Genomic DNA, 144179 nt, shown 5'->3' with positions numbered 1-144179 from the left:
ATAATTTCCAAAGAGTTCTGCTTTCCTGAAGTGCTGGTGATTGCATTTGCCCAAGTATTGAAAAAAACAAATAGGGAAGGGACAAGGAAAGGTATGCTGGATTTCTCACATAGCATTATTAACAGAGGACCTAAACTGAAGGAAACTAAAGTATGCACAAACACGGGGGGAAAAAGCCATTGTCAGTTCTGTTGCAGCCATCAGAGCTCTTCCTGATCTTCAGAAGATTTGTAGAAGAGCTTTCTCTCACTAGCCCTGACAGACAGACGATGGCATGGGGATGAGCATACTCGGAGCGCTGCTGCTTTTCGGTTTCTCCGCTGTGGCAATTCTGTTGAGTTTGCCAACCTCTGCCTGCCAGCTGGGGATCTTCTTTGTGGTCATGTGGCGGCGGGTGTGCTTTGTCAAGTGATCGCTGCGCATGAAGCGACGCTCACACACGGGACAAGCAAACTTCTTCTCTCCTGTGTGAGTTCTACGGTGGCGGGACAGTTCATCTGAGCGGGCAAACTTCTTGTCACAACCTTCCCAGTTGCAGCTGAAAGGCTTTTCTCCTGCAGGACATAAAAGAAGAACAACTTACTTTTGATAAAGCTGTCACACAGCTTCTCAAAGAACCAACTTAAATCCTGCCTTGCAAAAACTGATGCATTCCACGGAACTGCTCATGTGTGCAGTCAACATTAGCTTAAGCTCAAGTTGTGTTCCAGAGAAAAATCATAGGTATCGCTTCTATTTGTTCCCTCATATCCCTCTAAATGTTCTTTAATCAAGTCTATTTTTTAAACTGTCCAAAACCCCAGTTTAAAGATTCTTCACACAGGTACCTTACCTGCTGACTGAACTGGAAGTAGCCCCTGCCCCTATCCCTGTGTGGCCACAGCTCTACAGCTGCTGCAAGTCATCGGCAGCCACCACAGGCAAACAGGAAGCCTGGAATCGAGCCTCGGAGTCCTGCTGCTCCAGTGATCCAGTCCCACACACAAACAGGCCACCCCAGTGAGCAGCACTGAGGAATGGCCTGTCCTGCCACCCCCACGCAGCTGGAGGGAGTTCTGCACACCCAGGAGTGGCAGCAGTTGGGAAGGCTGTCCTCGTCAGCCTCTGCTCATCCTGGGCGACCGCTAAACACTGGACCTATCCTAATCTACTGCCTGCAACCCCCATAAAGCTCAAGATAAACATCTACCACGTGACCCAAATTTCTGGTAACGCTTTGGAGCGGAACAAAAGTGTCCAGCAGAAAGGAAGCCCCATGGAAATGTTGTTCTTATTTCAGATTTTGAGAGTAAAAAAAAGTTCTACATTTGGTGTATGGGATATCACCTAGCTACTCCCTGTGCAGGGAAAAGGTGGAAAGAGAAAGCCGGACTACTCTGCTCCCCGATCCTGTACAGGGAGGGGTCAGTGTGCTTCACCTCCCATTGGTGTCCTAGTCTTAGTCACGATGCAGGAACAACCACAGCTTCCCTACAGATCAGCAGCAGCACGTGCTCAAAGCCAGACACTTGTTGCTAGTCTGTTTATCCTGTAGTGCCAGGTTAATTCAGCAGCCTGCAGCACTTACTCTCAAGCCAGAAGCAGAAGCATCATTCTGCCTCCGAGCTCTGGTTTACAGGGATTATCAGCTTCATACAGGGCTTAAGCTCTTTCCCCAAAGGAACCATAAAGACAAGCTGACAAACTAATGCAAATCCTGCCACAGAAGCTGACATCAAATAAACCAGTGTCTGTGGGGCAAGGGAGGGTGGGGGAAAAAAAATCAAGGAAAACCAAAATTAGACATACTTTTGAATGACCTATTCTGTACCAATCTCCTGCTATACCTATCCCTCAACATCAAAAATAGTCCCTGAGAACTCAAAGTTCATTTTAACTTAAGAGGATCTTGGTGCCAGAAGAAGGATAAGTAAAACACATGTATACTGTCTCCACAGTGACCAGATTTTATGGAGCAAATCAGCTCATATTAATTACAATTAACTTTCAATTACCTTTAAAATTCCCTTTCTGTAACTGAATAAACTGCTACAGTCCTGTAGCAGCTCTGCCTCCTAACATAGTAGCCCAAAATTCAATGCATTCCCATACAGCCTAAATAAAACTCTGGAAAATTTTGCAGTTTCTGACTTCCTTTTCTTTTACTTCTGTAACAATTAAGACCAGCTACCTGTACTATGGTTTGCTTACACCAGACTTCTCCATGCCCCCCAAAAAGGGACTTGCACAATTCATTGCGATCTAGTCCAGATGGCAGGATTCCACTCAAATCTAAACACATGCACACAGACGGCAAAGCTTCGCTCCAACTAAAGCATGTGAAATTCAACTAACACTATGGGGTCAGCTGAGGTCTCAGAACAAAGTTTGCCTTGTTTTGCTTGCCCACGGAGAATGAACATTCCTCCCTTCTCCAAGATGATCGGAAGTTTCCTGATCATCTGCCTCTTCCCTTTCCCACCCCCTCCCTGCCAAAAGCCATGCATTTCAGCACCCCAACACGAGCCAGTGTCACAGTGACAAAGGACTCGCCCTGTCGTACGCACCGGTATGGGTGCGAAGGTGGGCTTTGAGGTGGGAACTTTTGAAATAGGTTTTCTTGCATCCTGGGAAGTTGCAAACATAATTCCTTCGCCTAGAAAAGTCCACCTGGGGGGCGCAGCTCTGACCAGAAGCGATGAACACAGGAGCAGGGGCAAGGGGCAGTAACTTGGTGTTCCCAACAGTCATTACTGTTTGCGGGCACTGCGGTGTCTGCGTGACAGCAGTCTGTGGAAGAACCAACATGACGGTCCCCTGAGGCACAGAAGGTCCCATGAGCACAGGCTGAGAGAGAGGGGCTGTCTGCGGTAAAATAGGTTTCATGGGAGTTGGGACTGTTGGAGTCGAAGGCTTGACATAGGCATTGATCATACTGCTCTGTCCATTTAAAGGGATCATTTGACAGAGAACTTGAGGGCTTGAAACAGGGGCAGGTGTCACTGGGGTAGCTCTTTTTTGCAAGTCATTCTCACAATTCTTTGGTAAGTGGGTCTGTGGCGAAACGGGCCGGACTGGTAGCTGTCCTTTATTGGTCACAATATCGCTGGAGTCATGTGCATAAGGTTGATGTACTGGAGAGGTTTTGTTAGTTAAATCATCTGCAGCACACGTGTCCTGTGGCGGTCTGGAATGTTGTCGGTCATCCACTCCACACCAGTCTCTGGAAGTGCTGTAGCCTGAAGTTACCTTTGTTTCCTCTTGCACAGCAGGAATGGGGTGGTAAGCAGAACTATCACCTGTATGACGTATGACGCTTGTTGCCATGGCCCTGCAAGGCTGAGGAGCAAAGGATTCAGATATCACTGGCTTCTGACTGCACTGTCGCTCCATGTTGATAACAGATGGCTTGGTTATGGGAGAGGCAGCGGTCGCTGATGTGACTGAGCAGGCAGCTGTATTTGCCATGACAGTCCTCGGTTTGGAGTATGTGACTTGGGAGGAGAGGAGCATAGCAGCTGATATCTCAACAAAGTCAGGGCTGTGCGGAGGGGTCATGCACTGCAAAAAAGAAAACACCGTTACACAGCGGTGCAATTTCATAGCACAATTTTTCACTATCTTTAATGTGAAAAATAAAATTACACACCCTCTCTAGAATCTCAGAACCTGCCTCTTTGGACAAACTGATGAAAGTATACATTGCCTCATCTGATGGCCATTTTGAGTACACTCAAAAGCATATAATAAAAGAAAGGCGATGAGGCAGCTGTAAACCTGCATAAAACATGGTGTGTCTACTCACTGCACTACAAAAAACTCTCTCATTCCTTTCTCCTCAGCAACGGGTGCAGCTGTAAGAGGCTATGAGCGCTCTGCTGTTCACAGAAAACAGACTAGCAACAGACAGCGATACTGTACCCTTTCAGTTTCAAGCTTCCAGTGAGCCCTAGATCTTTTATCAATGGTTACTCCACCAGCTGATGGCCACTTCTTAGATGAAGACAAAATAGAACTGCTCTCTCCCTTCTCACTCATCCATTTCTCTCTACGCTTTCTTGCTGCCACCACCTCTCCTTCCTCCTTTACCACTGAACACCCAGGCTGATCTCCCATGCTGCTCAAGAGACAGTGCCAACACTGAGCGGCAGCAGCACGAGAGAAGTCCAGCAAGCAGCTGCCATGCTACCTCAGCCTCTTCCCTCTGCTATTCCCTTTTCCTGACATAACTGCATACTAGAAGCCTGCTGGCTGAAATGGGCCTTAACCATCTGAAACCCGAACGGCACCAAGCCCTTTTTTAATACCTACTTTTGTTGCAACATAAATCGCAACCAAAAAGAATTTTAAGAAAATTGTGATTCAGCCGACATTAGTCAGCCAGAGAAGACCTACGCTCTGGCGAAATAACAGACTACATGTACAAACACATAGCATAGAAACTAATTAAATTGTCTGTTTTCTCTACTTTCTCTTATAACAACCAGAGCGAAACCAAACGCCATCAAAAGCCTTTTTCATACAGCGCTCGCAGTTAAGTTGGTGCCGAACCACTGAGGCTCACTCTGCCATTCTTACCCAAAGTGCTTCAAGAAACCTACAGCAGCCACCCAGACAGCATCCCCGGCGTCCCTGTCCAGTTAAATAACCCGTCGGCAAGGGCTTTCACAGCTAGATTTAACAAGGGATCAAAACCCTACATTTGCGTTTCCAGAGAGAGCAGAAAACCCCCAAACTCAACATGCCCACCCCACTAGTCTATGTACCACACAGGGCACTGGCTATACTGTCACTATTCTACACAGGGACACGTGAGGCATCCATCTTCCCCAGCCAAGTCAAGACATGGCAGAGGTGTACCATCCAGAGGTCAGGCATACTTATTTTGCACTCGTGGTTTTCTTACCAGCGTAGATAAGTAGTCCTTTGGCAATTCAGACGTAGCCTCAGTGTGCATTGTGAAATCACCAGAATCCGAGAAGGGCGTAAGTGGCCTTATCTTTAATATGTCACCTTTCTGCGATCTTTGACCCCAGGAGCTCATACAAACAAGCGCTTCAACAGCTTCAATGTCGTTCTGCTCCAAGGTGCTGCAGGTAGACCTCTCGCTGTCATGACGCTGCCTTTCGCGGATAGACTCATAGATGTCCACAATGTCAACCTAAACGTAACCGGATTACTGGCTATTAGGACAAGTCAGAATACAAAGCCGACACCACCCACGTACTGTCTGCTCACCATGAAGGTCATCTGAAACAGATCCCAGGCCTGCAGCAAGACTTTTACCAATCAGCTCAACTCTCACCCTCCCCCCACCAGCTCATCTCCCACCCCTGTTAACTCTTGGGAAAAAAAAAAAAAATAGAAAGTAGTGTGATTTGCAGAAAAGGAACACATGTGGGTGTAGCTCACATTTCTAGAGATACCTTCCTGGATTACACTGCTCTGAATAAACACATCCCATGCTCGCATACAAGCAAAAAGAGGAAAAAAAATCCTGACTTCCAAACTCGCTTAGACAAGGCTGTTTCCCAGACCCCAAAGATGACTGCTATTCAGCACTAATCTCATTCTGGTAACATTTAGAAGATAAATTCCAGCTGATGTTAAGATGCTTTGAGGTATGATCACTGACTCAGAGTACTACACCTTGCAAAAGCATTTTAATCTTATTTTTACCAATAGGGAAGCCAGGGTGGGAGGAAGGAAGGAAAATAGTCCTCAAAGTGTATTGGCAGTTGTTTGTATTGTACTTTAGAAAGGTATGGTACTACATAGGTGCTAGGTATCTCAAATTGCACCACGGGTAATGTGAAGACAAACGTAATCATATTGATTTGTTTCCAATCACAAGCATCACCAAAACACACCGTGTGTGTGTGCATGTGCATGTGTGTGTGTGCAGCGCCTGGCAGTGACTCCAAAGGTTACGTTGCACCACTGGTTTATCGCTCACATGCCAGCCCAGTCTCAACTAGGCCTCCAAATCCTTCCAGTCTTTAGGCACACCAACTCATTGCGAGGGCTGCAGTTCAGAAGCATGAACCAAGACTCTTGAGCCTACTGCTGTATACACTGCAGCAAAAGCACCACCACACCGTTAGCATGGCCTGAAGCCCTCGGGGGAGCGATACTTGTTCGGTGACATCACTTACACGATGCTGGCTCAACCGTGTCACAAAGATACAAAGCTGTGTGACACTGTCTCCGCTGCACTGCAAACATGTTAAACCAAATGGATCCAAAAATGCCAGTGCTGCACTCAAGAGAGGACTTCTGCCTAAAACATGAGGTATCAAGCATGGAGATGTCGGGGTGGGGGGCGCCAGGAACAGGTTAAAGCACTCTAAAGCGATTAACTGCTCTGAGAGAGACTTCTAAGAATTTCCACTGAAAACAATGAGAACAGGAACGAGGGCAAAAACCGATGTGCCTGCAAGCCTGGACCTAGACTACCCGTGGAACAGGAGCCGCATCAGGCGAGGCTCTGCACTAAGCAGCCAGAAAGCCCATGAGTGTTCCTCAAATTGCGAGTGCAGGCAACCAAGCCAGAGGTTTTATTTTTTCCAACCCCACTGTTCAGCAGAGCAGTTTTCCCTGAAGAAACGTGAAAAAATATACACAGCTTCAAAAAAAAAAAAAAAAAAAAAAAAAAAGTAAACCACCCTAGAAAAGCCCATTCTCAAGGCGAGCGCCGCAGCCCAGGCTCTCCCGCTGCCAGGGAAATGGCCAGCCGCGCCTGGCCGCCTGTCCTCACGTCACCCCGCCGGCTGCCGGGGCCGTACGTGCGCGGGCAGCGGGCAGGGACGGGGCGGGCGGCGGGCCCCCCACCGCCGGGCAGCGCCGCTTCCCGCCCGCAGGGGCCGCACCACCCCCGTCCGCCCCCTCCCCGCCTCACGGCGGGTGCCCCCGGCCGGGCGGCGCCGCTGAGGGGCGGATGGCGGGAAGGGAAGGAGGACGAGAGAGAGGAGGAGGAGGAGGAGGGCAGCTCCCGCTCTGCCACCGCCCCCACACGGCCGCCCCTCACCGCCCCCTCCCCCCCGCAGGTGACCGCGGCAACACCCGCCCCTGAGGGCTCTGCCCTGGCACGGCCACCCCCCCGCCGGCAACGGCACCGACCGACCACCCCCTGCGGCGGGTAACGGTCCCAACCGACCACCCCCCCCCGGGGTGAGTAACGGTCCCGAGGGGCCGCCGCCTGCGCTGAGGCGGTAACGGCCCCCGCGCCCCTGCCCGCCGCACCGCCGCGCAGCACGTGCCCGGGTCGGGCCGGCGCCGGCTGCCCCACCGCCCCCTCCGCCCGCTCGGTGCTTACCGCGGGCGCATCTCCCATCTCCGGGCAGGGCGAGCCGTGCATGGCGCGGCTCCGGCGGGCGGCGGCGGCGGTCTGACCGGGGAGCAGCCGCAGGAGCAGCGCACACAGCAGCAGCAGCAGCAGCAGCAGCAGCCGGAGCCACCGCCTCCTCCCCCTCCCCTTCCCCCGCCCGCCGGGAGCCGAGCGCCCCGCACGCCGGGGGAAGCGCTCCGGACGCTCCCTGCGCCAGACAGCGCAGGCGGGGGGGGGGGGGGGGGGGCGGTGGAGGGGAGAGGGGGGGAGCCGGCTCGTCGCCAATCACCGCCCGCCTCGGCCCGCGCCCGGCCAATGAGCGGCGGCGGCCGGCGTGATCGCGGCGTGCCGCGGGGCTGCCGGCGGGAAGGGCGGCGCGTGGGCACGTTCGGCGGCGGCTCAGCCGGCGGCGGGCGGGAAGGAAGGGAGGGGGCGGGGCCGAGGCCGAGGCCGAGGGAGGGGAGGGGGAGCGCGCGCTGGAAACTGGGGGAAAGGTCGGGCGGGGGCGGGGCGGCGGCCGGGAATGCCCGTGCGCGCGGGGGTGTGGCGGGGCGCGGCGCGGGGGCGCGGCTCCCCTCCCCCTCCCCCCTTCCCGCGGTGCGTGCGGCGCGACACGCAGGCATCTCTCCCCCCCCGCACCCCTCCCCCCCCCGCACCCCCACCCCCCTCCGGAGTCCCTGAGGCCCCCTCGGTGCTCGGGCGGGATTTGGGGCGAAACGTCCCTTTTCCCGCAGGTTCCCACCGCTCCCCTTCGGTTTTTCCGTCCCGCCGACGGCGGCGGGGAAGGGGCCGCCGCACGGCTCTGCCAGCTGGATCCGGCTGTAAAAGTAGCCCTACCGCCCCCCGAAAAATGCCAAGGGTCCTCAGCCCCGGGGAGGGGGGGGGGGGGGGCGTCACGGGTCAAAAAATGCCAAGGGTCCTCAGCCCCGGGGAGGGGGGGGGGGCCGTCACGGGTCAACCTCGCTCGGCCGTGGGGCCGCGCACGGCCAGGCAAGGCCTCCCCCGCACCAGCCTGCCCGGCATCTGAACAGTCTTCAATCGCAACGGCTTTGTATGAAGAATGTGTGGGTTTTCACCTTCCAGTCCCCAGCTCCTTGTTTTCCTTTTTTAATGGAAGCTGAAACGTATTGGCCGCCCCGTTCCCAGCGGGGTTTGTGGGTTTACCGGGTGACACTGGTGGTACCGCCGGCCCCGTGCCCGCTGTCCCGATGAGGGCCGCTCGGCCCCAGCGGAGCCGGAGGAGGGCAGGCCTGGGTCCCCCTGACTGGAGCCTGGGGAGGGCAGGCCTGGGTCCCCCTGACTGGAGCCCCAGGAGGGCAGGCCTGGGTCCTACCCGAGCCTGAGCCGGCCATGCGAGCGCTTTCCCGGCCGCCAGCCAAAACAAAACACAGAAATAAGCATTTTTTCCTGCTGGATGATCTCTACTTATTCCTTCCCTGGTTTCTCAAGACGTGACATCCTGCTTGTCCATGCGGAGTACATGGGAGGGATCATCTTGAATCTGTCATCTCCTTTTGCTGTTAGCTTCACTTGACCACTGGGGCTCATTTTTTCCGTTACGGCTCTTCTAAATCCTGGTCTTTCCGTGCTGTCCACCTAGTTTCTAAAGTTTCACCATACTGTGCTCATGTCTGGTCTCCATTACTGCACCTTTCACGTACGTCAGCTTCCCCAGCACTACCACTTCCTAGCCCATCAAACACCAAATTAAAATGAACTCCCTGGCCTATCCATCCAGGCATTCCCCTTGCCTCTTTGCATCCCTCCCCAGTGCCTCCCATATTTAACTTAATCCCTGTTTTTCTCCCATTGCCAAGCCTCCCACAGGACTGTGGCACCCTGAAGGTCCCGCGGGGTTTCCTGCACGTTGTTCCCTGCAACCTGCAAGCTCATGCCCCTGCCCGGCGCCTCGTGCTGTGCTTGGATTGTGCGCAGCTTTCTGCTTGCGCTTGCGTGGTACCTACCGTGCTGGGGCCAGAGCCGTGTGGCTGGGCCCCGTGCCTTATGATAGTAAGAAAAATGGTGATAATTCAAACTGCAAATCCAGCTCTGACATTGAAGAGTGGCATTCACAAAAGGAAATCAGTTGTGTGACAGGGAATGAAACAAATTTGACGAAAATGCTCTCATTTGACTAAAAAGCACGATGGGGGGTGGCGCAGTGGGGGCATAGGGTACGTGCCTCTTCTGTAAATCACTAGCCATTCCTTGTAAGACCAGAGCCACTCACACGGTCCTGTTTCGAGGGAAAACTTTAGGGAATTGTAAAATAGGAAAATACTGTGCCGTTCTATTTTGCATTTTCTCGTTCTGCTGTAGTTGAGAAGCAATTGTATTTGTCTCTTTGCTGCTTGTCGAAACACATGCAGTTTCTGCTTAAAGTGCTTACACGCACAGCCTTAGTCATTTACAGCGCAGGTTTTTAATTGAGTAATAGCATCTGAAGGCAGCACAGCAGCCTCGCCAGTGAAGAAGCGGTTGCAGGGCGGCAGAGTGGATCACTTCTCCTCCCGACTCCCAGCGGGATGTTTTCTCATGCCACATACCACAGACTGTGCTTATGTGTTCTGAGTCCCCAGGTGGAAACTGCTGGACCGGGGGTCCTCGCTGCAGCGCGTGGATGCAAGACCATTGAAAGAAGTGATGTTACACGCCTGTGCTCTGACCTGCGCCACAGGGAAAACATGTTTGATTGTGTTCCCTTTGCTGAGCTAAAAATGGAAACTAAGATTTTTAAGATAAATCCTCAGAGCTCCTACCAAAATCGCCTAGTCTGCCTTGTTCTGCTGCTGCCAGCTGAGGCGGTGCTAGATGAGGAAGGTGTATCTTCTTCATCCTCACGTCGGATGTCAGTGGCAGAGCACGGGTCTGAACCTCACGGATCCCAAGCCCCCCAGCCCTAACAGCCTGGACCTTCTCCTCCTCTCCCCGCTCTTACTTCTCCCCCCATCTGTCTTTCCTGCTCTAAGGTGAGTATTAATGCAGTTCATACTGTCCCAACTTCCCTGTGGGTTTCAGCCAGCGGCACAGCTCCCGGGGCAACGTACAAGCGTGCTCATCGGGATGATCCGCACTGGCTGTGGTTTCACTTCTGAAGCTAGTAACCTGGAACAGGGCCCAAATATCCCCAACACTCCTTTCCAAAGAGCTTGGAGGAGCCTACCCATGGGGATGGCTGCAGGATGCCGGTGCCCCTGCCCTGCCTGGCTGCGGCAGCGCGGCCCCCGGCCCAGCAGAGCCATCCCCCGCCAGCCTGCCCTGCACTGCTGCTGCTCCAGTATCCTCCGGATCTGGCTCTCTGAGCACCATTTGGTTTTATAAAGGCCTATTTAACTCAGACGGTTGGCAAACACTTCAGAGAAAAGCTTTCTTTGTCAAAGATAGACAATGTCTTTGTTCCGATGTAGGAACGAGCAGATATGTCGCTTCAGTGGAGGATTGAGAAGGGTCCACTCTGGATATCTTATCCTTTCAACTGGGAAGACAAGAAAAGAATCAAACATTGCTTGTGAGTAGGAGGGAAAATATTTAATACTGTAGACTGAAAATAACAAAAGGGCACACAGGCCCATTCCATTTTTGCAGATAATTATACAATAAACAATTCAAAAGGGACTAGAGGAGGAATATTACCAGCTCAGACGGTTTTCCTAGTGTTTACTAGCAGTTAAAAATAGACCAAAGCAGTTGTCTGGGGTGCAGATTTAGAGTTAGTGCAATTTGGCAGCGGCATCTGGTCTGACTGAGTACAGCAGCAGGCTACAGTAGCAAACACATATAGCCTAGCAAATGGGGCAGGATTAAATAAATATAGATAATTGCAGTCAGAGCTCCTGTACAGGAGACATGAGAAGGTACATCAGAAGAAATAAAAGACTGCGATGCATGTGTAGGATGCATCTCTCCGTCCCCTCTCCATCCTCTGTTGTGCACTTGAAGCACAACAGTGGAGCAGTTGGAGCTGCCACAGCCCCGGATTGCCCCAAAACATGCTTGCTGGGCCGAGTGCGGCAGCCAGAGGAGAAAGTCCCCACGGCAGAGCAAATGAAGCAGCTCTGCTAGGTGATGCCTGTCACCAGCTGATGGAAACGGCTGCAGCAGCCCCTGGCCCAGGGCAGGAACGGGATCAGAGGGATTCACCAACCTCAGTGGGAATAGCAGAGTTATAAAAGGGATTTATAGTCAGAGAGTTATATACAGGATATCTGTGAAGAATAGATGGGGGAAGGGCTATAAGGGATAGCCATGAAGAATAGAGGGCGGGGAAAGGAAGAAAAAGAGAAGAAAAAAACCCAGACAGACCAACAAGGAATATTTCTGGCTAGAATAATTTCTGAATGCAAAAGCAATAATAAATCCAGGGGCTTTCACACAGACTTTGGCCCCAGCTGACAGCAAGGGTCTGTGTGAGCGGTGTTTTGATGGATTACCTCTTTCCTAGCAAGCGAGCGGGTGCAGAGCATCTAGCCTCTGGCTGCTATCACGCCTTTCGCTGTGCCTGGCAGCGTTGTGGAGCCGAAGGGACACGCTCCCGACACGCTGACAAGGCGAGCGCAGTGCTAGACAGAGCCTAAGAGGGAAGGGGAGCACAAACGTGCGGTCCCTCTGCGCTGTCATGCCTCTTGCGGGCCAGCTGACGAAGGGGAGATCTGGTTTATCGCTGCGGGCTATCGAATAGCACAGCAAATCCCCCCCGCCGCCGGGCGAGGAGCCCCAGCCCTCCCCGGCAAACTGCGTACGTGTCTGCTAGCAGGGACAGGCTGTGACACAGCAGCCTTTGCCCAAAGGGAGGACGAAAAACACAGTCCTTGCGTGCCATCCCCAACTGGTGTGAGTCAAAAGTGGACTTCTTCCTCCCCTGCATCTTTTGTATTCACTTTCAGAAACAGATTGAGCTTTCAGTACATGGATAAACATCCAAGGAGTGGATAAGCAGCCAGCACGGCCTAAAGAAACGTAGCCAGGTTACGGCAAAAGGAAAAGGTTTAAGAGAAGAACCACACAAACTGTTTCCCATTTTATTTTGGGCCTGGGGTGCTCATAGAATAAACACACACTGCCAATTTTTTTTTCCACTCCCAAAAACATGTTTCTACCTGAAAAAATACTGACTGCACCTCCTGAGACCTAGCAGTACTGCAGAGGGAAATCACCACTCAACCAGATTTTTTCCAAGTATGTGAAATATAATGTTTACTGAATTAAAAAAATTCAATATTGATTACAGGTAAGGACCGTCCAGAGATCGACTGTACTAGAAATAAAAAAGTAAGTGACAGTAATAAGTATGACACACTAGTGCACCATCTGCTCACTCGGCTGTACCATCTGGTTTGTCTACTGCTGCTATTCCTGCCCTGATCTTGTTTTAGTGGCACCAGAATATGGATTCAAATACCAGCAAAAAAAAACCCAATATGTTATTTATTTATTGTTCTGCATAAGTGGATGTCTTCATCATTTTCACTGTTCTCTTGACCACAATATTACTGTTAGCTAGACTCACACATATTTTCTGACACAGGGTATATTAAAGCATTAGCAATGCTGACAGATGTTCCCCTCTTTTCGTCATCTCATGACTTGCTTGGGCAGGTATCAAGCCTCTGCGCAAACACAGGTTTCATCCTGAATCACCTTTCACATTTTGTTAATCTTGAAGTGTTTTCATGCAGCACTCAGATGCTGGGAAGACGTCCTGTGTGACCAGAGACTGACTTCCGGATGATCGGCCATCATTCACATGCTCACAGCTGGGGGTGACTGGTACCAGAGACTTCCACTGGGCAGGAGTGGCCTCGCACACAGTTAGCGATGGTGTCCTCACAGTCAGAGAGCAGGTCCTCCAGCACCAACACTGCCATCTCCTCTAGGACGCTGTCCATATACCCCTGAGTGCTCGTGCAGCACCGAGCACAGTACAGTGCCAAGCCCACGGGAGGTCTGTGGGTGGGGGATTTGTCTGATCACAGACATCCAGCTGTCTTGTCTGTGTGTTTAGTTATCTCTTCACTGGCTCTTGGCCAATGTCCATGTGTGATCAGAAGAGACGGTTGGTGCGGTCTTCCTGTGTGGCCGCTGTGGGCAGCTCACTAAGGGTCATCTCTTTTAATGCCAAATGGGGTTTGTTTAAGATCCTGGCACTTTTTGCCGTTCCTTGCACTGCTTCTGGATTATTTGGCTGATATCAGAGGGGCTTTCTGCATGGCTCAGATGCACAACTTCTGTCTCCCGTCATGTTTGATAACCTGAGACACTACTGAGCATCTTCCCCCAACATCCAAAGGGTTCCCCCAACACCCCTTTCTGGGAATGGGACATTCTTATGTGCCTGGGAAGGGCCCTGACATCCCAGACCTGGTTTCCTGATGAAAGGTTGCTGCCTCTTGGGTCACATCTCTAAGCAGACCTTAAAATAAGTGTCCATTTTATTTCTGGGCTAGTGTGTTTCCCCCCACCCCCCACCCTGTGGTGACTCCTGGCCCTGCACTTCCCGGGGAATTAATCACTCACATGTCCCTGGTCCACATCGGCCATCCTGCAGCCTCCCCTGCTCCTTCCTGGAGTTTTCTTTTGTCTTCCCTTCCCTTCCCTTCCCTTCCCCTGCAGAAAAAGCCCCTCCCTCTCCCTTCTCAGCCCTCTCCTGGCAAAATGTTAAGAATAAGGAACATCCCCATAAAAACGTAGCTATCTTGGGTTGCAGTTAATGACCGTCACTGAAAACAAGACAGATGATGAGGCTAAGGGCGGGAGGAGACCAGCCAGGGCGTCCTTGGACAGAAGTAAGCACAAGAGCTTGTGTGGAGGAGAAGGGGACAGACGAGACGGCCACCTCCAAGTGACTGACCTTGGCACCGATCACGCCTTCAGTGCTGCCCCGCTGCATGTGGATGTCCTCTCACAGACACACCAAGGCTCAGCCCTGCTTGCCTCTGGATGTTTCCTGGCCAGGGCTGAGGAACCTGGCTGCGGAGCCACCAGCACAGTGGGAGCATGGTCCTCCCCACCTTGATGCTTGCAGTCGCACAGGGTCTGCAAGAGCAGATGAGCAGGAGACAAAAGCTGAGTTACCCCTGCTCTGCATGCTCAGCTTCGCTTGCTGCTTCCTATAAAAACATAAATGCCTGAAATAATGTCTGAGTGCCACCTGGACTTTTGCTGTACAAAATCCTCCCCATGACAGCTAGCTGTCACACTACACTGACATCTGAACCGAGATGTGATCGCTAACCCATTGTATTTATAAATAAACTCCTCACCAACCAGTGTGGTTTCTGGCTGTGGCACCACCTTCTCCCAGTTTCCTTGGACTGCCCTGTGCCCACTCCCATCGCTGCTCCTCATCAGAGGGTCCCTTTGCCTCCCCAAACGCTGCTTGGTGGGCAAAACAGCAGTGCTCTAACAAACATGTTGTTTCCAGCTGAGTCCGGCCATGCTGCCTCGCGGGTGATGAGGTTCCTGTGTCCCTCTCCAATGCCACCTTCCTGCTGGGGGCCCAGGCAGAGCTGCGTGCCGCAGGACTGACAGCAAACCCAGGGACAAGGACACGTCGCTGATTAACAGCAGCCAACGCAAAGGAAGGCAGGAGCTGGGGGTGGGCTTGCTTGCAAGGGTAATATCCCCTCACAACGCTTGCACTTGAACTACGCAACTGGTAATTACATGTCCCAAGTGCCCCCCATATATATAATGCTGATTTAGCACCGTGCTTTACAACTAACTGTATATATTAAATGGTCACAAACAAGTATAGGATTTTACTACTGACAAATACATTTTCCATTAAAAGCTGAATAAATAAAAGCCACCTATATTCTTCTGAGCCTTTGGGGTTTTTTGGGGAAAAGTCAGCAGCGATTGAGTCACTTAACAGTTTAAATCCCTGTCCTAGTGTCTAAGGGGGTGTCTCACCCCAGCGGTGTCCACATCCCGTCCCTGCCTCAGTTAAGGAGCAGGAAAACTGAAATTCCTGCCCTTGTGATACTCCCCTGGCAGCACTCCTGGTCACAAATGACTCAGTCTCCTCCACCCACTTTCTCAGAAGCAGACCATACCCCACTGCTGCTTGGATAACGTATCCCACCAGGCTGGGCTGCTGAATATGACTTGATGCTTTTTCTCATAACTAGTGCTTGCTTGGACTTACTTGCTGTTACTCCACTTGCACAGCAGAGATCTTAATGCTCCCCTTCAAAGGCACTTTCCTACCTAGTTTTACACTGCTTACATAAAAAGGGCAAGGAGTCCCCATTTTTTTCTCACAGCATGGGTAAATCCTTACATCAGCCTTGGGTGTGCACTTCCCCTCCACTACTGCAGTGCTTCAGGATGTTAAGAAGGTGCAGCGAGATTACTAATGTGAAATAAACTCAGGCTCTAATTCTGGGCTGAAGCTCTTCTGGTTCATAGCTGTGCTATTTCCCCTTCCCCAGGACGGGCAACACTGTTTACACTGAGTTTCTTTCCCCTTTGGCGTCCTTCCATGGTGCCAACAGAGCAGAGAAACGAGCCGGTGCCGCACGTTGCAGAGCTTTCCCAGGGTGTGGGTGTTTTCCAGGGATGCCCCCATCTGCATGCCCCACTTTGGGCTGCTTAGGGTGAGCTGCAGCCCTGGAGAGGGGGGTGCAGCAGCCAGGCACGTGCGGCGGGTACTGGGCTACCAACCAGCAGAGCCAGCCCAGATGCTGCCTGCGTCGGGCTGCATCGCTTCACCCGAGTCTTACAGCCAGGATCCACAACTGACCCTCGAGCATTGTTTAGGCTCTTTAGGTCCCTCCAACACACTTGACAGCGGGAGAGGCAGGTGACAGTCTAATGCCAAAATTCCACATTTCATGTGCTAGTTGTCATCCCCAATATCCCCAAGGGTCTGACTTTCCTCCTCCGCTAAGTAGGTGAAACATTTGATGCTTTCCTGTCCTATTGCAGGGCTTTGCTAGTCAATGTTTTCCCAGGGCTTTCTAGCTGAAGAAGCTTCATCCACCTTCTTCCCACTACAGATTTTCTGTCCCTTCAGCTTTTCCATAGTATCTGTCCTTCCCTATAAAATGTGACTGCACTTTCTGTCAGAAATAACCTACTGCTCCTGGGCACAACAAGACCTCCTCACTGCTCAGTGGGCACGCCGTTCTGCTGGGATGCTGCCCAGGAGGAAGAGTACTGGCTTTGCTTGAGTTCCCAGTAATGAAATAAGCTGTTTAACATCTGATGGCTTACTCCACTCAACACAGTTGTTTGGGCTGTTTTGATTCCAGGATTGCTTTTTTCCTCTCCCACCTTTCTTTTAGTTTTAATTCAATTTGTGAGTAAAATGCATTTAGATCGTATTCAACACCAAGCTCTTTCCTCAGCACTCAGTGGTTTAGCCTAGGAAATGGAAAGCTGGAAAGGGGAGAGGAAAGTAGCATAAGAGACTTGTCCAGAGCAAAGCCTTGAGATCCAGGATCTTCTCACCTCTAGGAGAGTTCAATCTTGAATCCCTGTGATATGGATCCCATCTCCAGTTAAAATCCACTGTGGCTGGTGCAGGAAAATGTTTGGTGTACTGGAAGACGGCTGAGCAAGATGGAGCAGGAAAATGTTGTGTGTACTGGAAGACTGGGTGTCAGCAAGGGGTTGCCTGGCACTCAGCTATGGCTCGGTAAAGATGTTTCAATGGGCTGCACAGGACTTGAGCCCCTGATGCTGCCAGGACACGTATGGGATGATGCTGCAGGGCTCACAGCACAGTGTCTGGGCGTGGAACTATAGTATCAATACGTAGCATCACCACGTAGCTGCTGGTCCTCTCCTTACATCCCATGTTCAAGCCTTCCATCTCACCCACAAGGAAGGGTGCATGCCTTCCTTGTCTCACCTCCTGCTTAGGCTCAAGCCACAGTCCTAGCCGCTCTCACCATCCCATTCTTTGATTTTCTGCTGTCGTCTCTGAGACACCCTGGTACCAGTAGGTACCATTTTATTTTCATATTTATAAAAAAATCACCACTTCATCTCTCTGATCTCTTGGTACTATTTCCTCCAGGAGACCTACCACATACCTTCACAAGATAAGAGGCACAGACTGAAATAGAGGAGGAGTTTCTGAACATCAGGAAATACTTTTTCACTGTGAGGGTGACCCAGCACTGGCACAGGTTGCCCAGAGAGGTTATGGTGTCTCCATCCTTGCAGATATTCGGAAGCCATCTGGACACAGTCCTGGGCAGCTGGCTCTGGGTGGCCCTGCTTGAGCAGTGGGTGTTGGACCAGATGACCTCCAGAGGTCCCTTCCAACCTCAACCACACAGAGACCCTGTGAAGAGCAGCGTGAGGAACATTCACAGTTCTGTTGGATAGGAAAGGCCATGGACTGGGGAGAAATGCTGCTTTCACCCCAAAACCTTCCCCACACACCCAGTAATTCCCAGCCTCATGGTTGAACTGAGCCCTGTCCACAGCTCCTTCTGCTCCACAAGCACCACCCCTCCTTTTCTCCCGATCTGAGTGACTGACCGAAATAAGCTGAGCTGTGAATACCCTGCTTGAATACCTTAACCTGCAGGTTTGTGCTTCCATGTCAGTGCCAAAGACAGCCTTGCCTGGCTGAGAGCTTATTTTTTTCCCCAGCTCGATCAGTCTCAGGCCAGGTCCTCCTTCTCCCTTCTCCTAGGCTTTAAACCCCAGCGCCGCTGCAGCCAGGCAGGTCCCTGCCGGCCAGATTTCCACCTGCTATCTCTGCACTTTATGGCATTCACACGGTCTGTCATGCTGTATTACATCTGCCCGAGCGCCGTTGTCAGGGTGCTCAAATATGCTTCGTAAAAGCCTCCAGATGTACCTTTGGAGCAAAATAACAGCAGGGTAATGGATAGATGTAATGCAGCGTGAAGAAAACCTTGAGGATCAGAGAGGGTTTTCAAAGCAGGGCGATGGGGGAAAATTCTGCCAAGAAATTCAATAATGCAAAATTTGATGGCATTCAAGAGCATCATTACCCCCAAGCATTTAGGAACTGAAAGATGGACTCGATTAAAAAAAAAAAAAAGGCAGGACAATGATTTAGGTTCATAATCATCTTCTTCATTTATCTTCCTCTTGAGGCATTGTGCTGGTTTTGGCTGGGATAGAGTCAATTTTCTTCACAGTAGCTACCATGGGGCTATGGTTTGGCTTTGTGCTGGAAACGGTGTTGATAATTCAGGGATGTTTTCATTATTGCTGAGCAGTGCTTACACAGAGTGAAGGCCTTTTCTGCTCCAAACATAATCCCACCAGCAAGGAGGCTGGGGGTGTGCAAGAAGCTGTGAGGGGACACAGCTGGGACAGCTGACCGCAACTGACCAAAGGGATATTCCATGCTGAATGATGGCATGTGCATATAAAGCTGGAGGAAGAAGGAGGAATTGAGGGGATGTTCAGAGTGATGGCGTTCGTCTTCCCAAGTCACCATTATGCATGATGGAGCCCTGCTTACCTGGAGATGGCTGAACACCTGCCTGCCGATGGGAAGCAGTGAATGAATCCCTTGTTTTGTTTTGCTTGTGTGTGCAGATTTTGCACAACCTATTAAACTGTCTTTTATCTCAACCCACAGGTTTTCTCACTTTTACCCTTCCAATTTTCTTCCCTATCCCATGGGGCGGAGTGAGTGAGCGGTTTCATGGCATAGTTGCGTAGGCAAAGTTGCGTGGGCATAGTTGCTGGCTGGGGTTAAACCACCACAGTCCTTTTTGGTGCCCAACGTGGGGCACGAAGGGTCTGAGATAATGACAGATTTGATTGGAATGTGCTAGATTGAATTAATAGCTGTTATTGCTGTTTAGGTATTAGTTGACAGGCTTCTGTTCTTGGGCTTGCTTGCCTCACTGTAAAGTAGAGCCTAGTGCTTGTTAGGGGCTGCTTTTGGCTTTCACTGCTTGCTGTACTGCTGTGCTGCTTATCACTGTACTCTGCTGTGCCTGGAAACGCTTGATAACAGCAATGGTGATGCGCCTGGGCTGGCAGATGGCAGGGCATCGCTGCTGTTTCTGTGCCGCTGTACTGGACAGGCTGGAACTCCAGTGTGAACTCAAGTCGAAGGGACTGTTACCTGTGAATGAGTTCATGCAGGAGCAGGACACGCCAAAGCATCTGTGGCTGTGGATAAGCCCATGCCAGAGCAGGTACATCTCAAAGTGCCTGTGGCCGTGGTCATGTCTGTGCTGCAGCAGGTACACCTCTGAAGGGGTTGTGGCCCCAGGGCGAATCCGCGCTGGAGAAGGCACATCTTGAGGCATCTGTGGCTGTGGATAAGTCCATGCTGCTGCAGGTACACCTTGAAGCATCACTGGCTGTGCATGAGGTCATACTGGAACACCTCAAAGCGTGTGGCCATGAATAAACCCATGCCAAGCAGGTACAACCCTGGAGGGACTGCAGCCATGGGAAGGCCATGTTGGAGCAGGTATGTCTCTGAAGGCATGGTGGCCCATGGAGAAGGCCATGCTGGAACAGGTGCACCTCAAAGTGACTGTGGATAAGTCTGTGCCGCAGCAGGTACACCCCTGGAGAAACTGTGGCTTGTAGATAAGCTCCATTTGCAGCAGGTACCCCCTAAGGGACCACAGCCTGTGGATAAGTCCAAGCCAGAGCAGAGGCAAGGGGAGGAGTTCGTTGCAGTGTTAAACTCTATGGACTGGTCCAAATGAACCACCCAGCCCAATGGAGGACAAGCCTTACAAGAAGCAGTGCAAGTGCAGCAGTGACCTGACCTGAGCTGGCTTTGGTGCCCAATAACTCCATGCAACACACCATCTCTCCTGTCCTGAGTGACCACCGTAACAGATGGAGCCCAAAGTCATGAACTGAATGAACTCGGTGGACATTTTGTGGACATCTGTGGACATTATGGACATTTTACAGTGGTGGTCCATTGACTAAGGGAATGATACCTTTGCATTGTATCGAAGGGTGGGAAGGGGGGTGGTGGTTAATGAGGATGTATTGGATAGTGTGGGACCTGAGCATGACAGAAATGGTATGGAGTAAGGGGTGGAGAATCTGCTGATCTTGGCTGCAGTAGAGTTATTTTTCTTCATAGTAGCTAGCATGGGGCTATGGTTTGTATTTATGCTGGAAACAGTGTTGATGACACACCAATGTTTTAACTGTTGCTGAGCAGTGCTTATGCAGAGTCAAAGCCTTTTCTGCTTCTCACACCACCCCACCAGTGAGTAGGCTGGGGGTGCACAAGAAGCTGGGAGGGAATAGAGCTGAGACAGCTGACCCCAGCTGACCAAAGGGGTACTCCATACTGTATGATGTCATGCTCAACATGTAAGGCCGGTGGGGGAATCATGGAATCACAGACTGGTAGGGGTTGGAAGGGACCTCTGGAGATCATCTAGTCCAACCCCACTGCCAGAGCAGGTTCACCTACAGCAGGTTGCACAGGATCACATCCAGGTGGGTTTTGAGTATCTCCAGGGAAGGAGACTCCACAACCTCCCTGGGCAGCCTGTTCAGTGCTCTGCCACCCTCAGAGTAAAGAAGTTTTCCCTCATGTTCAGGTGGAACTTCCTGTGCTCCAGTTTGTCCCCATTGCCCCTTGTCCTGTCACTGGGTATTACTGAAAAGAACCTGGCCCCATCCTCTTGACACCCACCCTTTAAGTATTTGTAAATGTTGATAAGGTCCCCTCTCAGCCTTCTCTTCTCCAGGCTAAGGAGCCCCAGGTCTTTCAGCCTCTCCTCGTAGAAGAGGTGCTCCAGTCCCCTCATCATCTTCTCAGCCCTCTGCCGGACTCTCTCCAGTAGCTCCCCATCTCTCTTGAACTGGGGAGCCCAGTTCTGGACACAGTACTCCAGGTGTGGCCTCACCAGGGCAGAGTAGAGGGGGAGAAGAACCTCCCTCGACCTGCTGGCCATACTTTTCTTGATACACCCCAGGATACCATTGGCCTTCTTGGCCACAAGGGCACATTGCTGGCTCACGGCCAGTTTGTTGCCCATCAGGACTCCCAGGTTCTTCTCCAAAGAGCTGCTCTCCAGCAGGTCAACCCCCAGCCTGTACTGGTGCACGGGGTTATTCCTCCCCAGGTACAGGACCCTACACTTGCCCTTGTTGAACCTCATTAGGTTCCTCTGGGCCCAGCTCTCTAGCCTGTCCAGATCTCCCTGAATGGCAGCACAGCCTCCTGGCGTGTCAGCCACTCCTCCCACTTTAGTATCGTCAGCAAACTTGCTGAGTGTGCACTCTGTCCCTTCATCCAGGTTGTTGATGAATATGCTGAACAAGACTGGACCCAGTACTGACCCCTGGGGGACACCACTGCCCACAGGCCTCCCGCTGGACTCAGCGCCACTGATCACAACCCTCTGAGCTCTGTCCTTCAGCCAGTTCCCAACCCACCTCACTGTCCACTCATCCAACCCACACTTCCTAAGCTTACCTACAATGATTTGATGGGAGACATGTCCTAGGTTACAGTGTAAAATGTGCCAAAAGGAAAAAAAATTATTCTATTACCATCTTCAGGAGCTGTTGAGACCAGGTGGGGCGGTGCTCCCTGCCTCCCCCCTCTGGACTATCTCCTGTTACTGGGCACAACAACGCCTTATCGCCTGACCCATCGGTAACTCGCTCCTGGACTATCTCCTGTTAATGGCCCATCAAGGAACTGCCTCACCCATCGATAACTCGCTCCTGGACTATCTCCTGTTAATGGCCCATCAAGGAACTGCCTCACGACTCCCCATCCCATTGTGAGATGCTCCGCCCGGGGGGAAGGAGCCAAGCAGTCCATGCCAAATAAAAACTGAGATTTTGAACACCCTAGCAGCCTTCTTCCACTGGATTCCCAGAGGAGCTTTTCCCCCCACTGGAGTTCCAGAGGACAAGAGCTACCTACCTACCACTGGACCTTCGGAGGAAGACCAGACTCTTTTACCTGATCGCTGCTTCCACAGAACTACACCCATCGCTTCAGGAGGACTGCAGCCAGCATCTTATCGGACTGCTGCTGCCACCCTAACAGGGTGTCAGGTTGTATTCCTGACTCTGTCAGTGTAAACCAGTGGGTTGTTTGTTTTTCCCTGCCTTGTGTTTTATATATATATATATATATATATATTAGTAAAGAACTGTTATTCCTATTCCCCATATCTTTGCCTGAAGGCCCGCTAATTTCAAAATTATAATAATTTGGAGGGAAGGGGGTTGCACTTTCCTTTTCAAGGGAGGCTCCTGCCTTCCTCCGCAGACACCTGTCTTTCAAACCAAGACAAGACAGTGCCAAAAGCCTTGCTGGAGTTGAGGTAGACAACACCCACTGAAAGGAAGGGGGGGACGTTTGGAGTGACGGTGTTTGTCTTCCCAAGTAACTGTTACATGTGATGGAGCCCTGCTTTCCTGGCGATGGCTGAACACCTGCCTGCTGATGGGAAGTGGTGATTGAATTCCTTGTCTTGCTTTACTTGCATGCGTGGCTTTTGCTTGACCTGTTAAAACTGTCTTTATCTCAACCCATGAGTTTTCTCACTTTTACTCTTCTGATTCTCTCCCCCATCCCACTGCAGGGGTAGTGAGTGAGCAGCTGCGTGGGACTTAATTGCCAGCGGGTGTTAAACCATGACAATCCTCTTCCACATCTCCTCTGCAGTCCTGAAGGAGGGCTCGAAGTTTTACTTTGAAAAAGCAACAATAGTCAGCATGGGGTCCCAAGGGTGCTGCTGGCCACAGGTGGGGCAGTGCCGTGGTCCCCTGACTCACAGCACATATGGACAAGCAGGGAGGGACAAGCTGTGCTCTGGAGATCGGATCGATTTGGGTCCCTCTTTCACCAAAACCATCACCCCTGCTGAGCTCTGGGAAGCTCACAGGCATACAGCATCCCCACAGGTACAGCTCAGCCCCTGCCAAGGCTGGGCTGGCGCTCTCTCGCAGGCAAAGCTCCGCACAGGGCTGCCATGAGGTGCCAGCTCATTTGAGAATGGCCACATGGCATGGCAAGGGGTGACGTAAGCGCAGCAGATTGTTTTTTTAGCTTGCCATCACTGATTTTATAACTGTCTCTTTTTGCCTCACGCATTATCCTGACTTGGAGCTTTGCATGCAGCAAGTCTCGACCAGCCTCTTGCCTGCAGCCTGGGGCTCTTTTTTAAGCAAGCAGAGCAGAAGCAAGCAGGAGAGCAAGGGCTGGTTTAGGGCCCCGACACCCACAAGATGGGGGACCCAGCACTGCTGCCCTGTGAAAGCCCTTGGCCAGCACTGGCTGATGGGCTCAAAGCAAAGTATTTCAAGCGAGAAGAGTCACGGAGCAGAGACTGTGGAGACATGACCTGCAGAGCTGACCACCGAGCGATCATTTTTACTTTATTTACTTATTAATGTTTACAAAGCTCATGTAATTATTTACTTTAAGAAAAAAAATAATCGCAAGCCTTATCATGACAGAATTAAAAGCGGCATCAAACCAAACGCTGGCAACAACCCTGGTGCCGCTGGCACAGCTGCCAGCAGAGTCGGTGCCAATCCCCATGCTCCTGCGCCCTTGTCCCTGGGCACCCATCACCCCTCCGAGCAGGGCTGAGCATCGCCCCGCAGAGCGGCCCCTATGAGCAGCCGCTCCAGCCAATGCGCCTCTCTGGGCAGGGGCCAGGGCTCTGCCCAGGCACACGCTGACACCTGAGTGGGCAAGTTGGTTCAAGCCAGGCTGCCTGGCAGCAGCGGCAGGACTGCACCCTCTTCGCCCCAAGCCATCGAGCCCAGGAACTGTGGGTGCAGACTTAACAAGTTGGCAGGCTCCATCCAGCTCCACTCGCCCACCAGGCACTGAGGAAACATGGGACTTGATTCCCCTGGTGCTGGGGAACCACAGGATTCAATTTGCCTGCCTTTCCCCACGTCACTTTGCCCCCACTCTAGATTTCACTCCAGTTTACACTGTCTTTTCCATCCTGGTGGCACCAGCTGCCCACACACCATGCTCCATCATCCCTTGCTGCCATCATTCCCTGAGCCAGGGGCTGTCCCCTCCTCCAGGCATCGAGCCCCCAAGAGGTACAAGCACTTTTCCACCACGTTCTTACTCTTTAGGGCTGCTGCCAGGCTCAGCCACACCCTTCCTCTGCCCCGTGTGTGCTTCCCACCCCTCAAACTCCAGCGGAGGTTACCAACGCGCAGGCCAGCACCAGGCTCAGGATGCCAACCGAGAGGACCAACACTGGCAGGAGCATGCCAGTTCAGCGCCATTGACACTGGTCACCAGCTTCTATTTGCACATGCATATGTGGCCTGCAGGATGTCCATGCTGGAGAGATGGCAAAGTAAACAATGCTCAAGCCAGCAGGCATGCTGGCCATCCACAAGCTGCGTGCACCGGCAAACCCATCGATGGGGTAATGGAGCACTGCCCTGCGCAAACAAGAAACTGTGAGATGCACCAAAACCCCCACAAACACCCTGGCCACAGCAGCTACTGAAACTAGCCAAGAAGAAAAGCCAAAACATCCCTCCTGCCGTATGGTGAACTACGCAAAAATCCCAGCACTAGTGGTATCATAGGATAGTCCAAGGACAAACAGCAAAACAAGTTATAAGACCTCATATTTTTCATTATACCAATTCATCTAGTTGTCACCTAAATATTATATAATAGTTAATAATCACAGTAATAAATCAAATAATCTAAAATAATCAACCAAACTTAGGAGCAAGTAAGCTCTATGCTCTTGCAAAGCCTTGAGAAAAAGCTATTGCAATTAATAGACAAAATATCCGTCAAGAAGCTGGAGACTGCTGCAGAATCCAGCTTTCCCATAGGAAAAGAGATGAGATCTCAAAAGCTTAAGTAAATGTTTGTGATATTAGAGCCCCGAGTCATGCCCCAGGGAAGCAGCATGGCTCTCCCTGTAAGGCTGCCTGGCTTGGGAGTTCGAAGCTGCATCTTTGGGAGTTCACCTTTCATCTACTGATGCTCCGTTGCAGATAAGAGCTGCTTAAAACCACACTTTCTTTAAATTCACTTGAAAAGGAAAGGGCCAACAGGGCGGCAGGAGGAGGAGGAGGGAAGACTGGTGCAGGCACACACCGTGTAAAGGCTTGGGACAACAAAGGTATCACACGCCCAGAGGAGAGGGGGTAGCAGCCGTTTCGCAGCTGGCCCTGCAGCAGACCTGGCCTCACACCAAGGTTTGCTGCAGGATGGCCACCACGCTGCGAACGGACTGTACGGGGGCTAAACCCCACTCAGCCTTTCAGCGAGCACTGACTCGGGTAGAGGACACTCAGCATCCCCCAGCACACACCATGACTTGTAGGGCGACGTCCTGCAGCACCTTCCTACATCTGGGACAAAAACTCTGTGAGCGCAGCCCGTACAAGAACAAGTAAATAAAAAGTGTTACCAGCCTTTTTCTAGCCCGGAAACCTGCTCCCCACGCTGCTCCCCACTAAGCCCCAGGCACACTGATGCAAGCCCAGCGATTGGGAAGGTGCCAGCACCCTGCAACCACTGCAGGGGCTGGGGAGCCAGCTAAAGCAAAACCTTGTCAAGACATTTTCTGACAGCAAAAGAGGAGGTGAACACCTCTCCAGCCACTAACGCAACAGCGGTGTTAGGATTGTTCTGGAGAATTAGCATGGACTTTAACCAAGCGTTGTCATTTTGGGAAAGCCGATGCCTGCAGCTTCACCAGTGGTCCCCTGCGCTGTGCGGGAAGCACCAGTTATGACCAGCTCCTCCTGGAAAGATACCCACTGCTCCCCATAGCGATTGCAGGCTGGTGATTGCCTGAAGCGCCTCAGGCCTGGCAGCCAGGGAGAGCCGCTGGCACCACCGTGAGCTCCCCGCCTCCGCCCGTGCGGCCATGGGAGAGCCGATCCGCCGCTGCACAGCGCAATGGCCCTGATGCTTTAGTTCGACCTCCAGCAGGGACCGTAAGGCACCACTGACCCCACTACACGTGACTGTTGTTTGGTTTTGTTTTGCAGCCAAAGGAAAGGGTCCTATGGAAACAAAATGCTACACAGCTTCCCTATGCTCAAAAGTGAATGAGGTCAGTTGAAATCGGGGAGGGAATGAGAACGGGACTAACCCTTTCTTTTGCGGGAATAACAGCAAGGCTGGCGTTGGGATTATTTTCTTCTGCAAGGCAGAGAAACTAAAAAACAATCACTGGGGGGTTGTTTCATAGATCCCCTGTCAAAAGAAAAATAAAGGGGTAGGAGCAGATGTGTTTACCATATACAAGACTCATCATTAGAAATGAACATATAAAATTTAATAGCTTGGTTTAAAATACATTTTCAATTAAAAAACAGCAGGAAAAACAAACCAAAAAATCAGTTTCATAAAACATACAAGACATTGCTGCTACTGTTGTAAGACCCGTGTCCCAGAATATCTTATAGTGGAAAACAATCGTCAGACTTAGTTCACATACTTCATTAAGCAGTAAAAAGAAATAACTTTCATGTCAATCTTACCTCTATGGAGACTCTAAATCTACTTCCCCAACCCTAGACTGAGTTTCTGTAATAAAACTTCCATTTTCAACAAAAATGTGTAAATATATATATGTATTCTATATATCAGGTTTTTAAAAAATTCCCTTGCCATAGTAACATTATTCCCGAGACTGACGAAAGGAAGCCCAAGCGGCGGGTTGGTGTTGGCTGGGTACGAGTCCCATGGCTGCTCTGCAGGTGGTGGATTCCTCCACGGGGTGGCATGGGCTGGCCAAGTCTCTTCAGTGCCATGCTGCATGCCGGCTTCTCTCCTTTGGCTTCAAGCGCACAGGTGCCATCCACGCACCCATGGTCGTGGACGTATCCACACGGAGTTTGCTCGACTCCAGCCACAGAGCAAAGAGGGGTACAGGTGGTGCCCAGAGCGTCGGCAAGCCTTCGTGGGGCCCATCAGTGGAGGAGGAGGAGCAAGGAGGGGGGGGGGAATGAAGCAGTCTATGAACCAGCTCAGGATTGGTCCAAACACAAATCCCAAAATACTATATTTCATATAAATCATTAAAAAAATATGGTGGGGAGGGACTTCAAGTGGTCGCTTAGTCTCAGCACCAAGGGAGAATCAACTATACCCGTGACAAGTCCGGAGATACCTTTTGCCCTGAAGACCTCCGATGCCCAACTCCATCGCCTCCCTGGGCAACCTGCTCTTCTCACTAGAGAAAGCCACCTCAACACCCGACATGAGTTTCTGCCCACTACTTCTTGTTGTGCTTGCGAGGGACCTGGAAAACACTTCCACATGTTGGGAGGCTGCTCCCCTCAACCTCCTCTTCTGAAGGTGACCCCTCAGCAGGCAACTCATCCAGCCCTTCCTCCTCAGAAGCCACGAGATCTGGCTGAAGGACCAGGCGGTCTGGCCTCTCTGGGACATGCGATAGGACTCGGCCCTGCTGGAAGGGCCCAGCTCAGCACAGGGCACAGCACTCCAGCAGAGCCCTTCGCGATGCCAAGTAGAGCAAAAGGCGGGTCTCCTATTTCTCGCAGGTCATGCTCCTGTTTATCAACTCAACGTGGCATTTGCCTCCCTCTTCTAAACAGCAGCATGACACAGGTGAACAACATTCGGTTATGATTTGTTAACCGTTAAGCAGAATCGTTAACCATTAAGTAGAATCATATCCTACTTTTCCAGGCTATTTCTCCAGTCTATCCAGATTGACCTTCACATCCTGGGGGAGGCATGTGCAGCTCTTCCCAGCTTTGTGCTGTTTGAAAACATTTTAACCTCTTTTTCATTATCCAGATCCCTATCAAAAGCATTAAGTGACACCGGGCCTTATACTCACACTCATCTGCTCACCCTGTAATGCAGGTTTTTTTGCTTCAGAGCCAAGTGCTGCTGTTTAAACGTTCCCCTCTCACTTGTCACTAACCAGAGGGTGCCTTTCCTTCATAAGCAACTGCACATGATGAGTAAATACCACACAAACTACTGCAGAACAGTATTTTTTGGAGGTGTTTGGCACTCTCAGCTGGGGCTAGGCTCAGGACGACTGCTGCCAGCTGCCCGTTTGGTCTCTCTACTTCCACAGCAGGTCCATGCCTGGTGACCTACAGACACCAGGAACGCCTAACTTGCTTGCAGTCTTAGTCCCTGCTAACGCTTGTGCTGCTGTGCCAGGATGCCACCTTCCTCTCTCAAAAGCCTTGCCTGTTCACTTCCAGTTGTTGATGTCCTAGGAGCTTGCTAGCTGGTTCCGACCCGCAGGTTCATCCAGCCTGAGCTGCTGTTGCAGGCAGTATCCAGCTGAGCCTTAAGTACACTGCTACAGAAAAAAACCAACACCCTCCAGGAGACCTTCTTCCTGACCCCCAGAAGTGAGATTTCAAGGAAACTGCATCTGCTCAGCTCCTCTTGGGACCCAGCTCTCAGACTTGGCACAAATCACCTCCCAGGGCAGCAGTATGCAGCCGTTTCAGGGCTCAAACTGGCAGTTTGTAAGAGAAGCCAGGACTGCCGTTGCCTGGCTGTGCAGGAGGGTTTAGGAGAGAGCTGGTACCTTTTTCCTTCCACGCAGGAAGATCCATGCTGAATAAGCAGGTCTCTTGTGCCAACTATGAACACACACCTTTGGTGTGTGTTAAGGGTTTGTCCTTTTTTAAATAGCTACGTTAAATACCTGTCTTCTCTGTATACGGCATCCTTTTAGATGGGCTTCATTGCATATATTCACGGTATATACAGAACACCGTTATTTTGTATATATTATATATCACTTGTATGTACACATTTACAAACCTTCAAAAATATATTGCACTTATATACAATATAGCTTCATCTGATGAGAGTTCACACAGTTACTAAGGCGAGTTCTTCATAAGCAAGGCAGTTTTACATTCCCCCCCAATGACACAAGTGATTTCAGCAGTCTGCCCTGTTCAAGAGTAAACATTATAAAGGCTTTTATCCAACCTGCACGCAATTACTACTAGTACCAATTAGTAGTTTTGCAGCTCTACCTAGCAGAAAACAGTCCAATAAAATCGTATTAGCTGATGACGGGCTCAAACATGGATACTGAACAGATAAATAAGATACCACCACTCTAAAAGGCCTCTTTCCAGGAGTTTTCCCCTCACATTATTTACTAGTGTTTTATACATACTCTCTATTTAATTGCCGGTCTTTGCTCGCTCATTTCAAGTGCAAATAAGGTCATGAGCATTACAATGTTCTTTGGAAAGAACAGGAACACAAATGTATTAAGCAAAAACACTGCTCTGCTCCCCAGAACAAGTCAACACCTGGCTTTCTTCTGGAGAAGGCAATTAGTGTTTTGCCCAACATCCTAAATTATGGGAAAATGTTCACTTGAGACCCTTGTTTAAAATCCACAGAGGATCTACTATCTTAGATCTCAGTGAGAGTGAGCTTGTAAGATCCTCCAACTTCTTCAATCTGCAACTGGAAGGTATCTTCATTAGAATAGTGTTTCACAATGTTATCGTCCATGTTGACCAGAATTCTGGAAAAATAAAATAAGTCAGGGAAATATTACAGTTCTAAACGCCAAAGGCAACAAAGGTGCCCTCAAGTCTGAGAGAGCCTGGACTGTCCAGAGATAATGCAAGATCCCTGCTCATCTATCTCTGACCCACTGCTTCCTACAGCAGATCTAGCTGTTCTTACCCAAACCTGCCATCAAGGCTTGTGGCTGTGCTTCTAAGATCTGCACAAAAGGGTTAAGTCTTGGCTCCTGGACTAGGGAGGGAGGGAGATCTCAGAACTGGCAGAAATCCTGCTGAAGCTGCAGACACTTGGACAACCTTGGGGCTCTGAACTGATTTGTTTGACAGATATAAACCATCAGCACAAAGCCCTACAGAGCTTGAAGGGAAGAAATAGCTGATGCCTGGCCACTTCATCTGCTAGAACAGTCAGTACTTGTGTATTTGCATATGCACACACGCATGTGAGTGTGCACGTGTGCGCACACACACACACCAAGCTGTCCTTAGAAGTCACCTAGGTACCATCAATTCAAACCTTTTCCAGTTATTCTGGTGGGTTAATTCTGCTAAGAAAGCACAAGCCTTGAAACTACATTCTAGAGCTGATTAAAGGATGTATTTTTCCAGCCAGAGGAAGGGGCTAAGACACTGAAGTGACTTCAGAGAAAAAAAAAAAAAAAAACAAAACCAAGAAAATTACTGAGGGAATAAAAGAAAAAAAAAATCAAAAGCAGACGTATTCAGGAACTTGGCTATTTATGCTACAAAATAAAAGGACTATGGAACGTGGCCTCTGTGTGGAACAGGTACTTCACAAGTAAAGCTCTCTTCAATTTAGCACACAAAAAGACAACCAGGTTTAGTAATTGCAGCCAAACGTAGACATGAACAAGTACAGTTAACCACTGAACAATTTAACATGGGTTAAAGTAGGTTCTTCGTCACTAGGAGTCTTTAAACAAACTGAACTCTTCTTCCTCTGACATTATCAACTCTGGTTCAAATAGCAATTAAGCCAGAGAGGTGCCATGACTTGTATTTACCCAGGAAGTCAGACTACTTATTTCTATAGGACCTTTCCTGTCTTCTGCTCTAGGCATGACATTGGAACAGGATTAGTATGTTGCATGCACGCGCACACGCATGTCTGCAAATGGTATTTGCATAGGGGCAGTGCATGGAGGAATTATAAAGCAGATTTGCCTACAGGTTTGAAAAAACGAGTTCATATTCTCAGACAGTTGCTGCACAGGTACATACTCACCCTTTTTTACATTTTTTGAAGATCTTTCCTATTTTATCAAAAGGAACGTCATACTTGTCAGATATCTAGAACAAAAGAAAGTAAGCATTGGAGAAGCAGGGAGACTGCTGGCATTGTCTTCCACTTACTATTTTACAGAAAGGAACAAAAAAAGGTCTGCAGACAAAAACTGCTCTGCCCTATAAAGGCAACGCTAATCCTGAATTATAGCATAAGCCTACAGATAAGAAGCCCTCCTCTGCAGTTTGCCAACTTCCGTGCAAAAAATTTAATCACGTTCTAAACCTGGCCACTGACTTCTCACATAGTAAACCCCTGCCCCCACACCAAAAAGCCCACGCATTAAAAAAACCCCACCCCACACCCTGGTTCTCATCCTCTCTTGGCTCTCTGTTCTCTTAGCATATCAAAAACCACTTTTAAATTCAGTGTCAAAGGGATCAGGTGAAAACTACTCACCACAGTGGCTGGTGCAGGAAGAAAACAGCAACAGAGCAAAAACCCCTGCTGCCAAGAACACAAGCTGATCAGAAACATCCCCCTTACCCATCAGGGTGACCTCAGCGTAAAACCACAGCCACTAACAATGGCACTTCACTGTACAAACCTCCAGAAAGTCAGGAGGTCAGTAACCCAAGGCCGGTTTACTTTGGCAAACTGCTCTATCACACCAACAGCAAGTACTAAACCAATACGCCGTTTCAGGATGCCAAAGCACGGGGGGTTTCCTCCAAGCCACAGTTGTGAGCTCTTGGTTCCTTGCTTTAAGGAATCCAAGTGAAAGAACAAAGGCGCAGCTTTACTCCACGTCCATGGGGTAAGCAAGGACTTCATAGCCTTCAAGCCTTCATAGCCCCATTAACCCCCACCTCCAGCCTGCCTGCACTGGGAAAGCTCCACAGCCAGGAGTGAGCTTTGGTTTACAGAACCATCTCTGGGTCCTGAAGCTAACAGCAAGATAACCCTGTCCTGGTTTTGGCTGGGGTAGAACTGATTTTCTTCCTAGTAGCTGGTACAGTGCTGTGTTTTGGATTTAGTGTGAGAATAATGTTGATAACAGACTGATGTTTTAGTTGTTGCTAAGTAGTGCCTATCCTAAGTCAACAAACTTTTCACTTTCCCATGCTCTCCCAGTGAGGAGGTACACAATAAAATTGGAGGGAGCATAGCCAGGACAGCTGACCCAAAATAGCCAAAGGGATATTCCATACCATAGGACGTCATGCTCAGTATATAAACTGGGGGGGAGCTGGCTGGAGGAGGGTGGGGTGGGGGTTCGATTGCTGCTCAGGGACTGGCTGGGCATCAGTGAGCAACTGCACTGTGCATCACTTGTCTTTTATTTCTCTCTCTTTTTGCTATCTTCCTTTTCATTACAATTATTATTATTGTTACAGTTATTACTATATTTTATTTCAATTACTAAACTGTCCTTATCTCAACCCATGAGTATTACTTTTTTTCCCCAATTCTCCTCCCCACAGGGGGGAGGAAGAGTGAGCAAGTAGCTACACGGTGCTCAGTTGCCAGCTGGGGTGAAACCACGACAAGCCCCAAAGCCTTCGTCCTCTGAGGATCAATGAGGCATTAGTCACAGAAAGGGACAGCCAGACACGTCAGTTTTGAGCTCGTGCCAAACATTACACCATTCCTCGGAGTTAAGCTCTGTATTTTCTTTGCAGCACTGCAGCAGCAGGGGTAGTGGAAGGCTATTTTGGAACTCAAGTACCAGAGAGCAATTTCACGCACATGTGCACAGATCTATAAAACTCTTCAAGCACACTCAGAAGCTGGGACTTGGAGCTCTTCATAAGCAGGTTAGGAAGGGGGAGGGAAGGCCCCCAAACAAGGCTTTGAAAGACTGAAATAAACCCAAGCCACTGAACACATGCTGGAAATCACACTGTCTTCTAATTAAAATACCCTCTCTGACATGAGGGACATCCACAGTGGGAATCTGTTGACTATTTTCTGACAAAAGTAGGAAAACACCTACACAGCTGCTTCTGCAGCTTGGCCAAAGCAGAGCCTGCATAAGAAGTGAGCCTAGAAGGCTCTCTCTCCAGCAGCCCCTGCCATTTTGGGACCATCTTGGATATCCAGTCATAAAGCTTGACACACCTGGATTTTCAGGAAGGCTGACAAACACTACACCCAGACCCCACAGATGTGGGGTAAAGTACTTAAAAGGGAAGCTTTCTGAAATCCCTTAATAACAAATTAAAGCATCATTTACATTAATTTCCATGTTAGCAAAAGGAAATCAGCCTTATATTTCTTATCCAGAAGAGCAGGAATATGTGGATGCAAGCTGCGATTGAGAGTCTAGCTCCTGTGTGCAGTGTATAAGGACTGGAAAGCCAGGGACTACACTTGCTTTTTCTCAAACTGGAGGCAAGGACTATAAAACAGCCTTATTACTTACTGCTTCCATTAGACCTTTCAGAGACGGTGTCTTTAACATTAGTGCATCAAAGACTTCCTCTGACTCTTTTCGGACATACAGCAACACTGAAAGATGAATCAGAGAGAGGAATTTAGAATCACAGAATGGTTTGGGTCGGAAGGAATCTCTAAAGATCACATAGTCCAACCACCCTGCTGTAGGCAGGACACCTCGCGCTAGACCAGGTTGCTCCAAGCCCCATCCAACCTGGCCTTGAACACTGCCAGGGAGGGGGCAGCCACAGCTTCTCTGGGCCAGTGCCTCACCACTCACACAGTAAAGAACTTCTTCCTAAGATCTAATCTAAATTTACCCTCTTTCAGTTTGAAACCACCCCCCCTCATCCTATCCCTATAATCGCTGATAATCCCACCCTTTCTGTAGGCCCCCTTTAAGTACTGGAAGGCCGCTATAAGGTCTTCCTGGAGCCTTCTCTCCTCCAGGCTGAACAACCCCAACTCTCTCAGCCTGTCCTCACAGGGGAGGTGCTCCAGCCCCCTCATCATCTTTGTGGCCCTCCTCTGGACCTGCTCGAGCAGCTCCATGTCTTTCTTAGATGATGAGCTCTGAGCAGGTCTGTGTCTTTGCTGTGCTGGAGGCCCCAGAGCTGGACACAGCACTGCAGGTGGGGTCTCACCAGAGCAGAGCAGAGGGGCAGAATCACCTCCCTCGACCTGCTGGCCACACTTCTCTTGATGCAGCCCAGGATGCGACCGGATTTCTGGGCTGCAAGTGCACATTCCTGGCTCGTATTCAGTTTTTCAGCCACAAGTCCTTCTTAGCATGGCTGCTCTCAATTTACTGCATAATTGCTCCTCAAAAATGATCAGTACATGATAGTGGCTAAGTACAGTGTAATATACATTGAGGATCTCACAAGGAGATATACATATGTACATTTCAATATACATTGAAGATTGCACCAAAACCATGCATAGCTAGGTTAGCTCAAAACAATGTTTTTGCACACAGAAATACTGCGTGCTCAAAACGCCTTTATTGTCAAAATACTTTTAGATTTTTCTCTATTTGCTATTTTCTCTATTATTTAAAAAAAAGGGTTACATTTGAAACATAGAAAGGTAGAATGCAAAACACACAGGTTTTGGGACTTTAGGTTATCCATATCTCACAGGTGATCTGCCATAAGATTTTGCACAATAAAATTATTTGACAGACGTGACCACAGCAGGTGAAGACATCCTAGCCACTTTCTCGTTTTTAAATAATTTATTTGTACAGTCCTCTGCGCTTCCTATGCTGTCTCATCTCTCTTCCTACCCCTTGCCATGTTTCAATCATGCTCACACCACCCCAGCTGACACATGATGCAGACTTAGCCACCTGCTAGGAGGGGAACAAAAGAATAAGAAACCTAATTAGGTAAGCATCCCTAGCATTCTCAAGCTAGCAGAGAGTCATTGTATGTAACACCAGCCTCATTAAAAACTGCATTAAGGCTGAGGAATAAGCCATGAGAGCAAGAAAGCTTGGACTTCAACAGCTTTGCTCTCTTTAATCCACCTTCTAATGACTAGGTATTGCAGCCTGGATTGTTTACAAGGGTTCATCAGCCACAGCTTTGACACACCTGCAATACAGAACAATTACTGGCATATCTAATTGACCAAGGTGAACTCAGGACAGCACAGCACCTTGACAGATCTCCTCTGCTAAAGGCGAGTTTGAAAAAAGGACTGTAGATTTAGAAAATGAAGACAGTGTGCAGAGTCTCTGTTACAGCACAGGTCGGATGATATACCAGCTGAAGGAGAGAGAATCCCATGGATCTCATTTAATGGCATACAGCAACAAGAAAACCCAAGAAGTTTAATTTCCTTTTATAAAATCCATCCTTCCTTACTAGTTTATCCAGGCTACAGAACTGCAGCCCCATTAAGGTCAGACTTGCTAGACTTAAGCTTTGCCACATCACAAGTGTAATCCTTGTCTGTTAATCCTTTAAGCTTTGTCTTGGTCCTTCCACACACTACTGTCATCAGGCAGGTAATCCTCTACACCATCTCCAAAGGGACCTCTCATCTCCTTCCACAACACCACAGCAACATCCAATCCCACATCAAATTGCAAAGGTTGACAACAGGTTAAAAATGAGCAGAATATTCTCTCAGTTTGGCTCTCAGCAGTGAACAGCCCATTTTCCAGCATGATGAAAGATACAACAGTTTTATACCCAGAACCAGCTCTTGGCATTCATTGCTTAAAGTCCTAGAGAGGACTTCCAAAGTATTTTGTAGTGGATTACGTGATGAATTCTCTCCCCCAAATCACCAAGGAGATTGGTAAACTGCTCACTTCCTCTGAGTCTCTTTCCTTACAGGTTCAGAGCCAACTAGCGTCCAAGTTGGCAGAAAATCCCAGAAATTCTGACATTGTAAAAGATGCATGAACTCTTTCTATTACTACACAAAGCCAGAAAAATCAGACTAAAGTATAGTCCAAAATAAATTAAAATAACTCTTTACCCTCAGATGCATCTCTCTATCATGATGGACAAACACTCCAATAATTCAGTCTCTGAAAGAAGAAAATAATACCTCTTTTTGGTTCTTCTATTCTGGCCATCTTATTCGGAGTAGCAATAAAGTCCTCTTCACCAATATAGGCTCCTCTCTTCAGGTTGGAGCTGTCATTGACAGGGCAAAAACTTAGCAGTGGTACAACTACAGGGACTCACCTCTCTGTCTAAGGGCAAGACTTCAGTAGGCTGAAGTAGTGCAGCTCTTACCTTTCACCCTCCAGTTCTTCTGAAGCAACAGGAAGGACCTTTTAAAACAAAGGGGAGGTTTTCTTGACATATACAGAAAAACACATGCTGAATTAGCTAGTGAGAACCGTCTGTGGTACTCAGTCCTTGGAAAACACTACAAAGGGCTCTGAACATTACAAAACAAAGCTGCATAAGGACAGACCCATTAGCTGGCGCAACATGGTCTCGTCAGCAATGCTCTCCCCATCCTTCTAAGTGCTATCTGTTAATAGCAACTTAGCAATAGCTTTGTTTGCGTTGAAGAGTCACTGACATGGAACAACCATCCTGCTGCATCTGGAACGAGCAGAGGTCCAACAGCATCAAGTTAAAGGAGGGGTAACCCCTGAGCCAACAGCAGGAGCCACAAGGGACAGGCAGACAGCAACCATCCAACTCACTCAAGCACATGAGTACAGGACACAGGGGAAAATAAATCTGTCAAGTGGGGAGCCAGCCACGGCTTCACTATTAGAAGTAAGATGCTTTGGTCCAAGCAACAAACACTGGCCTTCATTTTAATACACAAATAATACTTGCGCTTCAGGTTGTGAAAATTTTATCCAGAACTAGAATTCATTTCCTCTTACTATCTTTCAACCCTGTATCAAATGACACTTTGTCTCAATCTTCCAAAAGCAAGTAAGCATCTTCTTTAACTCTTTTCATAAATAGAAATTAAAGGATCTCAAATGAGAGAGACAGGAACATACAAGAGCTAACCAGATTTCTATCAGGACTGACACAGCACTAGGGCCTTCACTGGAAAACATGCAGAAAAGTCAGCCTTACAGATACAAGCTCATTCTCCAACCATGTTAGGAGTTTAGGGAATGCTGTGAAAAAGTAAGGTTTAGATTCTGTTAGAGCATGCCAGAACTCCCAGCACAGGAAAGTTCAAGATTTTGAAATTTGGTTGCACTCTAATCTTTTCCCTTCCAGTTTCTTGTCAGCTGCGACTTCCCAGGAACGCTGAGGCAGAGCCCTCTGGCAGTGGATCACAGAGCTGACACACTTGCCAGTTCCACAAAACAGCTATTCACCCTGCAGCAGCAGCAGGCTGGAGGAGCCCAAGGTCTACAGCAGTGCACCAGGTACCCAATGTATTTTACAAGAGAAAAATCAGCCCACAGTTCATTCAATGAACTCTCATCTGGAGACGCTTTGGAACCATCATTTCAGGTTCATGTAAACGGCAGTTCATAGACAAGTAATTTATTCATAAAACATCCCCAGTTAACTCCAGCCAATGTGACTAGGGGCAACTGCTCTTCCTCATGTCAGGCTCAGGCTGTATTTGCACATAGTCTGGCATTTCATATATATAAAAATACACATATACACACAGAGCATATCAGGCTTTTTGCAAATACATCCCTCCTCATGCCCAGACCCACGAGCTTTACTTACGTGAGCACCACGCTGAAGATTCGCAAAGTGAACGTCAGGAATGAAAAGGACCGGCTGAGTGTCTAGATCCATGAAGGGCTTGAAGATGGTGATGTCTGTACGTTTGTGTGAGGGAAGCATTGGCACTTTGACATCAGAAACTGCGGAGACACCAAAGGTTGGAATAGAGGGTAGTGAAAACACCGATGGGGCTGTGGCTTTCCTACATCATTTAAGAGACACATATGCTGTTGAACAGGGGTACTCTGTAGTCAGGGTTAAACCTGTGGTAGAGGAGTTTGAAGCTGGGTTGTCTGCCTCTTAGATGAGGGCCCAGACCCCGAGGAAACAGCTCGAGGAGTAGGAGTTCGCTCCATCTCTCCAGGAGAGCTGCTTGACCTCGTTCAGATATAAAACTGAGCTGCAGAATGGCCTGGCCACTCACCCCAACAGAGGAAACACAGATCTTCCACGTACCAATCAAACCACCCAAACAGAGGGCAAAAGCTAGTCAGAGTCCCCTCTTCTCCCTATCTGTTCCCTCAAAGGCTGATGGATTTCCCATACCAGGAAGGCAGAAAGAAGACAGAGACAACCTGCAACGCACATGGTTCCAGTTGGGACCCTCCCAGAGAGACAGCACCACAGAGGCACTAACACAGTGCAGAGAAGGTACAAATACTGTTTCTTGCGAGATGCTCCATTTACAGTTACGTTTCTATTCCATGCTTCCAAATTCAATTTCATTCGTCTCATTGTTCACCCTGGTCACCTTAAGCTGCCAGACCCCAGTTCATCCTCCACCAGGACCAGCACTGTCTCCCACAGAGCATTTCAGCTCTCGTGACACACCAGCTGACTTGACACAAGGCATCAAGTGGGAAGTCTTCATCCACAAAGACCCATTCGGGAGAGAGTGAGGCAAGAGGTGCCTTAAACTGCACTTCAGACACATTCACATCAAACTGATCCCAGTTGAAGACTTCCACTCATTTTACCAAGTGGAAACATTTCTATTTTGGGTCAAACCAACTGCAAGCAAAACACTTCACTTCTGATGTCCCTAGTGGAAAATCTCCTTTTTTTTTTTCCCTCCTTGCAAAAATGATTTTTTTTTTTTTAAAGATTGCTCAATTGCTGTAGAAAATAACATTGTCCAGAAGTTACAAACTACTTTTGCTGTTGATGAGTCCAGGCGCTCAGGCCATTTGTGATCCTGGAGGTGGGTGTAATAGCTTATGGGTTAAAGCAATCAAAAACTTCCTACACGAACTAAACAGCAATGGCTTGTACTTTCCAGGAAAAAAGGTCACATCAGGCTAAGCCCAAGCCTAGGAAATTCACACTGGAAAGCAGCTTTTGTAAAATCATAAGATCCTGGAAATCTGTATTGAAACTGTTTGTACTTGCCAGCCATTACGCAAAGGGCTGCACGCAATAATCTTTTGGGACCTGTTGGGGCTACTACATTTGTGAAATGCTAACTGTGTGCTAAACCTACCTCTCACTCTGTACATTGGGAAAAAAACCAAAAACCCAGCCCTTTCTGCAACTGCCCTTGAGCAAATGGGTTCCCTTGTAGCATAATCTTCTTCTGAAGCTGCTCCAGCAGCCTGTACTTGCTGCATCAGGAAAATCCTGCCCAGCAAGCTGTGAGGTACATGCTCGTTGAACCAGTTGGACTGCTAACAGCACAGCTCTGACAAGCACATCAAGCAGAGCCAGGGAGAGCACGAACCTGCCCCGTGCAAAGGAAGAACAGGGAGATACATTTTCCTCTAAGCAGCTCTGTTGGGGAATAACTAGTCCTCCAAACACAGGATCTGTTGCAGTCATCTGCAGCAGTTAAAGGAAAGATGTTCAACCAGAAGAAGCTCCGCAGCCTTTACATATCATAAGTGCTGAGGCCTTCACATCCTTCACAACTTATATTGAAATTATTTACTAAAGATCACTTGACTCTAGAATTGTGCAAAGCTGCAGGCTCAGTCCCAAGGATGCCACCACCTTGCTGCACAGTTATAAACACATTTTCAACATAAGTTAAAGCCTAAATTTAGGATCAAGCTGGAAACACTTGGAACAGCTCCAGTATTTGCTGCCACACAGAGCTGCAGGGGCTCCAGCAGTGCCCAAAAAATCACATACCCGCCCTGTCATTTCATCTGCTAGAAGACCATATCCGAATGAAAACATAGAAGGATCCTGTCTTGGACAGGAAGAACCAGGTAGAAGAGAAGTCCTAAGTGACTCAGTATGTTGCAAAACACAATTTATGGCTACACAAGCAACTGCTTAAAACAAACGCTATTCCACAGGGGATAAAAATTGACTTAGGAGAGTACTACCGCACAGGTTATTTGTAACCAAAATGAGATCTACTATTTAAAATAAAGATAGAATAATTTCTACTTACAGGCATTCAACTGAGAGCTGGGGTCAGTGCACTTGCCTTTTCTTTTGCTTTGCTTTCGCTCTTCATCCCTGATCTTCCTCTCTGCTCCCTGCCAAACAAGATTAAGGGGAAGGGGGGTGGGGAGAGAGAGAAGGTAAAGAAGGTCTTTTAGGTTTTTTGGGGTTTTTTTTTCAGCTGCAGAAGCAGGAACACTGACTCTTCCAAAGCTATGTTTGTGGAGGTCAGCTTCATGGTACCAGAGCTGCAGGTTTGCCAGTGTGCCAACTTCGAGATCTACCCAGAGTTTACTTTCAAGTCCTGTCATCTAATGAAATCCAACAACCTTATCCAATATGCAAACAATTGCTTTTCTTCCAAGTAATATGATGACAAAAGATATCCACAATTATAACAACTGTATGAAGTGCGAGACAAAATATATCTGAAGTGTTTAAAACAATAAAAACTTGCAAGTTCCCTCAGTTTAAAAGTTCACTAGATCATCATTAAATCCTGATCTACAAAAACCAAGCCACGCTCAGATCACCAAGCGTAAGATACCCTCCTGCAAGTTGCACATGGAGCCGGCAGCAGTTATACCAGCCTTCACTGACCTCAGGCTGAAGACATGCATAATCGTAAAGCAGGCATTACTTCTCTTTTTATCAGGGCCAGGCTGTGGGGGAATCCACAGATGCCTAACCAGGTTCCTGCCATGGTTCCTGGCCCTCCAAACCAAGCAGCAGTAGGGAGAGAACTATATTTTCTGCAAGGTGCAGGCAGCTATGACAGAGAGAGCAGGAAGGAAGAAGGTTTGTATTGGAATTGTGCTCATTCCTCCAGCTCTGCCCAGACCTCCCACGTGACTGTGGGATAAGGCAGGGACATTGCTGGTTGCATAAGGTGGTTAAGTCCAAAGTAGATTCCCAACACTAAGTCCTGGTGCTACCACTAGATCACTGCCCCAGCTGGTACACACAAGTTATACCTGTGTCCCAACACCCTCCTGCAAAGCAGGGTAAGCAGCAACAGTTATCTGGCTACAGGAAGCCATTATTTCTCATTCCCACCCCTGAAAGGCTGCCAAAACACACCCACATCCTTGCAGTGGTGCTGGAGGAAGACCAGATTAGCTACAGTGAATGAGATGTCAAAAAGCATGTGGTAATGGGGTGGGAAACAGTGCCTAAGGCAATAGCCCTCCTAACCTCCCAGTAAATCAATACTCTATAGCTGACAGGATGCCTGCGCCTGCTAGGGAGCAGAGGACGTGTCTGCACTAGCAATAAAAAGGAAAATTAGCCTAGATATTTGATGTGCATTAACATAATCACCTTTTCTCCCACCTAACATCAAGGACACAAGCAGCTTCAGGCTGCTTCCTTGAGGAGAACGTGTTAATCCATCAGAGCATGCATACCTGGACTTGTGCAAAACATTTGATGCTGTCCCACAAAACATCCTGGTCTCTAAACTGGAGAGACAAGTGGATAAGGAATCGGCTGAATGGTTGCACTCAGAGTTGCTGTCAAAGGCTTGATGTGCAAGTGGAGATCAGGGATGAGTGGCATTTCTCAGGGATTGGTAATGGGACCAGAGCTGTTTAACATCTTTTTCGGTGACATGGACAGTAGGATTGACAGCACTCTCAGCAAGTTTGCCAACACCAAGCTGTGTGGTGAGGTCGACAAGCTGGAAGGAGTGGGTGTTGTCCAAAGGGACCCTGACAGGCTGGAGAGGTGGGCCTGTGCAAACCTCAGGAAGTTCAGCAAGGCCAAGCGCAAGGTCATGCACCTGGGTCGGGGCAATCCCAAGCACAGATACAGGCTGGGCAATGAGTGGATCAAGAGCAGCCCTGCGGAAGAGGACTTGGGGGCACTGGTGGATAAAAAGGTGGACATGAGCCAGCAATGTGCGCTCGCAGTCCAGAAAGCCAATCGCATCCTGGGCTGCATCAAGAGAAGTGTGGCCAGCAGGCTGATGGAGGTGATTCTCCCCCTCTACTCTGCAGTGCTGTGTCCAGCTCAGAGGTCCTCAGCACAAGAAAGACATGGAGGTGCTTGAGCAGTCCAGAGGAGGGCCACGAAGATGATGAGGGGGCTGGAGCACCTCCCCTGTGAGGACAGGCTGAGAGAGTTGGGGTTGGTCAGCCTGGAGAGGAGAAGGCTCCAGGGAGACCTTATAGCGGCCTTCCAATGCTTCAAGGGGGCCTACAGGAAAGGTGGGGAGGGGCTGTTGATCAGGGAGTGTAGGGATAGGACGAGGGGTAACAGTTTCAAACTGAAAGAGGGGAGATTTAGAGTAGGTATTAGGAAGAAGCTCTTCACTGTGAGGGTGGTGAGGCACTGGCACAAGCTGCCCAGAGAAGCTGTGGCTGCCCCCTCCCTGGCAATGTTCAAGGCCAGGTTGGATGGGGCTTGGAGCAACCTGGTCTAGTGGAAGGTATCCCTGCCCAGGGCAGGAGCATGGAACTAGGTGATCTTTAAGGTACCTTCCCACCCAAGCCATTCTATGATTCTGTTACATGCAACAGAAGGAACAGTCTCCATGTTGCTGCCTGTCTGCATCAATGCTGCCTCCAGCTGCCTTGCACCATCTCTCTCCTTCCAACAGCACTTCACTCACCTGTTCCTACCATCCCACAAAAGCCTTCCCACAGCACTGCCCTGTCCACCACTACAAGAGTAATGGCAGCTCCCAGAGGACAACACTAGCTAGCCTGTGAAATTCTGTATCTAATCTTTCCCTTGTGGATGCTTAGCTTAGGCACAATTTACAGCAGAGGTCATCTTCCTCTGGGACAGGTCAGCCCCCATCCTCACACAGCCCAAATATTGCTGGGCCAAGCCTGAATGAAGCTTGTGCTGTAACATGCCACAGGATGACACCATTACGCCCATACTGCTTTTCTCAGGTCTTGAAACCACATAGGATTAGATGGAAACCAAACATCCTGGACACCTGTGGTCCCCCTTTCCACAGAGAGCAAGCGAAGGGGAAAACAGAAACGCACGAAGAAACTTGGTCTCAGAAGCAGCAGCCAAAAAACTAGAAACAAGCACCAATAGCTTTCCCATCTACTGCAAGCGTGGGAATTCTCCTCCTTCACTCCTTTCCTGTGCAAAGGACACCACACAACATTAACTAAAACTGTTTGACCTTCCGCAGGGCATCTATCGATTCGTACACACACAAAAAGAGACAGCAGAGGACTGCCGTGCCAGCGTCTGGGTTCAATGTCAGTTCAGGTGTGTGATGCAAGCACAGCCATAACAGAGAAAGGAATAAAGGGGACCTACACAGAGCTGTCCCTGTTAGGTGGCCACAGCATTCTCACTTTGTGCTGTTTTTTCCAACAGACCTCCACAGTACAGACTTGGCCCTCCACAAAGAAAACATGGGTAACACCACTTCTACAGGTAAGACTGATCACATGAGTACAAACACATTAAGGACCGCAATACGTGTGGATACTATAGTAACGATGGGCCTGTAAACATTCAAGACTAGCCAATTGATTAGCTCATATTCAAAACAGGGCAGAAAATGGGTGCTCCTTCCGAAATGCCAATGCTCTTATAGGAGCCTGGAGAAGGTGGCCAGCATTATGGTCTACAAGTCAGTACCTGCAGCTGTAAGGACACAGGTCTGCTCACAGGAGCACTTGCCCAGTGCCTCAAACAAGCGTTTCAGTACGCAGTTTGATTCAATGTGATGACAGACAGTATTCAGCTTGTTAGCCTCCATCCCAAGCTCTCATTGTCGGACTCAGCCTGGATCTGAAAGGCAGCAAACTTCAATACCATTTCTAAAAATGCAAATTGCAGGATCATCAGGCACCAACCTCACATTGGCTGCATGTTCACAGAATGAACAACAGTCAGATTAAATACAGAAAAGTAATCTTTTCTCCTTCCCTCCCTCCCATTTTAATTCAGGTCCAATTTGCAAAGTAGCTGGAGAAATAAAGCAGGAGGAAGGGTCGAAATCCCAAAGGAAAATAAAAGATAACACTGGCATTACTGTACTAATAGATTTGCTGAAATTTATGGTATAGACTCAGATGGTTTTCTTTAAGCTATCTACTGACTACACTTCTGCCTTTTTATTAACCAATTTGTCGTCTTAGCAGTGGCACAAGCCTGTCAGTAATTTTAGCACAGTATCAGTAACTGACTGGACAACTTACGAGTAAGAGATCCCCCCCCTTCCCTGCAGCAAGTATACACTCAGTGGTATTGCAGAGAACACAGGCTGATAACATACAAAACTCCCAGATAATAAAAGAGCTTTAGATGACACACTTGCCTCAGTCTCACTTTAGAGGAAAAGAAAAGGGGGGAAAAAAAAAAAAAGGCCTGAAGAAAGTACATGAGATCCAAGCCTCTTAGGCTTACCAGCAAGCCTTTGAGATAGGTCTGGAGAGCATTCGTTAACTCCCTGGTAAATTCTTTGCAGAAATCATCACAACAGGAGCCACCTCAGGAGGCACTTGAAGGAAGATGACTAAGTAGCTTTACACTGGCAGGCAGCTGCAGCCACGCAGGAAAGCAGAGGGGCCTATTTAAAAAGCATGTAGATGGACAATAAAACGTGGTGGGATGGGCCAATGAGATGCTCCAGCAGAGGCAGACTGTAAAGGGCTCCATGTATTTTGGGAGGTAAGTGGAGGCGAAGCAATGGCACAGGAGATTAATCTTTATAGCACTGTCCTGGGGGATGACAACAAGGCAAGATCACACAGTATGTAACCACTGCAAAGCTAGCACAGGACTCAAGAGTGGGGGTCACGAGCCTGCCTTAGACCTGCAGCTGCAGAAAGGTGTTTGAGATATCACCCACAGAGTCCACGCCATGAAGATGGGAGTCTGGATGCAAAGAATGAGAGGCCCTAATTAAGCAGGATGGTAGCAAAACAGGAACTTGGTGTGGCTCACAGCAATCAGAAGAAGAACTGGGAAAGTCGAGGCAGCATTTACCCCAGCCTAGGAAGATCTTGGTCACGCTGGAAACAGCAACATTGCACATTACTTGCTCTGGTCCTTCAAAAGACTGCTCAGGCAGGAACAGGTTACAAAGACTGGGAAAGGTCCTTTCTTTGCAAATGCAGTTAAGCTTTTACAACTGCTTTCAGCTCAGCTCCTGTTTCTTTCACAGCTTCTGGTGAGCAGTGGCTTTGGGAAAGGTGTTAATTCGCTGTGTGCTAAATGCATTAGGCAGAGCAGTCAAATTACAGCACCCATCCAGCTTGTAAATGGCTTTTATTATACTGCTGTATCTCACGGCAGTACAATGAAAGCAGCAACATTTTCTGTTCACAATATGTGCAAATTACGAGGTTGTTTTGTTTTTATAACAAATGCAGTAAGAACCCATGAAGAAATTTAAAAGGACCAACACACAGCTGGGGCAAAAAGACAAGCCTCCACTTGCTCCAATCAATTGCAATGATTTCTCCTACTGAAAGCACTCGGCAGGACTTTCCAGTGTCTGGAGACCAACAGTCAGTCTTCTGCCACTGGCTGACCTTTCTCCAAAGCCAATGCTCAGGAACACTTCTCAGCGCTCCAGCATTCTGAGCACAGCAGATTTATCTGAGGTCATCATAACACCTATGAGCCAAGTAGAAGGGGTTGAATTTTTTTCCTTGCAAAGGCTGAACACAGATGGGAGTTTTCAGTGAGCCAAAACAGCAAGTGACAGAATTAGAGTCAAAATAAAAAATTAAAAAAAAAAGAAAAAAAAAAAAAAAAAAAAGCTGGTAAACTGTGGAACAACCTTTTCCAAAAGGTCACTGGCATACTGATCCAACCTTACCTTGTCGCAGAAGACTTTAATCTGGCAGTAGGCTCTGTGGACAGGTTTGTTACTCCTGTTATTGTAGCTGTAGGTGTCGATCTGAAGATTCAGGGGCAGGCCTTTAACTCCCTTCTGAGAGGAGAAATCTGTGCTGAGGCAGTTCACAGAAATGAAAACCTGCAGAAGCAGAAAGCAGCACCCATCAGTAGTGACACACAGACTCCTGGCTGGCCACTGAGCAAGAGACTACTTGGTGAGTGTTGAGATCTAAATGCTGGTCCTTGCCACTGCAAGGACCTTCTTTGTTCTGAGAGATCAGGTAAAATCACGAAGAAGCGGTACAACATTCTTAATTCTTTATATAAGCCATTACAGGAGATAAAGCCTCTTTGTCCAGAATGAGTTGGAACAAACTCTCCAAACTTTATGAAGACTCCACTCATCTTTCTGCGGTATTTCAGCCCAAGAGATCTCAAATGTCATCATCAAACTTCTAGCAACAGGAATCCTCCTACACCCAGTAGTCCTCACTGCCCAGTGTTTTACCATCTTGGTAAGAACACAAACATACTTTGAAAAATTTATGTTACTTTAGGCAAGTTAAAACAGAGCCTTCCAAGAGCGCACATAAGCTGCTGTGAGCACAGCTTATGCTTGAAACCACCTGGGGTTTTTTTGGTTCCTTTTTTTTTTCCTGTAAATTATATTAAAAGCTTTTAAAAAAAAAATCAGGCAACATGTCATCTTAAAGCACAGGAATAATGCTGTTATTTCAGTGAAAGAGTTTCTGGGCTTTACACTTAAAAAGACAAACACTATCTTGAATATTTATAGAATGCTTTGGGTTGGAAGGGACCTCAACAATCACCTAGTTCCAGCCCCCCTGCCATGGGTAGGGACACCTCCCACTAGACCAGGTTGCTCCAAGCCCCATCCAGCCTGGCCTTGAACATTGCCAGGGAGGGGGCAGCCACAGCTTCTCTGGGCAACTTGTGCCAGTACCTCACCACCCTCACAGTGAGGAACTTATTCCTAATATCTACTCTAAGCTACCCTCTTTTAGTTTGAAACTGTTACCCCTCATCCCATCCCTACACTTCCTGTTCAAATTCCCTCCCCACCTTTCCTGTAGGCCCCCTTGAAGCATTGGAAGGCCGCTATAAGGTCTCCCCAGAGCCTTCTCTTCTCCAGGCTGACCAACCCCAACTCTCTCAGCCTGTCCTCACAGGGGAGGTGCTCCAGCCCCCTCATCATCTTCGTGGCCCTCCTCTGGACTGCTCAAGCACCTCCATGTCTTTCTTGTGTTGGGGGCCCCACACAGCTGGACACGGCACTGCAGGTGGGGTCTCATCAGAGCAGAGCAGAGGGGCAGAATCACCTCCCTCGACCTGCTGGCCACAGTTCTCTTGATGCAGCCCAGGATGCGATTGGCTTTCTGGGCTGTGAGCGCACATTGCTGGGTCATGTCCACCTTTTTGTCCACCAGTGCCCCCAAGTCCTCCTCTGCAGGGCTGCTCTTGATCCACTCACTGCCCAGCCTGTATCTGTGCTTGGGATTGCCCCGACCCAGGTGCACGACCTTGCGCTTGGCCTTGCTGAACTTCCTGAGGTTTGCACAGGCCCACCTCTCCAGCCTGTCAGGGTCCCTCTGGACAACACCCACTCCTTCCAGCTTGTCGACCTCACCACACAGCTTGGTATTGGCAAACTTGCTGAGAGTGCTCTCAATCCCACTGCCCATGTTGCCAGCAAAGATATTAAACAGTGCTGGTCCCCAGGCCAGTTCCCTTATTGGGGAATATGGAATATACCCCAGTAAGACTTACAGTACCCTGTTAATGTTCAGATCAAAAGGGAAAGAGTAAATATTTTCATTATTCCAGTGGAAAAAAAAAAATATGGGGAAAATTATTTAAGAGTGATTTTTAACATATCTAATTTCATTTTCATAATTGCATAAAAAAATAAATAAAAACCACCAACCCCCCCCCCAAAAACCCCAAACCCATACAACCAGAGAATAAGTCCAATGCTGCTTAACAGAAGGAATATCCTCGTGTGGATATGAAGAGATAAGAGTACTTTGTATCCAGAACACGGGCTTGCTGTGTGCCACGCTTTTCTCCAGGCGTAATCCCCATTACTGGCATGTCTCAGAAGAAACCGCAACGATTAATTACCAGGAATTTATGAGTTACTGAGACCTGCAATGGCTCCTCTCTGCCTCAAAAAGAAAGTCTTAGAAACCACTGCTTTAAAAAAATAAAACTTTGGGAGCCAGAAGCACCTTGCCAGAGATTTTGCAGGAGTACTAACTATCCCACTACCTGATCACTCACTCCTTGTGCTACTACTACGAAGCAGCCATCTGACAGACTGTGCAGTGAGTTAGTGCCACCTCCCGGAGCCACCCCGGTGTTGAAAAGTCTCAAGGTAGGTTTTGAAAAGCTTATGGGTTTGGGTAGGATTTGTGGTTTTGCACAACGCTTATCACAGCGTCCTTTGCACAGGTTCTGCAAGATCCTTCACTAGCTTTAACAAAAGAGGGGAAATTGAAATGTAATAACTACCAACAGATGAGGAACAGAAGCTTTTTCTTCCCCCCATATATAACACAGTACTATACAAAGCTGGGAGTGGGGAATAGCATAAGATAAGTATTTTCTCTCTCAATAACTTGTCTGAATGTTCAAGATTCACACGCAACTCCTTGCAGCCCATGAGCCCCAGCTGCCCCGGAGCAGGGAGGCAGCTGCTGGCACACATGTCAGCAAACAGTCCCCATCCCTTCCCTCGTGCACACACACGCACACACACACTCACAGAGCTGGCAATGCCCCCACCGAGTCCCACTTGTGCAAAAGGACATGGAAATGCGTAAAAGAACACCCAACTCAGGCCAGTGAAGCATGCCAGCAGAGCCCCATCCCCAGCCACCCCAACCTGCGCTGCTTGTTCTGCGGTGGCCCAAGCCAGGATGATATGCAGGGACAGCAGCGGCAAAGATGAGCCAGCGCTCAATGCCCTCTCGCTTTCCAGCCTGTGTCTCACCATCCCTAACCCATGTTTATCCAAGACAACTTTTTTTTGAAAATGTTAAATAAATCCCAAATCACAGCCAGAAGTTTACTGTAAATTAAGCTCTTCTCGATCTTCCCCAGGCTAACCCAAACGATAGCTTTGGCAGCTTTTATCCAACCCCTCCTTCCCTCTTTACTACCTTCAGCTTTACAAGGGTGTTTTGCTTGCAGCGCTGGCGCACCTCGGGGGAAAGCTTCAAGGAGTTTGAAGAGCTGCTTTCACCCACTTCGGAGGCAGGTAATCAGATGTACGCACAGCCTGAATAATTGTCTTCCCTGAGCAGAGGTTTTGTTTTTTAAAAAAGAGCCTTAGCTCTGGTGTTTGCATATTTTTACATTTTAACTTTAAATTTATTTACCCATACTGAATATTCACACACAGCTCTCACATTTGTATGAAGAAATCACTGCGTTCCTCAAGAACACATGCCCAAGCAGCCATGCCAACGGGTCCACCACAGCCTCAAAATTTCTGTGAAATCCCTTACTTCAGTTTCACACCACTGGACACCAGCAGACTCAAAGTGCAGCATCACCCACCAGTTCCTGAGCAAGCAGTGCCACTTCTTTACCAGCTAATTCAGGTCTATGTTTTCAGTTTTCATGGCTTACCAGCCACGCAAAGCCCACGCAGCACACTGGGATGAAGGCAGAAGGGTTGGTCTCAGGATGACAGAGGCATGCCACGGTAGCAGAGCTGCACAGGTATCCCATGGGAATTTGGGATTGCCTGTCAGATGACAAACATTACCTTCTTACTTTAGAGTCTCCTCATTTGATTAGCTTTGGCTTTAAGCAGCTGACTTAATTTTCATGCCATTTAAGTCTTCAAGACTCTGGGCAGGAGATGACAACTAAAACCCAACCACCTCTCGAAGGCAACCGAGAGCCAGCCTCTCTTCTCCTGTTCATACAAAGTAATTTCAGCTCAAAAGGGTCATCTACTTCACCCTACCCATCCTCTAACTCCTATTTTTGAGCAACATCAGGTTGCCTCAAGTTCCAGAAATATGAAGTTTTAGAAAAAGCTTCTCCAGTTTGGGCTAAAAGAGTTTCAAGCTTTTTGTTCAGAAAAATCTGACTTGCATTCAAAAAGAAACGTAAGGCCAAGCAACTGTGCCAGTTACATCCCCACCCCAAAATTGCCAGAAGAAAGAAAAACGTAACCACAGAAGTTGCTCTGCGTCTTCAGCCTGCTGAGCAAGATTCCTTTTCATGTGTCCAACCTATTTTTCTAAGGGCAGTTCCGCATTCTCAGCTATATTAAGATTTGTTGTTACTTTTAAAAAAAAACCATTTTCATCTCGCCTCCCAAGATTCAACATAAAGACAGCACTTAAAAATAGAGTATTGTCAAGCCCGAGCACTTGCAAACATGAGTCAAGCCCTCAAAAGTTACGTAGATTTTCTTTAAAACTGAGATTTCTAAAAGGATTAGAAACGTGTTCTCAAGTTATTTTGCTTGCTTGGCAGTTAAGCCTTTAGTCTACATATGAATCATATTTCCAGGCTTTTCTCTTCAATCGAAACCAGGCTTTATTATCCTTTTCTTTTTTGTCAATTTTTTTTCATACTTTTTTATTATTATTAATGAAAGCTGAGATTCTCATTGAGACAAATGGTTCCACAACAGCAAGATTTAAAGATAAAACACCAAACAGCATGAAACCCGTGAGCTAGTACAAGGTGTTAACCCTCACACATCTGGTGACCTATACCCCAACATGCTACAAACCCTCCTCGACCCAACACCAGGCTGGGTTTCCTGCAGCCTTTCCAGCAGACAAGCAGCAGCCCAGCCGCACACAATGGAAGACCAAAGGCAGAAGGATTAAAGCACCTCCTCCAGGATCAGGCTGGAAGTCGGCGTGGGAAGAAGCCAGACCTCATGACTTCCCCGTCTGCTTTAACCACCCGACCACTCACACCCCTCCTCGCCCGACTTGGGAGAAACACACCATGCCTACGTTCAAATCTACAAGAAACAATCTTCTGTTTTAACAGTGCAGAAAAAAAAAAAAAAAATCCGGCAGCTCTGCTGCATGCCCTCAAGGAAGGGCAGCAGAGACAGCCAAGTTCTTTCCACACAGCACCTTTTTCTAACAAGATCTGCCTTTCAAACAAACCAGGAAAAACAGGCATAATTAAAGGGCAATCAAAGTGCTGCAGGAACCTCACTGTCAGCGAGATGAAAGATGCCTTTTTTAAATGAAGGCTTGCATACCCAGATCTCTTCTCCTCAGTTTATCTTGGACGCTGTGCTCTTTTGTCACACAAAAAGCACCAGCAATTCTGATTAGTCCAAAGGCTACATATGCAGCAGCTTTAGATGAAATGTCACCTTGTACAGCCTCTTCTGACTCACCGCAAAGCAAAGCTGAAAAGGAACGGTATGTAGGTACACATCAGCAACGTCTGGGATTGCCATAGGTAAGGGCAAGTAACTTGGATAGGTATTAGCACACTGGAAGCTCTGGCCAGTCCCCAGCAAACACAGGCATGGGTAAGACTGTAACGGCTACATAACAGATCACCTCGTCCTGCAGTCTTGTATGTCCTTCTGTATAAGACCCTACACAGTCGTACTTGGGACTGTTCTAGTCTGATCACCTTGCTCCATAGGCTTTTATTTTAACAGAAGACAGTTAAATTGAATTTACCTCCTCCTATTTATGCTCCATTACATTTTTGTACCCAGAGGATGAAGGTACCACTCAATAATCCAAGTTCATTTGGCATTTCTCTCTCTGTTGAGAATTCAGACAAAACTTTAGCTCTTTTCTAGCACTAGTAGGCAAAAGCCTCTCATTTTAATGTTATATTCAACTTAAAATTGTCAGCATACTATTGATCTGGATTACTGTATTCGGAGTTACAGAGTTTGGAGCCTGTAACAAAACAACCACGGACAGTTTAATCTGCAATGACCTTCTTTCCAGGGAATACAGTTGGATACTGTTTTTCTTGATCCAGGCTAAATAAATTCATTGTTCTACCCAACACACAGTAAGCAAAGGGATTCCAGTGTGTCCTGGGACCATTTCCCCAACACAAAGGCAGTATCTTGCCCATGGACTGATCCCCAGACATCCTATCTATTCGCAGACCAGCCTGAGGCTGCATGCAGCCCTTGCACAACAGGACCTACGCTGTGTCTTGCTTTTCTTTCCCTCAAAGCAGCAAGGCCATCTGCAGTCCCTGTCCGGGGAAGGCAGCAGTCAACTGTACAGCTAACTTTATCTACGAGTTATTTTCGCTTTTTGCAGGATGAAGGGCCATGGAAACCCTCAACCGAACTGACCTGAACAGAAGCCTTTGAAGCTATCACAGCAGATTAAAAACCAAAGGAAAAAATAAGGTAAAGGATTCATCAGACCTAAATAAAAAGACTTGGATATGGACCAGAGGACTCAAATCAACCTCTTCTTCCTCTGCCTTCACAGACTCCCTTGGAGGACCAAGACATGCACCATCCACCACCAGCGAGCAGGAAGTTACACAGCTATTGCCAACGCCAGGACACAGCCGCTCCCCATCCTGGCTGCCAGCAGAAATTCTGGGAATGTCAATGCAAAGCCCAGCAATCACCAGGCTGCTCTGTCTCCTGCAGATGCATGTGAAGTTCAGGGATATGCAGCCATGTGGTCACAGCACTCCTTGCTGGCTCACTGAAGGAGCAGCCCCAGGCCCAAATTCCACAAACAACTCATTTATCAGCCCTCCACTAAAGAAAAATTACCCGGAAGCTCAAAGGTTGTTATTTAAGTGCTGATGGCTGAAAGCATGCAGTTTCTCTAAAGGTTTGGACAAATATAAACATAAAAAGGAAAAAAAGAAAAAAAAGGTATTTTCTAAAGATTTGTCCACATGGATGTGTACAAGATAGGCCTTAATGTGCTTCATCTGTGCTGCGAGCTGACTGGATGCAAATTGCCTCCAGCCTCAAAGTCTTATTACGCCAGCACAGCTCCAAGGCCTTCCGAGAGGCAGAGCTGTCAGCCTGGGCTCCGCACTGTGCTAACGTAGCTACATGGCTTCCAGGATTGGCACTGGGTCATGGCCAGGCAGCTTGGAGTGCAGGCAGGGCAAGCACAGGTCTGCCTGCACACATCCACGAAGGCATGTCCCAAGAAAGCAGTTCTGGGAAGGCTGTTCTGTCTTTAAAAGAAGAAGAAAAAAAGCGCTTGGTACAGCTCACCTGAGAGGTGGCTAATCTTACTGCTCTCACATTCGTTTCTTCACCTCCCACATGCACCACAGGTTTTGCATCAGCAGGAGGCAAGCCAGGAAAGAGAGATAAAAAAAATTGGGCAATTCATGCACCTGTGGACTCCCCAGCCACCTCCTGCCTTTGGAATCGGACGCTCCAAATAAGGCTTGTCTGGCAGATGTGCGATAGGGCCGCATCCGTTCCAGCTCCACTCAGACAGACCCAGCACCGTCCTCCTCGCAGCCCAGGGAAGTTAGTTTGTATTCAAATCTACCAAGCCCAATTGGGGTGACTGACACGGAACACATCGCGGGTCTCACACCACACCAAGGAATGCCGAATGGGAAATATGACCCAGCCCCGGATAAGAGAACATCCTCCTAGCAAGTTCACTCCATCAACAAGACAAAAATGAATGGTAATGAAAGGAAAATACATATTCCTGCTCAAAGAGCAATGCTCATTGTTATTCCAACCTGTTCTGAGGCAAGGAAATACAGGAACGTCTCTGCTCCCAACACGTGGGAAACCTGGGGATAGAGGTTCCCACCCCTACCAATGCTTCCTCCCACCCCATGCTCTGATAAGATAAAGGTGTGGGGCCAGGTGTCAGCTTTCCTTAGGTTGGTTGGAAAGAAAGTAAAAGCAGCATTTTGGAAAGAAAAAAAAAAAAAGGCAATATGTTTAAAAAACAAAACCAAACAACCCCCCAAACCCCTGCAAAACCAAACAAAACAACAACAAAAACCAAACCAACACAAAACTGAAAGAATTACATCTACAAAGGCAAAAAAATGGATGAAAAGGAAGTTTTGCCATCAGGTATGAAAGGAAAGGAGGAAAGGAAGAAAGTCACTTCCCAGTTTTTTCTGTAGAAGAGGTAACTTCAGGAAGATTTTTCTTCCAGCTTTAGGAAACACATTGTGAGCTCTGTAGCTGGTTGGAAGACCAGACAGATGGTGGAGATTGGGACACCAAGTTCTGAAGAAAAAATGAGAGCTGAAAACCTGCTTCTAATTTGCAATGCTTAAAATCAAGAGCAACATGTGCTTGCTTTTAAGAAAACCCAGGACAGAGTAGGAAGAGGTTTGCATTAAGAGGCATGTAAGCAACACTTGCTATGGCTTTCCTATGTCACTGCTCCAAAGGCTGTGTGTACTTGTGCCTCAAAGTACCTGTGGTCTGCAGCGTTGGCTTTAAACCAATCTCTTTCCTTTAAGTATGTTTGACTCATCACATTTCATAGTTTCATTTCCAACTAGCCAAACCTGTACCTCCTCAATGCTGCTGAAGGTGGCAACACCTTCTTTAATGAGGCATATGACTGCTGTTTCATTACAATGGCATCCATATAAATGCAGGCAATATTCATCAATCAAAAAAGCTGAAACTCTTCCTGAACACCAAGTGAGGATTATGATAGAATAAACTCTCAAAATAAATTGGTGGTGTACACCCCAGCCTTACTTCAAGTGGTAGGCAAGAGATCCACCCTCTCTGAAAATTGAGCTCATCTGAACAAAAAGAGCCTTCCCAAGAACTGCAGCCAACACATGTGAGGATCTGCCAGAAGACCACCCTCATTGCCCAATCTGCTATTTCAAAAGGCCAACCCAAATTAGCCTCAAGTTACTTTAATACAGGACCGTTCCACTTTTCTTGGAAAAAAATGAAACAAGACAAAAAAATCCCCACCAAAACATTAATCAGTCTGTCATTAAGGGTGTCACTTAAGAGATACCACAGCACCTTCCCTTTGGTGGAAAGACAGCAAAAAGCTCTACCACAATATTCTGCAGCTCTGAATGCCCCTGGTTACACCCTCACCGTGTATCCCTTTTTGGTAGAAAGGTCTTTTCACACAGAGCATCTGGCTTACAATGCCTTTTTTTGGCGGGGGAGGAGTGAGAGGACAATAGAGCCCTTAATGTGCAGTGACATCATTTTTGGCTCCAGTCCCACCCTCCAGCCTAAGGCAAGCCAGACAGAAGACCTCCACAGGGGCCCTTCTCTGGGCGTTGCTGAAGTAACACTGCATTTCAGAAGCAACCCATTGACAAGTGTGGAAGGGGTGCCCCAGCACAACAGCAGGGTCCTCACGCTGTTAGGACTACAAAAATGGGGCAAAGAGGCCCTTGCCCTCACCATGCAGACAACAACTCGCCCTGCTCAGACACGAGGCCCCAGCCCTCCCGCTCCACCGGGCAGGAGCTCAGACAGGATTTGAGCAAAGCGGGATCCAGCAAAGCCAGTTAACCCTGGGGAAACCAATCCGTCCAGATTGTTCAACTGCCACTGACCTGAGAGCAGGCCATGTCCCCAGGCCAAAGTTAAGGGATAGAGAATTTGCTTCACAGCCTAACGGGTAACAGCAGAGGTAACAAGACAGTGACCAGCATTATGAAGAGCAGCAGGAAACTCTCAAAGGAAACGTGCATTTAACCATGCATGTAGTGGCAATTTTCATTACAAGACCTCTAACGGACACCAACCAAGAGAAGGAGAACCAGGCATGCTGTACAGACCTAGGAAGAGATGGTTCCCAGCCTCAAAAACTCATGACCTGAACCTATGACCGCTTCTCCCAATTGACATACAGAGGTAAAAAAAGGGCTGCAAGGACACGATTCCTCTTCTCCACCTTCCCTACCCTTAAAATCCCCTGATTTTAAAGATGGCCAAGCCTGCTCAGTCAATGAGGAGGGGTAGGCACCTCCAGAGAAAGCTCCACCCCAGCTCTAGACACTCCATCCCTAATGAAGTCATAGAAGCAAAAGATGACGAGCTTGCGTTCAGACATCTAAAAGCTGTTTGCAGGAGAAGAACCCCACCTCAATTGTCTGCCCAACACGGCAGACATCTAGGACAGGGTGGGAAACTGTTTGAAGCCTCCACAAGCCTCAGGGTAACTCCAGCATTACCTGTTGCGTGCAAGTGTGTGTATCAGCTATACATCTTTGTCAGACTCATCAGACCATGCTTCCACCCAACCAGGATGGCTCCTGACTGAGTAGCTGTGCTGGCTTTCCTAAATACTCAATTCAAAAACCCACCAGTTCATCAACTAATTTGCCAGTTCACCATCTCCCCTTTTCTCCATAAATGCATGACTGCCTCCTCATCCAATTCTTCCCCTCCCCTGATCTGTCAGGTGGAGGGGTCAGACCCCACCTGTAACACAGACACACCTGGAAACCCACCAGAATCACCACTTCCCACTCCACAGCATCTCCTGTCAATCTTTCCACCCTGTCCTCACTCTCCTTCCAGTCTCAGAAGCACCACTTCGGGGCAGTCTGTCCTCTCCTCCCCACACTCGGCTCCCTCCACTGTCTCAGAGCAAGGAGGCTTTGGATACCGAGTCCTTTTCCAGCTTGAATACACTCAGAGAATACCCAACGTGTTCCATAGAGTGGCCACTTCTAGCAGCTCCTGTGATGTCCCAAAGCAACAGAAGAGGGCAGAGGGGAGCTACCAGAAAGAAGCACACAGCGTCTGCTCCAAAACCCATGGACACTGTCCGATCCCAGAGTGGCAAGTGTCTGTCATGCATGGAATACTCCTCGTTTCTACACACATGGGCTCACAAACAGCACACCAATGCAGCCAGCTGCGTGACAACTCCATCCGTGCAGAGCCAAACCTGCCTGCTGCACCCAGCATCCAAAGCCTCGGAATTGCCCTCAGCTCTCCCAGCACAACGCAGCTGGGAAATACTGGTTGCTGAGGGCATCTCAAACACCCTTTCCATCCTTCAACTCCGCAGCTCTAAAATCTGTGGATTTTCCTTGCAACAGAGCAAGTACATGACTTGTATTGCCTGAAAACAGCATTTCTTGGCCAGAAAGCTGTATTTCACAAAATCCCTGAAGTGCCTCAAGAGAACTGGCAAAGCACTCTTTCAGGCAGGTGACACTCTCCTGCACAGACAAAGTGGCAGAGATCCAATATTTCTGCACATCCCCCACAACGAGGGCTAGGACAAGAAGGGCAAGTACCTGGTCCCAGAGCTGCTAGGGGCAACTTCTTGTGATAATGTTCTATTTCTCCCTTAAATCTGATAGACACACAGAGCCCTGGGTGCCTAAATGAGTAATTACATCAGAAACCCCAGGCGCAGAGCCTCATCACTTCCCATTTGACACTGCTGCACAGGATCAAATCATTCCCACAGCAAACTCGGAGCAAGAGGAAAATGGGAGAAGCAGCAACCCCAGAAGAATCACCTGGCTCTGATCCAGGTAACTCCAGGGCTCAGGAAGCAAATTTCTAATAATCAAGGCTTGCTGCCTGGTTAAACATACCATTTATGCAGCACTGCTGCTGTTATTAAATGTAAGACACTGTATTTATTACAGTGGAGGACTTTCTGTAGCATCAGAAACTCAGCTCTCTTCATATACTTCAAGACTATTGTTCAGAGGGAAAAAGAAAAAAAAAAGAAAAGGAAATTAAAAGAGAGAGAGAGAGAGCATGCAAGGTAAATGAACCATGCAATAAAAATTGTTGAAATTGGCTCAGGCATCTCCTGATAAGATCACAGGAGTTGAGAAAGAACTGAAGCTCTACTGGTGAGAAATCCAACCATTGACAAAATATATCCACTCAGGGGGAAAAAAGAAAGTTAAATAGACGTTTAAACACACAAAGCACTAACTAAAAATGCCAATTCTTTGAACACTGAAGTCCAGAATATTTTTGTCGTAATATGATTCTGATCCCAGGAGCCAAGGCTTGCGTTCTTGGTATCAACAGTCCTCTCTGCAGGTTCATAAAAATCAATACTCCAAGTATGTGGATCTCACACACTAAGACTGTGAATCTAGAAGCAAATATGCCTCTGTAGCTACAAAACCAGTCTGGCTCACACCTCCTTATCCCACGAACTTCAGCCCTGAGCTGAAATACTGCCATGAGGGTCCTTAGACCTTTTCAAGCTGCTATTGGCAATTTCACTGTAGACTGAAACTACTCATTCAGCGGTCTGCACAGTACCTGGGCAATAACCACCTGCTTCACAGGGCTGGGCTCTGTCACCTAGTGGGATGAGATGGCTTTTCTTGGGGTAGCCACAGGGGTCTCAGCATCAGCTCTAAATCCTGCTCCTGGGTTAGTGCCCCATCCCTGCTGCTGTAAGGTAGCTCAGCCAGCAGAAAGGCAGCTGCAGAGCTTCAAAGTGCTTCTAACTCCTTGGAGACATGAAATCATTGCTCTGTCCACATGATCCATCCCTGTGTGCAAATCCTAAGCCCAAGTACCTTGCAGACACCAATTACCTGGGCTCCTTGAATGTTAGACTGGCTATGGTAGCAAGATAACATTTCAGGAGTACTTACTGCCTCCTTTTTACAGCCATTCTGAAGCTTCATCTGTTTGTTCACATAGCAAAGTGCTTCATGCTTCGAAAATCATGTCAGCCTTTTAGCATTCTCCAGCAAGTAAGGCCCTCCTTGCCATTCCTCTCAACCCAACTGAGGCCAAATCTGGTGAACAGGGAAGCCTGGCACCCAATGCCAGCCTCACAAGTAATGTCATGCATGCTGCAAGGCAGCACTTTCGTGAACAGTACACATAGCTCCTTGCTGCTGCCTGTCAAGCATCTCAGACTTCTCCCACAGAGCTGAAACCCAACAGCAGCCCCCATAGAACCTCTCCCTGTCTCTTCTCCACAGCCCTTGTGCAACACGGAGCAAAGCTCGTGGTGACAGTGAGCTCTGCGCAGTGACACCACCCCTTGTGCCTCCTGCAGAGCATAGGAGCACACACAGCTCAAGGGAAGGGCCTCTGCATTCTCTGCTGAGGGCTCCTATGTCCCCAAAGCTAGGCTCTCCCCTGACATGGCACTCTCCAGCCATCAGTAGTTTTCCCCATGATGGTGGCAACCAGCACGTGACATATGAGCAACGGAACAGCCAGTCTCCAAAAGTTGAAGGAAACCATTCCGAATTTTTACTGAAAACCCAGGCAGCAATGAAACTCTCCAAACAGAACTCCTGCACTTTGACTTCAGCTACATACCAGTGGGAAATGCCTTTGGAACAGAGGTGACTCCGTTCCCTGACCTGCCATCCTGGCACCCAAAAGATGCACAGGCCTTTTTCAAAAGCTGGAGTGGCTTCAAACAGCTCCAGTTAGCTACTAGCTAGGGAAGCTGCCCATACTTACACACCTACTGTAATGCCCACAGTTCTGAAAAAAGATCAAACCAGAGTTCACCAGGAGGCTGCTCTAGGTTGAAATAGGTCACTGGGTGCTGGGATCCACAGTTCCAGCAATGCAGAATTTGTGAGCTCAACAGCAGCAGCTACTCCCTCTTCTGCTAAAGGCAAGCCCATTGCCACAGGCTTAACTCCCTCAGAAGCTGCCCCCTGCCTCCTGCGGGGATCCTCCAGGAGACTGTGCTCCCTGCCAAGCCCAGCTACACTCCATAACGCCTCCTGCACCACTTCATCTGCTCTGGAAACGCTCGGTGCTTCCTTTTGTCAGTACTTGTCTGTCAGGTAGGCATTTCTGCCAAGAACCTTAAAGCAGTTGCAAAGCTCTCCGCAGTTGCACATGCAAACCCTCTTAAGAAATAGCCAGAAGGTTTTGCCTAACTGAAGAGCGTAAACAAACTTGTTACATGCTAATCACCAGGTAGGCCACACACCCTTCCCCTCCCCCAGTCCCCGAATCTGCTAAAAGGACAGGAAATATAATTGTGGTCACATACCTTTGCTTCCTCGTTGATGTCCCAAGTGAAGGATATGGCATTGTACGCGATCTCCTCAATGTTACTGATGGTGTTGAAGCTCTCCTTGTAGTCAGCTGTTAGAAAGGATACAGGAGAGAGAGGAAGAGGCCATACTGGAGTCCTTAATCACACAAAGCAGCCAGAAACTGAAACTCTTTAGCAACCCCTTGGGGGCAAAGGAAGCTGAACTGTACTTCAGAATGGATCACTAAAAAGACTGGAAATGGTTCTCATACAAAAACAAAAAAACAAGAGGAGGAAGGAAGAAAATGGGACTGGGACTTGGCAGAAATTCCAAACTAGAAACTCCAGTGAGAAAGGCAAATCATCCCAAACATCCCAAATATCACGTCCTGTGCCATAACCTGCTATGTGCGGGAAACTCTACCCTGTACAGCAAGGGCATAAGCTCTCAATAAAACTCCTTCAATAACAAGCAAAGATTTGCATGCGCGTCTGCTTTAAGTGCCAAGTGATTAATCCCTGCTTTTATTCACAGAAGGAAGGGATGAGGAGTACAACCCAGCCTTCAGCCAGAGAAGGCTGGAAGCCAGCCAGTCCCAGCCTTGTCTGGAGGCAAGTGGAAATTTGCAGTGTTTTCTTTTTTTACGTGTACCAAAGACCAGTTGTGAGTGAAGCTGTGGGAAGGAGGATTGTTAGTGTTGAGGTATTTCTACAAGGATCTTGTCTTTTGAGAAACACAATATTTAGGAGAGCCACAGAGTCTACAAGCTGCAATTTAGCTACAAGCACCAGCATATGCCAAAACAACTGTAGTTTGGAAGGGGTGCTAGATCTCCCAATGCAAAACCCTAAACTCAGCCTGCTCACCAACCAAAATCCTCCAAAAATCAGCCCTTCAAGGAGTCCTAAAAACTACATTAGCTCCAAGCAATCAAAAGCTCTGTCTGGGCTTTCAGCAAAGCTATGGATAGCAGAGAGCATGACCCAAAGGTTCCTTAAAATAAAAAAGCTCTAGCAGAAGCTAGATTCTTGCCAAGGAATTAGGTTTGGAGTTCGACATTAGCAATGAGAGTGTTCCTCACCTATGTCAATGCACCTTTGTTTGGCCGTGTGCTGTCTTGAGTGCCAGTATTTCCAGTGCCTGAGCTGATCTTCCCTTGTTTTGTCTTCAGCAAACACAACCATGATGACACTCTGAAAGGAGAGGGGGAGGGGGTAGATTAAAAATAAACAAAACACATACACATGAAAAAGGCCAGAGAGTACATTTGTTTTGGAAGTTCTTGTTGGTATTCGGTTTTCTGCTTTAGGCTTTCCAACTCGACACACGGCAGTGTACCTGGCACACTGCCGCCAAACAGGAAGGCGGACAGCAGCGCTTTCTGGGTCAACAACAGAGATGAGCAGAACTGCTCTCCTAACTGGAGTTCAAGGATCTGATTCCAGGTGTTGCATCACCTTTACACAAGTGCTGACACCACTTCTTAACAGACTGAGCCAAGATGGGTTGGTCTGAAAGTAGGTGGACAGCAAAGGAATGAACATGGACACAGGAAAGCACGCAAGCCGGCCTTAGTGCTGATGCGCTGGTTTATATTGCTGCACTTTGGGAGAGTTTAAGGCTACCATTGTACATGCTCTCCTTCCCAAGAAATCACAAGAGCTGCCACTCACTCGGACTTTACTGATGGGATGATGAATTCCTTCGCTGCTGCTGACTTCTTTCAGTGTGATCGGATAAAATTGACCTTTATTCAGGTAAGTCATCGTGCTGTCCCCGGGCTTCTGTCGGAGGGACTTGGAGGCTTCCAGAGTGTATTCAAAGTTGTTCCTACAGAGTAAAGAGGGCAGTGATTCCTAAGCCATTTTCCTGGAGAGCTGATTAAACATTCCACATTTCATCTGGAGAAATTCCAGAGTCGTTAGTTGACTCACTAAGCCATGAACAGGCAAGGAAGTTGGAAAACAAGATGAGCCCCTTTTTCAATCATTTCATTCATGAATGAACATTTAAGAGAAGTTCTTGGCAAGCTAAATCCCAAGACACATCAACAAGCAAGACTGGAAGCTCCCTATTCAGGCTGAGAGCAGCAAGCTGCTCTCGTGGAACAGAAAAGTATCTATTAGCAATTCAATTAAATTCACAAGCTACTAAGCCGTTCCATTGCCATGGTCTTCTCTTCCCTCTTGGTCAACTGCAACTAACCAAACAACTAGTTTATTCTCCTCCCTTCGCGTTCAGATGAGTTTCATGCTTCCTATTTCTGCTGTAGATTTCCAGCAGGGAGAGAGCAAGGCAGGCAGGCCAGGGAGAAGGACGCAGCTGGAAGCCAGCTCCAAGACCACTGCAGATCTGACAGACAGCACTGCATCTTCCCATGGGACAGAGAGTTGGTACAGGGACAGCAACTGAAACTGGGTGGTATTTCCAACCCTGCAGGTAGTTTTCCTTAAAGATAAAAGTAGGATTTTCAACTGTGAAAAATCAAATGAGCTGACACTGTTGTGGTTTTGAGATCCACAGCCCCCCCGGTGCCTGATAGAGATTCAGTGCAGAAGGGCATGAGCTGTGCTGCTTGCTCGTGGTCCACTGTAAGAGAATAGGAGGATACAGGCAAACAGGGGCCTTAAAGAATTACCCAGAAATGCTGTCAAAAACATAATCTTCTGAATTCATGTTGGCCATCCGGAGATTCAGTTCAGTAGGAAAGAAAACCTGAGGCAGACACAAACAACACAACATGACAATTAACACAGCAGGAACAAGAAAAGTCAAGATTAAACAGATACTCATTACCACAGAACTTCTGGAAGGCAAATTGATCATCAGATAACAACTGATTTTTGGTCTGTACAAACAGGACACTTGAGCAGTGTTTTAATCCAAAACGTTTGGGTGTCAACGAAGCACAACATCTCAAAAGCCTTCTAAGTCAGCTTAGGGCAACATTTTAAAGCTTTCCCAGATCTCAAAGAAAGGGCATAGCTACACAGTTCCTTGAGGTCTGGCTTAAAAATCAAAACACAGTTACGCTGTTGTTTTCAGTTGGTATCACAAAACAAAAACCACAGGTTTTCATCCAGGTTTAACTCTCACTCAAGGTCCCTAAATAAACTGTTTTCCACCGGCATACACCACACCTAGAAACTGGCAGCAAGGAAGCTTACAGACACAGTCACTTCACTTTGGTACCTGCAAAGGCACCGCAGAGTGCTGAACTCTTGCAAAACCTGACCTGGTGCTGTGGATCAAGATAACTATTTCCACACTCTCCAAGCCAAAGGCTCTGTCACTGCTAAGATTAGTCATTCACTTTTGATAATGATTTCATGTTGTGAAGGTTTTATTTACCAAGTTATACTTATTCACCTTTCTCAGAAAGTCTTCTATTCCTATATCACTGGATTGCTGGCTCATGTAACAAGATTAAAGACTGAACTGGATCTCTCTATCCAGATCACAACACACACACACGCCCCCCTACCCACCCCACCCCCCCAACCGCCTCTCTTGGTACCTCTTGCACACCCTCCTTGAAAGTCTCTGAGAAGGTGGAGTCTGGCGTTCGCCTCTGGGAGTTTTGAGGCTGGGTGTTGGAACTGAACTGGTCAGGATTGAGGTTCCTGTCAAAGACCACCACCCGCTCAGGGGGCTCGGGGTGGTAGACACTTGGTGGGATGCCCACTGCAAAGCCATGGGGCTGCGTCTCCGTTTTGATGGAATGGGTGGGCATCGTAGCAATCGAAACGGTGACTGTTGTGTCAGGGGTTGTAAGGTGGCCTCTCTTGTCCATGCCCATCTGGGGGGTGTGTGGAAGAACAATATTGAAAGGCACATTTTTCAGAACCTGGACTCTGTTTTCTCCAGCAGAAATGAGCGACTGTTCTGTTACATTTGGGATGCTGTTCCTTTAAAGGACAAAAAAAAAAAAAATCATAAATTATCCAGCTCACTTTCTCATTAAACAAGAGCAAGAGATAGTTCTCTGCCTTTTGGACAAGGACAGCTGACATCAACTCTCCTGCTTGTGCAGAACAGCTCAATCCTAACCCAAAAAGCTGAGAAATTCATTAAAAAAAAAATAAAACAACCAAACCCCCACACAGTGCTAACAACCCCACCTTGGAGACAAATTACCCTGGAGCAAAGGATGAGGGTTCACAGCCCAGATCCTCACTGCTTGGAAAACAGCAGTCCAAAGCCACGCACTTCAAGGCCCTTCCCACCACGCATCGGCACACGCAGACTCCATTAAACTGCTCTTTGGTGGATGGAGAAGGACTGAGAGCAAGGCTGCCGCTCCTCTGCCCTACGACTGCGTGCTACCTGGGAAGCCCTAATAGGGAAATTATACCCCTCCTTTGTGCACAAACCCCCAAGAAGATCTACACTGAGACTCCTGGGAGTGGTTTGCATAACTTCCCACCCTCCACCCCACCACGCTCATTTCTGCCAGGACAATATTGAGATCTGCGGCTGAGCTGACCTCATAGCTAGTAGCCACCAAGTCAGCCAGCCCTTCCTTTCTCCCTCCCCACAATGTGGTCCTGCCCTCTCCTTCGCACCAATTCTGACGCTCCCCCATCCCCTTGGTGAGCCAGTTCAGCTTGTTCCACTGGCAGAAAACTAGCCACTTTTTTTTTTTCCTGCTAGGTTATGGGTCAGTGGAAGACCACAGCTCTTATGAGGGGAACAGTGGGAACACATGGCTTGGAACCAGGCTGCTCTTCTCAACAATGAGCTGTTCAGTCAGCTCAGCCAGACCACAATACCTCACCTCGAGTCCTTAAAGCATTCTAGCTGTCCAAAGGAAAAGGACTGGAAGCCTGGCTTGAATGAACCTCACATTTGTAATATTTACTTAATCAGTATCATCTTCTGCTTGGTAGGCACAAGAGAGGGAGGGCAGGAAGAGGAAGAAAGAAAAGAGTTCCAGAGGATACAAAAGAAGTCCATAAACAAAACAAAACCAAAACTAAATCACAAGCACTTTGAAGTCCTTCCTTATCAGTCCATGCACAAACGCGCAACGCTGCTGATGCCCGAGAACAAAACCAGCAGTGAGCAACTGAGGCAACAGCTTGCACAAATAAAAGGGTCACCAGTCACCACTGCAGCCTTGGGAAGGGGTGCTTGTGCTACCAGGCTGTGCCTAGTGTTAAAAAGAGCCACTTCTGCTACGCTGACTGTATGACACCAGTAGACAGAAAGTAGATGGATGGCAACGAAAAGCGGTTTGGGCCTCAGCTCTCCACATCATGGTCCAATCCCTATCCTGTTTCTGGGGCAGCACAGGAATTTGGAACACAGAGTAAAAGCAAACAATTTCACTCTTCCAGCGCAACACTGCAGTGCAGTAAGTTACTTTCCTCCAGCAGCTTTGGTGGTCTAGGAGGGAAGGGAGATAAGCAGACATGCAATAATAAAAACTAATACCTTTTACTATGGTCTGGGTCAGGATGTTCCACCTCTGGTTTAGCTGTCGAAGATCTCCTCTCCCTTGGAACCTGGCAAATAAAAGACATGCTGTAATTGCATTCTCCCCCCGACAAAAATAAAATAAAATAAAATAAAATAAAAAATCAAAATGCAGCCATTTGGTCACATTAAAAAGCATCACTCTCTGATACAAGTCATTATTAGCATTACAGCTTGATCAGCATTCACACGGCTTTGGCATGCCAGGCCCGCCCCAGGTGATGCCCACAGATCCCCATGTAGCCAACCCAGCCAGCTGTGTCAGCCCTGGGCTCCTGCCAGTGCCAGGAGCTGGGAAAAACAGTGCAGAAAACCATCCACCAGAGCACAAGCACCCTGTGAGCAGTACCAGTAGGAGAGCCCCCTAGGTTTGTGCTGGCAGTGCAGGTTTTCTCCTCTGCAGGCTGCCAGGGTTCAGCTTGCTGGACGTTCAGCAGCTGGACGCTGCTTCACAGCCCCTTCCGCAAGAACACGGGCTCTCTAGGCCACTTCCTCAAAGACCACTCAAGGCTTTCCTTTCTCTTCAGAGATCAGTGGATTTGGGGAGGATCAGGTCCAACAAGTGTATTGAGATGCTACAACTTGCTTTTGTGCGTGGCCATGTACAACGCAACGGCCCAAACTGTACGAAATCTTTCATAGACAAAAGGAAGCCACCGGTGCTCTGGATTTACAACAGCTCAATCCTGCTCATCGTATTTTATGCCACAGACAGGATTTGCCTTGAAAATACCACATACTACAACATCGATCACCTTGTCCACACAGAGACACATGCCATTTTCCTGACTGTGCTGCAAGGCCAAGGCAAAGTCTTCAACCTGCAGCAGCTCGGTTCACTGTAGCACCCAGCCAGGACCCCAGCAACCCGAACAGCTCTCGCAACTGCTGGCACAAGCCTGTGGTGCTCAGGTTCCCTCAACTGCACAGCAAGTCCACGCAAGCTCCTCTGCAAACCCACACATGGTGCCCAGGACTTTTGTCACCCTCACACGCCTCCTGAATGTGCAAAGCAAATACCTTCTGGTGTAAGGAGGAGCAAACCCCACCCCGTCTTCCTTTGCTGAAGCCTGCTCAGATACTGCCTCTGTTTCCTAGCTTAGGTGCAATGTGGAGAACCACTACTTTACTGCTAACTCGAAGGCTGATGGCATACCTGCATGAACAGCATACATCTCTAAACAGCCCCGGACTAAAACCTAAGTCCTGGCTCTTCCACATAACCTGGAATCTCCAGCAACACCAGAATTGTTGGTTTTTCCAATTTCAAGAAGCTGTAGTTGGAGACTGCTAGGAGGCCAACACTAACTAACCACTGAAAAACAAGGGTCTTCAAAGCTGCATTTGGCCAACACTCCTTAACTCTCAATTTTGATCAAAAATTTGTTTCTTGTAAGGTCTTATTAACCACAGTAGAGCTATCAGGGTAGCCCATTGGTCAAACGGAAGAAAACTCAAGTTGTTTTTGTTGTTTTTTTTTTTTTTTTTAATACCAAGGTGATCTCAGCAACTGCCTTTAATATTGCAGAGGGGGCGTATTAAAAATGCCTAGACGTTGTCCCTCTAGCATTACCTCATAACAGCCCTCAATAAATCTTTCAACCTCTAACCATTTCGCTTCACCCAAGTGTGTGGCATACCTGTTCTTCCACTGATTTTTTTTCTGTACACCCACTGATACCCAAACATAAGAGGAAACCCTGAATTAGACATTACTGTACAGCAAATCCCTTCTGCTTTGCCAAGCGTAAAGGATCAACATCAACATTCTCTTTGTAATCTACAGGTTTAGAAATAAAAATGGATTTTGTGGATTAAAGCCATTCTGGTGAAAATATGGGTGTGGGTTTTTTTTTTTTCCCCCAAAAGCGTAGCAAGCACGAGAACAAAGCAAAAAGCCGGTTTTCTCACAAAACTAGCTGAATAACATCCACATCAGTGAATCTGTGGTATTTTGTCATGTGCGGAGTGCTAATCTCCATATTAAGCATTACAAGAATATTTTGATATGAGAGACATGTTCAACTCTTAAATGGGCAGGCAAGGATTTTGTATGCACAAGGCAACCTCTCCTCGTGCTTGAAGAACATACTGAGGCTGGCAACTGCACTCACTACTGTTAAAAGACACTAGCCAAAGTGTCAGGCATGCGAGCCAAGTCCAGCCTCCCTGCACGCTCAGCAAAGAATAAAAACAGGCATCTCCACCTGGTGAGCCAGGCCACCATAATGCAGGCGTCTAACACAAGCAGGACACCTCCCTGCCTGGAAACGCCTGCTGGTCTCCACTGACTTGGACATGGACCGAAGATAACTACCCTGGCTTAGACTTCTGGTATTTAGGAAAGAAACCTCAGCAAAACATATCCCACGCAAACCAGAAGGTTATCTGTTAGACTGTGCTCAATTCACCTGTAAGCATCTAGGAAGGCACATCTCTCTGAGAAGACCGTGACCACTGGGGAAGATAACTACAGTTGTCAAAGGATTAACAGATTACGGCAGCTGAAGCTCACTGAAGGTTAGAGGGTTGCAGACAGCAACTTCTCCAGGTGGACACTCATGCCCCACACACCACCAAAAATGCAGCTGAGACTAAGCACATCGAAGACCCAGCAAAAGCCAACAGTCCCACCATTACATGGATCACATGAGCAAAAGGTGAGAAATGTCTTTTTCCATGTGTATTTACATTCAGACAGGGACATGCTCCCAAAGCCTCATTCTATTTCTGTAATACACTGCCTCCTGCAGAACCTGGAGTTGACAGGCAAAGTGCTACTGAAGCTTTTGACCCATTACGTTAAGATCCAGGGGATCTTATTTTTTCCAAGCTAAAAAGAAACCAATTTTAAGAAAAAGGGAGATGGATTTTTTTTTTTCCCATTTAAAAACCACATGATCTATTCACAGCTTCTGTAAAATCCTCTAGCAAATGACATCTTTTCTACAGGTGGAACAAGAGCTCCGCTGGCTGCCAGCACATACCCACACCAATCTACCTTGTAGTAATCATAGAGCAGTCCAAGGGCAGCTGCACTGTCTTCATCACCATTGATGCTCATCATAGCTTTGGTAGCTGCTGTAAGGGGATTTTCAAGAAAGGTTTTCCAGGCCTCATCTTCACTGGTGTAAGGACGTCTCTGAGAGTAGAGAGAGTCATTCTGAAGAACCAACACGGGTCTTTTACTTGAATCATAAAAAAGAAGAAAGAAGAGAGCCACCTGTTAGAACACATGAAAAACATTCCTGAAGTTCTTCAAAATTAGCTGCCCCAGTTTCAGAGGGCTCATATTCTGATTCAGTGCACTGCAAGGATTAGTCAACACAAAAAGCCCAGAAACCTAATTCTGATCTCACCCACTTGCGCTCAGTGTAAATCAGGATAAATTTGACCAAACTCAGCTGGATTACACCAGCCTATACAAAAAGGCAAAGTCATTTAAGAGCACAACTGCCCGGCGCACGTTCCGAATCCAACCCAGAAAGAGTTACATGCGCTTACTGGCCCACCACCTACAAAACCTCTAACACATCCTACGTAATATTACCAAGCTGCAACCTGCTCCATTTCCCACATGGAACTAGAAAGTGTGACTTAATGAAATACCTCTTTCCCCCAGAGCTTTCAGAAGGCGTCTTCGCTCTCAGAGTTTATCTGAAAACACCATCTAGAAGCTGCCGATTATAGACTACACAGGGAAATTGATCAAAGGGCCCTCAAATCAATTTGACAGTGAATATTTCTGACAAGGGAAGCCAAAAGACTTACTGCCTGGTTACTGTTGAAATAATCCCTGACACCAGTGCGAAACACCCCCAACAAATGACTAAGAAAAATTGAAGTTTTCCCTCTTTATGCTGTAGTGTATGAGTAAAAATTATATTTACTCTGAACGTTTTGAGATTGCTGGGAACAAGAAAGCTCCAAGACAACAGACCTTCTGCCCACAGGCAAAAGCGGGACATCTGTAGAAAATGCTGTCCTACCAGCTTTGACAACTTAATATATTTTACCAATAGAACCAAAAATATATGTTTCACCTTTCAAGTCAGTTCAAGCTAATGTTGTTTAAATCTGACTTTTAAACCAGTTCAAACAGCCTTCTTTCCAGTGCAAGCCTAACAGTAGTTTACTCCAGATCGGTGGGGAGAGAAGGGAAGCTTTTTTATTTTCTTAAATAATCCCGAACTAGGCATTTTTTTAATGAATTGGTAAGTAGATCAAAATAAATAAATAACTATTTAAAAAAAAAAAAACAAACAAAAAAAACAACCAAACAAAACCAAACAAAAAAACCTCACTACAAACCCCACAAAAAGTAGTTCCCCACCACCAGCACACCCCTTCCCCAGTAGAGAAGTGTTCTTTCCATCTATCTACGCAGATGCATTCAGAGATTGAAATATACTACAAATACAAAAAGTTGTGAAATAGAAAGTTGTGAAATACTCTAATCACTATAATCAGCTTAACAGTATCCTACGTTTACCACCACCTTCTACCAAAAAGATTGCAAAGCGCTTTGCAAATTACGCGTTCGATCCTTTATTGGTTACACAAGGAGTCTTGCTGAGCTTCAGTGGGACAGCTTGGCTGAGCTGAAGACACTTAAAGCGAGTGGGAGTTTCCAGGACTTGCAAGAGCGCTTTGTGGCTATAAATCAGTATTATATAGTGGAGAAAAAAGCAAACAACAACAATAAAAGAGACAAGCTCTCGCATCAAGCCCTTTCTTTAGGTCTTCATACATACTTGTGTACACACTGACGCAGATACCAAAATGCAGCGTACCAAAGTGCAGATGCCTCTGGTATCGAGGACACCCACTTTCCATCAAAGTGAGGCGAGCAAAAGACAAAGCAGAATTTTCTTTAGGTACAAGCTCCTATTCTTATACAACGTGATAAAAGCAACCTCAAATATCCATAGCAAATGTGTAAATCCTCCAGCCAAAGTCACTTGTAAAGAAAAAAGGCAACAGAAGTATCCTGGGTGCAGTTCACTTAATCCATCTCTGCCAAGCTGAAGGGCTAAGTCAGCTGTGCTGGAACTCACAAGACCACTAAGCTGATCCCCTCCCACAGAAAGAGAGAACCAAGAAAGAACCAAAAATATTGAGAGCTAAAGCAGCCACTAACCAGAAATGTAGCAAATGCAAAAACTACATAGTTTTGTGTGATTTCTTTGTCATTGTAATACCTAAATATAACATGCATTGCCCTACAGGTAACGTGCCCCTCTAAAAGCAGTGTAAAAAGAAATATCGCCAGAATTATCAAGAGGAGCGCAGGGTTTGGCAGTAACTCAATCCCTTAACAGAACACAGCTTCTTTCAGGAAAGTGAGAACATATTAATAAGAAAAGTAAACGTTTGCCTTCCCTTAAGTTTTAGGTTTCAAGACTTACTGGCATGTCAATCTGCTCACAAACTAGTAGACGTGCCCAGCAAAGGCTGGAAATAAGTTTCCTACTGCAGTTTTAATAATTTCTGAATTTTATTTTCTACGTGATGAAAGTGGAAGCAGAGAAATATTACAAAAAGCAAATACTCTCTCTCTGCCTGTGAGGATCCCACAGCCTGAACACAGAACGTTGCGGATCACAGAAACTACTCCTACTTCCTTCACCGATCCAAAACTCACCCCTTCTCTCCCTTGCCGTGCAATTCAACCGAAGACATTACGAGATCCTCAGCCACAGCACGCTTTATAGCGGGTCTCGCACAGAGCACACCTTTAATGCTGAAGCAGCAGACAGGATTTCTTTTGCTGGCTTCTACGTGCCAGAAAAACAAAGCACGCATACCTAGATTGCTATGGCTTCATCTATTAAACATCATTGGAGGTAAAAAATATGAAAAATCCTGATCACAGGGTGAAGTTAGTGAGCTGCTGCCTTACAGTCCTCTTCCTAAAAAGCCGTATATTTGAAAAAACAACTTTGGTAAATATCCTGCTCTCTCCCTAGGAAATAAGTGCATTTGAGCCACCGATCACTCAAAACACAGTAATTTTATAATCGGTTCTTCAAATCCCTTCAGCGTTACCCCATTTTCGATTCACTTACGGTGCCCACGGCCACCAGACGGAGGCGGTGACAAGTGCAGAAATAAACCCGAGCCACCAGACGCAGCAAAGGGTCCGCTCGGAGGAGACCCCTCGGCGTTCGACCCCACGAAGTTACAGAAAACACGCGTGACGCTCAGCTTTAACTCGTTCGACACGCGGTTTCGCGCAGTACGAGGCAGCCGGAGGGGCGCGGGTGGTGCCGGCCGCCCCCCTTACCTGCCGAAATCCACCTTGCCGGAGGGGTGCGCCTCGTAGAAGTCCATGGGGGCCGCTGCGGCCGCCGGGCAGCGGCGCGGGGCTCCGGCGGGGGCGGGGGGGTCAGCCCGCCGCTGCGGCTCCGCCCGCCTCCCTCAGCCCCCGGCAGAGGGGCAGCCCGGCGCTGCGGCGGCGCCCGCTCCTCCCGACGGCGCGGCCCGCTCGCCGCCGCCGCCCGCATTTAAGGCGCGGCGCGGCGGGGCGGGGGGCGGACGGCGGCGGCGCTGACCCACGCCTCGCCGCGGGTGTCGGGTTTCAAAGCCGGCCCTGCCTCGCCGCTCGCCTCCCGGGGCGGGGTGGCCGCCGGGGTCGCCCCGCTGCGCCGCCGGGGCCCCCTCCCCGGGGCTCAACCCCCCCCCCCCCCGCCATTTCGCACCGCCCCACCGCAGCCTCCGGTTACTCCTCCGAGACGATGAAGGGGGGCGGGACCCCGGGGAGAGCGGCTCCCCCCAGCCCGGCCCCACAGGAGAGCGAGCCCCGGGCGGCAAGCCCCTCTCGGCGCAGCCCCCCGGGAGGGGCGGCAGCACCGGTCGGACCGGAACACCCCCCCCCCCCCCCTTTCCCCGCCCGGCTCGCTCACTTGTCGTAGTCTTGTGTCATGTCTGGCGGAGGCAGCGGGCGGCAGAACTGGCCCGGCTGGTCGGGAGGGCGAGGCGGGGGCGAGCGGAGAGAGCAGCGCGCAGCCCGCCGCACCGACGGGTTTTGTCGGCTTTTCTCGCCCGCTCAGGTGGCTCTCGCAGCCGCAGGTGGACGGGCGCCGCGCGACGCCTCCTATTGGCTGCCGCGGACCGCGGGGCGGAGCCGCCGCGCCCCCATTGGGCGGCCGGGCGGGGAGGGGCGGTGCCGGGTCCCGTGCGGGGCTCCGCGGGGGCCGGGGGGAGGCGGCGGCGGCGGCAGCAGCGCTGGGGCGGCCCGCGGGGCCCGGCCCGGGCCGGCAGCGGGTGACACTGGCCGTGGCCCCTTCCTTACAGCGCGGGGACGGCGCACGCAAGGGACAAGTAAAGCTTCGCGGTGCTGCCCCGCGGCTGGGGGCCGCCCGGGGGCCCGCCCGGCAGCGCACCCCGCTGTCAAAGGCCGCTTTCCTGAGGGAAAGAAACAGAAACCGTTTCCCCCGGTTTCACCCCTGCCCTGCACGGCGGCTGAGGTGCTGGCACCGCAGCTGCACCGCGGTCCCCAGCGCTCCTCCCGGCCGCGGTACGCGAGAGCTGCCCCAGCGGCCCGGCCCGCTCGGGCTCGGGGCCGCGCCGGAGGGGTGTCGCCTCACCGGACCCCGGGGCTCGGACTTACCGGGGGGTACGCGGGAAGCACCCTAGGATCTTTTTCGCACTAAAAATGGGTTTCCCTTCTCCCTCTCCCATCCCCTATAACCTTACTTCTTTTTTTCCTGTACTAAACCCGTTTTTAGGAAAGTCTAAAACCGGCACGAGGTGCCTTAATTTTCACGAGCGCTGCACCGACTGCCCCACTCCAGGGGACCCTGGCGTTGTTACGTGCCTCAGCTGAGCCCGGGATTGGAGAGAAAGGGAGGTTTACGACGGAGTTACTGCTGGAAAGGCACCTAAATTCTCTGGTTTAAGAGCAGCAGCAACATCACGAACCCATCGGATACATCCAAAGTGGCATGCATGAATTTAAATCATAAAGATCTTAAGTTTCTCCTTGAGAAATAAGGGTGGGAGGTTGCTTGTTTAAGTAACAAGTTGAATCAAACCCATATAGCAACAATGCTATCTATCATATGTCGAGATGCTTCAGATAACTACTGCAATTTAAAAGTATGCGCACTAATAAGAGGTCTCTCCTTCTAGGTCAAAATCTCTTACCTATTTGTACAGGACATACTTCAATGCAAAATTATAGAAGAACAATTCAAACAGTCAACTGAAGGAAATACAAAACTAAAGGGAACAAACTTTCACTGAGGGTCTAATTCTAGAAGTTGCTTAATATCCTCTGATTGGATTACAACTGGCACTCTAGAAACAAAATGCTTTGTTTGGATCTGCAAACCAGGATGGCAAAAAGATAAATACTACTGAAGTAGGACCTTCCTCTACAAAGTGAAATGAACTGATGTAAACTGTTCTTTGTGACATGATCCACTTTAAAAAAATCTAATTCGAGATTACATAGAAGAAAATTTATCTGCTCTCACATGAAAAAAGTACTGACACCCAATTAAGATGTCAGAAAGATACATTTTTCCAAACGAGAATAACTCGCTTTGTTTCTAATACAAATTACAAAACCAGCTCAAAATCGCAAGTACTGGGAAGGACTTTCTCAGGTGTAATTCGCTCCTCACGCTCCCTGATTGTTTGTGCATACTTTTCATTAACAATAAAACATAATACTACCCTGTAGCTGTAAGCAACCCAGATGCAGTACGTGCTGAAGTTCAGTCACATGTTTACTTTGCACCCAAATTGCTAAAATCTTAGTAACGTGCCACGCTTGGTATTTCTACTTAACTAGAATTTCCCATTATTTTATTCCAAATAAATCAAAGCTGTTGCTTCTGCAAAAGTGATGGCTTTTCTTAACAGCCTGATCAGCCGATGAAAACTTAGTTATCGACATGGCAATCACTTCCACATTCAGGAGACAATGATATAAACACCGGATTGTGACACCGCTGACTAATCTGCCGGTCACAATCTAGACTCTGTAACACCACCTGTAGGTGTATTTCTGTGATGTCACTAACCAGGTTGCATCATCACTGAATAAAATCGGGCAAGAAGCACACAGGGATTTAGCAGAGCTTTGGCTTGGGCATAAAGCCATGCCAGCCTGATGCAGCAGCGCTCTGGCAGGACTTCCCTTGCCCTGTGCTGACTGGCATTCCCTCCAACTTCTTCCCTCGCTCAGCCCTTTCACCTCAATCTCACTGCTCTCCTCCACCCCTCATGCCCTTCCCTTTACCTCTCCCTCTGCCTCAGTCCTGCCTTCAGCATTCTCTTTCTCTTCTTCATGTATTCATTTTCTTTTAAATGGATCCCACTTGAAACATTCCAAGAACCCCACCGAACTCAGGCACCATTTGCAATCACCTGGCCGAGCACTGTCTCAACGTGCTTGCACCTCTTCCTAGTCGGTGTTTTGACATCACTATCTAGAGAAACTGGGAATTATTCTGGACAAGGATTAGCTACTGTTGTGACTTACTTAACAAACAAGGTTTTAAAATCTCATGCCTGATAATTATCATCTACACACACTGACCATTCACACCTGTGTAATAAACAAGTTGCATCAAGTTTGTAACAGTACTTTTGATTTCACAAAAACGTGTCAGGGAGTCAAAGCAAGATACTTTCTACTTAATCTGCACCCCTAGGATGCAAGGGTCAGGCTGGAGAGCTGGCTGTGAAGAGCTGTGAATCTTCTATACCCTCCACTACACGGCACACCAGGCAAGCTTTGCTTTTCTGCAACAGGCCTGTGGTCACTAGCAATAGAGCCAGAAAAGTAAGCCTGAAGCTGATCACTGACCCACGCAGAATATGCCTGAAGGTATCAAGGGGCTGGGGAAAAAAAAAAAAAAAAAAAAAAAAAGAGAGAAAAGCCCAGGCAGAGGTTCATGAACACACTAGGAAGTGAGGTGAAAGCGTGCACAGTGGAAAGAAACAGAAAGACAAGTGACAGTGGAAAAGGAAGCTGGAAATGCCTTGTTGGAAAGAGAAGATGGAAAAACCTGGGGGTGGAAATGGGTAAAGAAAGAAATGAAAATGCAATGTGCAAATACAGAACAGGACAATTAAAAAACAGCTTGCTTTTCACTTCAGTCATATCCCATATCCCTGCATATTCGGGCATTCCTTAAAGATTCCCTGTTTGATTATGTCTTTAGCCCCTAAAGATAATGAGATGTTGAGAGCACGCAGACCGTTCAGGAGATGCGGCTCCATCAGCCTGAGGACATTCTGAAATGACTACAACATAAATTAATCAATTTTGCTGCAGCCTATATATTAAAAAACAAGTCAGCCTGAAGCCTAGAATTTTATTGATGACAAAATCTTTAGCACGTTACCCAGTCTCACTGAACATTTGTCTCTGCTCGACATGGTGCTCCCTCTGGGTTTGCCCCCTGTGCACAGAGGTCCTGCCGCACAGGCCGACAGCGGTGCAGCAAGAGAACAGCGTGTGCAGCTCCTTCCCTGCGTGCTGTCCTCCGCCTCACCTGCGCTGCGGAGCACCCAGCTGCCCGGTTCAGAGTGACCAACACCGCGGATCTCAGCTCAGTAAACAAAACTGTTTTGTCGCAATTTCACATGGACGCAGCACGACTTACTGTGCGGGCGAGATCCAGGGCCGGGTGTACATCCTGGTGCCGGAGCAAACCGCCAGCGGTGGTCACGGGGAGCCCTGCTGCACCACGGTCAGAGTCCTGCTCGGAACACAGGACCCAGGCTGCCTGCAGACGTGACACCTGCCTAGCTTGTGAGGAGCCGACGGCTCAGCAGGAACTCACTAGCTCTGCAGTCTGATATCCTGACCTTGAGAGCTGGGGCACTTGGATATAGTCTTGGGACACTCTTCCCTGGGCCTGTAAAGAGGTGGCATCTTCACCCTTCTCTCTTGCAGCTGCCTCTACTCTGCACCCCTCAGGCAGCCCTGTCAGAGACATGCAACGCCCCATCAGAGGGTCACTGCAGGCGTCCTCTGTGAAAAGGCAGCACAGAAGCATCATCCCAGGATCCAGACCAAGCTATCAGATCGCAACACAGACACTAAACACTCTTGGTGGCAGTCTCGCAAGGCAATGGCACAGTCTGCAGCCGATAAGCAAAGCCACTGCTAGGACCATAGGGTGGTCTATGAGCAGAGACAGAATACTGCCACAATGCAGAGCAGCGGTGTGAGATTGTCAGAGGAATGTGCTTGTATTTTCTTCTAAAACTACCTGAAGTACTGCTGGAGGCAGGGTGTAGGTGCTGAGGACTGGGGAGGAGTGTTCTGGCTCTGGAAACGCTGCCATTAGCAGTTGTACAAGGGCAGCTATAACTCACGTGAGGCGACAAGCATTCATCATCTCCTGTTCCGCCAGTCCTTGCTCGCTCTCTTGTTCACTATTTCAGCAGCATCCTAGCACAAGCAGCGGTGAGGGAAGCTCCTTCACATACGCTTGTTTCCACATCTTGGCAGGCCCTTTATGCTCTCCCTCATCTAAGCTAGCCAGGAACAAAGGAGCTCCACCTGTGAGAAGCAACCAGACCAGTAACAGTTGAGGAGATACTGGAAAGCAAGCATTCTGCCTTTAGTGCCGGGACAAATGCAGCAAGAGACACTGCTTTGACTGATGCACATACTAACATGCTCAGCCAGGAAATGTGTACGAGTGTATGTGCTGGGAAACCCATTTCATTTTGGACCAAACTGGAGATTCATTAAACAGAGTTATCCTGACTCTTCTCTGCGTAAAACGAACTAATCTGACATGGGGAAAGGACAGATGAACCAGGGAGCAGACACCTTGTTCAGAGGCTTAACATTTTCAGACTTTACCTCTCTCAAAAGCCCTATGGGTCCTGGCTCTTTCGCTCCCAGCCCTGCAAAAGCATCCTCTTGACAAATCACCATAAATACCCTGAAACAATTTTTCAGGACCATCACCAAAGTCTTGTTTGTCCATAAAGGGAGAAAAGTAAATTTGAGGAAGGGACTTCTAAGCTTTCTGAGAAGTTATGAGAAAGCAAGTTATTCATTGCATTGCCTGCAACACTGCACAAAGTTTTCTCAGATCTTCCAAACGCGATTGTTTCAGGGGTCACGCTAAAAATGAGTTAGGAAGATGTAATTGCAGCGAAGCCCATACAACACACTATAGCCGATAAATTAGACTGGCATTGCTTGCAGGCATTGGGCTTTACTGATGCTCATTCTCTGGTTAAATCAGGTTCAAGGCCCTTACTCCATGTAAGAGGGTAAGGAGAAAGTCAAACACCTCTCCTTCATGTCTGCGAAATGGTAAAAAGTTTGAAAAGAAAAATGTATTTGACTGAGACTAAGTTGATATTGAAAAGGCATACACACTGAGGTAGTGAAAAACTAGTAAGGTAAAATACCAATTCTACTGAAGGCTATACCTTTCAAAAGAAAATGAGACATCTGTCATATTTCTCCACTGAAACAACAGAAAGGCTGCATTAATTAGGAGAATTCATAAAGCAAGCTTACTTTTGCACTCTTGAAAATAGAAAAAAAAAGGGTGTTAAAATGTAGCTCACAAACTAGGAAAAGCCTAAATTCAGTTTAGAAGACACATCAAGGTCTCAGAATAACTGATTTGCTATTGTCTAAGTTAATAATTGTTTAACTATTCTCTAAGTCTTCTCAATATATACTGGTTTAAAATTTTAAACTAAAAAACCCACTTGCCTTTATCTATATACTTAAGAACTCTCATTCAACTGTTAGAGTAAGAAACAAAACAAACCGAGTCTCTTTACTTAAAATTTCCACGGGAAGAAGTGCAAAGAAGTAGCTATCAGAAAGCCAAGGTTTACCCGGACATTTTCAGCAAATAGTTACAGAAAGGAACTGTAACTTAAAAGTCGACAGAAGAGGTGGTTGGAACTGCTGGGCTGCGGCAGACACCCTACCCTTCAGCTATCCGCCGGGAGCTGTCTGTTCAACCAGCGCAGCTCCACCTCAGGGTTATATTAACTGGACTCAAAGTAGTTGTCCCAAGAGAGCTCAACTACACTTCACTGAAGATAAGGCACTCTTGTGGCTCATCAGCTTCTTAAACATCATTACTCCACCATGAGTGTTCATTGATTAAACTGTATAGAAATAACATTAAGTATTTTAGGGGCACACCCTTTACTTTTAAATCTGAGTCTTAACCTATGTGTCCAGAAGGCACATGGCTCTTGATGATTAACTGCAAGCTTTATTCCAGTTTATTAAAGTACAGCCGTAATTTAGTCTAACATCTAAGGGAGCTTTGTTACGTTTGTAACAATGTAACAATGAGCACAGTATTTTTAATTTATGAAGTTCAGATTTTACTACTACAGTAGTTTTAAAAGAAAGGTGTACCTATAATTAAGCGCATAAGTCTTTCAAATAAAGACTTCTGAATTAAATGAATCCTTTATGTATAACAAGGTGTCTTTTAGATAGTTAATTCAAAACTTCAACAGATATTATAGTAAAGAGAATGAGACACTTTCAGTTGCTTGAGCAAGCACTGTTGAAAATAGTGACAATGTGTATTACACTTCTGCAGATTTTTAACAGATACAAATACTCTTCTAGAACAAGAACAATGAATAATTTTACCAAATACTTACAAACTTTACTAATCCACTCAGGTGAGGTCAAACATAATAAATAATGGCTAATTTTAAACCACAAACACCAGACACAAGATGAAGTTCAAACTGGTATATTCTGAGTCCATTAATATAAACATCAGTTCAAGATCCATCTCGTCAGCAGTCTGAGGTATCTAGCACAGTGTGGTAACAGACTTAGACATACTAAATTGTACCCACTTATGAAATCTCTTGACACACAACAAGTAACAACGCGGTCCGCTCCTTCCTCTTCCCCCATCAAGCACAGTTAGGCTCTGTATGGCCAAAACTATGCCTTCCCATCTGCGTATTACAACCAATTTGTAGGAAAATTGCTCTAAATCTCTGTTCCTAAAATATATGAAAAAGTAAAAAACTTCTCCCAAACCACGTCTTTTCTGCTCCCTTAAATCAGGACACCATGCTTAATTACCTCCCGCCTCTGCTGAGCAACCAAAGCCTCCTGGTTTCCCAGTACTTCCGAGTAACTATTACAACTTACCTTTAATAGCCCTGTCTGCTCTACCCGCGCTTGAAATACTGCTTTATCACTTTGCTCCAGACAGGTTGGGCAGCCCATCTCCTCTCCTACCATTCGCCTGTTCCCAACTGTTAGACAACGGTTTCACGAATTGAACTGCAACAGATTTTAAACCCTTCCATCCTACTCAAGAGTCTACTCACTGAACTGATTACCTTCCCAGATTACATCTCACTGAAGCCCTGGCTCAGGAAGGAAGCTATTACTCTTTGTAAAGTCTGCAGGCACCATTTTTCTTGTCTATAGCAATGCTTAGAAACAGCTGTTGATTTTGGTTTTGATCAAATAGATTTGGCAACTTCTGTACTCCATACTGACGTTGGAGTTGCTGGATGTGATTGCATTCAACTGAAAGCAGCATTATTCATCTGGCTATCTACTCACCATCTCTGCTCAACATATGTATATGTTATGATGTCTTTAATGTAGTGGCAGCACCCAACTTCATTTACACATTGTCTGGGACAGTTTAAAAACACAGTGCATAAATGAGATTTGAGCATGAGAAACTGGTAGAATGGCTGAGGCGCAAGCTGCTGAAGATGCTGGATTATAAAGCGGTCAGGAAGGAAAAAAAACGATGGTAGCCTTGCAAAAGAAGAATGACAGGAGAACCTGGCAGTTACTGTTGCACAAGGAATGTGATGGGCAGTTCCAGGTATAAAAGTAGCTGCAAAATCTGTGAAGCCTGAAGTGGAAGATGGACCTGAAAGGTGTTAACTTGAACGAGAGGCTCAGGCATAACAAGAGACTGGGAGATATACAGGATGCAAGGAAATGTAGAAAACAATGCCAGAGTTGCTCCAGAACAGCCTGTTAGAAACAGTGACTAAAAAACCCACTGCAGTGAAACCATCAACCAACTGCTCCTTTTATTTGTAACATACGATTTCAAAACAAAGTGGACATTACTTTCTAGAAATATATGTGCTGTCATTCAACAGTAGGTAAAAAAATAGACATTTTAATTGCAAAATCTCACAATGTAATGAGATGCTAATGTGCTGTCCAGTACACTCAAAATATGTACAATTATGCCAAAAAAACGGTAATTTCATAGCTTCCTGTTGGCTCTGATGCAAAGTGAGGATATAAATTGTGATAAACATTTTTCCTTGATAACTTTCCTACCTGAGAACCAGTGACTTGGCTTATAGACAAAATGATACTACAACTAAAGTACAGTAGTAGATCTCAGCACTACTACCTTAACAAGAAGTTTCCATGCCGGCAAAAGGATCAGTATAACTGTAGATGTAATACCATGGGGTTTGGGATCCAACCAACAATGGTTTTAATACTGTTATTTTTAGGCCTTTTTACTTCCTTAGGCCTGTGTTGTATTTCATGTTTCTCCAGAGCTTTTTATTAAAAAGTTTGTGTTCTATCACACACACCTCGTCGTGGATATAAGAGGGCTGTATCCTCAGAAGAAAGGAGAATAACCTTAGTACAAAATGGTAACTCTGGGGAAAGTCCATTTCTCTGTAATGAGCCAGATGACCACACAATCTGAAAAGAAAGGGGGAAAAAAGCACCCTAAATTCCAAGTGTATTTAGTCAGTATTTAGCTAGTATTTTTATATGTAATTGTAACTAGAAGAAAACTACATTTTACCAACCGCAAAAAACAAAACAAAACAAACAAAATATCACAATTCTTGTCTACAATGTCATTTCTGTGAAGGGACCCACTCCTGCAAAACCCTGAAGTAGAGGACTGGACCAAGACATGTTCAGAGATGGTGCAGAGACGGTAAGAAGGAAAAGCCTGTATAGCTTCTTGCACTAGGAACCAGGATCATACTCAACCAGGGGAAGAATACGTTCTTTGCCTTTCAGGACTAAATCGAACCAGTGTTTGTTCTGCCAGCTTTTAGCAAATGTAGTAAAGTGTGAAAGTGGCTACCTTACCCTACCCTATTTTTAAAATTTCTAAGACTATTCAATGCAGATATCCCAGGCTTTTTTCCCTGTTCTTTGCCCACGCTTTCCACAGGGTCCCCTCTCCTCTTCCTGACACTATGCCATGGAATTACAACCCATCCATTTCTTGTCCATTGTCTTTGTCTGCAAACTAGAAACAAGAGAGAAAAGCTAAGTTCATGTGAATGGAGTAACACAGGAAACGCTGGGGCAGCCATTGACCAGGTCAACAGAAAGTAATCAGCGCTATAGCAGCCTTCTGCTTAATTATTTTGTAGCTTTCACGGTGAAAGTGTTAACGAAAATGATGAGGTGATTTTATTGATGAAGTATATATAATGAAAATAGCAGACTGCACTTGCTGGTAACAAGTGTCAGACTGAACAAAAGATGACACAGAGGACAGACTGCAGAGATAGCTCTGTAAACATTAAGTTCAGCAACTTAGGTTGGAAAAATACCCTGTTCTGGGTTAGCCTCAAATTTGTTTTTATTAAAAGTGCTAAGTTTAAAAATGGCATAAAATCCACACGTTTCAATTTGTTAAAAAATCTTTTACATTGATATGGGGATTCAGGTGCTATTCACCATATAGGTTCTATGCATCCTCTAGCTTCCTAGGTATTGCCCTGGGATGCGGAGAAGCAGAGTTTAAAATTTCCCCTCTGACTGATTCAGAGCAGCAGTCTTAAATATTCACCAGAACAAGGACTGGAATCTGTCTGTCCCAATTTACGGGCAAGTGTGCTAATTACTAGACTATAGAGTCATTTGCTCACTCCCTCTGGCCCAACAAACATTTACATTTTACCTCAAACTGGAGGAACAGAACAGACGGACCTGTCCCGGAGTGCCATGCAAGCCGCGCTTCAGGGAGCAGAGTCTTTGTTTAAAGCCTCCTAAAGTCTGGCACATTGGAAATCTGAAACCAGGTGCCCCGTGCCGTACATCCCATCCTATGCCCTATCTCATGTTCCCTGAAAGCTGTCAGCGACTTCTTACAAAAAAGAAATTAAAGCAGACATTGCAGCAGCTTCAGAACAAACTAGCTGACCCCACAACCCAACGTGTTGGCTAAATTCAAACATCACTGAGAAATGTTGGCTGAACCAAATTGCATTTTTTGGCTAATATGAATTAAGACATTTTGCCATACCCCAGTCAAATCTGAGATTCAGCAATTACAGCTCTTATGGCAATTTAGGTATCAAATCTCAGTTTTCATTGAGGGGGGCCAGGGGAGTGATACTGTGTATTCAGAGGCAAATGCATAATTACATCAATACTGTAAAGCACTTATTTGATTAACTGAAATTACACTTTTCACGAGAGTACCTAAACACACACACATTTTTGCCCCATTTTATGCTGTTTACTCTAAGAGCACCTCTGAAGAGCTAAAAAAAAAAAATCTAACTGATTTTAAATTTAGATGTAGGAAGGGAAAATAATTTTTCTCAACATTTTTCACACATTGTAATACCTCATCATATATAGACTCACAGAATCATAGTTATTTAGGTTGAAAAGAGACCTTTAAGATCATTGGGTCCAACTGCAAAACTCCTGTCACCTAAATCAATTTAGAATCCAGTTTAAAACTGAAAGTTTGGTTTTAGTTCCATTATACAGACACACACTTGCATAGGATAAACCCTCATATCTGAAGGAGTAGACGTTGTTTTCCAGAGTTAAGTAAGTGTCAGATGTATAATTAACTACTTGCATTGCAAATGATATAATGGGAAATTTAACCAGTAAGAATTTAAATTCAGATCTTGTTTCATGAAGGCTATGACAGTTTGCCATTAACATTTTAATATATTACATATGAAAATGTAGGCTTAAAAACAGACTTTGCATGAAAGATTATTCACACAAACATACACTGAAATATCCACTCATTCAGTGTGTACATAAGATTTACGCAAATTTGTGGTAAAAGGATTATTACCTCTCCTCCCTTGGAAAAAAAAAAAGGTTCTTATTCATACAAAAGAATGAATCCATACAACCAAAGCTCTTGTAATATAACACTGTGTTTACATTATTCCAACCCATTTCTGTCGTGGTGGATATGTGAAAGGTAATGTGAAAAGGAAAATAAAGATAAGCAAATAAATCCACTGAAAGACAGAAAAGACTGCATACACGTAACAGCCAGTCATTTTCAAGGGGAATATTTAATGTTCTAAAAAATCAGGAATGTATCGCTAAGGCTCTGTAGGGGCTATTGCTCTCTAAAGCACACCATTTAGAAGTATATACCGGATAAAGATTTAAGGTGCTATTCAATGCACCAAAGAAATCTCATTTCACAGTAATGTAATGTGAGCTCCTTTCCAAAAAACACCCTTCAAGTGCACACATGAGAAATTCAGGCCAATCCAAGCCATCTGCAAAGTCCAGCTTTTCCACTGATACTCGCTGGTACATTCCTCTTCTGGATTAGGGTTTCATGACCCAACCAACGGCAGAACTGAAATCTGGCGTATGATCCAGAAGCTGTATCTACACTACCCAGGGAGTTTATGAGAAATGCTATTTTAGGTATTTCCTATTCCTTGGAGTAAATGCTGCTGAACTCCTATGCTCCCACTCAGGAGGGTTTTGCTCTCTGTCTCTGGCCATGGTCCTCTGCCAGCACCCACTGAGTAGAAAACTCACCTTTTTTTTTTTTGCAAAATTTGACACAAGAGAAAAAGGTATTAAAGGAAGAGTAAGAAGTTTGACACAAACAAGGCAGATACTTAAATATCCATATAACTTTGTAAAAGGCTGGATTAGCTGGGCTGTCATTCTCCTTGCTACTTAGGTCCTTTAAAGAAAATAATTTTACTAACAAATAGCATGACTGTTTTGATATACCCTTAATTGGGAAAAAAATAAAATCTTTTTCACTTGTGAAGGCAGGATTTGGGAACAGTTCTCTCGTACAGACAGACACTAAACTTCCTTAATAGCACCAAATGTTTTCTTTTCTCATGTTTTTCCAGCAAAAGAAATTTCTTCTTTTACTTTTCTGCTTGCGGAAAATACAACTGTTGATTGCCAATATGCTTAGATGAAGTTGTGGAAACTCCTTTTCACTTGTAATTTTTTTTTTTTTTTAAGTATGTTCTAGAGGCATTAATTGCCTGCTTATTTGAACTAACTTTAACTTTGATTTTGATTAAGGCCACCACAAAAACAGTATACTGATTTGGAAAATTAATTTCCTGTGCTTTTTGGGGGGCTAGGGCAGAGAGGAATAGAACCGTTTCCCCATTCTCTGGAGAGCTGTGGCACAAGTTTTTCTAAAATACTATGAAGAAGTGAAGTGAGTATCTGTATCTAGCTGCTACTCTTGCCATCTGATTCTAGTTGTTGATTTTGCCTCCTCTCCTCAAAAGCTCACTTTGATCACTCTTCACATTACAATTTCTACTCCCAATCCAAGACTAACCAACAATTCCACACACGCCCCTTTCTACAGATTATTTTAACTATATGTGAATACATAGCTGTGTACACACCCCATATTTGTCATTTGTAAAAAAAAGTATGTGGCACTTCTTAACAAAAATTTGAATACTTACTTCTCAGTACATAGTTTATCTGTACCCAGCCAATAGTCAGGGTTCATGGCTGTAAGTAAACCACATTTTTCTTGCAAAATTCCCTCCAGGCTGTGCCCGTGAAAACAACTCCCATCTGTGTTTTCTTCAGACCAACTTAACTGAAAACTTGAAGGATTTGGTTTTTCAACAGGTCTCACCGAACCAGCCAGCTTGCCAAACTGATTTTGTAAGTTCACAACCATTTCTGTACAAATAGAAACAAACAAAAAACACACAACCAAAAACAAAGGCAAAAGTATTAAGTATTAGAATACTATTTACAGGTGATTAATACAGAAAGAAAATAGGGTATTTGTGCCTTTTAAAAAAATGTTTTATTTCTTTTTTCTTCAAACTCCTGTGTGGAATACTGAGAAACCTTGGAGGTCTATACGTTCTCTCCCCCACTGCATTTAAAATTCAACTCTGTCACATTTTCAGGGAAAGATTTTGAAAGATAATTCAAAATGCCATGTCTTTCATACCTAATGATATTAACACTGGGGCACTCCAAAAGCACTCCCACAAGTAAAACCTGTAAAATCCATTTGATACTGCTGGTATTTTTATGCTGATAGAAAACCAGCCTGCCTTCTGCTATATTTACTTGGCTGTATGCTATCTCTCTCAGACTGGCTAACATTTTTGGAGTAGTTTCCGGTGTACCAGAATGAAGGAAGCCTGGTTTCATACGCCTACGGATTTAAGGTTAAGTTTTTCATAGTGCAAATTTCAACTGGGAAATAAACAACTAAAAAACTACTCCACCTTTCCCCACCAGTGATGAAAGAGACAGACTTTCCTAAGTTACTGGGGCTGAGAAGGGAAGGAAGGTATGATGACAGATCAGCACACACAATATGACTATCTAAGCCTTGTTTCCCTAGGACAAAAAGCAGGTTAAAACCCACTGTTGCTGGAGCTTCAACTTCTTTTTATGACCTTATCTGAATAAACTCATTCATAAACTGGAAAAAAAAGCAGAAAAGACATCCTAAAGTAAGGCTAGGACGGGGAAGCTTATCTTTCAAGAGGACACTAAAATCTACCATCAAAACCAAAGGCTGAGGAAAGTTTCTGAAAACCTGTATCTGGCATGTTAAGTGTCCTAGAGCACTCTTTGTCTCTACTGTTTTAGATTTGTTTTAAGATTAGTCTTGCCCAGTTACAATGGCATTATGCGATATTCCTGCTTGCAACAGCCAGTGGTGAAGCTCTGTAATCTAAGTGGTCCTCTTCTAGCTTGAAGAGAAGCGGAGCCAGAGGAGGAATCTTGAGTGCCACAGAAATGATGAACAATAAATCATTATTCACTTTTTCTTATAAACGCAGGAATTAAAGGGCATCTGAGCAAATGATCAGCTTGAAATAAAAAAACCTAAACATATTTTTCCATGGAACATGACTTGATTGATGGACCAAACATGACTTGACCCCTACCAAATTTCGAAGAACATTCAAAAAACCCCAAGTGCGTTCTTGAAAGAGAAATCCAACATGAGTTATTCAGACCAAATAAAATTATACGACTTGTTTAGAAGTCCCTGAACCAGTCAGTTCCAGAAATGGGAGAAGCATATAAAGGGAAAAATATCACTCAGCACACTTAACATCTCTCTCCAAATATCTGCTGCTTACTAGGTGCTATTAAATGTAGAATGAAGAACTTCAGACCTAATTTGGTTGCATAAAATTCTGGTTTTCTGTATTTCTACAGATAAGCAGGGGTTTTGTTGTTTTGACTGTTTGCTTTGAAGTCAACATAAACCCCAGTAATTTCTTATAAGTACTTCTAGAGCTACTGACATAGATGTACCTGCATTCTGACCACATACAGCTAGCTATTCAAGTAAAGTCACGTTCAGACAAGCCCTCCTCACTTTCTACAGAAGACTGCAAGAAGGAGTGGGAGAGAAGAGGGACATGCAAGGTCTACCAAAGGATAGGAGCAAGTAAAGGAAAAAAAAAAGGACAGGAAAGCTATGGAAGACCAACATTATATAAAGGCAGCTGACAAACCAGTGAAGGTGAGGACAGAGTACTCATTCTGAGATGTGGTTCAGTAGGTCATTAGGGAGACTAGCAAAGGCACTGTCAGTTAAGCATGAGGAAAATGTCTGCTTGAAGAATTCCAAACAGTACTACATTAATTGTACCCAGAGATGAAAAAGAGAAGAGAAAGTATTTTAAGATGTAAATGTTATCACAGTCAGGGCTGCAGATTTTCTACGATGGGAAAAGTTGGAGCAGATTTCTGCGTTGCTGGGAAGAAGCAAAGTTTACTCACGTCTTTTCTTAAGAACTTTAGATTTCTTCTCTGCTGAATAAAACAGTGGTTTTTCACACCTCCACAGATACCTACCAGTAAGAAATATAAGAATCGTTAAGAAAAAGAAAGCTGGAGCAAACAAGTAAAAGAATAGTAATTTCTTAGAAATACTGCTGCAGCTATTAAACTAAAAATCAAAATAGTCTAATGACTAGTGCTATTAAAAGCCACTGTTCCCGCAACTCATCTAGGAAGTCTTTTTTCAGAGTAGGCAAACTGAGGCATGTAAGCCTAGATTTACTGTAATCATTTAATTGTTCAGCTGTATAAGGTACTTGTCACAGAAAGTGAGCATTGCATTAATATGCGAGATAAACATTATGAGTGTAAACAGAAAATTAAGATCGGGATTTAATTGCTCTATTCACCCAAGCTTGATGGATGGAAATGTGGAGCAAATTTCTAACCTTTTCAGTTCCTAACCTTCTGGGGAGGCGGGGGGTGTGTGTGTCAAGATTTCCCGTAAAACTGTCTACATTAAAAAAGAAAAAGTACTTAAAAACCTCTTACTTGGCTCTTTCCTCATCCAATTTCTTCTGCTTCACATCCAAGGAACATTTTATCACCTTGTACCACTTTTTGAACTCAAAATACGGACCACCTGAATAAAACATAAATATTCTAGTTTGGGAAGAAGTGAAAGAAATGTGTAGTGCACAGGCAGTGGTCTGCACACAGTTAGACCCTGCATCTTCCACCTGTATACAAACCTATCCTGAATTCTACGTGCTAAAAGAAAACATACTTGATCTAACAATTCTGTAAGAAAGAGAAACACAGAAATGCAGTGAAGAACAGCATGGCACAAGAAGTGCAAAGAAACTTAGAACAGATTCCATAGATTTAACACAATTCAAATGTTTTCCCTCCTTTCTGAAAGTTAAGCCTAGAAACTACCTCCTCTACCAAATTTAACTACATTTCCACAGCGAAGTGGCCTTCAACTGTTTGAAAGTTGACTTCAAGGGATTAATGAAACTATACATCAAGCTTAGGTTTAAACAAATAAGATCTAAACAAGCTCAGATGTAAAATTTCAAACAGTTTAATCAACTTCCCACTGTCTGTCCTGCTACATGAAACCTAGACAATTGCATTCACTTTGTATCAGCCTCCCATGTTTTTCAGCACAGGAACTTAACTCATTGATATGTGAACAAATATTTACCAGCACATGCAAAAACATTAAGGTATATGGCATTCTAGCAGCACATTTCTCATCAATGCCTCAAAGAGGCACAGGACTGAAATAGACCAACCAGGTACAGTAAGTATAAGAATTCCAAATAGAACTATGGTGTAGATTTATATATTTAAAACATAATAAACTCTTATTACCCGTGGGTGGATTATCTGCATTGTGAATTAACGAGGCTCTGCATTTCCCCATCACCTCAGCTGCACTGCATGCGATGCTTGCATCATGCTTAGGCTTTGCCAGCTAGTTGTTTAAACTGTTCTGAAGGTGAATGTATTTTGTTCTTATAATCAAGCTGATAGATAGTTTGTATTATCTGCATTTTCCCTATTCAGGGTATCCTGTCATAGGATGTCTTAGATGCTAGAAATACAGATGGACTCAAAAGACAACAGACAAATAAAGGGATGAAAGACCCTTCAGTAGTTCTTGAAATTCAAAGGAATGGATACAACTTCTTTCATGAACTCCTTAAATCCAGAGGTTTAAGTAAGTACTGCTGGGAGGGTAGTTTGGGGAGGGTGATGGTAGAAATTTTTATTAAACATCATATGATTAGTTAAGCATCCATCACAAGCAAAACCATTGTCAGAGACATGATGCTACACTATAATAACCATTTACCTGACCAGTACTGCTAATCTGATATTCATGTAGCTGAGCTGACTGGAAATACACAACTCTGACACACACACACACACACACACACACATCTCTCAATCACATGTATTATTTGAACAAAACCCGTGCTACGTATGTGTGCAGTTCACAGAACATACACACACAAACACACTAGGTAACTACAACTATCTAATGTACAGCTTTCAGTCTGTCTTGAAAAACTGTAGGAGCTGAAATACTATTTTTTTTAATTAAAAAAAAACAGAGAAAAGATAGTTAAATTGAGAATGGAGTCAACATAAATTGGACCTTTAAACCTCATATTAACCACTACTCATTCAGCACGCTAACTTTGGGAAAATGCCAGAGGCAGTTTTGAGCTCTGGCACTAATCAGTGTTCTAACAGAAATTCTCCCATCAGCTCCTCTGCGCAGCTGCTCACCATCACCCCAACATTTTATGGATAGGGACAACGTAACAGAGCATATGGATCATTTTGCATCAGCAGATTTTCAGGTAAAAAAAAGTGTACAAAGAATGAGCCGTTAATTCCCACGGCAACGAGACTTATTAATAAGGGAGAAACCCCATTAAGACATTAATGGCTTTGAGCCTCAGATTGTAAGCAGTTGCACAACTTCTACTCTTGTCATTATTAGTTACTTCAAGTTTTCAAGGGAAACGAAAAGGGGAAAAAAAAAATCCAAAATAAGTTTGTGTATCCACTCGAAAATGAGAATTAGGTTTCAGTTAATAGTGACAACTGTCTCTAGATAGAGCAGTAATTGTGCTCATGCACGGCTAACGCAGATTTTATTATTGACTTAAATCTTAAAAAAGTAACAGAATGGTCAAAATGGACCCAAAACTGGATGGAAAGCTTAAAAGCTAAACCACCGTAACACATCTTTGATCATATCTTCAACTGTGATCTGGATCAGGCCATGGAACATCTTCCTGAAGATTTCTAATCTTTTATTTGGTCTTTCTGCCCTCAAAGAACCATGTTCACACCATTATCTTCTCTATCTTAATTGCTGCTAGCTTTTCCACACTCTCAGGATTATTTGGACCAAGAAAATAAGATTACATCTGAAATATGTTACACACTAAGACATTTTATTTAACAAGACTAAACAAGTTTGGATTTTATCATAAACGTGGTTTAATGCCCCTAATAAGTATCTGCTATTTACGATCAAAGTGCGTTCCTTCTTTACTACATATCCATTCATCTTCACCTAGCATGCATAAAATTCTAAAACAAGAGGCAAACATGCACAAGGAGGAGCAGAAAGGTACTTAACAAAACGTGTACCAAACTCCCCTACCCAGTACAATAAGAATTATGGAGGTAAACTGAGATGATTTTACGTGAACAGGATCTACTGTTTTCTTTAAATAAAGATTTGCCCTAAAAGAATAAATGACAAAAACATTTTTTAATGATCAATAAGACAAGTCTTTGTAAGCCTGATTACAGAGTTTATTTCATCCACAAAATCATAAGACTGCTTCTACTGGAATATTTATGTACCTTCTTTGTTATTTTTATTTCTTTCTTCAGCAAAGTCTGAAAGTAACCTGAAAAAAAAAACAACAGGCTATTTTGTAGATCCAAATACTGCACTTTTCACAGGAAGTTCAACTACAACTGACAAAAATGACACCCTAATTTTATTCTGTTTCAGATTCAAACTGATGATTTTTAAAAAATAAGTAATATTTAATGTCTAAAATGCCTTCAAGCTGTATGTTTTATGCTACCAAACTTAATCAAAATTCAAATACTGTAAATTTAGTATTACTAAAGAAAGAATGATCCAAGGCAATCATTTGCACCATTTGAAATTTGGGCATTGCTACAGATTCGCCTGTACACTTACCATTCATAGTAATCATCTAATAAAAACAATAATTTGAGCACAACTACAATAACTGCTGCAGCAAGAACATCGTATTTCACTTTTCTCGTTGACTTATTTCCAGGCACAAGAGTCAGGAAATCCGCTTCTCCAATACAGACCTTTTTCACCACTCGACAAGTCCAATTATGCAATTCATCTGATTAAAGTAAATAAAAATATAAATGAGTACATTGAGACAAGCTAGAAATACTTCCACAGTGCAAATACGTTGCTCATTTGAGGAAAACAATGTTTAGGTCTGCTAGGACCATTAGGACCATTTTTTTTCAGGCTGAGAAGTATTTTCATGTATTTTTTAAAATACTAGGCAATGCTTACATGGAAAACAGTCATGACTTACTACTTATTCACATGGAAATTAAAAAAAAAATTTTAAAAAAAATCACATTTTTAATAGTGTTTTGATGTTACTCGAATGATGTTGTTAGATCATCCTGAACATTGTTGTGGGAAAGCACATCTTAAACCTACACAAACATAGTTTCAAAAAACCCAAAAGCCCAACTTTTTTCCTGCATGTTGACCAAACACCCATGCAAGGATGGATTCCGTACTGCAAAGAGGAACAGGGGCTAGTTTTAAAGAAACTAGTTGGGTATGAACAGCAGCCTAATCATGCCAGGGCAGCGCTTGCTGCTACCCTGACAAAACCCGGCTGAGGTACTGACAGTCCCAGCCTAGTTTAAAACTGGCTTTACTGAGTAAAGCTTAATTGCACCCACTAGCACGGGTTATGTCAAAAAGATAACACTACAGCTCCAAGAGCAGCAATATGACATCTATACAGTCTCTTATTACTCTATGCTTATTTTTCACATCTACAAATCCCCCAAATTTCTCACCTTTCCTGTTCAACAAGAAATACAGGACTTGATTACATCACCATCAGATTCCACAAAGGTTAGCAACGTATGACTAAGTACAACCTTAATCCAGCTATACTTTATACTCTCTTGCTGCTTACAAAGAGTTCAGTAGGAACCCATTTTTAATCCTCTTGTACATAACAGCAAAAGTTAAACAAACTCTGGAAACCGAATTTTCTTATAAATACTGTAAATACTTATACTGTAAATACTGTAAATACTTATAAATACTTACAAATATTTCAGATACTTATAATGGCCTTTTTATTAGTAGTTAGTGTCCTAAGAAACACCGCCAATTCATTGTTTAATTTATTTTTCTAGGAGTTGCTAGACAACAACAGTACTCTTTTTTTCAATTTGTAAAAACAATGCTTCTACATGATAAAAAGCTTAATTGCAAGGAAAAAGTAAAAGACAATATATTCCTCTTGCACAGTAATTTTTGAAGAGTACTTAGCTTTGTATTTTTCTGTAATAAGTCTGAAAATGCCAGATTTCTAGCTTTTTCTTTGATTCAATTGATACTTCACAATCTGAACAGCATGTGATCCTCTATGGGATCACAACACTAGCATAAAATTACAAAACTAGAATTTCTGCTCTGGAATTTTAGCACTAAACCTGTTGGTTATCTTGTCTTCATTCAACTGTGAGTAAACAGAAAAGCCAAGTAGCTTTATTCAAGATAACCAGTTGCAAAATAAGACAATAAAAAACCCCAATTCCAAAATTGTTGTAATGCTTTGAGGGAAAAAAAAAATATTAATTTACAGGCTATTTGTCTGTGTAACTCATCTTCAGTGACAGCGGTATTTGATAGCAAGTATGGTAGCCCAACAGTTCATATACTAGGAATTATTGGTCTATCTTTGGCAATTCAATATTCAAGACAATTTTAGGATATTCCATATTTACACAATATACGATTTCAAAACTAATTTGGAAATCAGTGAGGCAGCAGCTGATTTGTCACACAGCATCACTTGTTAATATTGAAATTAATGCTAATATGCAATATTATAGAATATACAGTCTATATATGAGACAATTCCAGTGCTAAGGTCCCAACTTCATGAATCGCTTAGCTAAAGTTAATAAATCACGTGAATTCAACTAGTGCCTCTTGGTTCACATGGATACTGAAAGATTTGAAATGAAGTATCTACTCCACAGCCTTAGAGAGCCAGCACCAGAGTGCCTCTGCATACCTGGGCCTGTAACACATACTCCAAATGTTTGATGAAAGTGCTTTCTATAGAAATTATCTTTCAGTTCAAGCTTATATAAATTAGAAGGAAAAGAGCAGGCACTTTTAAAGTAGTAAATCAAGTCTTTTTGCTAGAGTTTAATAAACCAAAGAAAAATTTTATCAGTTTGGGTTGGGGAAAATATTTACCCGGTAAATTAGCTTCCATCAAGTACTTCATGCACAATATGTCTGGATGAAGAAAGCAGCTGTCTGTTATATCTGGAAAACGAGGCAGGTCTAAAAACACTGCAAGCTCAAGCATTTTGTTGTATACTTCTTCATATACTGGCCACGACTGAAAGACAGGGTTAGAGGGTGTTACACATTTGCTCTGTTATCATATTTGTTAATGATTTAAATTAGTTATAAATGTTAAATTCTGTATTATTTAATATGGAATTATTTTTATAGACTATTTTAGCACTCTCTATGACTAAACACACATGCAAGAATGGAGCCAGACTGCAGTACTGCAAAGAGAAACATGTGCTAGTTTTAAAGCCCATGAAATACGTAAGGAACAAACAGAAAGTTGCTCCAGACCTGCAACCAACCCATTACCTCTTTTTGAGAAGTTGTTGGTATGTCTCCAGATGCTCCAAAATTGAAAGAGCATTGGAAAACAAATACAGGTGCAATTGAGGGTGAACTCTCTAAAGAGCTAAGAGATCACAGGACTACAGAAGGGTGGAGGTTGGCAGGGACTGCTTGAGATCATCAGGTCCAAGCCCCTGCTTGGGTCAGCCACAGCAGGCTGCCCAGGACCCCACATCCAGTCAGATTTTTAACATCTACATAGATGGCAGCTCTACAAGGTCTGTGGGAAATCTGCTCCAGTTTCACCACCCTCACTGTACAAAAGAAAAAAGGGGTTGTTTTTCCTTATGCTTAAATGGAATTTCTTGTATTTCAATTCGTGTCCATTTCCTCTCATCCTGTCACTGGATAGCACTAAGAGGGATCTGGTCTTCATCCTTTGCACCCTCCTGCAGGTACCACATCATACCTGCCCTAAGTCTTCTCCATCTCTAGGCTGAACAGTTCCAGCTCTCTCAGCCTCCACTCATTTGTCAGATGCTTCACTCCATCATTTTCATGGCTCTGTACTGGACTCACTCCACGATGTCCACATCTCCTTTGTACTGGGGAGCTCAGAACTGGACCCAGCACTCCAGATGTGTCTCACCAGTGCTGCATAGAGAGGAAGGACCACCTCCCTTGATCTGCTGGCAATGCTCTGCCTAATGCAGCTCAGGATGACGTTGGTTGTCTTTGCCACAAGGGCACAGTGCTGTCTCACATCCATCTTCACAGCATTTTGTCCATCAGAACTCCCAGGGCCTTCTCTGAAAAGCTGCTTTCCAGCCTGTCAGCCCCCCAGTATGCGCTGGTGTCTGTGGTTATTTCTCAATGTGTATTTATGTATTTATTTATCATATTCATCAACAAGAATGTGATCAATATGAGGCTGACAGGCCTTTAGTTCCCCAGATCCTCCTTCCTGCCCTTCTTGAAGAGAGGGGTGATGTTCACTTTCTTCCAGTCCTCAAGAAACTCCCCTGGTCACCATGGCTTTTCAAAAATTATTGACAGTCATCTTGCAATGACACCAGCCAGCTCCCTGAGCAGTTGTGGCAGCATCCCCTGACGGCCCATGAACCTTCACACGTCCAGTTTGTTTATATATTCCCTAACCGGCTCCTTCTCCACCAAGGGTAAGTCTGCCTTCCCCTAGACTTTCCCACTGGTTTCAAGGACTTGGGATTGCTGAAGGCCACGCTTATCAGCAAAGACTGAGGCAAAGAAAGCATTCATCACCTTAGCCTTCTCCTTGATCTTTGTGACCATGTCCCCATTCCTATTCAGCAGCAGGCCCACATTCTCTAGAACCTATCCACAGAATCTTTAATATCATTTAATTAAAAAAATATTTAATTCCATATTTGCATATTTATTAATGAAAATAAACCTGCAATTCTCTTTTCAAAACTATTGACTGCATGAAGAAAGTTCTCCCAATTTCTACTGAGGTTTTCCTGCTAAGAAGAAAATATAACTTGCAGACAGATTTTGACATACTTAGTCATAATGAACTCAGCAGGACCTGAAGTTTGCGTAAGTATGGACTGTAAGATTTGACCCTCATTTCTTAATACCTGAACTGTTTCATTAAACATTCTTAATTCTCTGTATCTTAAATGATTACTTGAATTTACCTCTTAAAGCAATAACTTTCAGAGGTCAGGCTACTTTACCATTTTAAATGTATAAAAAGCAAAGCCTTTTCTGCTTTAGTTGGCGGTCCTAATTCAGCAGGGCACTTTATCATGTATTCATATTTTATCAAGTCAGTTTGTGCATAAGGTACTTCCATTTAACAGAAGTTTAGCAGGAGTTTACAGTTTGTGCACAGGTTCAAACTGTCCTGAACAAGAGTGAATTCAGGTCTGTTTTTTTTATAGACCAGATTAAAAACAGAGCAATCACGTTTACAACAACAGTAAGACTAAAACAATGTGTTTTTATTCAATCGTTTGGTTTCATCTATTTTAATATGTAAAAGCTATGTAGCCAATGCTCAAATTTTCTTGTTTTGAATTACTGCCAACATTTCCTTTTCTTTTTTTTAAATGATCTCCCCTCAGACTGCAGTTCAGACTTGCTTAACTGCGTGAGCACATGCTTAAGCAAATGAATAATTCTGCTGTCACTTACTATTACACATCCAACTTTTTGTAACAGTTAGGAAGTTGTATCATGTTCATTATATCTTCTAAACAGTGTTAAAAATTGGCTTAGACTGCTACGGGACTATCCTGAGAAACAAGAAAAACACGCATTACCAGACTTCTACAGAAGACTAGGCTGACAGTACTTTCCATTCCTCTAAAAAAGCAGTGCTAGACTGAATACCTAAATAATCCTGGAATAAAATCTGAATCATATATAACTTCTCTTGAGCACATGTGGAGAAAAATTAAAGTCCCAGATAATTCAAATAAAAGCATTACATAAATACTACTCCTAATTAGATACAAAGGAAATATGTTTTTCCCTTTAATGAAAAGTTGAGTTCATAGCTTCTTAATAATGTATCACAGAGGAAAATAAATTAAGACACTGGGAATTCAGTCATTTGAAGCCTTCCCATTCTTAAACATTAAACTGTTACCAGGAAGTTATCTGACCAGTCTAATTTAACACAGAGGTACTTCAAGGTATATAGCTCTTAATTGGAGGACTCAAGGTAGACACCTGTATCACCTTGTACCTGAGCTTCTCTCACTGTATCAGGGTAAGGAGACAGCTTTCCTATCCTAGGTACTAGTGATTCATCCCTCCTCACGCCCAACACTGACTTTTGTTTCAAAGCTTTTGTTTGCAATTTAGAGAAGGCAATTCGATTCTTTTTCAAAATGCTAGAAAACGCTCTGCTTTGCAATGACAACTGATGCGTGCTTTTTTTTTTTTTTAAGAGCATATGGAAGTGGTGTAAAAACGATAAATAAAAATTATTACCGAGAGCTATCACTTGGCTTGTTTTTAAAAGAGCGTTCGTTCTTAGTTGATGTGTGTTCACAGAGAGGTGTAAACACAACTCGGATGTGCAGATCTAGGAAGGGCAAACTAACACACCATAAAGGTCAACCAAATCAATTGCTTCTTTCCAGGGCTTAACCGCCTAAGCTCAAAAACTTTTACTGTAGTAATCATGTTTCTACAACACAGCGCTGAGTCACGAGGACGTAAATTGAACCAAACGCCACGCTTCCAGGAGTACACAGTAGTCTCTTGAACTCTAAACTGCAAGCATAAGCTGGATCCAACACAAGATCACATCTCGGTAGGACACATCATAGCAAAGGGCTGAAGGCTAAAAGGCTGAGGACTGAGGAGTCTGTAGACTGACTTCCATAATCAAGCACTGAGTTTTCACCACTCACTAGAAACCCCGTTCATACCGTTTAATTCTGAAAGAGCTGTGTGTTCATACAACAAATCTTTTATTCTGCAAAGTTTCATGTGTACTGAGAGGGTTAAAACAGAAAGAACACTCAAATTGCACACAACCAATGCTGCAAATGTTAGGACAGCATTAAGAAAAAGCAAGATACAGCAAACAAGCAACCTCAAAATTACAAAAGTTATCACCTTCTACCTAACTATGCATCTCTGCCAGAAGAAAACCTGATAAAACAAGTTGCACTGAAAGTCAACCAGCAAATCAACTAGGAAAGCAAGATCCAGAGCTGGGACCTCCCTCCTTCAGGTGAAAAAACTCTGCCTCCAGCACCCCATGATTAAACCCCAAGGGAGGAGTTCTTGGACAAGAGGGGACAGCGTTAAATCATACACCACACACTCTCCAAGCAGAACTTTCACTTATCCAATCAAATTTAAAAAATTGTGTGATATGTATTTTCAAGCTGTGTTTCTGTGCTAAATATTAAGGCAACTCCCTTGTCCATCAGCACGCGGAGTTACTGAGCTCTTACCCTCTTTCAAGAACTTGGGAAAGGCGACACATATAAAACTCGGTTACAAACCCCTGAGGGCACTTAACCTCGGGAAGACTGACAGAAAATCCTTTTAAAGTTATGCTAGCCCTTTCAGGTGTTTCGCAAGCTGGGATTTCTTCAAGACTGGTCAACAACACTGACAGAGTCTATAACTTGTCTAGATTGGCTACAGAGCTTACCAAGAACTTGATTCTTAACAGCTTTGTATCTTATTCCCACATGTGACAAATAAGGTAGCTTCAGGTCTTCTCCAGAAAGCTGAACAAAAGATTAGTACTCCTTGAAAATACTTTTTTCTTTTCTCCCCTCCTCCCCGCCCTGACTTCAGCTGAGCACAGGAGAACAAAACACACACTGTTGAGTCGGTGAAAAAGTGTCTAGAACAAGATTTTCATGATGATAAATATTCATTAGACTATTTAAATCGGTTGCCTTTATCTTTCAAAGTTACATGGAATTTTTCACCTGTATTAGAAAAGAACAAGCTGGTTTTCAGAAGCAGATGAGCCAAACTATTAGCATGATAATCAGATCACAGTAACAGGTAATTGTTTCGGGTAAGCCAAGATTGCAGCCTCTCCTACCTGTTTGGACAATATCAGAATGTTGCTGATCAACAAGGAGAAAACAGTATGCATTGGCTGGCTTTCTAGATTAATTTGCAGGTTCCATAACTTCTTGTTTTAAATGTGGTCTGATCGATTCTTTTCTTAGATGACCGTATAGGCCATTTCCTTCTCCTGTATCAGGACAATATCCCAGCAGGCATTGCTTAGATATTCACAGTTAGTTTAGCTTATTGTTACAATGTTCCATTCTTTCTGAAAATAATAAATTACAGAGTCGTTTTAAGTCTCCCATTTATATTTCCCCTTTCCATCCTCCTCTTCAGTACTTTTTTCGCAGCAGCTCAGTAGGTTGGGACTGCAGAAACTTCTTATTATGGGGCTCAGAGACACTGTTCCCTTCCTCATCATCCTTCTCTTGTGAATTTCCAACCTGGGAACGTTTTCTTCCCATGTCTCCACATTCTCTTAAGGCTCTGCTTTCACCCGTGCTGCTCACGTTCAGCAGTGGACATCTTTCCCAAATGATTCTTTTAATGACCATTTAATACTGCAATCTAATAAGGTCCGACTTCATTTTTTCATTATCAGCTTTTTGTAGGTCTCTTGCAATCTTTGACATTTAGAGTTTGGACATGCTTGCAATTATCTAAAAAACAGCAAGGCTTCATCATTTTTAAGATGATAAATTCAACCTAGACCAAGTTTGAAAAAGAGTGTACCAAACTTCTCAGGAAATGGACTAAGAAAGCAATTTAACTTGAAAGTTTGGAAAACATCAAGTTATGAGGGTTGGAGAAGGGTTTTTTGCAACACAATCCAGAATTTTGGTTCAATCCTTGCATAAAGCAAGGCATGTCCATAAAACAAAAGATATTTATTGTAAAAGTAATAAACCAAATGGATGCCCTAATGTGTGTAAACACCTTTGAATGCAGCCTGTATTGAAACACACATTCCCAGGAACCCAATTTAAATTTACGTAAGGTAAAATCAGGTAACAAGAAGCATGGCAGTCGAGTGCTCTATGGAGTCTAGTTCACCTCACTTTGCTTCTGCTGCTCAACTGGTTCAGATATATCTGGTCATCTGCAGCATAAGCCTGATGTGGGACAATGCCAGCCACAGTGCACGCAGGTTACATAAAAGAATTGACAGTAAAGACAATAACTATCAGCTGTGAAATTTACACCAAATTAGTATTTAAAACTGAATTAAATGACCTTGTAAACCAATTGCTACGTACTAATCCTTAATGTGGTCGGCAAGCCTAAACTCCTAGATTACTAAAGATTTTGACTTTTTTTTTTCCATGGTTTTTGTGTACTCTCACAGTACTACCAATCTGTCTACCTCCCATACAAACACACACCAACGATTGCTGATGTATATTTTTTAAATGACTGGATTTTCCCGCTGCCTAACCTCTGTCTGCCTCTTGGGGACCATCACCATCCCACGCGGAACACAGCAAACTAATGCAACAGCCAACACACACAAATTAAATGTGCTTTAACACTGTGTACTATTACAAATACAAACTTTAAAAAATAAGCACCACTCACTAAAGCTTTTTTGCCATCCAATCTAGCTGGAAAAAAACCCTAACATAGCCAACTTTGTTGCACAGTTAGATTCAGTGTAGTCTCTTCATGTTGCCTTCTTTGCCAGAGCATAGGGTATACAAAGGGAATCTTTAAAGGTCCCTTCCAACCCAAACCATTCTATGACAGTGTAAGCACCATTACCACTGCTGTACAGAAAGGTCCCAGACTTGTAAACTGCTGGTGAGTGTGAAAGTATACAGGGGAGAACCACTGCACACTGCTCCTGCATCCTTTCCTGGGTCACTATCAGAAACAGGAGACCAGAACAGTCAATGAGCCTCAAGTCTGACTGGGTGCAGCCATTGTTATATGGACTAAAGAGCTGATACATTTCTTCAAAGTCCAATATCCATGAATCACATACAGATGCTGATGTAACAGTGAGAGGGTGTGCCTGGAATTATTGAAAGGGAACCAAATGACAAGAAGAACAAAAGACGGATGAAACTGCTACAACTCCATTTAGATAACTGCTAAGAAACATGCAGCTCGTGAGACTTCTTCCACAGGAAAGGCACAAAGAGACCAAGCATGCCATTAAAGTTGCTGGTTTACAAGGCTGCCATAGAGCACAAAGGATAACTGAAAAGTTAGGACAGGAAAATAAAAACAATTTGTCCTTGAAGACAGGCAAACACGTTGCCTGAGTTATCTGCCTGGCAACAAATGGGCAGAGGAAAACAAGAAAAAACTAAGTCAAGATAATAATTTTGAAAATCATAGAAGTCATCGCACTGGCAGCCTCTCTCTTGCTCTCTCCTTTGATAACTGTTTCAGCTGAAACAGCTACCACATCTTAAAATCCCCAATTACTCCTGATCATTGTTGCAGAGGAAGTGAGAAGGATCTCTGTATACAAAAAGAGATTCATTTTAGAAGATGACTCAATAAAAAATGTTTATGCATTTTTAAGAGAAAAAAATATCTCGGTGTGCTAGGATATTAGACTGCATTAAATTGACACAGGCAGTTTTTACTGAAGAATTCCAGATGGCATGTGGATGAGCCAGCAACCCACACACAAGAGAAAAAGCTAATTGAACAGCCAGTACAGATGTTCTACTACTACTCTACTAGGAAAAAAAAAAAAAGATGATAAGATATTTTCATTGCATGCATAGCAGATCTTTTAATAGGCTATTTTCAGAGGAAGACATTTTTTCATCACATGATTCTTGGCTAGAGTGTTTTTTTGAATAAATGAGTTTCAATATTATTAAACCAACAGAGACACGTGCTTGAGCGTTAGCCTGTTCATGCTCAGAAGTTAACTCTGACAAACACCACTTTTATAAAAAATGTAGTCTTCCTATAAATGTAGAGAGTAATCCAATAAGGAGTTGAACTGTCATAATGTATTGAAATTTAGGAGTTTGGGAACAAATTTCATTGAATTTCATAAATATTTTGGTAGGTTTGTTTTCTTTCTTCATTAAGTAATGCTTAAAGACAGGTATGGACAAGCTAGAGTTTCTGTTACACAACAGCAAGCTCCCATGATAAACTTGATTACAATAACCCTTTCAGCAGTGAACTTCCTCCTCAGCTTTTTTTTTCTGTCAAATAAAAGCCTCACCCTTGCTTCTTTTCATTCTGCGTTACTTTCTATCCTAACAAGTACTGCGCGCACCTGTTAAAATGCACAAAAAAAAATACAGAGTTAGACAGAAAAAAAATAAATCCCACAGATAGAAAGACACCCACCCCCAACAAAACTAAGATTACAGGGTATCTCAAAACACCAGCAAACCAAAGCAGGAATTGCTGCTTGTTTTGGAAAGTAAAAGCAGCATAGCCAATTAGCAGAATTTGTATGGCTAGAATTTTATACCTCTCAGAAGATTTTTTTTAAAAGTAAACAAGAATGACCGGCTTCTGTCTTAATTTGAATTCTTTAAATAGTTACCACTAAAAAAAACCCTAAAAAAATCATACAGCAACTAAGCTCATTCAAATTTTAGTCAAGAAAAGAAGCTCTTGCACATCAGACCTTGAATGTCTTGAGAAAAAGACCTCAGCAAACAGAGGAACGTGTCTAAAAGCCAGTCTGGTGGATACACTTTCCAGGGAAGCAGAAAGCCACTGTCACTCCAGTCTGAACACTTTGGGAGAAAACAGAGCAAACATTTTGACATGCATTCATGAGTTTATTAACCTATTTAGTCAGGACTTACTTCATTTGAATCAGACCCAAACTAATACATAAATACGCAATCCACCAAAACCTGGAGTGTGAGATAATCTGAATGGCAGCAGGTCCCTATGGGCTGCGTGATGACTTGAAGACATGGGTATTAACCAGCAGCAGTGATTATTAAGTGATATGAAATCCTTTTGAAAAGCCAGTGTGGAAAAAAATTACATAGGGGGACAACTTCACAGGATTTAGGAAATCTTCAGGTTTCCTCGTGATGGTGCCACAAACCCAACACGCTGCCTCAGGCAGGTCTCTTTGTCCCACTTTTCCACCTTGTGACAGAGCAGCACACCACCAGCCCTGAGAGCCCAGCCCTGGAGGAGCAGCCACCAGGCAGCTGAAGGCACTGTCGCGTGACAAGGGGGAATGACCAGCACGAAAAGACGACAACCAAATATTCTGCAACTATGCTGGCTTCACATGGTGGGTACTAACATGGGCTTAAAGTTCCACATTAAATGAAGAAAAGGAAAAGGTATACGGAGCAGCTCACTACTTTCCGCATGCTAAACGCTGTCCCAGTTTAGAAACAGTATGAGATGAAATAATTAATGCCTACACCCTAGTGCAGTTATATATCGGTCTCAGCTAAAAGAAAATTCATTCCAGTAATTCCTAAATTCCATACATTTAACTTTAAAACCTTAATCGCTATTCGAAGACATGAAAAGAAGATAGTATTAGCTTAATCTATTCACAAATCCAAGACCTGTGCTTACTTTCAGGGCCAGAAGAGAATGGCACAGAACTGAAGGCTGTTTAGAAATATTACGGGCAAAGTGCAAAAACCCTTAAGCTGCTGTCTCTGCCATTCCAGGATGGCTCCCCCCTGACCTTATTTACTCTTGCATGGCTTTTCGCATTTCTCCTCTTGCCACATTTCTAGGTCAGACTTCTTGCAAGCCTTCCTTCTTCCTCCTGGCATTGGGATCATTACTACTACTCAACTGTAAGAAATTTTACATTGCGAGTCTAAGTTCCTCCACCAAAACAACTGAAAGGATCACTAGAAAAATACAAGCATGCAAAATCTTTTTTCAAAAGTCAAAAGTTTTGCTTAAGAAAACTGTAGTTTTCATTGCTTAGGATTCCTTGCCATAGCATACAGATATCCCTCTTAAGCAATGATTTTGTATACTTTACCATTTAATCATTCCTCAACATTTTTCAAGCTGAATAAGAAGCATCCCCAGATCACTAAATCTGAAACTTTAAAAGATGGTATTTAACTCACCTAACTTAAAGGCTTGAACTATGACTTAAAGAGTTGTTGTGAGATAACTAGTTAATAAAAAATTAAGTTTTACGATCTTAAAAAAAGTCTCCCCAGAACATAAAAACCACAAACTGAAACACTAACTGAAATCTCAGAAAAAAAAAAAAAAAAGTGGCTGTACCACATCAATCCAAAAAGATCTATTCAGTCTTGCATCAATCAGTGAGTAAGAGATGCATAGGGAGGAATTTATGAACCAAGCAAGCCACAACACCACTACCAAATGTCTGTCCAGCTTCACACCATTTGTGTCTGAGTCAGCAGCGAGATCTCTGTATTTTTTTGTTCCATATCCATTTTCCTTCATGGCATTTCTCCAGTCATTATCTGGCCCTTTTAACACCCAGAACATTCTAACACGAGGAGTTTCACCAGCTACCCACAAAAAGTATGAAGCTGCATTTCCTGCTGTTTGATTCTGAACCTGCATCCCAGCAACCTTTTCTGACACCTCCCAGTCCTTGTATTGGAAGAATCATAGAGTGTTTTGGGTTGGAAGGAACCTCAAAGATCACCTAGTTCCAACCTCCCCACCATGGGCAGGGACACCTCCCACTAGACCAGGTTGCTCCAAGCCCCATCCAACCTGGCCTTGAACATTGCCAGGGAGGGGGCAGCCACAGCTTCTCTGGGCAACCTGTGCCAGTACCTCACCACCCTCACAGTGAGGAACTTATTCCTAATATCTACTCTAAGCTACCCTCTTTTAGTTTGAAACTGTTACCCCTCATCCCATCCCTACACTCCCTGTTCAAATTCCCTCCCCACCTTTCCGGTAGGCCCCCTTGAAGTACTGGAAGGCCACCAGAAGGTCTCCCCGGAGCCTTCTCTTCTCCAGGCTGAACAATCCCAACTCTCTCAGCCTGTCCTCACAGGGGAGGTGCTCCAGCCCCCTCATCATCTTTGTGGCCCTCCTCTGGACCTGCTCGAGCACCTCCATGTCTTTCTTGTGCTGGGGGCCCCAGAGCTGGACACGGCACTGCAGGTGGGGTCTCATCAGAGCAGAGCAGAGGGGCAGAATCACCTCCCTCGACCTGCTGGCCACAGTTCTCTTGATGCAGCCCAGGATGCAATTGGATTTCTGGGCTGCAAGCTCTTATTGCTGGCTCCTGTCCAGCTTTTCATCCACCAGTACCTCCAAGTCCTCCTCCTCAGGGCTGCTCTTGATCCATGTTAAACTTCATGAGATTGGCCTGGGCCCACCTTTCCAGCCTGTCAAGGTCCCTCTGGATGGCCCCACTTCGCTCCAGTGTGTCGACTGCACCACACAGCTTGGTGTCACCATCAAACTTGCTGAGGGTGCACTCAATCCCACTGCCTGTGTCGTCAACAAAGATGTTAAACAGCGCCAATACCAGCCCCTGAGGAACTGAGACATTGAGCCATTGACCACAACTCTCTGTGTGTGACCATCCAGCCAATTCTTTATCCATCGAGTGGTCCATCTGTCAGATTTACCTCCTTTAGCAGGGGGGTTGAACTACATGATCTCCAGAGGTCCCTTCCAACCCCTACCAGTCTGTGATTCTGTGAAATCTATGTCTCTCCAATTTAGAAACAAGGTTGTCGTGCTGGACAGTGCCAAAAGCTTTGGACAAGTCAAGGCAGATGACATCAGTTGCTCCTCCCTTATCCATCAATGCTGTAACCCCGTCATAGAAGGCCACCAAATTTGTCAGGCACGATTTGCCCTTAGTAAAGCCACATTAGCTGTCACCAATCACCTCCTTTGAACAGTTGCCTCCTAAACACATTCTACAAACTATTGCCACAGCTTCCTCTTAGTCACCTCTTCTTTAGGTTGAAAGGCAAGTAGATAATATTGTTTTTTGAAGGAAAATTGTCCCTACATTTGATGATCCTTGTTGTGACTCTCTGTCCCTCCTAGTTCTTCTGCAACTTTGAGAAGAGGGAGGGTAAGAAAAGCAAAACACGACAGAATTCCATATAGTATTTAAGATATGGGTGCACGATAGATTTATACAGTAACATAAATTTGTTTTGATGTCCATTGCTTTATTGGAAGTCAGGAGTTATTAGAAAATAATTCCAATGTAGCTGGGCTACATCAACTGCATGTTCAAAATCAGCATCATGAAGGGATTACAGAAACCTGTATAATTCAGATCATACAGATATTTAAGGTACATGAACATTGATAACACCATCTTTCAGAGAATGCTACAAATTGTATTCTTTAAAAATATAATCACTTCCTATTTAACAAACATCATAGCATGGACACATCTGTTGCTTGACATGTACTTGGTGGGTGTGCTTGGACACAAAACAGACATTAGTGGAAAAAGCAAATATATCTGCATGTTTTAATAGCAGCTCACGGGTCAATGAATTAACCTTTTTTTAAAGAAAACCAAAAACTAATGTGCAATGCTTACCCACTGCAATGATGCCATACAAAACCCCTGAAACTTGCATTATATCTGTCTTTTAAGGTCTTCTCCTTCCCACTCAATTTTTCTTTACTTACTACTATTTTCTCCAAATATACTGAAGATAATTTTAAGTCAACTGTTGGACAGGAAGAAAGTTTGAGACTTTTCAAGCTGTATTTTCTCCATCTATATTCTCACAACTGTGAAACTCAGAGATTATGTATTTCGGTAGATGCAGAACGGGGAAGGTTTGCTTTTTTTTTTGTTCAATCCCCGCCCTGCCAGCCAATAAATCTGCTCAAGAGGGCAGCATTTTTCAAGACTTGTTCTAAACTGCTCATAACATAGGATTAAGAATTTTATCAAGAAAGAACAAAAGTGAAAAAACAAGACTGAATGGAACGACGAAGACTAAGCAACTTGTAGGTACACTTTTGTTGACACTGGGATTTTTTGCTTAAAATTATCATTCCTCTTAAAAAACTATTTCTGCAAGTGTAGGTAGTCTTTACTTGCATCAATGACATTCATTTTACATTTTCCTACAAGGTTTACTCATCAAAAATGGTCAGTAAACCATTTTATTTCAAAAACCATCTTCAGACTAGAAATTATTTAACATATCAGCATTCAAACCAGTAATGTCAGTTTAAAGAACGCATTGTTGTCACCTATCAATTAGCAATACCAAAGCAGTCACCAAACGGTATAAATCATTTCCACATTAAGAATTTCAGTGCAGTGACCTCATGCAATATTCAGAATACAAAAGTATACAGAGGAATTTCACTCCTCCTTAGACAGTGGGACAAAAAATATAAAGCCCTAGAACAGTGATTCACTTGATCTGCCCCTCCTAGAAGAGTACTATAATTAGGAGACTAAATCTACACCCACAACTAAAGAGACACGAACACTTAAATACTGTCAAGTTTATAAACTTCTATTCACATACCCAAACTCTGTAATGAAGCAAATGCTAATCCTTCTGCTTTTAAGTTGATTAAATTATAGTACCATAAATAGCATCTTTGATATAAAACAATCACAAAGATGAAATACCATTTGCTGTATAAAAGCACTCAGACACATTGCAATTTAGGCCATAAATCAAGGAATGATACCAGCAAACCTGAGGGAGGCATTAGGCTGAAGAGCAGGACGAATACCTGTGAGATTTCTAAGGATCTTCAGTGGTCAATATTACAGCTTCATATAAGCTTATGCCATACAAGCTTGGAGTTTACCCAGAATATCTAGCCCCTGGCTCTACGTTTGGAGAAAGGCAGGTACGAGCAGTGTGCTCTACAGCCATTCCTAAGTAACACTGTCCTCACAGACATTGTGCTCTTCCCTGAGCACCACGTACAGACCTCACTCTTTCCTGTACTGCAGTAAAGTTCACTGCTCACCTATTTTATTGTGTGAGATGATACTAATTTTCTCTGTATTTGAGAAAATGATGAAAAAGTACTTAGGCTTTGTTCTCGGTGCAAGGTGGGAAGAATTACCACCGTGAGAGAAAGCAGCATGCAAACTCTATGAGCTTGCCCAGCCCTCCAGGAAAAAAGCGGAGCATAGGCAAGAAAAAAGAAGCATCAATACTTTTAGTCCCTCTGCTAATCTCTATCTGTCCTTCTTCAGTACCTACATTTAAGTTGTCTAATAAAAATGCTCCCAGCAAGCGAGAGAGGTAGCTACTTTTCAAAGCCTCCCAAGGAAGATGCTATCTGTCTAAGTTTAGGCACTTCAAACACAGTAAAATATTTTATCAATTTGTGATATGTTCCGGACTGCAGGAAACAAAACGAAACAGAAGCAACTCAAAGTATGTAACAAGAAAACGCAAACAAGTGTTCCCAACGTCAATAAGCTCAGCAATACACTTAGATACAAAGTGACAGACAGTTTCCATGTGTTACTCAATACTGTAAATTCAAAGAACTAGTTTTCAAGAAACCTGTAACACTGATGCTACTTCTGGTCAGAACATAGCCAAATCATTCAAGCCATCCTAGCAGCGCAAATTGCATGAACCCCCTCACACCTTATAAAAAGCTGGCAGAGATGATTAGAAATTAATGAGGATTGAATGGCAAAGTACTTCTAAAATTGAGCCACTAGCCTCAAAAACTGAAGACTACAACAAAGTCCTAGTTTTGGTTGTACACAGCAAGTATACAGGTCAAAATATTGAGCAATCTTAATCCATGAGAAACCCTCCAATTTTACGTCTTCCTCCAGGCTACCTGACAGTTCTTCTGCCCCCAACATTCACAGGGAAATCCAAATCAACAGGCATCTTAAACTTGTCAGCTAAATTTACAAAACAAAATGGCTTTTACTATGCTTCCACAATGCTGAATTGATTCAAATACATTTTTGTGGCACATCCCTGTTTAATTCAAACCAGTTTTTACCAAGTAACCGAGTTGTTAGATGGTCACAAGGCACAAAACGTTTACACAGCACAAGTATTAATAACTGTTTCCAATTGTAGTGATGCCTGTAACAAAGAGAATCAGAAAGAGAGGCTAAATCTGAGGTTCGGTATCTTTGACCTTCTTGCCACAGTAAAACTCAGCAACATTTAACTGTATTGTAACACAAATGATTAACTTTACATCATCATTCTGAACTTGGAAGACAAGTCCTGCACTGGGTAGTACTGCACAAGGATATAAGTCCCGAGTTTAACTCTTGTTCTCAGGTAGGATAGTACACGATACAAAAATGTGTAGCTCCTAGATATGAAAGCACATGCTTTAGCCCTCTCCAAATACAGTCCTGGTAGGTCACTACAATCCCAGACAGGTCTGTCATATACTTCTTTTGATTGTAGGATAATGGGAAAACCACAAATAAAAGATCCCCCTTTTGACTGCATAGTGCTCAGGGACAATCTCCTGGATAAAAAAAAGGCAAGAAACAGCACTACAGATATTCTGCAATGAAACAAGAGGTAAATGTGACTAAACCATAAGCAGCAGGGAAACTAAACGAAAAAAAAAAAAATCTTGAATTTCAATGACACAGGTAAAGAGTAAGCCATGAAACAAATATGAAGAAAAAGCAAGATTGTTCTGTAACTGGAAAAAGAATACAAATCCATTTCATTAAATGCATATGAAAGGAAGAGAAAAATTGTCTGCAAAAACACCAAACCAGTATCTGATAAAATTGAGTATTTTACAAAGGAGAGGCCCAGATAATTTACACACAAGAAGCTTCAAGGAAATAACTGAGGAGCTCTCTCTGAAACACAAATGATGTTTTTTAAATAATCTTAAGAAATTCTAAACATCAAAGGACTCTCCATATTAATTTGCAGTATTTAAAAAAAATGTAAAAGGGGAGATTCAGGAACTCCACAATGATTTGCTTGGCACAGATCCTGAACAATATAATACAATAATGGGAATGGGAAAAATGGAAGCTAAAAATATCCTGTCAGTCAAGCAACCTTCATAAGGTCAGAAAAGGAGAGAGCTGACTGAAGCTCCAGCTCCCACAAGGAGCTGCTCTGAAAAACCTTTTTCATTCTTTATGAGATAGCTAAAGGAGACCCAAATGAAAATTACTACCTCTCACTGAAAGACCGTAACTCATAATTGTACTCAAAACTCAAGAGCTGCTCTGCTGGAAAGCAAAGTGTGCAGAACAAAGGAGCAAAACAGAAGCATCCTTGACAGCAGAGGAGTATCTTGGCAAATTCATCTCAGAAATCAGATCTCTCAAATCCTCAGCAGAAGTGAGAGTTGATTGAAGCGGACACAGAAAGATGGGTGGCAGAAGGATTAGTGGCAGCGAAATACAGATACAAAAGTGCTGCCAAGAATAAAATCAAGCAAAATTTAAAAAAAAAAAAAAGAAAAAAAAAGAAAAAAAAAAGAAAAAGGACAGAAACAGAAGAGAAGAACAAAAAGTAAATACAAGCTATAGAATACTGTAAGAGACGAAAACAAAGAATTGGAAAGTTTCCAGATAGCATGAAGAAGAATGATCATCTCTCAGCCTTTCATTCCCAAATAAAAGAGGAAAGAAATTTAATAATTCAAGCTAGGGAGGGGGTGGGTGTGTGAACACAGCATGCAAGGTACATACTCCTCAAACTCAAATAAATTAAAACAAATCCAAAGCGTCATACAGAATAAAACACTCCGCACTGAAGTGGTACATTCTGAAAAAAGCTCAAGTTTTCCAGTCTGCTTTATAAATACATTATGGTACCTACTTCAACACCTATCACAGGTTACTTTAAGGGAGAGAAAGACCCTGGATGAATTAGACTTTTTCTTAGGGCAGCAAACACTTATTTTCAAACTCTTCCTTTTCCCATCAAAGCCAACATCAGTTCGTAATGGAATACGAATTAAAATTCATATTAAACTGAACACAATGGAGAGCTGCCCAAAGCTACTGGCCTAATCTGACACAGACAAAAATAGACATAATTTTAATGTAGAATAACAAGCTATTAAGCCTGAAAGAAAAAAAAAAAAAAAGATATCAGGGAGAGAAAGAAACAAGAAGCCTTTCAGTTACATGGGAGAAAGGGGAGAAAATTCTGACAGGTTCTTTTGAGTTTCATGATTCTTCTCCTCTTGTCCACAACACTGATTACTGACTAGCCGGTATATTTCTGCCACTTTAACAAGATGCATTCAAGAATTTTCCACAGGCAAAGGTACAGAAGATGCTATCGCCCCTCAGCTGGAAGTTTAGAAAGCGTTTCTATATCGCGGTAAAATCTGAAGAGTAACACTAGGTGTTACTTAAGAATCAAGACATCTAGGGATGGAAATAGGTGAATTACATACAGCAGAATTCCAACTAAACAGCACTTCTGCTCATATGGCTAAGTTGGGGTTAGGAGGTGTAAAAGGAAACAAAAAACTAACAAAGTATACTAAGAAAACCAAAAAGTAACCTGGATATTAATTTTCTCATGTTGCAAGGTCAAAACTGTCTAAATAAGTTCATTTCTTGCTATAGGCAGCAATACTCAGTGGATTACCAAAAAAAGAAACAATCTAAAACCACAGAGAAGACGGAGAGGAATTAAATAATTTAAAAGAAAAAGAAGCATTTTTAAGATACAGGCTCCTAGACAGAAAGGTATATCAACAACACTCAGTCAACACTGAAGCATTCAGTGGCCTTGTAGAAGACAAAAGGTTTCAGACAGACTTAGAATTGTGCAGCTACTTCCATCTATGACTAAAAAAGGAAAAAAGAAAAAAAAAAGAAAAAAAAAGGGGGAAAGGCTGATACAGAGAAGCCATTCCATGACCGCACTCCAGGGCAGAAGTAGTATCAAGGATAATTCAGTAAATACCCTTTCCTTTTGTCTTCGAGGGCAGGTTGGTGTACAATTTTAAACAGAATTCATCTAACACCTACCAAGCCCAACTTTCTCCTAGCCCCCCCCCTCCCCCATCCCTAAGAAAAAAAAAAGTGATTCTTAATAGCTTTAGGAAGAAAGGAGTTATTTTAAAGTTGCAGAAGAGATTGAGAGGCGAACTTCACTGAGGTCACACATTAGGCTCCTCGCCAAGTCCAGATACTTGTGCTTCTAAAAAGACGACCATTCCCAAAGCTCTTCAGAACAGGATCTGAAAGATATTTATGAGACTACACCTCTCCTGTTCCACACAGTACGTACTCCAAAGTGACGTGTTTGGTATCTTCAATACTTTAATAAATCATGTTGCCCAACAGCCATGGGAGTGACCTGCTTACCTATATATACACATGTACATTTAAGTTTGCATGTGTGTGCGTGTTAAGAATGTGAGAACCAAAAAGACAAATTTCTTTCGGACATTAAAAAAAAAAAAAAAAAAAAAAAAAAATCAATCTACAATGCATTGAGTAAAATATGTCAAAAAGTCATGAGTTTTATAAAAAGTAACGAAAGCTAAAGGTAAGCTTGAGACAGCAAAGCAGAACAAACTTTAAAGCACAAACAAAATAATTACACTAAAGCTAACTGGGTATATAGTCCCAAGCCAAAAAATTAAGGAAAAACAGATCTATGGCAAGGACAAGTTGTTGCTAACTCAAGAGAAAAGGGGTGTTTTAAACAATTTTGTATGAGGATAAAGATAAATCATTAAAAGCAAAACAGAAGACGTGTATCATAAGGATGTATCCCTACTTCAAGCAGATATGGAAGAGGTTACTTGTGTGTAGCTCCACTGGAGGACAGATACTATCAATAAATCAAGCTGAAAGCAAATTAGCCACAGAACTTTATATATACTACTACCAATTTACAAATTCATTTTAACTCCTACACTAGTGGGCTTTTAAAGAAGTAGATATCCTGAGCATTAAAAAGGAGACAAAGATGACTTCCACCTAAAAGAGAGAAGATGACTGCACTTTTTCAAAGATGTACTGGCTACTCAAGGTCAGCAGGGATTTACTGCAGCTAAACAAATTGCAAATAGCAAGAAAAAAACCTTGATCTCCTGCACAGAACCAAACCCAAAACTTAAGTACCTTATTTTTTCTTGATGCATAAAAAAAGGTTTTAATCAAATGGGATAAGAATACTTGCTTTAGAAAAAGGAAACTTTGCCAAGTAAGATGGAAACTTCCTTTTCTTCTCTTGTACTGGGAGGTTAAAACTTCTGAACTAAGAGGAGCATCCTTCTGCTGCTGCTGTTTGCCCTGTGAACCCTCTGATCGTGCATTTAGGCAAAACCCATTTGCCAAAGGCTAACCTCTAACATATGTATGATTTTAATAGAGGAAGGGATAAATAGGATGACTAATCAAGTGAAAGCTTAGAAAAGAGACTTGGAGCAATGGAGAGGATAAACATGTATGGAAGAGAAACAACTCATTTTACACAAAGATCTTTTATAAAGTACTTTTATCCTTCATAAAATACTTGTGAGGTAGTACTTATCTCCTGCTAGGACCTGATAAGGGTCTAACAGTTATGCATCATCATGATACAGAGAGGTGGAGACTCCTTTTCTCTTTATTTGTGAGGCAGCCATGCCAAGAGCTCCCAGACTTCTGGACAGAGGTGCCCAGACAAGATAACTTTTGTGGCAGATATTTTAAATAAAGTTCAGTTTGGGTAGAATGAAGAATCATGCCCTTCTTATTAGCTGTTCTGTTACTAAAATACGAAGGGCTTATCTGCTGCCTACACTGAAAATGTGAAATATAAGGCATCTCATGCCATTTGAATCATAGCATACTTGTGGTTGGAAGGGACCTCTGGAGATCGCCACGTCCAACGCCTCTGCTCAAAGCAGGGTCAACTACAGCAAGTTGCTCAGGATTGTGCCCAGTCAGGCTTTGTGCATCTCCAAAGATGCGGACTCCATAGCAGTTCAGGGCCGCCTGTTCCACCATTCAATCACCCTTACAGCAAAAAAGTTTTACGTTTAAAGGAAATTTCTTATATTTCAGTTTGTGCCTGTTGACTCCTGTCCTTCCGCTGCTCACCACCAAGGAGAGAGCCTGATTCCACCCCACGCCCTCCTGTCAGACATTTATAGACATTACTGAAATTCCCCCCAGCCTTCTCTCCTCAGTGATGAAAATCGCAGCTCGCTCAGCCTCTCCTTGTTTGACAGATGCTGCAACCCCCTCTAATTGCTAAACTGTATGCAGGACAGGGACAAATTGTCAATTATATAACCTCCATTCCTGTATTACACAGCACAGAAGTTCATTAGCTGGAAAGCCTGAGACTAGTCACATTCCTTGCATATGAAATACTACTACTAAATGAACAAGGCACAAAAAACCACAACGCCACCACCTTGTGCATATACACATACACACATCACTACATAGAAAGATAGAAAATAGATGTGACTCACCTTGTAATAATTATTGCATTTATTTTTTTAAAGCTATAACAACTTCAACCTTGTACAAATTCAGTATATTTTATCTATCTGGGAAACTGTCACTGAAAAAACCTTGAGCCAACAAGAATATTTTTATACAAGATGAGCTGTACCAAGTTAGGCTTCATCTGTACTTAACTGATAAAATGACAGTATGACTTCAAGTCCTTCAGCTATTACAACATTACTTCTTGATTCAAATTTGGGCTGCAGGGAATTAGCACAGGACAAATTAAATGCACTAAAAATCTGTTCAAAGTAAAAAGGAAACATATTGAACAATCCTGTCAGTTATTAAGATTCCTGAACATGTTTGCAGGTTACATTCACCAGACTTGAAGCACAATAAATAATGGCACTAGAGCACCTTATCTGCCTAGTTATTAACAGTCATAATCCCATACAGGTTTTGAAGATTATTGTCTATAGAACATTATATACAGAACACCAAGGAGAAAAGAATGTAGGCTGTATTTTCAGAATGGAATATTACACAATCTGACTTTCTGCTTCAGGACAATAACCTCATCTCTTGAATTGCTCAAAACTTGGATGTCAAAACTAGATACAGTAAACTACTGGTAATCTCAGTGCTGCAATGAGCAGCAGGATCAGTTCTGAAACATAAGATGTAGGAAATAGCTAGTAACGTTTTTGCAATTACCAGCCCAATGATGTAGTCAGAAATGTTAAAACTAAATAAACCTGAGGATGCATTACTGAAGGAACACTGAAGGTAAAGTACGAAGCAGATATTCCTAGAAAGAGGAAGCCACAATAATACTGGAGTGACTGGAAAACAAACTGTACAGTAAGCTTACAGATCTTTACCTATGTATCTCAATGAAAACAAAGTTAAGAGATGGCTTGATTTGTACGTATATCTACTTATACTTCAGAAGTGAGGGGTGCAGGTGTCAGTATCGCTGATGAGCAAGATGGAAGTCAAAAGTTACACAAATTCAGCTTCTAGATCAGCAATTTCCTGTAAGCTAAATATCAGACCACACTAGATACAGACTCATCGTAAGCAATACTTAGTTTAAAAAAAAAAAACAAACAAAAAGCCAAAAAACCAGACTTGGGCTTTTTTCCCTGGTTTGTGAAAAAAGGAAAGCGCATATATGCTATAAAAGTGTTGAAGATAGAGGGTGAAGTGGCTAAACTTCCTCTTTCATATAAAGCTGGAACAAGATTAAATTTACCAGCTTGTGAAGTCCCGCTCCCACATCAGGACATGGTACAATCCATAGTAGAGGTGTGCTTATGAAGGGACAGTAGAATAATCCAAACCAACAGCTCTGGGAGAAAGTAAGATAATAAGGACTCATGACATCACTTTCAGAATTGGTTGGCATCACATCATCCTGTTTCTGCATGCCAGAAACAGCTCTATCCCAAAAGAAAGCAGTAGGATCCTCCAAGGGCAACTGTCATCTCCTCTCTACAAACCAGATCCTCTCACTTTGAGGCACGGTACAACTTTTATAGCTGTAATTCACAGGAAAATTTTATCTGTGTGATTTGTAGGACTCAGGGGGAGGGCATTTTATTCAGTCAGGCCAGAATACAGTTCAACACAACCATTTTTGAGAGACAAAAACACCTCCAAAGGATGGAGGCAAAGAAGGACAGAGAGACTGAGAATTAAGAGGTTTGGTTTTTTTTAAAAAAGAAGTTTACACCCACATTTCAACCTAATGTATCTTTTCTACTAAAGAAAAATCTAAGACAAAAAAAGAAATCAAGAGGTTTTACATTAAATTTATCTCCTGATTTTTAAAAGTTGAGGTCATAATTATTATTTGTCCAGACAGCATAGAAATGGTATAAAAAAACCCAAACAAACAAACAAAACCAACAAATTGCTACAGACTAGCTTCTGAACAACTCACGGCCTGCTGAATATGAGCTACATATTGGAGAACGGTAACATGACTTGCAACATCATCACTGAGGGCTTGGGCTATACATTATAGCAGACCAAAACCTAGCTTTTCCTGTTAGCAGAAGTGCTGCTTTCTGCTCTTGAAAGCTAAGATTTTATTTGCACACTTCAAAAATCCATAATATTTTTTTTCCTGCAACATAAACACCAGTGGGCAATAGTTACCACAATACATAATAACCTTAAATAAGGGAAATTTACATTTTAGTCGAGACTGTCCATCACTATTCAGCTTCTAGAAGAGCCATAACCCCTTATGTAGATTTTAGGTTTGATCTATTTCAACCACTACATCAAGAAACAGAAAAAGAGATAGCATCTAAACCGTATTTTATGAAAAGAATACGGAATTACAAACCAATTCAAGAGATATTTTAAATAAGCACCAAAAAGGATAATACATTGCCCTTAGATGTGAAGCCAAATCCTATTTCTGAGTGTTCCAAGAGCAGTTCTGAATACCTTTTTCTCCACAAGTACTAATTGATTTCATTTTAACTTAGGTAATCAGCTTAATAAGACTGGTTAAAGATTAAAGCACTCGGAGTCAAAGAGTGCACTGGTTTCTGCACAGGCTCCAATAATGTGAAACATGAACTCTACAATGTAAGAATAGATTTAACCAATTTATTAGTACAGTGACCAAAAAAAAATTAAAATACCACAAGATAACTTTTTTTAATCTTTCCTTTTAAGAAAAGAAATTACCTCTACACAAAAGATCTTAAGATCAAGTCCATACAATTTCATCTTCTCTGGAAAATGCTGAAAAACATTCAAATATGGAATGTGACCTTCAACAACAAACCTGCATTAAAAAAAAAGACCAAATCAAAATAGTATTTAGTACGACAAATGCATATGTTTATTCTAAAATTAATATACAAATCAACTTTCTGATTTGAAATAACATCAGTATTATACTGCCTAAGTAATCCTATTGAACTTAAAAAACCCTAAATGCTCCATAGGACAAAAAACAGTTCAATTATTTAACAGGCCTTTAAGCTCAAGCTCAGATGATTGGCAAATGATAGAGTTATGGCAGTAAACTGACAATCAACACGCTTATATGGAGTTTGTTCTGCACATTCTTCAGCTACTGCAGTTCTGAAACTGGTTTACTCCTTTGAATGGTATGGATTTTTTTTTTTTTAATTATAAAGCTTTAAGTAAATTTTACTTTTAAAACACACACTTTCTGCTGGAGGAGTTTGTCAGGTTATGCGGTACGGAGGAAAGTCGCAGAACAATTTTAGCAGATACACGGAACTGAAACCCCATAAAATTACATCCGTAACCTGATTTTTTTTAAAAAGTATTATTCAGGTATGAATAGAAATTATTTTGTATACTAATAAGTAAAAAATAATTTATTTTTTATTTGCACCCAAATAATGCACTTTTTGTCAAAAACTGCTTTGGTAAGTGGTTGACAGTACAATTTAGGGTTTTTTCCTTGGCTTTTTACACACACACATATACATAGAAAAGATGGGACTTAACAACAGGTACCAATAAAACCCACCACCACACTAAACCCCTGCTCTTATCTAGTATCGTAGCTGACACTCACACCAGGCAAAGCAAGCACTGAACAAACGTGGATCGTCACAGGGGAACAGACACTACTCTCGTTCCAGATTAAAGCGTATTAGTGGTCTCCCATAGGACTAAGCTAGAACTGCCTTCCTGTCCCGTCTCAAAAACAGTTTTGTTAAAAGAGTACATTAAACTTGAGTAAATTAACATTTCAAACAGAGAACACCCTGTTCTTTAAATAGTATTAGAGATTGGAAAACCATTTTTTCTCCTGCCAGCTGTGTAATCTGCACAGTATCTCTCTGCCTTTGCTACACAGAATGGTAACTTCTTGGTCTACGAACTCTGCAAGTCCCTCCTGGGTTCCTACAGCGGCTGTAGGGCTGGGCTCTGCACCTGCTCCCAGCACGGGGCAGCACCTAAACACTTCAGTCACTAGCTCGATCCAGCCCCACAAGCTGAAACACCGAGTTCCTCATAAAGCACAGCAATCTGCCACTTTCATCCAAAATGTGTCTGGGGAGAGGAAAATAAAAAAAAAAAAAAAAAAAAAGAACAAAGCCAAGGCAGAACAATGTCTTCACAGACAGAGCTGCCACTGTCGAGGAGGATTCACCTCCCTCCTGAGCCTATGGCAATCCACAAGCTCACCTTCCTTCTCCCAGTCCAGTGCCCTAATCACCACTTGTTGCATGTTATCTCGCATCTATCTATTGAAGTTAACTAAAATTCTATTTAAAGGATAGTTACTGTAAAGTTTACAGTTATATCCTACTTTTTTTAAAAAAAAAAATTCCTAACTGAGTTTTTGGTTTAATTTAAAAATTCAAATTCAAACCACAATTAAAATGAAAAGCACATTTCTTAAATCAAAACTCTCTCTCAGTTAGAATTAACTCATAATTTATAATTATTTCCGAAAAATAACAGCAATCTGAAAAATCACATTGCCCAATACTTTTTTCTGAAGCTCTGCGTATTAGTCTCTTAAACGAAGAGGTAAAAGTCACTGCACAATCCTTTCTGATCAAATTCTGCGGCGCACATTCGGCTAACGAAATTTCAGTAGCTTTCCTCAACCACTGCAAATGGCATTTCCCCATCCCAAGTGGAGACGTGCACTGGCCCACCTACTCGGTGAGGGTATCGTCCAAACCCAGCACCAGTCGCTTGTCCTTGCCAGCCCGCCTCATCTGGTAGGCAGCTCGCACGACAGCTCCTTCGCTCGTTTCAGTCAAGGTCAGCTGCACTAAATTGAAGAACTTAAACATGAGGTATGGTTTCACAAAATGGATGGAGCTCAACATCGCTAGTAGTACTTCCCTCCTCCTGGTCTGGCTGTGTGCTCCTTTTGCTAATCCTCCTCTTCTGCAAATGTAACTCACAACAGCAGCAGAAGGCTACCTGCCACCCTATTGCCAGAAAGAAGGGTGTCTTTCCTGTCATCTAACAAACTGAGGAGGCTCACAGATGGCTCCAACAAGTGCCAGAGCTGGCAGAGGAAAGGGGATGCATCACACAAGCACGAGGAGAGAAGAAATGGAAGCAAGACCTTCCTCTTTCAGCAAGTGACCCATTACTGCCTCAGCTGATGATAAGCTTTGGCTGACACACGTTAAGGCGCAATCACACAATTAGCTGTCACATCTGAAGAGTTGGTACCAAGACACCAAGAGCAGCAACCTCCTGAGCCAGCACAGCAGCAGCTGGAAGAGGACAAACAACCAGGACCTTCCTTCAGGTGTGGTGTAGTGGTGATTGCAGCCAAACCACCCTAACAGCTTTGCTGCCTCTGAAATGGGAAATCCCACCCTCCCTTCAGTCCTCTGCCACACACTCCTCCCTGCTGACAAAAGCACTTGTGTGACTTCTCAGACACAGGATTAGATTGAAAGCTAGTCTTTTGTTTTCCAGGGCTTGATTTCAACCAGACAGATTTCCAGACTCAGCTGACTGCAGGAACATTATTGCCAGCACAAGGTGGAAAGGGACCATGGTGAAGCAAATTAACTTGTGCTAAAATGTCTGGTGAAACTTTCTTTTCCAAAATTAGGTTTCTGCAGATCTACTTCTTTCAACTAATACACCATAAACTGGATGAATGCTAGTACCTAGGGCAAGAAAAAGAGCAGGACTGCAGCAAAACAATCTCAATCAGCTTAAATGGATGCTGAAACCACGTCCTTACACTGAAAGAGACAAGTTTGTTTGTCCATCAAAACGTTTGGGGTTTTGGTTTTGGTTTTTCTTTTAAAGAAGAAGTTTCCACCAACTTGGCTGTACTAAGTCAAAGCATTGCAGCTGTTTAAAAACAATGACATCCTTCCTAGCTTGAAATTACTGTCTCCATACAAAAGAATGCTCTTCCCTCTCAGGTTAAGAGTTGTTTTTACACGCTAAAAATACATGAAACTGCACAAATACCTTGTTACGAATATAATGTGCTGATGATACAGGTTTTTAACACTTACTCCAAAAGCCCAGATTTGGAATAGCAGTTCAGAACAGTTTCTTCTGTCTGCTGTTCTTCCAAACCTTTCATTTAATAGACATATGATCAGGACACTTGTAAGACTATGTTCTATCAGTGAAGTATGTGAAAACTTGTCTGGCAGATGCAGTACACAGTTCATGTTCTTTTAATTACAGCAGCAGCATACATTAGTAAGGTCCAAGAATGAAAAAAATCCTAGGTCCTCTGCATGCTACAAGGAAATGATGCATCTGTTAAAGCCACACAGTAATGCCACAAACTGATTACAAGTTTGGTCTTGCCAGCACAGCTAGGTATAGCCTCATTTGAAAGGCATTAGTTCTCACCATCTCAAAGTCTAGCATCTTGAAACTTTTTCTTCCACAAGCCAACAATTTTACTCATTATTTAGATAAATAATATACAGCATATGAAGTATTGTGAGACTATTCACAATGGAAAGGATTTAATGTGTTACATAGACGTAAGTAGAAGGTTGTTAAAAATCTTATTTTTAAACCGAAATGTCCCTGTCAGAGAGGTAATTGTAGTGTTTTTCTGCTAAGTGTGTCAAGTAGTAAGGAGGAGTATATTTTTGGTGTTGTAAATCCTTTAAAAGCTGGCAGGTTGCCCTACCATAGTGCCTAAGCATGTATCACAAGGGAGGAGCAGCAGTCAGCTGACTTCAGGGTAAGGAGAAAAGCAAACCAAGGAAAAAACAAGGCAGAACTTTAAGTACAACTGTAATTCAACTGGTTTAAATAAAAAGAATTTGCCTATAAAGATTTAAAAGGTAATGCTGAATACTTAATGGTTTCTCTGCATAGTTTTAATCTCTGGTCTGTCACTATTTTGATCTGTGTATCTTAATGCATGCAAAAATGTGAACATTGTCTGATTTTTTAAACTTAAATATTCAGAAGTTAGAAAACGAGTATTCTGTGGTAGTTCATGCAATCTAAAATTCTTTCCTCTTCTTCATCAAACTTGTGAAAGGCAAAGACCTTAAGGGTAGGGAGGGAAGCATGATAATGTAATTATGGTCTTATATAACTATCGTATCATGGTAAAACTTTGCAATACAAATGACATTCTTTTAAACATCACTTTCTGCATTTAATTCAGTTCCTATGTTCAGTGCATTTAAAGTCACTAAATCATTCTGATTTACCCACTTTTAAAAGTATTACACCCATACATTTTATCTAGTTAAATGACATCTTCTCACTAAAATCATCTTATTTCAATTTCCAATTATTAGTTTCTGATTATGCATTTCTGTGCTATATTTGGTACTTGATTTTTTTCTCCTCTCCTTTTCCAGCTATTTTTACTCTTTTTGTGTTTCCTCTAAATGCTTTCAAGCAAATGTGCTCGTCTGTTACCACACCATCATACTAAGACAGGAACTTGTGAGGATGCATTTGCCTCGTATGACTGCACATGCTTTCTAGAGACAGTTTCCAAGATACAGTAACCGAAGAACAGATATCTAATTATTCGTTTTTCTCTCCAAACAGGATGGGCTAAGCAATAGTTCATCACTGTGAACCATTTGCTCCATCCCAGTAATTGTAATTTACTACTTGGATTTTTGCCATATACAAATATTATCAGACAGAATTTATATATTTATTTTCTAATCATTGACAAAAATACAGAGTATGCTATAGTAGTTCCGACTCCTACAGAATTTCCTTAGGAAGACAGTAGTCAGTAATAAATCTTGTTACTGAAAATGACTTTTGAGTTCTGCTATTCCTTAATCTACTCAATAAATACTTCTGCATTACAGGATGCTAGTTTGAAGTCTGAACACTGTGGCATTTTGCTGAACATTTTCCAAGCATCTTTTATGCAACAGCATACCCAGTTATACAAATACGCAATGGTTTGTGCAATTCTGATCGATAAAGGCAACGGCTGCCCCCTAGTTAAGTCAAAGGGTCAAACATTGTTTCTCATACAAATAAATTAGCCAGTATTAATTACTGTACTTTGAGAAATACAAAATTCCCCTTTTTTATAAGTACTTCCAAAAGAGCATTCTTCAATACCCACTCTTCTTGGAAAGCCTGTACAAAGCCAGAAAAGTGCAGGTGGAAGCTGGCACTCCAGGGGGAGAGAGGCCACGATGGAAGATCAGGCTCTGGGGTAAACTTCCCTTGCACTCATCACACTTTGAGCAGCAACACTGGTTGTATGCACCACAGGTGGGGGACAATGTACTTATTGCCTTGCCTTTTAGCTCACAGGTTATATATTTGAAAAATAAAAGCTAAAGAACTGAAATCTAGAGTATCAACTGAATTTTGAATCAGTTTTTCCTTTATTTTGCCTGAGTTTTCAATTTGATTTGCCGATGTACAGTTACTTGAGTTTTTCTATTCCTTAAATTTTGGCAAAGTAACATTTTTTCACCATCTTTTCAGAAATGACCAATATTTCAACACTTGTTAAAAAGGAATACCAGTATACAAAACCTCTTCCAACAAAAATCTAACAATTCCTGAATATAAACTACTTGGGCCTGATTTAAGATATTTATTGCTTACAAGAAAAGTTGACAAATTATTTACTTAAGGAATGTAAAATAAGGAATGTGTTCACAGCCTTGTTGCAGGAAGAAGGGAACAGCATTGGCAGCTATAGTTCGACAGTCTCCGTTTAGCAAACCAAATTACTACAATATTTTATTTCTACTATATTAAAAGCTGTATTATTCTGAACTCTGATAATTACAGATACAAAGATATGAAGACAAAACCAGACTGCCTATATTAATTTCTCTGCTTAACTCCATTGTGTGAAGCTATTTAGCTACCTTTCAGATCACTGTACACTGCTTGTATCATTTGTACAATGACACTGATGTAAGCCCTGGAGAATGTTTACTCATTTAATTCCGGCATGCTGACAACAGCAAATACAGCAAGAGTGTGACCATACACACCTCCAGCGAATCTTAAGAAATTTTAAAGAATGACAAAAGGCTTCTTTAGCTCCAAAACCTTCTCCCTTGCAGGTCTTTGAGATTCATTGCAATCAACAAAGAATGTTCTCCAAAAGCAGCTGCACAAATGGTTATGTCAAAGAAAAGATAAGACAACTAAATACATAGAACTTCTCACTATTACTGAGCAAATTAATAAAAAGGAAATAGTACAGATCTAATTTTAAAAAAAATTATTATTTATAAAAGCAACAAATATTTCACTAGAAACTATTCGTACCTTAAGAGATCAGATAACGTCATTGGTTCTCTCAACCAGAGTAATGCCATGTAACAAAATGAAAGGGTCATTGGCATCGTCATCCTCAGTTTCTCTTTTTGGTTCTTCATTAAATACAAGCTACCATCTACCGATCCAGAGCACGCAGAGGTGCTTTCTTGGGTTTACGTTAAAAATAGAAAAGAAAAAAAAAAAAAAGTCATTGATATGATATACACATGATCCATGGTATACAGAAAACAAGACAAAGGAGCATACAAGGACCCTTGTTCAGCACCTAGAAACATTTTGAAATCTTTACTTTGAGTAGCTTGGTAGTTTGTGTACTTTTCTGCTAAACAGCTTAACTTTAATTTATTCATCTACCGTGATATGAAATGACAACCTGTTTCATAAACTGCTGCTTCACTTGACAAAGACACTGGATCACATGAAGAGACAAAACTCCCTCTGTTACCCATCAAAACAGACCTTTTGCTGGGAACTACACTTAAATCTGGAGTTCTAGAAGGACATTAACACCTATACAACACATAACTAACAGTACTTATGAGATGGAAATACTATTTTCCATTTGAGACATAAGGGAACATTAGGTAAACAAGGGTAAATTTGATGTACTTAAATCAATGCCTCAGAGTTGGGGATTAAAAAAAGAGTTTTAAACTTCAGCACAGTCAGGACTTCAATGAGAAAATGATTTACATTGCAAAAATTTTACTGAGGTTAAGGTATATCCATCTGCCATATAATCTCTAACTGCAGAAATGTAGGTTTTCTTTTAAATAACATATCTAAATTCAATGAAAAAGAAACACCTTTAGTACAAAAACGTAGCAAATTGTGAAGAGGGTGAAAAAAACCCCCAACAACCAACCAAACCTCCCCACTTCTTTACTGAGATGAATCTATACACTAAGAGAAGCAACAATGAGAAATTTAACTTAGTAGAGTGATTTATGAGTTAGAAACCTTTTCAGCAGTGAAACCTGGGAGTTCAGGGAAGCAGGAAGAAAAAAAAAAAAAAAAAGAAAAGCCTCTCTTCCCTACATCATGACCCAGCCAGTACGAATGAAAATGCATTTAAAGCACACCAGCACAAAATATCAGCATCGATTCTGTAGAGGTTTTCTCACTGTGTTTCCCCACAGACTGTTCACCTGTTCAGACAGGAACAGCGAGGGCTGGATGCACAGCTCCCCAGCTGGGAGCTGCAGGGCCATGGCAAGCAGCCCGCAAAAACCGTTTAAAACTTCAGAGAGCTTGGCAGCTCCATAGTTATGCGGCCTTGGTGACAGCCAAGCCTGTGAGGCGACAGCGGTCAGCACTCGAGGTCCAGCACCCACTGACACGCAGTCTGAAGACGCCGCAACCACTGTGCTCCTGAGCCACAACTGGTCTTTGATGCCACCTACCGGCTCCTAAAACGGCGGCCAGTAACACTATGGACACAGCAACCAGTTCAAACATACACCTCGTACAGACTAAAACAAGGTCTAGAGCATCCTAGGAGGTCTATCACGTATAGATGCGTCAGAGAACAAAAGCAGGAACATCAGTTAATCCTTTTAGTCAACAGTTTCACCTTTTACATGGATACTTGTGCTTAAAGGCAGCTTCACAACTGAAGCTTCATTATTAATTTCACATTCAACTCAATTTAAAATAATCCTCATTATATTTGTGGCCTTAATGATGCCACACAATTTCCTTTTATTTCTTCCAGCTTATGCAAGGTATGACAACACACAGTTACACACATCTAATAATTTAAGAGTTTAATAGGCTTCTCTAGCAATATCTCAGTGCTATACTCGGTGGAATCTGCTATTAATGCTACATAGAAATAACAAAAAAAAAAAAAGTGCTTGCCGGTTGGACAAGCTTCTTAGGAAAAAAAGGGTGTTGAGGTTTCCAGTCTGTAGCAATAACAGCTCAGTAAAAACAGGAAAGAAAAGGAAACCTGTGAATCTTCACAAGAATTTATAATTGACTATAATACATTTAGTATTACTTGCGCTACATTTCAATATACAAAACAATTCCTATGTTTGTTTGATTTCACCAAAACGTACTTTTAGTGTTGCTGAACTCTTAATTCATTTCAAGTGCTTTTAGTGAAATCTGTATAAATAGTTAAAGCTGAATTCACAGAATCACAGAACGTTAGGGGTTGGAAGGGACCTTGAAAGATCATCTAGTCCAACCCCCCTGCCAGAGCAGGACCACCTAAAGTAGGTCACACAGGAACGCGTCCAGGTGGGTTTTGAACGTCTCCAGAGAAGGAGACTCCACAACCTCTCTGGGCAGCCAGTTCCAGTGCTCTGTCACCCCCACAGTGAAAAAGTTTTTCCTTATGTTCATGTGGAACCTCCTATGCTCCAGCTTGCACCCATTGCCCCTTGTCCTGTCATTGGCCATCACCGAGAAGAGCCCGGCTCCATCCTCCTGGCACTTGCCCTTTATGTAATTATAAACATTAATGAGGTCACCCCTCAGTCTCCTCTTCTCCAAGCTAAAGAGACCCAGCTCCCTCAGCCTTTCATCACAAGGGAGATGTTCCACCCCCTTAAGCATCTCTGCGGCTCTGTGCTGGACTCATCCCAGCAGCTCCCTGTCCTTCTGGAACTGAGGGGCCCAGAACTGGACACAACATTCCAGATGCTGTCTCACCAGGGCAGAGTAGAGGGGGAGGAGAACGTCTCTCCACCTACTGACAACACCCTTTCTAATACACCCCTGAAACAACAGACCAAGAACACATTCAATTAAGGCCTATCTTAAGACTAGCTGCTCTAACATTAACTATAAAAGGCATAAATACCAAGGAAGAAAGGATTTCCTCTAGACATCAAGAAAGGGAAGAAAATTCAATGGAATATTTTCTTTAGAAATTTTTACTCAATTCTTTTCACTTCACATAGTATGTATTTGTGTTAATACACAAAATCTGCTACATTACAAACATAAGGTGACTCTATCTGAAAATTTTGTCATTTTAATATATTAAGGATGAAAGGTACCCATATTATATTCACAAAAATTTGTGTCACGATTTTTACACCTTTTTCCCCTCTCTAATTGCAGATGACACTAAATCGGGTGGGAGTGTTGATCTGCTCAAGGGCAGGAAGGCTCTGCAGAGGGATCTGGACAGGCTGGATCAATGGGCTGAGGCCAGTTGTATGAGATTCAACAAGGCCAAGTGCCGAGTCCTGCACTTGGGTCACAACAACCCCATGAAATGCTACAGGCTGGTGGATGAGTGGCTGGAAAGGTGCCCAGCAGTAAAGGACCTGGGGGTGCTGGTCAACAGCCGGCTGAACATGAGCCAGCAGTGTGCCCAGGTGGCCAAGAAGGCCAACAGCATCCTGGCCTGTATCAGCAATGGTGTGGCCAGCAGGAGTAGGGAGGTGATCGTGCCCCTGTACTTAGCACTGGTGAGGCTGCACCTCGAATGCTGTGTGCAGTTTTGGGCACCACAGTACAGGAAAGACACTGAGGTGCTGGAGCGTGTCCAGAGAAGGGCAAGGAAGCTGGTGAAGGGTCTGGAGAACAGGTCTTGTGAGGAGTGGCTGAGGGAACTGGGGTTGTTTAGGCTGGAGAAGAGGAGGCTGAGGGGAGACCTTATCTCTCTCTACAACTACCTGAAAGGAGGCTGTAGTGAGGTGGCGGTCGGTCTCTTCTCCCAAGTAACAAGTGACAGGATGAGAGGAAATGGCCTCAAGTTGCGCCAGGGGAGGTTCAGATTGGACATTAGGAAGAATTTCTTCACCGCAAGGGTGGTCAAACATTGGACCAGGCTGCCCAGGGAAGTGGTGGAGTCACTGTCCCTGGAGGTGTTCAAAAAACATGTAGATGTGGCACTTGGGGACACGGTTTAGTGGGCACGGTGGTGTTGGGTTGACGATTGGACTTGATGATCTTAAAGGTCTTTTACAACCTTAATGATTCTATGATAATTCTGTTTGGATTTGTAAAAATTTCTTAATTTTTTTAATTGCTGCAGATCAAGATTCTTATTCTATTATCATTTCTGGACTTTATAAAATAAAGAAAGAACAAGACTGCATTCTTCTGAGAGTGGACAGGCAATATCATAGAAGAACAGACATAGGACATAAAGAGGATAGTACATAACAGGGGAAAAGGAAACACTGAAGCCAACAAAGAAGTAAAAGGCAAGCAAAGAATAAAGCAAAAAAGAAAAAAATCAGAAGTTTAAAACACAAGCAAAAGCTTTCAAATGTTCCTTGAAATGTATTTCCAGTATCAGACCTTGCAGCATTGTCTGGCATTAAACTTGCTCAGTAGCAAAGACTTCAATTTTCTACAATATTTTAATTAAAACGTTTAGCATTCTGTAAATATTTTCAAGTTGATATTGTGAACAGAAAGGAGAAACTGATGAAATGCTAAAAGATTTTTGATAGATAGGGAAAGTAGTAAAAAGAATGCAGAGACAAAAGATACAGAAGTACCAAAAATACTGTAAGGAAAAAAATTGGAAAGCTAAATATATCTATGGGATGGAAGAAAAAAATATCCCCCCACCCCCCAAAGAAAAAACTCATGGTTTTTAACATCAAAGTCACAACTGACAGTTCCGCTAAACAAGTGCTTATTCTTTAAAGCTGCTGTTTGTGAACATCTAGCTTTGAAGATATAACAGCAATTTTTTCCTACTCCAAACAGCAGGCATGGAGCAAACTCATTATAAAACAGAACTTCCTCCTGCGTTTCCCATTGTATTTCCAGGTCCTGTTCAACTTTCATCTCCTTGGGTGGGGGTTGGAGGCGGGGGGAAGTCTATTTCTAGTAGAATATAAAGTACTCTAGTGGCAAACAGGACCGAAAACTTTACACTTTCCAACCAGTTCCTCCAATTCATTGTACATAAATACACTTTTTATTTATTTATTTATATTAAAAACTATTTTAAAAAATGGTTTCCAGATAGTTCCGTTCATTGCTCCTACCTGAGACCTTGCTAATTGATGAGACAAAGCTGCAGTCAGTCTGTAGATCCCCCTCACTTTCAGACTGAGACAAGCAGAGAAGGCTGGGTCTCTCTGGCTCACTGTCCACATCAGTACTGCTATCGCACACCTGGTTTTTTGTAAATAAGTCATTGCATTATCTACTGTTAGGTACTGTTTCAATTTGAAGAAACTAAACAAAGCATGACAGATGCAAGATCAACAGTAAATGAAGTTTAAACCCAAACTGTTGACATTTTTACTTTATGAATCACCAGTACATAAAGAAACCAAGCAAAAAAAAGCATTTTTAAAGCATTTGTGAAGACAAAAAGACTTCTAGTGATTACGTTATATTTCAATCTGCTACAATGACCAGAAAGTTGGCAATACATAAAATCAAAACTTGATGAAATAAGTAACTTCAAGAGAGCAGGCAAGAAAGGATGGTAGTTGATGATGCATTTTGTACTGTAATTTCTGCTCTATCTACTGACTATCTATGCCAAAACAAAGCAAGATTTTTAAAGAAGCAGTTTTCCATACTCGAAGAAGTATTTGTCTCTCAATATATGAAAAAAACCCCAAACAACGAAAAGGACAAATGGAACCCTGCTTAGAAGACACCCTTCATACTGAAGTGACATTAATACAAAGAAGTTTTCTGTTGTTGCTTTTTCAAAAGATAGAAAACATCTCATGGGATTTAAGCTTTTCACTTACTGATAATGCTTTGACAGTTTCCCCAGATGGTCTGTTGCAATATGCCTGTTTGCTCTTCTGAAGGTAACGCCTCCAAAAATTGCACAGAATTTCATCCTGATAAGTATGAATGGACAGTGATTAGCACAAAGCTTACAAGATCATGAATTGCCAAGAGAACAAAAAGTAATTTCTAACTCAAGAATCTGAATAATGTTCCAGGTGTAACTTTATTAACTGCGATTTATAAACTATGTTTTAAAATTACGAGAGAAGATAAGTTTGTTTTCATACGCTCACTATTTTTAAAGAGAGTCGTCTGATTCATTTTAAAAATTATAATATTTTAAAATAACACCTCTTGTAATGCGCACACAGTGTGTACAGCTCACGCTGACATCTACATACCTTCATTTGTGGACACACTCCTAATGCTTCCAAAGCTTCAGCTTGTTTCTTGAGTACAAGCTGAAAGCCTTCACAAACATACCATTCACAGCCTCCATCTACATGCAGAAAAAAGGATTTTTTTTTTGTTTGTACAGTTCGGAGGTTTTTTTAACCTTATGCACACTTATTTCCACTTAATATTCTGTTCTCTCAGTATCAGGACACACCCATGTGTCTCTTGTTTAATAATTTCAGCTCCGAGAGCACAGACCAGCTACATCAAATACTCCATTAACTTCCATTTATTCACAGTCTTAATCAAGAAGAAAAGCTACTGAAGAAGCACTGTTCTCCACACATTTCCCAAGTATAATACATTTCACTGTAACTTCTAGTGTGGCATTTGTAATCTAGTCGAGAGTTGTTAAGTGACCAGTTTTAAAATAACTGAGAACCTGTCATTAAAAAATTAAATATGATCATTTCTTTCCCATCCCTGGCACAGAAAACTGGAACACATTACGGTGGTGAGTCAGGCAAAAAACAACCAATATCACTATGTTCTTCACCATTCTCTCCCACAGAACCATACACATTTAAATGAAAGAAACTTTCTCAGATATTCTGAGCTTCTAGCAAATTTCAGCACAACATGAATTTCATAAGGAGCAGGCCTGCTCTGGTCTATTCACTGCATTACATTTACTTTTTACCCTCACCTCTCTATATTTGCATTTTCTCTCCTTTTTGGTGGGGTTTTTTTGTTTGTTTTGGTTGGTTGGTTGGTTTTTTACCAACTCCTTTTCTAGAGACTTTTGGGTTTAGAAATTTTCTCTGCATTTCTGCATTTCTCAACTTTTTTTCATTCCCTCCGCATCTGTTCTTCATTATTTTTCCTTCCAATCACACCATGCATCTCATCATCTTAGAAGTCATCTGCCCAAAGCTTCTGCCCCGCTTTAATGACGCTGGCTTTAACTGTTAACCACAAACACAGCTTATTCCTATAAATGCATGAAAATAAGCTGCCGTAGTATAATGTAACTGCACGCACAGAAGAGACTGTGTGAGGCTAAGGATTTCTTTCTTAAGAAGCCTGGAGGATGGCTAATGACCTTCCCAACAGGAGAAATAAAAAGCATGAAGTGCTGCACAGCTCAGACTTCAGCAGCAATACAGGATAAAGACAAGTGGAGGTGTTAAGGCTGTTCCCCTTTACACTCCTCCCTTCACTTCCACACAATTATTCTTTTCAGAGGAATGTAGCGATCCACCGCAGTAGAGTCAGCGTATCAGAGACAAGGATAACCCCATGCTTCATTTATCACTGTAATGCATCTTTGCTTTTTGAAAGCAGCCACAACAGTAAAACATCTATCCAGCCATCGCAGGATACACACACAGCTCCAGCAGCAGCCTTACCATCACATCCTTATGGCATATATCATCTTACGTAACGACTACTGCTCTTCTGAATCGCGAAATTAAAAGTATGGAAGTGACTCCAGATGAAAGATGTAATATTGGTTTAGCCTTTGTAACTGTGTGAACTCCCTTCCATGTAGGCTTGTGTTTGTGTTACAGGGCCATGTACCTGTAACGCAAGCCAGACTGACGTTCTAAGAGCCGGACCACCGTCACTTCTCACTTATGAAGACAGACAACTTTTCTGGTTTTGTGATAGCCATCACAAGGAAGGGACAAACACCACATCTGAATGCATGCCACCAGTATCTTCAGCGAGTATTGACTTCCACAAATCAAAGTGGCAATAAGTAACATACAGCTCTGTTCAATCAGGAAAAAACCCACCACCACCAGGCTTACAGAGGTCACCTGTGGCTCATGAAGTCACCAAAAGTGACCACTGAAGGTTGTAACAGCATCTGGGGGGTGTATTTCGTTCTTGTTCTTGCAGTGTTTCCTAGCTGCTTTTGGTCACCAAAGACACAATGGGCTAGCTGAACAGCCACTCTTAAGCAAAATACAGAGAGAAACTCATACATACCAGTTTTTTTCTGCTTCCTTAAACCTTTGGAGACTGTCTGAACTCTTGTATTAGAAATAAGATCAGTGTTTACAACTTCTCTAGTTCTCTGCAAAACAGGAATATATCTTAGCAAGAAAAAAAGCCAGACCTAACTTGCATAGATTGCCCCGTCATAAAACATAATGGAGGAACTTGCTCAAATTGCCTAAACTAAGGGCGGACAGAACATTCTGAACTTTTCATTCAGAAATTACAAAAATAGAGAATTACTGTCCTGGACATATAGGTGACGTGCACCAGGGTTTGCCTACACTGGTACCATACTAAACTGCAGCAATACCCAGGCAATACTTCTAAGGCACCTAGACAGCATGCCAGCACTACAGCTACAGCAACACAGCATCTTAAGTTAGCTCATTTTAAGTTTTGTGGTTTCAAGGGACATTAGTTTTAAACAGCGTCAAGTAAAGCACGAAAAAGGAAGAATCACAATGTAGCCTTCAACTCATAATGCCAAGGAGAAAAACCCAACATTTTCTTAATATAAAACCGAGAAGCAATTAAAATAAACCTTTTCCAAGGCCAGTAGCTTAGCTTTTTACCTCAGTAACATTGTGGCAAGATCTGCAATAAAATCTGCCTCCATCAGTGAGACCCCAGTTCACTTCTGAACATTGGGCACAGCGCTCATTAAAATCTCTCTAAAAGGAAAAAAACATAACAGTTTGACATGTGTTCAAGTAAAACAAATGGCACTACTACTAAGGTACTGCACAGCTTTTGAGATTATTCATAGAGGAGAACATTTATGTCCTTTATGTTAACTCTGGCTGATAACAAGCAATCATAGCATTTGCTATCAGTCATAGATAACTGTGAACAAATAATTTTAGCTGGCAAGCATCAGCTCTTGTGTATGTGAACATTAGGACAAGGGGAATAACAATCCACACCTAGTGCACACATGACATGGCTTGAAAATACCCACCCATCAGGAATGGAAGCAGAGGCAAAAAGTTGAGAGCGGGAGACAATAGGAACAATAAATTTCTGGAACTGTGAGATAACATATGCAGTGGAAGAAAGCCTGCACAAATCGGTGAAGAGACGTGCCGGGAGAAAGGGAGACTTCCCAGAAAAACAGGAGGAGGAAGCAGAAAAGAGGGAAACAGAATTAAAAAAAAAAAAAAAAAAAGTGTTTTTCAGAAGCCCCCCACTAGAGCGTGCCGAGGACGGGCAGCTCCTTTCGGGCCCCGGGCGGACGGCCGGCGGCACACCCGCGGCCCCCCACCGGTCCCCGGCCGGGACACAGCACTCGCCACCGCCGGCTGCCAAGCACCGGCCCCGCGGCCGCCACGCCGAGGGGTCCAGGCAAGGCCTCGCCCGCCGCCCCCGGGCCCCGGCCGTGCCCGGCGGGCGGGACGGGACGGGGCGGGGCGGAGCGGGGCAGGGCCGGCCGGGGCACGCAGCGCCCAGCGGCGCCTCCGCTCTCCCGCCGGAGCCGCCGAGCGCCGCCGGGCCCCCCGCCCCCCAGCCCGCAGCCGCTGAACGCCCGGCGGGGAAGCGCCTCCCACGCGGCCGCAGCCGCCGCGCTCCGCCAGCTCCCTCCGGCCCAGCGAAACCAGCCGCCCCCACCGTTCCCTGCGCCGCGGAGCCGCCCGGCCCTCACCGTGGCCTCCTCGTCCATGCCGGCAGCCGCCCCGGGGCCCACACCATGGCAACCGCGCCGAGCGCTGGCACTGCGGGCCGGCCTGGAAACGGCAGCCCTGGCACTTGCGTTCCGGGCCTGCCGCGGGGCCGGGCACCCCTGGCCGGGCGGCCTCGGGCGGCCTCTCGGTTCATCAAGTCCGTCGCCGGCTGGGGGACCGCCGACTGCCGCCCGCTCCGGGCATCCCGGGATCCCGCCCTGCCCCGTCCCCCCTCACGGGAGAGCTCTCGGCAGGGCGGCTGGAAGGCGCTGAGGGGCCTCCGTGCCCCGGCGGTGCTTGGGCGGGGGGTGCACCGGGGGGCCGGGGGCTGCGAGGCTTGGCGCTAGACCCGGTCGCTGTGGGCGAGGGGCTTGCACGGGCCCCGGGGGAAGGGCAGGGCGCCGAGGAAACGTGGGTGCTTCACCTCTGAGGGGACCTGGAGCGCTTCACTGAGGGGACATGGGCGCTTCACCTCTGAGGGGACCTAGAGTGCTTCACTGGGGGGACATGGGCGCTTCCCCACCGCGGTGTCGCAGGGACTGGGGGGGACATGTGCCCCTCCAGCCCCAGCTCACTGCCATGCGTCTGCGCGGAGCTCCTGCATCCTCTCCTCGCCCTGGCTGGTTACCCGTGGCTGATGACCACCAGGGCTGTGCCGAAGCTGTTGGAAGGGGGACAGCTACTGCCTGTGCAGAAGGAGGCCACAAGGATTTATTTAACTGTGTGAAGTGCTTGGAGATCCCTAAATGAGGAGAACTGTGGTCTGAAATTCACTTTCAATTAAAAAAAAACACCCAAACCTCCAGATCTTGATGTAGGTCTCTAATTTCTTGCACGCTAATAATAATGTTTAAAGATGTCTAAACACCGAGATCTGTTATTGCAGTGAATTTCCCCACAAAATTGGAGAACAGGTTTAGGCCCCTTAAAAAAAAAAAAAAAATCCACTAAGTGAAAGCATGGGAAAAAATTAAAGCTAAAATATACATAGAAAGAGGTGAGGCTGCCTTGACAGCTGTGGTTACATTGATGTTGGAGGATATGTACAGACCTAGAGGGGAACTGTTTATGTTCAAGAAAAAAGTTATTACTCATACCAACTGTGATCTTTTTTCAGTGTGGGATGAACATTTGTAACACCCATTAAAGAGAATTACGCATATAATTCCTGACATGTTAAAAAGGTGATTGTCAACCTCACAGAAATGTAGCTAATACTGTGATGAAACAGATCCTACTTGTGATTTCCATTTCCATATTTTTTGTTTGTGGAAATGCTGTTCTGGGAAAGCAAGGCCATTTTGTGTGACAGAAAGAGTTTGATCTTTTCGTAAGGAATTTCTAAGATTGAACACTACCTTGAAAAAAATCAGGGTAGCTGTATCTGTGATAAAACAGGATGAGTTTTGTTCCCCTTCAGAACATTCAGCATTGCTCTTCCTGAAAGCGGTGCTCGTGTGTGACTTGGCGCTGTGAGCAGGCAGTGGGCCTGCTCAGTGGGTTTAACTGAATTGAAGAACTTGTTTGAATTAAGTGTGGAAGTGGTTGCTTCGGTGAGGCAGGACCTCAGAGTTAGGACTTCTGTTTTCTAATTACAGCTGGACAAAAAAAAATGTTAAAGAAAGCTTAATCACAGGACTCTGCCAATTTGTAAAAACCAGAATACTTCATATTCAACAGCAACAGTTGAAGATAAGCACAACAAGAAGAAAAGTGTGGATGACTGCACAGAGAACTATATTGGTGTAGTTCTGGGCATACTGGTGTAACATGCCAGTAAGGTTTTTGAACAGGCAAGCACTTACTCTCTGATTTTGGAAAACCTACGCTGCTTCTCTGAGCTGCATTTTCCGTGCAGGTGAAAGAGAGACAGGAAAAGCTCCTGAACTGTGGAAGGGGAGTTGTACAAAGACTAACGCTGATACTACTAGTTACTTAGTAGTATCCAGGCTCTGTATGAATGCAAAGCTTCTATCACTGTTTCTTAAGACCATCAACTCATTAGTGCAAACTAGTAATCTAGTAGCAAAAAATCAAAGCATAGTAGGGGTAGCAAGTCTCATGTCTATTTCTTAAATTTTTTGAAATGACATGCATAAAACCGGTTTTTCAGCATATAAAATTATGTGTAACCTTTGTCCCTAATTACAAGTTACCCAAGCATACTGATAGGGGTATGATAATTTCAAAGCCAGGAGACAGACTGTCTTCCTGCTTTGGCTCACTTTTCTAATTAAGGTCATTATGCATAGTAGTCAGATTGATTCGAGGCTTAGATAAATAATACGTCCTGTTGTTTCCATTGATTTGAATTTTTAATGAACTGAGTTCCATTGCTGATATCACATTCCTGGCTCTTGACTGCGGACTTTCTACATGTGAAAACGTAAAAACTACATATTGGACTGAAAGACGTGTCCCTTGGCCTATCCTTCGGGATATTGCTCATGAAATTGTGCTGGCTCCAGGATACAAACTTCTGTAGCAGAGGTTCCCCCCAGAGTCTTCGCCCGTTGTCAGACACCTACTACAAAGAGTTAGAGCAGAAAAGCAACCTCATCTGCTCCGAAGATTCTGTGGATGAATGCAGGGTGGATCTACCAGATTCAAGTTTACAGAAAACACGCATAGTTAATAGCACCCTCAATTTCTTATTTGCACTATCTCTCCATGGAAGAACTCATGTTTAAAGACAGACAGAAAATGAAAGGGAAATTGGGAAAACAAGCAGCAGGTGGCTTCACTCTAACTGATCTTTAGAAGAGACCACACTATAGAAAGGGTCAAGGGGAAAAGCTGTGCCAAGCAGTAGTGCGGTGGAGGCAGAGGCAGAGGCGCAGAGAAACAGTTGTGCAAGGAGCCGGCAGCAGAAGGGACAAAGGTGGGAACAGCAGCGAAGCGTAGGGGTTGCAGCAAGCTCAGCAGGGAAGGATAACCAGGGAGGGGCTGAGCTCAGCGGAGCTTTGAAGGACGCGACGAGAAGAATGAATTTAACGTTACAGCTTAGGCACACCCAGCATTGCCTTGTGATAGTGTTTATTATACAACTTCAGCTCTCAAATTTAATTTTTAAAATACATTACTAGCCCTGCTGTGGAAAACCTGAAAATAGGACCTCAAACATCCCAAAAGAAAACATCCAACAGAAAGCAGGTAACTTTTTTTCCCGAAGTTTACTCATGTTTTCTTAAGTTGTTCTTAGGATGCGAGCAGCACGAAGTTGAATTTTTGATTACCAAAAGCAGCAGTGCTGCACCCAGGGGGGGAAGGCAGACTTATCCAGTTACACAGGGAGTTTGGGGTTTGCACCATCAGCTTCTGCTTTGCACATGTGCTGCAGCCCAGCTCGCCTCACTGTGCAGTGCCACGGTCTCGATCCAGTTTCTGTGAGTCTGTGACTCTCTATGCCACAGAGAGCTGGTAATCGTCTGTGATGATCACCCAGCCAGGGGTGTTTGGAGACACAGGCCACAGGGGAGGACCTCACATTGAGATGAGCTGCTCTAGGAGGTAAAACTCTTTGGGTTCAACCTCCCCATGTGATCCGAAGCCGTGCTAACACGTGCTCAGCAATGAAGTGACTTGGGAGGTCTGCCTGCAGATGCTGAAGTTCTGGCTGGAGTCAAGTACAGACTTCCTTGTAGGTCCTGGCCGTCAAAGGCGGGATCTCTTTCCTGAGGAGCACCAAGCTGCTATCTCTCTGTCCATACTAGCAGAGGCTGCACCCCTCAGTACCTGGTGACTGTTAACGGGATCCTACAGAGATACAGAGTAGGGGAAGGACACTTCTAGGAGAGGAGGTGATCCTAGCAGCCACAAAGGAGCAGAGCAGGCAGTGGGTGTTTGAATGTCCCATTTCACATTCCAGGCATGTAAAACGCCTTTATTTTCTCCTTTTTCAGATTTTATTAAGCAGCTAACATGAAACATTCCTTCAAATTGTAATACTTTAGTGGTGTCAGACTTTGTCTAGTTTCCAGCTTTACTGAAAGAAAAATACGCAGCATACTAAAGGGGATCTTGGGTTCCACTATAGCATTGTGCGTCCATAGAGCCCTGAAGATCATCCTCAAGATCATTCTCGGATGTGTTTAATCCACAAACGCAGTGGTATTTTAAAAGGAATCGAGAGCCACCTTGTGGAACTGGGATTTGCGAAGGGGCTCCAAATAATGCTGCTGGGAGCAGCTGCTCACTGCTAGGAATTCAGATTCAACGGGATCCTGGAGGTTCTTAATCTGGTAAATGTGCGCATCTCTGCACATATTCAGTGAGCACACAGTGCATCATACAGCTCCTCTGCTGACTGAAACTGGGCAGTAAAGAAATATACTTGTGGGCAGTGGCAGGCAGGAATGTAAGGCTGTCAGAAAATGCAGCAAGCAGCAGAATCAGGGAAGCAAAGTAGTACTCATTATGTCCTACACAGCCTTGGGGGGGCCGCGGTGGGGTGTTGTTCACAGAGCATTTTTCACCATATAATTAATTAAGTCCTCAAAAGTGCTGATAAGTTTTGGAATCATTATGTAGACATGATTTCTGTCACAGGCTTATTTTCCCCTGCAGTCATTCATTAACATTGGGAATTAGGATTGCCAGAGCACAAATACCGGCCCATGCTAGAAACGGCAAAGATGGGATCACTGATGGACATAATCCATAACTGGAAGTATTCACCAGTCATTGTTCCTGCACAGAAGTAAAGAGTAGTCCTGGTTCTGAGGTTGCAGCAGGGGCTATAAAATGGTTCGTTTACCATTTCTCTGCCGTCATTTCTCATTATGAACTCTGATCTGCTTGTCAGTACCAATATGTGGATACCAGCACATGGTCTTACCGAAAAAAAAGGTGTTTGATTTTTTCAGTACCTTTATGTAGCAGCAACTTTGTCTTCAGCACGTACTGTCATTAGATGATGTCTTAAAAATGTTTTTTACATGAGCACAAATTTTAAAAAGCCTCTCTAAGTGGTAAATATCTAAAGAAACTCACACAAAAAAAGAAGTGATGCTGGAGTCATTCTCCAGGTGCTAGAGAAGCTGTTGCTGAGGTAAATGGTTGGTAATCCACTGCTAATCAGTCTGGTTATTGAATCGTGACACAACTGAGTCCAGAGCAGGACTTGAACACTGAGCAGTCTTACATGCTTTTACCCATCTTCTTGTGAGCTAAGTTTCAGCTCTGGAATCTTTTTTAATTAGTTACACACTAGCAGAGCTGTAAGTTAAATTAAATTTCAAAAAAGATGCCACTTTCAAAAATCCTTGTCAGCCAAACAGTCATTAATATCCCAAAGCATGCTACAAAGCAAATAGCATGTGAAAGAAACGGGAGAGGAGATTCTTTTTAGGCCAAGTCTTAACAGACAAGGCAGCATATGCTTTATGCTTAGTAGAGTTTAGTTTTCCCTTTTGTTCAAGCATTTTTTTGGTAAACAGGAGATATCTGTTGGTATCCTTAATGGTTGCTTCAGACTGGTTTAATTTTTTCCCCAGTAATTTAAATGTAACCACATATAAGATGACATCTGGCAGTACAAGAAAATTCATAAAAACACACAACAAGGCTATGGCAAGGAGGCAGCAACTTCTATTCTGCTTTCAAAAATATGGAAATCTCGAAAAAACCTACACCTTTTCCTATCATACTTCATTCCACCATGCTTCAAGAGGCCACGGTGCATGGATCCATACAGCACTGGGAGCAGGTTCCCAATGTTTGTTCCAAAAAAACCATGAGAGATGATTCCACATTAGAATACGCAGAGGTGAAGGAGAGCCAAATCTAGAAGAAATAGAAATGAGCAGAATCAAGCCCCTATTTTCAGAACGTTCCCAAGTTTGGAACTCAAGTCTGCACTTCCCAAGTTGTCTCTGTCAAGAGGAGAATGCAGCAGCATTCAGGAGAATCCAGAAGAACCAGTAGGATCACCCTAGCCAGGATGCTCTACTCTTCAAAACCAATGTGTGTGTTCAAGGTTACAAGGGATGTTTGATAAATGGCGTTCGAAACTAGACATGGTCCTGGCAAAGTGAATGTTCTGCAAAGAAAATTAAACTGAAAATAGTATTTCATATACCTTTAAAATAAAAGAAGAATTTATCTTTCTCAATTTCTTTTCCCCAATCACAAAACACAACTTTTATAATAGTTTTTATTGTAAATACTTATGCAGGATTGTGGAGTTTAAAAAGAGAGCATCTTTTCTGTTCTGACTACAACGTTAAAAAAAAGGGCAATTAAATTTCTAGGACCCTCTGCAGTTCATGAAATATTTTTTAAAGGGGGGGTCTCTAAAAAGTAGTTGTGATCGCTATTATAATAATAAAAGCGAAAATATGGTAAAATAGAGACATAGGTGTGCTTTGACTATAATCTCATTTCCCCAATGGCTTTTGCCTTCCTTTTCTCACCAACTATTTCCCTGTTCTTTCTTTCTGAAGAAAGAAAAGGTCACTGTCGCTATTCAAAACTTGATTAAGCCTGTAAGTTACAGCATGCTATGGCACTCCGTTAGCTTCACATCACTGTGACTATATTGTGCCTCAGCAAAGTTCGGTGCTGTTTTGAGCTCACCTGTGCACTGGGGCATTTGTGGTGGTGGTGTTACTAAATAGACCACAATGACAAGGGGACAGAGCCACGATGGCTCCTTTTTGTCTCACCCCTACGTAATATCCTTAAAAGAACTTATTTCTGTAGATACGTAGAAAGGTTGCAGAGGAGAGCTTTGCTCCTGCAGTGCTGGAGACTGCACGCGTCTTCGTTTCAGGTATTAATTATACAATGGGGACATCAAAAGTGCGGAAAGGCTCTGGCCAGGACTGAGATGCACCTGAGACTCTGTGAGGACCTGTTTGAGTACAGCAAATTGAATTGCAGCTATGTTTTATCAGTACAGTTCCAGAAATTTTTTGTCTTAAGAGGATGCATTTAGCAGTGACAAAGGGATCAAGCATTATAATCAGGAGGAAAACACTGAAACCAATTTTTAAGAGCTTTTGTGCAATGAGGATGAGAAGAGGAAAGCTAGGAATGAGTCATGCTTTTTTCAGCTTCTGTGTTTCATCTTAAGACTTTTTAGTTTCTAAACAATGTAGTCTCTACTTGCGGACAGTGATTTTATTGTGATTGAAAATGTCCATCCAATGCCGTTGAAAGTACTCATTGTGTTCCTGCACTAGTTTTACTGATTTTAAACAAGGTGATTTGGTTGTTCATTCAAGTGTAAGCCCCAAGATACCATCCAAAGCCCATTAAAGACAGTGGAAAATTTTTCACTCATTTCAGTGGATTTTTGATCATGCCCTTTTGGCCCCTGACTTAGGCTAGGTGTATGTATGCGTACTGTAGCAATTATCACAGAAGAATGTATTTAGCCTTAGCTCACCCTTGGGAAACAGAAGTATTGCTGTCACCACTTTCAGGTGGATCTGTAGATCTGCACACCACGAGTTCTCTTAGTCAGATCAGCGCATAATCCTGCAGCACGTGATTCTGGAACGATAGCTTACTATTGCATCAGGGATTTCTTTCCCTGCCGTGTCTTTGTTATTTATTTATTTATGCCGCCTTTCCTATTCCTGGCACGTGAAGAACTTATAAGTAATTAATTTTCTTACAGCCCCCACTTCTTGGGTCAGTCTGCACACATAAAATGTTTCACTTTGGCTACGAAAATAGTAATTCTCTTTCCCTATCCCTGCTGCCTACCTAGAGCACCTCTTCAAATGAGCTCTCCTCGGAAGAGACTTTGAAACCAGGAAGGTGGGATGCAAATCCCTGACACATGGAGCGCTCTGGGAATCCCACCCTCGCCCCGAGGAAAACCCGGTACATACCTGTGTAATAAAGTCACCTTCGCTTAGTGGTCTGATCCCACTCTGAAGGTAACATGGGAAATCAGGTGGCCTCATGGAGTAGGAATTTGGGGCTTGATTTTACTCAGGGATTTTTTTTCATGGTAGGCAAATAGATGCTTGCTTTCTCACATGAATATAATGTGTGGTAAAAGGGCCACGTGCCCAAATTACTGGTGCCTTCACAATCTTTGTTCCTTTTCTTCTTTATAGCCACGCACATAAGACACTACATGCTAATTCAAGAGTGTACGAAGATAGGGAAGGGATAATTTATTGATTTAAAAATTCTAATGTACTCTAAATATCCTTCACAATCATCAGAAAGGAAGGAAAAAAGGAGATCTGAAAGTCAGACCAGGAATCTTGTTTTCATCTTATCCCTGTCCATATGACAAGGGCAAGCAAACCCAAACAAAGGCATAAACAGCATACACCCATCCCCAGAATTGCTCACACCATTTAGGCAATTTAGAACAGTAAACAAAGATAAGCAATCTGCATAGAAGCAGCTTTAGGTGACCACAAATGGATACCGCTGTTTAATTCAACCCTCTCTCACCTAAACAAGTTTGTTTTCTCAGCAGTGTTTATTTGTACTAGGGAGTGCTAGGGAAAAAATTCCATCCTCCTCCACATTATCTGCTTCAATGTTGTGAAAATTCAGTATTTCCCCAGCCTGAGAATGTATTCCTCCTACAGACACATTGTGTATTTTGCGGTATTGCCAACATTTGTTGGTTGGTTGGTTGGTTTTTTCCCTGTAACTCGTAGCATTTTGCTGGGACTGGAGCTGGTCTCCTAAATGGGAGAAGCCCTACGAAGTTCAGACCGGAAGGGAAACCCCATCTGATGAGCATTTCTGCCTCAAGAGGCAGGGAAGCAGGAGAAGAAGAGATAAGGGAGGAGTAGGTATGTGAAGGTTTGAGAAAATAAATTGGGGGATGGTGGCAGGGGAATGTTTTTCAGCTTTTCTGATGCTGAAAAATGGAAATGTTGAGGAAGAACTTAAGAAAAGCTTTTGTGTGAAGTGTTTTTTAAAACCCACAATGAAATAATTGCTAGGCTAAAAAGTTGAAAATTACATATAGTTCAAGTTGTCAAAATGTTTTCCTGTAGCTCATATGCATTTCAGTCTTTTCCACTTTCCTGTGAAAACGTACAGGATTAGGCAATGGCACATCCCTTGTGATACTGCTGACCAAGATACTGGAGGCCACACTTACTCTCAGTCCTTACTGAGCCACAACTTAGTTAAAGTCTCAGTTATGGGAATTCAGTAGAAAAAGCCCATCTGTTCTGGGTTGCCTTCATCTGTCTTCCTTCTTGTCTTTCTGTGCAACACCAGACCTGGGAAGGTGGAATAAAGGAGCCTGCGGTGTTTTCCCCTCTGTCTGAAGTTTCATGCACTCCCTGAGTAGGCAGAGGAGCGCACCTGGGGCTGGATGGGTGTGCGGAGGAGGCTGGTGTACAGGCTGGGATTGGAAAGGGGAAACAGAGTAGGATGAGAGCTTCTGCATCAGGGACTACGTTCCAGAAATGTGGGGGATACCACAGTTCTCCCCTATCTACACACAAGGACAAGAAAGTCTTGGAAATAGCAAGAGACAGATCAAAATCCACAACTTCTTCTCCAAAGAAATTTGGGCTAGTTGCCTGATAACTTAGGCCTGGTGCATGAGCTTTGAACTTTCGGGGTGACAGTTCTTGAGGTATCTCAAGCTTTGGCAAGGTAGTGAGAAATTGTCTGTATTTGCCTTTTTACTGCACCCCAGTGCATTCTTTCGCCTGGCAAGCAGAAGGTCTGCACATACAAGGCAAATACATGAAATTGGTGCAAAATTAACATCTGAAGTGAAAATCCTTCCACTTTCCACCCTTATTCATTCACAAACCCATGAGAAAAAAACAACACATGGCTTATTAGTTACTTTGTGATTTCTAAACTTGCAGGGAGGTTCTCTCAGCAAGATTATATAATGAAGTATGTTAAAATAATCCATTCACAAAGCAAGTCTGAAGTAACTTTGAAGCACAGGCTAACAACAGAAAATACTCATATGTGACCCTTAGCTTCAAAAGAGTTAAGAAGGTGCTGGCAAAAGCACAGAGATTATCTCCACCCACACAGGAAAACTTACATGGCTGAGTAGCTCTGTAGCAGCACACAGGGAAACAAAACAGTCTAGCCCAGAATTATTCTTGTGAAGGAAAAGGTGCACTCTGCTGGGTAGCAATGAGTTTCCAACCTGGCAAATAGACCGGAGAGATGAATGCTCCATCCTTGCATCTCCATCACTCTTTCAATAGGGCGTAACCATTGAAAGAAAAAATAGCTAAAACATACACACATTCTGGCTTGAAGAAAACCCAGAAAATACGTCCCAGGTTTTTACAGCTTCCCCTGATGTTGACAGTCTGTGCGTCCCACTCAGATGCTGATCAGCTGCTGCAGAGCACACACCAGCGTCTGGGGAGATGCTGCTGGGGTGTGCCGGGATGGCAGAGCTGTGATGTGCTGCTCCCTGGGTTTGCCCGGCGCTTTCCAGACAAATGCTGTTATGCACTCCTTGCTCCAAAGACTTCATCATTAAGGAAACTGAAGTAATACTTGAGGAGACTGAGGAGAAATAAAATTAATTATTTATATATATATATATGTATATTTAATATGTAGCTGCAATTCTCACAGCTCTCCACTCAACCATCACTTTCTGGTAATATGTATTAAGAAGCAGGGCTTGAGACGGGGGTTAACACACAGCTTAAATATTCTTCGGGCCTAACTCAGAAGAGTATTATGAAGAACATTCCCTCTAGAACAGAAAATACAGAACATTTTTCTAAGTCTTTGAGGCAGAAAGATAATAGAAGAATTCATGTTTGCTGCTTCTTTTTGCAACTGTCTATTCATGAATCACGAATTGATTGTCACTGAACCCCAGGGTCTGTCGCTTTCTTTCTGTCTGGGATGTTTATCATCAGGAGAGCGTGAGGTTCGTTAGAGATGCCGTCACTGTGGTCAGTACACAGTGACCGAGCAGAAACCTGCCATTTGTGGCATGCGTATGCCAAACTGGGTACTATTTTCTGTACACCTTCCCTGCCCTCCTCAGAGAAGGGTGTTCCCTCATTTTCTCTCCTGGTCACTCTTATCAGTAGCCTTTTAACCCCAAAGACACAAAGCGAAGCACCTGAAGGAAACAATTTCTGAACTCCCAGGATTTTCACTACATGACCCTTTGGGAACAGCTGACAACCCTCTGCAAAGTTTCCTATTTACTCTTATCTCTTGCCATCTTTTCCTGGGTATTGCTGCATGGAAAAACCTTCCGTGGCTAAGAAACAGTGGTGACAGCCACCAGTGTCCCAGTGCTGGGGAAGACCTGGTGGCATGCTCTGGCATGGTTTACAGGAGGCTGCTGAGGCAGGAAACCGTCCGACCAGCTGGATTCAGGTGTCAGGTGTATTTAGGATCTCACTGACATGGCTCCATCCAAATTCACTTGTACTTGGGTTTCTGCGGTGTAGGCTCTTGGTGTTGCCAGTAGCACCCTCACTCAGAAAGTGCACCCCCGTCCTCTCATTTTGGCTTATCAGGAACGTCTATAATAAAGTCAAGCTCCTAATTCCAATTGTTTGGATCATATTTGGATTAGAAGCCTAAAGTAGGCAATGTGATAAACATGCCTTGCTCTCAAAGACGTAAGAGCTGCTGAAACAATGTACCCATATTTCCATAATTGCATGCCTTCATGCTTA

The 144179-nt window shown here is 44.3% G+C and overlaps 3 protein-coding genes across 5 annotated transcripts in view; all 3 read right to left on the bottom strand.

Annotated features, from left to right (window-relative positions):
• Positions 1-7336, bottom strand: part of KLF11 (KLF transcription factor 11) — an 8303-nt gene extending 967 nt beyond the window's left edge. Inside the window, exons 1-4 of the mRNA XM_086461572.1 lie at positions 7295-7336; positions 4886-5140; positions 2547-3540; positions 1-554 (exon numbers count right to left, since the gene is read on the bottom strand). The exon at positions 1-554 is cut by the window's left edge and continues 967 nt beyond it. Coding sequence (XP_086317698.1) covers positions 250-554; positions 2547-3540; positions 4886-5140; positions 7295-7336 — 1596 coding nt within the window. The 3' untranslated portion in view covers positions 1-249. The remainder of the gene's footprint in view (positions 555-2546; positions 3541-4885; positions 5141-7294) is intronic.
• A 22309-nt stretch (positions 7337-29645) lies between these two features.
• On the bottom strand, positions 29646-72200 carry GRHL1 (grainyhead like transcription factor 1). Of its 3 annotated transcripts, none has more exons than XM_086461570.1 (16): positions 72181-72200; positions 68277-68463; positions 65234-65304; positions 63315-63705; positions 62436-62512; positions 61471-61627; positions 60879-60990; positions 59812-59906; positions 45828-45986; positions 40032-40119; positions 37637-37776; positions 36206-36243; positions 36015-36103; positions 33436-33521; positions 31011-31075; positions 29646-29760 (listed from the first exon to the last, which is right to left on the bottom strand). In XM_086461570.1, the coding sequence occupies exons 1-16, from the start codon at positions 72198-72200 to the stop codon at positions 29646-29648; spliced, it is 1890 nt and encodes a 629-aa protein (XP_086317696.1). The 3 variants fall into 3 exon arrangements, with proteins under 3 accessions (XP_086317696.1, XP_086317697.1, XP_086317695.1); XM_086461571.1 differs by having other exon boundaries at positions 40068-40119; XM_086461569.1 differs by lacking the exon at positions 72181-72200 and adding an exon at positions 71562-71608.
• Positions 72201-80770: 8570 nt separating this feature from the next.
• On the bottom strand, positions 80771-132563 carry TAF1B (TATA-box binding protein associated factor, RNA polymerase I subunit B). Its single transcript, XM_086461568.1, has 15 exons — positions 132540-132563; positions 131473-131571; positions 130889-130976; positions 128899-128996; positions 128512-128607; positions 127789-127918; positions 122810-122966; positions 116270-116369; positions 93319-93466; positions 91012-91189; positions 90663-90709; positions 87816-87906; positions 87264-87334; positions 84956-85181; positions 80771-80963 (listed from the first exon to the last, which is right to left on the bottom strand). The coding sequence occupies exons 1-15, from the start codon at positions 132555-132557 to the stop codon at positions 80771-80773; spliced, it is 1740 nt and encodes a 579-aa protein (XP_086317694.1). The 5' UTR covers positions 132558-132563.
• Positions 132564-144179: the final 11616 nt, after the last annotated feature.

This window comes from Leptosomus discolor, chromosome 2 (genome assembly GCF_034619465.1).
Source record: "Leptosomus discolor isolate bLepDis1 chromosome 2, bLepDis1.hap2, whole genome shotgun sequence".
Taxonomy (NCBI): domain Eukaryota; kingdom Metazoa; phylum Chordata; class Aves; order Leptosomiformes; family Leptosomidae; genus Leptosomus; species Leptosomus discolor.
This window is presented reverse-complemented; position numbering and strand designations above follow the sequence as displayed.

What these genes read in the sequence shown, in the direction of transcription:
- GRHL1 (XM_086461569.1), bottom strand. Translation starts at nt 71,608, where the DNA reads ATGGACTTCTACGAGGCGCACCCCTCCGGCAAGGTGGATTTCGGCAG. An exon ending in ACATCAACGAGGAAGCAAAG is followed by an intron (nt 45,987 to 59,811) that starts GTATGTGACCAC and finishes CTGCTTCTGCAG; the next exon opens with GTTTTCATTTCTGTGAACTG. An exon ending in TGAAAGGTCTAATGGAAGCA is followed by an intron (nt 31,076 to 33,435) that starts GTAAGTAATAAG and finishes CTTTTGTTCTAG; the next exon opens with ATATCTGACAAGTATGACGT.
- TAF1B (XM_086461568.1), bottom strand. An exon ending in GATGGAAGCTAATTTACCGG is followed by an intron (nt 91,190 to 93,318) that starts GTAAATATTTTC and finishes TACTTTAATCAG; the next exon opens with ATGAATTGCATAATTGGACT. An exon ending in TTAGATGATTACTATGAATG is followed by an intron (nt 90,710 to 91,011) that starts GTAAGTGTACAG and finishes TTTTTTTTTCAG; the next exon opens with GTTACTTTCAGACTTTGCTG.